This window comes from Camelus bactrianus, chromosome 3, assembly GCF_048773025.1.
Source record: "Camelus bactrianus isolate YW-2024 breed Bactrian camel chromosome 3, ASM4877302v1, whole genome shotgun sequence".
Lineage (NCBI taxonomy): Eukaryota > Metazoa > Chordata > Mammalia > Artiodactyla > Camelidae > Camelus > Camelus bactrianus.
Window position 1 is genome coordinate 81,294,972 of NC_133541.1, and position 144,179 is coordinate 81,439,150.

The window sequence follows — 144,179 nt, forward strand, 5'->3', positions numbered from 1 at the left end:
GTAGTTCTGTAGACAAGGTGTTTGTTGTGGAGGAGAGCCCTTCCCAGCAGGTGACGATGCTGGCAAACTAGGGCAGGTGCCATTGGTGTCTTCCAACATGTTCAGAGAGGGCAAGTATTTCTTTGTACTGTACTTTCCTTATTTGTACACATGCATAGGAAGGATACCTCTTGATTCTTCAGTTAATGGAAGTTATCAATGCCTATGGTACCTCAGTCCTTCTGGCCAAAGGAAGAACTTTCGCTGCTCCTGCCAAGTAGCTGGTGCCCACTCTTTCCAGGGAACACATTTCCATGGCTGAACATGGCCACCGTTGCCCAGCCTGGGAGGATGTCTCCCTTGTTCGCTGCTCGTCCAAGGCTCTTCCTGCTGGGGTGATAGCATACTGCCCTTGAACAGAGAGAAAGAACTCAGTGGAATCATCTTATCTCGTCTTGAAATGATTTGATGTCTCTCAGAGTGGAACTGTACATTTTAAATGCTCTAGGTATCCACTGGACAGTCTATTGTCTCTGCCCACACAACTTGTAGATAGTTTACCAAGGACATCACTGTGAGAGGGGTAATATGGAGGGGAAGCAGGAACTCTGATGGAGACCAAGCAGGAGTGAAGGGAGGGGCATTGTCCTTCTCTGATAATTAGGGTTAAATGACTCTTGAGTTGATCCCCTGGTGAGCACTGGTTGTCACAATGCCCATGTCACCCACTCACACCTCTGGTTCTTAATACCACATGCTTCCCAGAAGTGAATCTTTCTTCTCCAGCTTAATAAAACTAGCTCCTATTGACTGGGCATGAGATGGGGCAGAAAAAACCACAAAGAAGGACTTGTGCCAGGGATTCCATCCAGGATCTGTGGTATCATAGACACTACAGATCAAGGGACTCTTTTAAAGACCTTATTAAATACTGAGGATTAAAAAAAAAATCAGCAATGAGGTCTCTCCCCTGCCCAAATAAAATCATTTTTTGGAATTCCAAGGTATAAAGTAAAATTTCAAAGCCAAGGAGTTGGGGGTTAGGAGTCAGTGGCTTAATGCCAGACTATTAATCTATCTTTCACCCCTCATTAAATCTTTGGGTCTGGGGAGAATCCAAGTATCCTAAGGTTGTATGGAGCTCAGTATTTAAAAGTTCCTTTAATTGAAATATGAGGAAGCCAAGACCCAAAGAAGTTAGAAGCCCAATATCCCATACAAGCTGGTAACTCAGCGAGGTCAGAAGCCAGATCCCTTGGTGGAGTACAGTTTCTATCCCTCTTAGAACAGGACTGTGATAGAGAAAGTCAAAGGAGAAACAGACTAAAATGATAAGAGTTACCAAGAAATAGTTAGGCATATGAATTGTAGCAGAAGAAAGTCCTAAAAGTAGTAATGAGTGGTATTTCTTCAAGTGTGTTCTGTAGACCTTCTGCATCAGAACGCCCTGGGTTTCTGGGGAAAGTTGTTAAAAGTGTAGATTTCTGATCCTCACTCCAGATCCAAAGAGTTGGACTATCTAGAGTTGGGTCCAGAGACTACATTTTTAAACCAGCTTCCCCAGTTGACTCTAACACTGACTACTGCATAATCCATCCTTCCCACAGCGGCCTCACACCCAGGTGGGTAGTGTAGTGAAAAAGAGGATATGGCAACTACATACCATTTATTCTAGCTGCTGCTACTTAGTTTTTGACATTTTTTTCCTTAGAATATTTATTTATTTTAGTTTGGGCTACATCTTGGAGTAATGAACTCCATAAGTAAGACAACATAGTGGGAGATAATATTCCCTAATATTAACTCTTACCTTAGCTCAGTAGTGCTTTTGGAATAGCCCTTTGTGGAAGTGTTCTGAGACTCAGTGGCCACCAAGCCTGGGCCTCTCTTAAAGGTTTTAGCTACTTTAATCACATCCCCTTGTGTTAGGGCCCCTCCCTATAAGAATTTTTCTGTCTCTCTTCCCACCACTCATCTGTCATCTCACGTGCCCCCTCTGCATTTTCTCTAACTCCAGAGTTTCTGCCTTAATTTGTGGTGCTCTGCCTCCCACCCTAGGTTTTGTACTTTGGAAATAAAGTGTCTTCTGCCTTGTTTCCAACACTCTGAGGATCCCCGATATTTTTCTGGTCTGTTGAGCACAATAGCTCATGAGTTCCACTGTCTCCTTTGTTGCATCGAATTGGTAGTTCAGAGCCTGTCATCCTATAAATGTGTTTGTAGTCTCTGCAGCTCTTCCCTTTCATAAGGGGAAAATAGTTTTTGACTTTTAAAAGTATCTTTGGTCATATTGGAAAGAGGGCATAGTGGCCCAAATTTCAAAGGTAATTTCCTGTTTTCACAGTTGCTTTAGCTGGCTGATCTTTCATAAGTGTTTCTGCTCTTTCCTTGAAACGTCCCCAGGAGACAATTATCTAACCTTCAGTTGAGTAGGCCTCTCATGGTGAAGAAAGGTCAGTGGTAAAAGAGGGCATTTCCCACTCCTGCTGTCAGTGTTTCTTACTTCTATGGCTTGGCTGGCTTCCAGAGCTCACCCTCTTTTTCTTTTTGAGGGTGGTGTTTGGAGAAGAGGTTGTAATGAGTCAATATGGAACCAAAATGAGAAAGAAATTGCAGTCCTGAGTCTCAGGTTGAAAGGTGATGTTTTTCTCCTTTAAATTTATATTGAGGATGTGGAGAAAAGGGAACCCTTGTACACTGTTGGTGGGAATGTAAACTGGTGCAGCCACTGTAGAAAATAGTATGGAGGTTCCTCAAAAAACTAAAAACAGAACTACCATATGATCCAGCAATCCCACTGGGTATAGATCCAAGGAAAATGAAAACACTAATTCAAAAAGGCACATGTACCCCAGTGTTCATAGCAGCATCATTTACAATAGCCAAGATATAGAAGCAACCTAAGTGTCCATCAACAGATTAATGGATAAAGAAGAGGTGACATACACACACACACACGCAGGCATGCACGCATGCACGCACGCACGCACACACACACAAACATTGGAAAATGAACAAAATTTTGCTATTTGCAACAACATGGATAGACTTGGAGGGTACTGTACTTAGTGAAATAAGTCAGACAGAGAAAGACAAATACTGCAGGATATCATTTATATGCAGAATCTAAAAAGATACAACAAACTAGTGAATGTAACAAAACAGACTCACAGATATAGAGAACGAAGTAGTGGTTACCAGTGAGGAGATGGAAGAGGGAGGGACAAGATAGGAGTTAGGGGATTAAGAGGTACAAACAACTGTGCATGAAATACCTAAGCTACTAGGATATATTGTACAGCAGAGGAAATAGAGCCAATAGTTTATAATAACTATAAATGGAGTATAACATTTAAAATTTGTGAATCACTGTTGTATACCTGAAACTCATACAACATTACACATCAACTGTACCTCAATTTAAAAAAGTAACATTGAAATCACGTATGGAAACAGACCTAAGAGTCAACTTTGCCACCAAGAACACTCTAACCACCATCCGGCTATGGTTCCATGACTGCAGCCTAGGCTGGCACACCCCTGACTTCTCTGCAGTGGGCTCTGGGAGCAAGGAAAGGAAGAAGGGGGAGAAAGAAACAGAGCAGCATCTGTTGTCACCAAGGTTGAGAAGAGCACGTGTGACACAATCAGTTTTGCTTCAAAAGGTTCAGACACTAAGATTCAGAATCTAGAACAATGTAGGGTCATTCTGAATCATGCCCACAAAGCTGGAATTAGTAGAAGAATCAGGAGACTCCATATTAAAGTCATATGATTTCTAGTTCCTGTTTCATGAATCCTCTGCTACCATTCTACCTAAGGATTAAACTGTTGAAAAAAAGTCAAACGTAATCTTCTCTAACTTCTTTTTTCATTGAGTAGCAACTTTCATGTCTCATACATTTGCCTTTGGCCAAACATTGAACTGCATATCTGCCTGAGTTGGGGCTTACTCCTTTTGTGGGGTGACATCATCACATCAGTATCTCACGGCATGACTTCCCCAAGTGTGATATACATCCGCTGATATATATGAAAGTATTTTAAATGGTTCATGGACAAGCAATTTTTAATAGTTGATTAATATAGTACTTATTTTAATGTATATCAGAAAAATGTATAATTAAATCAAATCCCTGATTTCATGGGAATTTTTGCTTAGGACAAGCCTATAGTAGAAAAACATTAAAGAAACATAACAAACCTTTAATAATAATACAATGAGAGGTATGACATTCACGTTTCCATGCAGAAGTTGCTCAGCTTCTCTAATGGTGGGTGTGCCTCTCCCCACCCCTCATTCTGCTGGGAGGAGCGGGGAGTCATCTGATCAGAGTTTGGGAAAAGGGACTGAGCGTGTGCACTTAGCCCCTTCCTCGGTGTTTGACTACTCCCAGCTTTGCAGCAAGCGTGCTGCTCCTGGGGAAAGGTGTGTGAAGGGAAGGGGGTTGGGGAGGAGGCTTGAAGTTTTCCAGCTGAGCAAGTGCCTAGATGAGAGACTAAGTCTAATCAAGGAATGAAATATTAGCTAACACGCTTGGCTACAATCCTGAAGTCATACAGGCCAACCAACATTGTCAGTAACAGTTAGTATCTTCTACTCTATACATCTGATTCCTAAGAATATCTTTCAACTTGTTCCAAACTCAGGCTCCCTGAAACTCCCACAGTGTGTGCAGCTATGAAGGGAATGAGACAGGCTGGAACCTGGGACCTGGGACCCTTTACTGCAATACTTACACCTGGACAAACATCTTTTCGAGAACAGCATACCCAGAAACTATAAGGACTAAAAATAACTGCATGGGGCAAATTATGAATAATAAGATCCAAAAGATTGAAACCCAACTGCAACTTCTGAGGTGCCAGGAGCAAAAGCAGGGCACTGTGCATGATCCCTGCCCACAGCACCACCTGGTAGGGGGCAGACCACCTAAGCCAGCCCTCTTGCCCGAGCCTCTGATCCACCTCTACCTTCACCCTGGTCAGGGAGGGAGCCAGGGAACCTGTTACTTGTTTTCACTCCCTCATGCTGCAGCACGAGTCCCAGTTAAGCCTTGTCTGAATTTCTCATCTGGCCTCTTAACAATTTCTATAGATTAAGGAGTCCAAGAACCCAGGTAGGTAACAGGAATCTCAGAAATATGGGAGTGTAAGCTCCATCAAGATGGTGAAAATGGATTCAGCTGATACCTGTATCTCTAATCTACCAGCACATCCCTATTATTATGACTTGGGTAACAGATTACTCCAAAATATAATGTAAAGCAACCATTTGTTATAGTCATAATTATGAGGATCATAAACCCAAACAAGGCACAGAGGAGATGGCTTTTCTTTACTCAGTGATATCTGGAATTCTCTGAAAGCTCATTCACTCACATGGTTGGCATTTTTTGCTAGCTGTTGGCTAAAGACCTCAATCCCTGTTCTCATGGTCCTCTCCATGTGATCTTTCTGCATGAGCTGGTTTGGGCTTCCTTGAAGCATGGTGGCTGGGTTCCAAGAGTGAGCATGCTGAGAGAGAAAGAGATTAAGGTCGAAAGTGGTAGTCTAGCCTTGGAAATCATGCAGCATTACTTCTGCAACATTCTACTCACCGAACCAGGTTTGGGGAGGGGAAATAGGAATAGGTTCTGGAAGCTTAAGTGGACCCAGAGGTAGTGCTGTAGCCATTCTGGAAAATATAATCTGCCACACAGAGTAGCCGGGTATAAGAGAAATTATCTTCCTCTTAATAAATGCGTATAAGTGCTGTTGTAAGAATATGCTACAATTAGGTCATTGCTTATGCTATTGTGGGTCTATATTGTGGGTCCATTCCTGCGTCCATCTACTCTGGATTGCTGATCAGCTCTGAAGAAGGTCTGTCTGTCAACATGGAAATAAGGAAGGGGTTGCGGTGGGCACCAAGGTGGCTAACTAGGGTGAAAAACAGAATAAAGCATTCAGGACTCCACTGTTCTGTGGGAGAGAATATGATGTGCTTTGTCCATGGGGCTAGGCTGAAATGTAGAAAAAAAGATTTCAGAGGCAATGTCAATAAAATTGCCGAAGCCCCAAAGTGAAGTTGTTGTAGAAACTGGATATTCCTATTGAAAAACCTTGTATTGTACGCAATATTTTTTTAATGAAGTATTTTTTGCCAATATTTGATTACAAACAATTACAAACATAGTGCCTAAAACAATTTAGCCTATTTGTAATTAATTAGAATTAAATATTGGTTTACAGATCTTTTTTAAGGTAAAAATTTAAATTTATTCATTTTAGTATCAGTTAACTTCTTTTAGTATTGAGATAGCACCATGTTCAAGAGATTTAAGGAAAGCAGCTTTATCCTTGTGCAGGCCAAAGTGTTGAAGAGGGAACAGCATTCCCTGGGACCAGGCTAGGGGGTGGCAGCAGAAATTGGAGTGGAAGAGTCTCATGGAAAAGCAAGACTCAAGGGCATAAATGAGACATGCTTGGCCTGGTGGCCTACCTCACCTGGAGCTGCTGCTCACGCATTAGGTCCAAAAAATCTCTCACCAGCCTGCAACTGTAACCATAGATCATCATGTTTCTATTACATATATTCATGATGAAGCTTCCTGGCCCCACCAGTATGATTTTGGACCCTAGTCCTGGCCAAGAGACACAGGGGTATTCTTGAGAACACATAGGATGCTGTCTTGTGTGTGTTCGAAAACAGCTCCCTTTGTTACTCCATGCTGCTTCACCTACTGATAATGCCAATGATTCTTGAAGATTTCTGGCCTTGGGCCCACCACTGCAGCCCCAACTCTGGCCTCAGGGAGAGGACACCACAGCCCCTTTGCAGGTTCAACTCAAATCTTCCCTTGATCCTTCACGGCCCTGCAAAGACTAAGTTGAAATGAACAAGACATTGCTGAGGGCTTGCGCACAATGAAATGGACTGTGTATAGTACAGAGCCTCGTGGTACTGCTAGAGGTGTTTCCCAAGACCCCAGGCTCAGACCTGCTCTGAGCTTCCTTAAAGGGTGGCCTCCTGCCTCCATCTGGAGGGAGCAGCCCTGCCTCCTACAAAAGTGGCCAGACTAAAACCATATGTTACACTCTTCTGCTGGGGAAGAAGAAGGAATTTCTCACCCCCTTCTAGCCTGTGGCTCACCTTCTCTTTCCCTCAGCCAGAACCTGCCTCTTCCTGGAATGACTGAGAGAAAACAGACACTCCATTCAGGAAAAACCTGTCCCACCCTGTCCCCCACCTCTGCCTCCGGACATGACCTGGCCTCTGGCTCCAGCAGGACATTCCCAACAGAAAACAGTCCAACAGAACTACCTTGCCAAAGTCTGGTGTATTCCGTCTTGACAGGGATGCCTGCAGAATGGCTCCCAGCCAGTCTAGTTCCTTTCCACCATCTCCCGCAGAGTAAGATGACCGTGACCGTGAGGCTGTCTTGTCTCTCCAGCTCGTCTCCTTCAGGCCCCAGGTTGACACACTGTCAACACAGAGAAAAGATCCATTTACTCCAAAGTAACAACAAAGTCTGCAGAGACATAGACTGAATTCATATGATCCCCCGGAGCATTTAGCTTATTTATCTCAACACCTGTATAGAGAGAAATGGTAACATCACAGTTTTCCCAAAAGCAAAGATGTGGGGGCTCCTTCATTCCTTGATTATATTTGTTATTAAAAGACTGTCTGAAAATACTTTCCAAGAACCAAAAGTTAGTCTTTCGCCGAAGTATATTTGGAAAGATCTAATAATTTTAAAATCACATTTCCCCGCAATTTCCTATTGTCCTCAGAGTTTCTAAAAAATACCAGGGCATCCCATTACACTTACTCATCTTCTCTACCTCACAAAGATTTGACGGCTTCCATGATTGACACACGTCTACGGGGGGCAGTTAACTACTGTACCTGCTGCTGCTGATGTGCATTTTGAACCTCTGACAAGTGCCTGTCATCTGCCAGGGACCAAGAATGACTATTGTATAAGCTGCCAGCATGGGGAAGTGCACATTTTCAGAAGAAGACAAAACAAAATGCATCTCTCAGGGCTCACCTTGAGGTGGGAAGCCCCACAAAAAAGACCAGCAGGATCCCCAGGCAGGGCCACTACTCTCCTGCCAGCAGCATCTGCTTACCTGGCCCAGCGACTTTATCTTACTTTTTGCCTCTGAAAGGGCTAACTTCTAGGAAAGTGGGCTCACTCCTGATTGGTCCATTTCCCTCCTCACTCCTGATTGGTTATTTCTCTCCCCCCAGTTGGTTCATTTCTACAAAGCTTGTTCCTAATTAGTCAACTTTTGTTCTACTTTATTTACATATGATGTTGCAAAGTGTAAACTGGCAGCCTATAAGAGCCTGTGTAAACCTACAGACGGGGTCCAGAGCTTGGAGCGTTAACTCCCCTGGGCCTGCTGGCTTAATAAACCTGAGTTCGCCAACTCTCCAAGTGCTGCTTGGTCTCTTGCCCAGATCCAGGTTGCTGTCACAATTGAGCTGTAACACTGAGCTGCAACACTGAGCTGTAACACATTTTTTCTGCAACAACCAGATCCCTGGATGACAGTGCCCTCTATTCTTAGACTGTGCTCTTTTGCTTATGATTAGAACCTTTTCTGAGTTAGAAATCCAGTCAGCAGACTCTTGCCCCGGGGTCCAGTGGACTGCAAGTCTATGATCTGGACCCAGCTTGAAAGAATGTCCCTTTGACAGCATTCTGTTCGCAGCAGCTAGGCTCTAATTCAGTACTGAAAGCTGCATTACTTTATTTTTCTGTGGATCAAATTAATTCCAGCTCTTGGTCAGTATTTTACCAGGCTGGTGGGAAATACACTTTTAGGCTTTTATTGGAGGCTGTTCCTTCCTCCACTCAGGATTACACAAGAGTTCAGGAAGCTTACGTGATGCTGAGAAAGTAAATATCAGGCTTCAGTTTATCTTTGTCATCCCTGATAGGCTTATTGCTTAAGTCCGTGTGGTCTCTGGAAATATCCTGCTCTGTGCCAAGGCTGAAGGCACTCGTTCTCAGAGTCCAGCCTTTTGGGGTGCACCATAAATCCATGCTTTTCAAAATACTTCCAGGGGATGGGACACAAGTCCTTCCAAAGGAAGCGTGTTGTTTTCCATCCAGCTACCATCCACAATCCTCACCTTACCCAACTCCTGAACACTTATCATAATCTCTTCAATCAGTTTAGGCTTTTTTGGGGGAAAAAAAAAAAGGTCAGGAGTGTTTGTCCTGAAGTCACTGCTTTATCCCCTGAGGCAGGGGAACTCAAAGACAGACACAACCAAAAAAAAAAAAAAAAATCAATGGCCCATATTCTTTCTGATTTATGTAAAGTAGCAAAAATAAGACACAAATTATATTCTGTGTAAAAAAAAAAATTGTCTACAACTCAGTACAATAGGAATTAGCTGGGCCCACTGAAGGGTGCTCTGTCCAGTGCCTCAAAAGTCTTTTATCCAGTAGTAGAAACGAATACAAACAAATTCCTATCACCTAGAGCAGAATGTGATAAATGCTGTGTCGATGAAAAATTAATCAGTCAATCTAAGAAAGAAACAGAAAATCTTATTTGAGCCAAATTTGAGGATTATAACCCTGGAAGAGCATCTCAGAAAGCTCTTAGAACTGTTTCGCCTGTTTGAAGTCAAAAGCAATGAGTTTTTTTTGAGACAAAGGGCTGTACATTAAATGATATATTAAGGACAGTGTACACAGTCCAGAGCCAAGCCTCGTCATGGCCCCTTATGAGATCAAGAGGAAATGTTATCTTTTAAGGACTTGTCTTGATGTGAGGGGAATGTTGCTCTTGATGGCTGAGCCGGCATTTCTGCCAATGGGGGAGGTTTGGGCGATGCACAATGCAGATACACAATGCACAGCAGCGGGAAGAGAGGAGGCCAAAGGGCAGGGAAGATTTTTTATGTTTAAATTTTTTCTTGTCTCGCCATAAAATATGAATTTTACTTCACAGCTACAAGAAAGTGAAAATCAAATTCTCTGGAAGCCCAGAGATGGAGATTCCCTCTCACTGGGGAACTTCTGAAAGAATTGGTGAATCAGCTGGGCCTCAGGAGAGGAGCTGCTATTACCCTCAGAAGGCAGAGTACTGGGGCAGACTGCCGCGTAGACAGGAGACTGAAGGCAGTGAGGAAGGAAAGTTATTTGGCCACAGCACGGGGAGGCCTAAGATCTGAACGGAAAATCTGGCTCAGCTGGGGTAGAGGGGTGGAAATAGGGTGGAGGGGCAGGAGATACAGGGGGTATGGCCACAGTGGGAACCAGAATGTGGTTCTAACAGACTTATGCAGTCGTACAGATTTAGGAATGAACACTGAGAGAGGGTCTGAGTAACTGACAGTGGCAATACAAAGACGCCACCTCCTCAGCCTTACCTCACACAGGCCGGGGAGGGGTGATGGAACAGGCTTGTTGCTAGGAGAGTGGGGTCTGCCCACTCCTAATAACTCATGAAGGGAAACTTCTGACCCCTCCTCTCAGTGACTTTGTTCACTTTAGCATATGAGGGTATTTGACACCTTTTGTTTTCAACCTTAGGATTTAGCTAGATTCTGGGACAGTGAAGAAAGCACACTTGCTTCCTATCAAGTAGAGCTGTAATTCTGGTAGAAAAAATTTGTTCATGGGTTAGACTTGATGGAGGATATTCACATATTGGAAGTTCCCTGGGGGCACACCCACGATTCTGTCTGTAAATTCCTCTTTGGGTGTGTTATAAGTTTCATTGGTAAATAAAAGAAAAACAACTAGCATTGAATTGTTTAAAATGATATTACCAGCGGTAAAAAGGTGATGGTGATTTAGATGCGATGATTCACTCACTCCTTCATTCATTAATTCAACAAACAGCTATTAAACCCCCATGTAGGAAAAATTTGTTGATTTTGTCTGCATAGCATCTAGTCTCCCCTTTCCCCTTGCTTCTCATGACAGAATTCTGATTTCCCTTAGTGACCTGACCTCCCACGGCAATTCATTTGATTTTGTGGAACTACTCCCACCTCTGACTCCAGAGGCAAACCAATGCCTCGGGCCAGGGCTGAGCTCATACCCTGTGGCCCACAGTGAATGGGTCAGGGATGGGCATACGATGCAATCAGAGCCCACAGAGCTAAATCCCTCCACTTCTATAGAAAGACTGCCAACACTGAAATTGAAATTGCAAGCCTGGAGATGCTGGGAATCACCTCACACCACTAGGGTAGACTTCAGACGCAAGAAATGCAGAGGGCAAGGTAAGAGTACTAAAAAGCTGTTTGAGCCCCTTTACCCACCCCTGCACTTTACAGTTACATGAGCTTGCTTTTCTCAGGTCTCAATGGGTCACATTTTGTTACTTGCATCAGAGTAGGTCCTAATCAAAACAACCTGGAATACTGCTCTGGTGCCATGGGGTATAACTATGAACACAGTCCCGAGGCTATAACCTGTGCCCTGTCAAACAAGCAGGAGCAAAGCATGGTTCATTCTCAACCTTCGCTGTGGCAGAACAATTAATTGGGTTCACTTGGGGAAAATTCGACTCTACTGTCTCATTCAGCCTGAGTACCTGGTGAGTATTTTTTTTTTTAACTATGAAGTCAGCTTGATATATCTCAGACAGGAAAGCCACAGAATCAACATTGTGTTGGCCACATTGTTAACTCTCTGTCCCCGCTTAATAGTTTTTCTCTTCTGCCAAAGGTCCAAAGTGTCCTGGGCAGAACCAACGTCTGTTTTGGTTTTTCCATTACCCAGCAGTGTGTCCTTGGGTAAACTACTTTATCTACATCTGCCTACATGTCCCCACCTCTGAAATGGGGAGGGGAGAAATAATATCCCTGTCTCACTTTAAGGGATTTCTCTGAAGTGACAGTAACATTTTTCTATATATGCAAAAGTGACTTAAAAACTTATTAGTCCAGTAACAATGAAAGGGGAAACACATATATTTAAAAAGTCCAGGCAAGCCCTGTCTTTGAGTTGACTGAATAGCGTTCGATACAGTGACACGCTGTCAAATGTTTAATAGATTCTCTTGAGGAAGAGAACGACTTTGATTTGCAGTATTGACAGATTTCAACAGCATGAATATTCCCACATGGCCGATTTAATCTACCAATCAGCTTGTGAAATCAGTATCAACTCCCCAGGAGCTGTGTGAATCTGCACTGGTAGAACACCGCTCAGGTACAGTTTTCACCTTAACCTCGCCTGCCTCAGTTTCCTCTTTTATCAAAAGATTTGTTTGGCAGCATGTTCACTCAAGTACATGTCATCTTTGTGATTCCATGCTAGCATTATTTTCTAAATATCAGTTAGATGAATCCTTCATAAACTCATTCTGATTATACTTTCATTTGCTGAAAGGTGCATCACAGTAATATATCGCTGTAATGACACTTTTTCTTCTCGTTATGACATGCCTAGGAGGGCTCTTGGCATTGAAGGCTAATCAGTCATTGGTTGCATTAGATTACTTTCCAGTTCTCAAATATTTCTACCATTCACGTGCAAGGGGTTTTTCTGGCTGCGCTTTTAGATGAATACTATACATACCACTGTAGCATATGATGGGCAAACATAATTATGTTAAGCAGATGACCATCTCCTTGAGCTGGTACAGGGATGTCCCTCAGACTACTGACGCAGGCTTACACCAGTGCTCAAAATTACATTCAGGAGATCTGAGTCTCATAGTTTCTTTGTGTCTCGGTGTATCACTCAAAAAAGAAACAAAATGCCCCTCATTAAGAAACCTGTGAGGCATGTTTTCCGATAGCACGTAAAGCCATCACATCTTCAACCACTCAGAAAAATTCAGTGATAAAAGCAAACAAGAAACAAAGGTCAGGAACACATCAGCTCTCCTGCCGAGCATAGGCAGAATTCTAAATTTTTTAAAATTTAACTTTAAAAATTTTTTATTGAAGTGTAGTTGATTTACAATGTTAGTTTCAGGTGTACAGAATTTTAAATTGGCTGTGACTAGACCATTAGTCTTCTTATGAACATGTGGGCTCTCCGTGGGCTTTCTTGTTTGTAAGAAGTCATCTCTGTGAGGGTTAAGTTTCTGACAGCGCTGGAGGCTTCACGTGGACACACTTGACCAACGAACAGACTGGAAGTGGCTGAAGGACTATGACATCAGGGGAGAGGTTCTGCACCGAAGGGGTCCTCCCAGCCGGGGCAGCTTGCCGTGACCTTCCCCTGTTATCCTTCTTCGGGCTGAGTTATCTTGGTTGTTTTGTGATAAAGACATGTCAACTGATACTTGTGAAATGACATTACATACGTGGTTATTCATTGCAGAATTGTCTGTAATTGTAAATCTTGAAAGTTACGTCAAAGACCATTGATAGTGGACTTGTGGATGAAACTATGGTACGTTCATACAACGCAATACCATGCAGCCGGCCACCAGTACAAAACTGTTTGTATTTACATCTGGAAAGATCTCCTTGTAAGTGCACCTCATGGACTTCAGAATGCTGCCCTGTGTATAAACAGTGGGAAAAACTAAAGGAGGAAACACAAGAAAGTGGTAATATAGGTCAGGTTACATCTAGAGAGGGAAACTGAGAGTCTGGGGATGGGAATGAAAAAAAGGTACTTTTCACTATATGCCTTTCATACTGTTTGCTTTCTCTATGACAGTATGTCTTACCTATTCTCACACACACACACACACACACACACACACACACACTTTCTTCCCACAGACACTTTAAAGAAATAACTTATTGTGGGAAAATAGGCATAATGTTTACTATTTTAACTGTTCATAAATGGACAATTCAGTCACATCAAATATATTCACAATGCTGTGTATCCATCACCACCATCTACACCTAAACCATTTTATCATCCCCAACAGAAACTCTGAATTAAACCATAAGTTCCATTCCCCCCCACCCCTTGGCCTCTGGTAACCTCTAGTCTGCCCCCTTTCCCTATTGGCCTATTCTAGGTATCTGGTATAAATGGAATCACACACTATTTGTCCTTCTGTGTCTGGCTTCTTTCACTCTCCTATGTACACTTTTTAAAGAAAACATCTACCAAATGGATAAATAAAGTTGTGAAAGTCTGCAAAATCTTTCATGTCTTAAGAAACAGAGAGAACTGACCTTGTGAAATGTGTGGACGTGCCGGGGACAAGGTAACACCAGCCTCTGATGTCTCCTAGAAACCCCATTGGAACTTGTTTTTATCCCATGGTAACTTTTAAAAGGTTAAACAGTAGCCCAGTTGGCTAAGGCCTCCCTAGCTCAGAAAATGAGCTGAAATAGCCACCATTGACAGAAGCCTCAGGAAAGCCTCACACATGGCAGGGCTCTTTAACTCAGGCCCCTAGGGGCATTCCAGGGTCCAGGAATCTGTTCTGAAATTGCATGCAAATCTGCTGTGTGCTGGCCTTTCTGGGGAGTTCTTTAGCATTTGAAGATTTTCAAAGTGGTCTGTGAGTCAGAAAAAAAAAAAAATGAAGCATCATTACTAAACTTAATGCTGTCCCCATGAAACACAGGTAAAAGCCCTTCATTCATCAATCAGTTTGTCTAAGTGCATGATTAATGAACCCATGCCAAAAGTTAAGCCTCTGACATGGGCCTTGCACATGGCGCTGTGAAACTTCCGACTATTGACCAGTGGAGCTGTAGGAAAATAAATTTGTGTTTCTTGGAGCCACTAAGTTTGTGGTAATACATTACAGCAGGAGTAGAAAACCAATAGTACCTAATTCATATGGAAGTTTTGGGGAATTCAGTGTAGCAGTTCGTCTAAACAACTTATAACATGCCTAGTATGTTGTAAGCACTCAGAAAATGTTAATATCCTTCTCAAAGATGAGAGGAAGCAAAGATATAAAGATGTAAGTAATTCTATGAGATGCTATAAACACCACAACCAGAACTATCTTCAAAGGACTTGACTTTTCTACTTAAGTTCTCAGAGACAATAAATGCTAAGATTATGGCAGATATTCCTATGGAAATTGCCTAAAGTAGGGGCAGCAAACTCAAATGCATATGTAGGCTTTGCAAATAACATAAATAAGGGAACCAAGCAAGCTGGGGGCTGCTGCAGATGGGAGAGGTGGCCCCATCCAAGGGGCAGACCCCAGCCCAGCTGACTGGTATTGAAAATGCAGTGCGGGTCCAAGGTTGCCAGATACTTCCAAGTTCACATCGTCTTCAGTGAAATCTCCAGTTTTTAAGTGCTGAAAACCAATTCATGTTGAGACACACACAGACCCTACATACAATTTTCAGGCAAAACTCATGATGTCCCTGAGCTGTGGTAGTATCTCTGGCCAGTTGGTGAAACACATATCAAAGCCCCAAAAGGTAAGATGCTTCTTGTAGTCTACCTCAATCTAAGAAACCACGAATTATATGAATTTCTCATCATGTAAAAGAAAAAGACAACTTCAGATAATGTTCAAATCCAGTTTTATTAAAATTATTTGGCAATTTTGGCAGCAGTAGGAAGTCTGACTGACCACTGGACACGTCAGACATTTTGGTTTGTTGTGGGTTTGGGTACGTGTACTTTTCTAAATCTTCTGCCCTTCATTTCATTACCAAATGGCAAAGCGCCAGAAGTTTCTTTATCTACAATACCCTATTGTTTATGGAAGACAAATCTGTAAGGTAAGATTGAAAAAATAAAATGCACAGATTCAAAAAATTCTCTTCAAGTATTAAGAACATACAAAGTATATTAAAGACATCTACATTTAGTCCTCCAAAAAACAAGGTGAGCAGTTTGATGTCTTGTTTTTATTTATTGCTAATTATAGTTCAAAGACCAAGGTGTTTCCAAAAACTATAAAAACCTTATTGACATTCCCAGTATGGTTCCAATGGCTTTAGAGGATAAAACCAGTAAAGCACTTGATTTGGCCTTAAAAATCACTAGCCTTTTTATATTTAGTGGGATTTTTATCTTCTATAGTAGCTCAGGGCACTATTTGTTTACTTAATGCCTTATAATTAGCATCTGCCTTATTGTAGATCTAAGTATTGGCTTTGTAAAGTGTATTACTGGACAGCAAATGGTGGGAGGCCTTCCTGCCCAAGGTAAAACCTTCATCAGACCTTAAAGTAAAACCTCAGAGGACTTGGTGCTCCTTAGTTGTTCTCCAGTGAGCCTGAAGTTGCCTGTAAGAAAGAAAAAAACAGAAAGCTGTGTAAGAATCTTTACATGTAACATGCTTGTTCTGAGTAGTCCTGCTTTTCTAGCAGCGTAAGAAAATTCAGTGTGTGAAAATGAAGTCGTGTTGCTTTGTTCCTGTGATAAGAGTATCTCTTGGGGACAGGAATGCAGGAAACAAAGCAGGGCCATCATTTGAGAAAATGCTGCCTCCCTTCTCTCAAAGGCTGTGCTTTCTTAAGGCTGATAAGGATTTTCAGTCTTTGTTTTCATGCACTGTCTGTTTCTGGGCATTCCAATGACCAATTTAAGACTATTCCCTTAAATGGCTAACTTGTTTCAGAGGTAGAAGACTGCCATACCATGTTGCTGCTGGCTGCCATCAGTACTCAAAGAAAAAACACCTTGGCAATCAAAACAGCAGTCTTCTTTATTCATATGATCAGAATAGGGTCTCAACCTTGAAAAGGTCAACTATGCAAGTTATTTGTATTGTCTCAGCTAATGAGACCATGAACATTGTCACAGCAGTAGCAGTGTACTTCTTAGTCTTGCTTCCCTAATAAAGAGAAAATAGTTTCTTTAGGAATAAGTGTACATTTTGAAGTTCTTCAATAATCAGCTCTTTGCATCTAAGTTTTTTTTTTTTTTAATGAAAACATAAAGTTAAAGACAGTAATAGGATATAATGGGCCTTTCCCCCAAGTTCAGGTTCATCTCATTCTCCAATTTAAGAATACTCAAAACTTAACATATTCAAATTCTATCTAGAACAGAAAAAAAAAAGCAGTGCACACAGTATAATGCTGCCAACCCACAACGCATTTACTTCTAGGAGACAGAAGTTATACTTACAAATGGAGTCCTGATTCCAAATTTGCTATGGAATGTCATGGTGACTTTGTTTTTATGTCCTGTTCTTTGATCAAAGGCATGGCACGTATCAAAAGGCGGACTGTATAAGTGAAGGCTCACGGCAGGTTCTGTGTGGCTAATATTCTCTACCCGATGTAAACCGATGGAATCTAGACAATATCCAAGAGGAAGAATAGATGAAGGATCTTAGATGAGAGCTGTAGATAAAAAAATTTGTCAATCGCCCAAGATCCTAAATCAACTTGATACAAATGGAATTGATAAAAATTCATTAGAATTGAACCCTCTCAGTTAAAGATAGTAAGTGATATGCACTCTGCTTTTTCCTGAGAACCCCTACAACTGCAGTAAAAGAAGAAAAAAGGCATCAATGTACAAACACAGAGAAAATGGGAAAAGAGAAAACTTTACTGAAATTTTTAAAAAGATTTTTTTAATTTGAAAGCTTAAAAGTAGATGGCTGGCTTTGCAGAGGAGAGAAAGCTAAATTCTCAGCTACCCTTGGAGACAGCCAAGAAATAAACTGATTTATGTCCTGAAACTAACAAACAGCTCAGGAACTGGCAGCACAGGTACTTCCTGAAATGAAGGTGAGGATGGGTTACAGGTACAAGAACTGGCTGAAGCCTATTCAAGTTCAGTCTCAAGTCCTTTTCACCACCTCTCCCTCACCCTGCTTCCACGCCTGGTAGAAGTCTGAGGTCTATTCTCTAGAAAGAGTATAACAGATGAACTCAGGATGGGTGGCTACCTGGTGAAAAACAGGTGACTTAAGTGAAAATTTATACACTGAGTGGTAAGATCTCCACTTGCTTCACCAGAATGCTGCCAGACAGGAATTTCTTCTTCAGGCAAAGATGAGAAGCAGCTTCTCTGAGAACCTGATCAGCTCAAGAAAAAAGTCCTGTAGATACTGCCGTTGGTTGTTCCTCAAGGAAAAACCTTACCAGATTATCCTAGAGTGAGGTCCAGCTGACAAACACCATTCATGTGTGAAAGCTACCAATTAGCTTTTTGTCCCTGCTTCTTTAAATATAAGCCCACAGCCAAGGCCACCAGACATGCGAGCAGAACCTCTACCATAGAAGAGGCCAGAACAACCTGAAAAAAGGCAACTTGAAATAGACTACTCTATTTCAAGTAGGAGAAGACGTCAAAAAAACAAAAATGAAAACAAAAACACAACTTATCATCATTAATACCCTCATAGAGATAAGAGAAAATATAAAAAGGACCAGAGAATAAAAAGAGCTTTTAGAAATAAAAAGATGACAGCAGAAGTAAAAATCTGAATAGAAGGGTTGGAAGAAAAACTAAGGAAGAGTCAAGAACAAAGGGCCAAAGATAGAACATAGGAAAGATTAAAAAGAAAACAACAAAAAACAACCTAAAAAACCCCAGAGGACTAGTTCAGGAGGTTTAACATCTGAGCAGCAGTAGTTTCAGAAAAAGAGCAACAACAAAATCAAAGAAAGTACTTGAGAATATTTTCGTGAATTGAAAGACACGAATTTCTAGATTTTCAGAGCCTACTGAGCTCCCAGCACAATAAATGAGAGTCATGAAACAAAGTACATGACTATGACACTGGGGACAGAGAAAAGCTATCCAAAGAAAAAGTCCCAAAAGTTTCTAGAAATGAAATACAGGTTTCATCAAAAGATTGAAGAATCTGAATGGCACCAGGCTTTCAACAAGACAACTGGAAACTAAAAGACAAGGGGTTGCCTTCAAGTTCTGAGAGAAGATGACTGCCAGGTCATGAGCTAAATTATCCAACTAAATTATCCAACTAAATTATCAATCAAGTTGCAAGGGTTGAAGATAGAGATTTTTAGATATAAGAAGTCTCGAAAATTTACTTTCCACGGACCCTTTCTCATAGAGTCATTGGAGGTGATATCCCACCAAAACAAGGGCACGAACCCCAAATGAGCTCAGGCAACAAGAGGATCAGCAATAGGAAGAGAGCAAAAGGAAAGCCTGGATGATGTCAGGAGACCCCAGGATGACAGCTGACCCCTGGTAAGCCAATCCACACGAAAGCAAGTCAAAAGGCCTGTGCGGAATGCCTTCAAGAAGATTAAAGTAAAGACAAAACACTTGATTTTTATAACTATGGTGATAAGAAACTTACACAGTAAGTTGAGAGTCTGAGGATTAATCAAGGAAGGAATCCAGTGTTTGAGTGTAGTTGATACAGGCGCTATTAGGCAGCACGCTTTATGATCCAGATCTATGAAGCTACACAATAAAGAAGAGCACAGCCTAGAAGCAGAAGACTTCGGTTCCACTCCCAGCTAGAGTGACTGCCTTTGAACAGCTCAGAACTTCCAGGATCTTCAGTTTTCCTCATTTAAAAAAAATGGAGCCTAATTCTCAGATCTGCAAACTCTTCGATTCTATGGCTTACTGCTTTTATAATACACTGGCTTAATTGAGCACAATTCTGAACAAAAGTTCTGAAGAACTGACTGCTTTTATACAAGTAACTTTTTCTCCCCCTCCAATTGCAAGTGCATAGACCACCCAATGCAAGCAAAGATCCCACAAAAACAAATCACCTATCCTTTAGAGAAGCCCCCGCAACTCATGTCTGATCCCTAATGTTAATAATCCCAGCATGATTGTTATTATTATTATTATTATTAGGTCTGTGCCTCCTTTTCCTTTATGCCCATGACATACCTCTGTCACAATAATATTGGACGTTTCTTCGTGATACTTATGAATGCCAGCTTGGTGGAGGCAATGTCCGCCTTTTGCCTATTACAAGAGGGAACTCGATCTCCTTGCCCCAGTTCTCCCTTTCCTCCATCTGATGATGCATACTGCTACTGAATTGATCTAGATATTCCCAAACAGAATTCTGCTGACCAAGGAAAACCCTTATTTTAAGCTGATCTTGGAGGTTAAGGCCCTGATCTCACTTCACTCTCCTACTACTATCCAAGCCTATCTTTCCTTCCCTCCAGCTAGACCATGTCTGCATAGCTTTCATTCTTTGCAATGGTATGCCTTCATTGATGCCCTTCCTTGTACTTGAAACATCTTTCCCTGATTACTATCTATCTCTAGCCCTCCTCTGGCATCTGTAAAAATCAAAGGTTGAAACTGTGGGGCTTTTGAGTAATCACTCTACAGAAATATTTAGCTTATCCTATCCAATATTTTACTGACTGGCAAAATTTCCCATAAAAATGACAATTTCCCACCTCTATTGAAAAAGAAGTCAGGACAATCTCATGAGAGCTGGGTGGCCATTTTTGTCCCCTTAGGCAGGGTGGCTTGCACACCAGCACCCACAGGCTACACCTGGCCTGCATCACTCACCTTACCTGCTTGGTTCCTATAGGCTTTTACATTGAAGAGCCCTGAAAAAAAATCTTACGTGTTCTTCAAGATCTAACCCAGCTTCAGAAAGACTCTGTGACTCTGGCGGTAAGTAATTACTCTGAAAGGCTTTTGGCTTTATTGTGAGCAGTACAGGCAATCTTATTCTTGGAAATTTGGTGTGCCTTCTCTATATAGCAGCTCTCAAATAAGAGTTTCCTGGTACCTAAGAAACTAACCCCTTTGTGTATGTGAATGGGTTAAAAAAAAAAAAAACTTGCTATGCTATCTGACCTTTGTAAGTGACTTGCATTCTTAAACTAACAAGCCAATATTGAATTTTAATATCTAAGAAGAAAGAACCTGCTTTGACAGAGAAATCTCTGTAATATTTTATCTTATATAAGTGAGATAGCATCCCAACAAAGACTATGGGCTTTGGAATCAAATTCCTTGGGTTCAAATCCTGAGGGACCTCGGACAGGTTATTTAATCTTCCTATGTGTTGGCAATCTCATCTGTAAATGGGAATAAAAAAAATTATCTCATATAAGCTTTTAAGGAGCTTTTTGGAAAGATACTATGCCCTCTAGGAATACAGATGCTAATCACTGCCTCTACTGAAGAGCATTTGGCTCTCTTATATCACATTTAGGGCAAAGAATGAATTCTTTGTACGAGATCTATAAATCACTGCTAAATAATGGGCTTTGGAAAGTTTCTCTTGAGAATACTTTAAGTATGCTGTATGCACTTTAGTAAAACAGGGACTAGCTAGCATTCTTAATCACTTCCAGAACATTTCTTTACGTTTTCTAACCAAAGGCTAATACTTCCAACTTGGCCTCATGCCTTTATTAAAAGACTCTACTTATGTAAATTCATGTTTGATTCCAACTGTCCTAAGGCTTGGCAGCTAAACGACTCTTCTGTGGACGCTAATCTTTTTAATAAGTGATTCCAATTCACATGCAAAGCTTTAAAAGAAGAAAACCCACGGCTTTTAAGTCACTTCCTAAGCAGATGAAATCATAATTCCATAATCCAAGTTCTACTGCACACATGTAAGTAAGCAATAGTTCAGATGGGAGTTCAAGGTTTTTCCCACTTGCTGAAAAGTGTATTGGATTCAATGTATTACCGTTGATGTAGGCACACTGGTTTTCCCTCAAGATTCTTTCAGACTTCTTGATCATCTCATTGGATTTTTTGTCAGGCCAGGCAAACAAAGTTTCCTTTAGATTTCCCTGCAGCATCTTCAGAAAGCAGTGGGAGTCGGTGTGATCATGGATACTGCTATATAGACACAAAATGACAAATGAACTCAGTAGATGGCCCGGTAGCCCGACTTGTCAGTCTGTCCAGAGCTTACAGCTGCAAACTGTCAATAGGATATCTCCCAGGCCAAAGTCTATTTCAGCTGGATTTTAAAATGTCATCAATTTATAATTCTACATTGCTCAGGGCAAAGTAATAGAGTAATACTATGTCTTCCATATCAATGTATATAAGGGGTACAGTTTTGATGCACACCCCTACTGAAGAACAGTTCACTTTTTAAAACCTTATTGTACTACCCATTTGATAACAGAAACACAAAACCAGTAACCATTTATCTTCTCTGAGATATAGCTTTTAATGACGCAATTAAGCTCAGTGAGAACTTGATTTAAAAACTACATTAGATAAATTTTAGAAAGGATAATCATCTGTAATAATTGTATCACACTGAGAAGATCACATAACAGTGTTTTTGTTTTTGTTTTTTTCCCTAGTCTCTTTCTTTTTTCTCCTTCTTTCGAGGGACAAAAGGTATGCATATGTGTGTTACCACCTGAAAATTATACTGTGAAGTATACACAATGTTTACACTGTGTAGATTTAGAGTATTCTACCTATGATTACCTTCCAAGATTGGTAGGACAAAGAAAGCAAATTGGATTTGGGGAAAGGATTCATTCCTGTAATCTTACAGTAAATAGTATTTAAGTTTATTAAAGTAGTATTAGCTATAGGGTTGATTAAAAGATATGAACCTGTGTATTTTACTAGCATTTATTTCATATGGCAAATTGTTAACCCATATGTGTACCGTAAAAACTTGTTTCCTAATTCACAGGGCCTCATCTTAATCCTGGCTATGATCTGCTTTCAAAAAATATTAAGAAAAAACAAAATATTGAGAGAACGAAACAACTCCATTCCATACAAGTACATAAATGTACTCTATAAACCTAACTTTCCCAAATCTTGTAAATTCATGTTTCCTTTCTTGCATCAAAAATGGGTCTGGATTATTATTTTTTAACATTCTCGAAAGACTGAGGAGGATCTATTTAAAGAGATAACAAAACTTGATTGGTAGTAGGATTGGCAAATGTATAAACTAAGGAAAAATTAAGGAACCAAGTTTCAAGAATTGGCATTAGTTTAAGTTGCCTTATCTCCTGTGTAAAGAAAACAATGAACTTGAAGTGGGAAGAAATTTTCTGAATTTGTGAATTGCTTTTCTAGCTCCAAATCTGGATGCTTCGGTCTTTGGTTCCACAATTGTTTACACACTTCAAAGCACCACAAAGGTCAAGTTTTAGCACAATTCCATGTAAAGTTTAACTCCATAGGAGACAGAGGTTAAGGTAAACTGGTTTCCTACCTGCACCTCCTTTGACTCACTACTCATTTTGGGGGCAGGTCTGTCATACATGGTGTATGTCTAACCCCCTCATGCAAATTCTCATGAGAATTTTTGCTGGGATCAGGGGATATTGTGAACAAACAATTATAACATGCAATTTGTTAGTGCTCATGAGGCCCGTGGCCAGCCTGGCACTGTACTTTTCATATGCTAGAATAAATTAATAAATATCTGTGAATGAATAGTTGTATTACCTGCCATGTCCTTCACCCCAACATAGAATCATTAGATTAAATTTTCCATTTCCTTGATCCACCAGATTTCGGGTATACCTAAAAAAAATGTTTTCAGAAGTTTGAATCTGGCTGATGAAACAAGCACTGGGAAAAATAAGTGTGTCATAAAGTATCATTCATTTACAAATGCGAATATTTCTACCTCTAAGCAACTTTAAATGTGGTTGTCTAAGTAGAAGTCGAGCACAAATGAAAACAAATATTTTTCACAGTTCATTTTAGACATTTTTGTATTTTGAATCACTGCATTTATAGCTGCTCAGTTTTAGATAATGGCATGAAAAAGATAACAGGAAAAACAAAAAACTAAATTCCTTAATTCTCCATATGCCAGCCTCAAACTGATAAAAAGAATAAAAGTTTCTCACAGAAAGTATTTGCATAGTGCATTGCTGCTCTAGGCAAGAATGTTGCTATTGTTTGTTTGTTTTTTCCTCCCTGTAGCTAAACCAGAATTTGAGAAACAAGGTTTCATTAAATAGCTGTTCTAGAATTCTCCTTAGTTTTACTGTAGCCCAAACACAAAGGACATCCACATTCAAAAGCATCATAATGGAAAGTCCCCAACTAATAGAGTGGGGGTTGACCTAAGTACCAGAACAAAAGAGACCACAGTAGGGAAGAAAAATGATACTTTCCACCTTTTACAATGAGGACAAATTAGCAGTTGGCCCCCAAAATCTCAAACAAAACCACCACACCCACACCATCCCTCCAACCCCCTCCCCCAAAAATCAACTGTAAAGTTTTTATTGCTCCAACAGCCTCTCGTGACACCATCTAATTAGCAAAGTTGATAATGATGATATTCATTTAGACTCATTTTTAAGGAAAGGAATCTTTATCCCATTTTGGGGTAGCATTTGCTCACATGGTCATCTGTTCACTTTTGTCCCATATGCCACCTTCGTTCCCTCCCCTCCCCCAGGCTGGAGGCCAGGTGCTGGTGGAGGATCACTGACAGAGTTGATTAGTGAGTGCTTTTTCCATGTCAGTCATCCTGACTTTCTAGCCTTTATGACCTAGAAAGGGGCTGTGCACACAGCCTTAAACCCCAGAAAACTTGGTTCTTGTACCAGGGAGCCTACTTTTCCCTCCATCAGTCCTGGGGACACTCCTCTTGATACTCGGGGCTTCTTTCAGAGAATTTACTGCCTGGCTTGCACTGGAACATATTCCATCTTGATTCTTCTGCACTGGCCTTCCCAAGGTCAGAGATCAGAATCATTCACAGTGCCAGAACATTTATTAGATGCAAAAATTACCATCCCACTGATTTCTGCTCCCCTATCTTCCTCCCTCCCTACTCCAGCTGCCCACCCAGGACTGTACCCACTGTCTTGTTGACCTGTGCCTCAGAAACCTGTGGAATAGATCAATCCAAACGGCAGTGTTCCAGCAGGTTTACAGCTTGTCAGTGAAGATGAATTCAAGGCCCATGGAAATGCCCTTGTTCTACAGACGGAAAGCCCTTACAACCCACCCTGGTTAATTAACTTGGTCAGTAATAAACCTAGGCAGAAGAAGACGGTTATGGCATCATATGCCTGCCTGCCGGAAGTTCATGAAGTTTAGTAGTGGTTTACAGTGTAGGCTCTGGGGAAAAAAAAATGCTAATTTGAACCCTGGAGCTGCTAAATGACATTAGTATGTCCTTGTGCAGGTAATCCAACCTTTTCATTGTCTACTATTCCTCACCTGTAAAGCAGGGATAAGAATGGTACCTATCGCATAGAGTTGTTGTGAGGAAATGAGTTAATACATGTGTCAAGTGACCGGAAGAGCACCAGAGCCCATAACAAGCCCTCAACCACTTGCAGTTAATGCAAGTTTAAAGTAAACTGGTAGCTTCATTGGCAGCCACGAAAGAATAGGAACCAAAAGAATTTCCTAGGGCTGCCTGCAGATGGAAAACAGGGTCCTAACTAGACTTTTTTACTTCAAATCCTAAAATACAGTTGAAACAGTCCTTGGTGACAAAACTTTACCAATACATACGATGTACAGTGTAACACTATATGTGTATGTTGAGGTAAAGTGACTAACAGAAACTGCTGGGAAAGAAAGCTTCACCTGTCCATATACTTCTCTTTCAGCCGTTCCCCCTCTCCCTGCCCTCACCACAACCAACAATTAAGACTGAAGAGCTGGCTGCCCGTCAGAAAAGAAACTCTCACTTTTCAGGGTGATTAAGTTTTACTTCTCGTCTCAAAGGGCTGGTGCAGTGATTTATTTTTACTTAATCTCCAAGCCCTCGCTGAATGGAGCAGCCTCCCAGGGCATCTCACCCAAGCACACCTGGGGAGCAGGGCTCTTCAATTTACATTCCAGAACCTCAGATCTAAGGATAAGAAAAAGCATATTGCTTGGGGGCTAAAAGAGAAGCACTAGTTTAATTTGAGAACCTGACAGTGGATTTAAATAAACTCGCAGTCCCGGGAGTCAAAATGGTTCGGGAGTGGGGAGCAGCATAAACTGAACAATAGCAGCTGACAACCCCGAGACGTTATTTTGTATCAGCAAAAATGCTTGTTGGCAGAAGCCTTGTTGCAGGCGACCGAGAGAGAAGTGATGGAGAACTGGTGTGGTTTAATTGTGTCCTCCACCGTCACCCCTTTTTGCGGACGGCTGTTGGAGTTCTCTCCTGGGAACACCCCTGGTTAGTCCAGCCAGTCGGGAGCCTGAGCGTGGCGGGCCGGGTAGAGCCTGAGGGCCACCGAGGTCTCCGCGCTCCTCCACCGTGTCCGAGGCAAACGATGGCTCCAGAGAGGAGGGTTTTCGGAAGCCGAGGGGTCGATTGGCGAGAAGAGAACAGAAAACTTGCAGCCCCGCGGTGGCCTCCCCTCCGGGAGCCTGCCGCAGTCTCCGACCAGTGCGACCCACCTTCGGCCCAAAGCTCCGGACGGCGGCCCAGCGGCTTGCGGGCGAGGAGGCGCGGCGCTGGGGTGCGGAAAAGGCCCGGCGGGCGCCTCCAGAGCCAGACCCCGACTCCCTGATCCCGCGCCCGCGCCCGCTCCCGCTCCGACTCCGAGTCGGCGCCGCTTGGCAGCGAGGCGGGCGCCCGAGATCCTCCGCGGGCAGGGCGAGAGCGCTCTCACCTGTACTGGTCGAACTTGGCGTATATTGCCCACTCGGCCGGGTCGCTCTCATAGGCTTCCATAACGGCCTGCACCTCCTCCACATTGACCTCCTCGCCGGCGAAGAGCTGGTGCAGGATGCGGATCAGGTCGGTCAGGGTGCGTGGCTTTAGCACCTCGGTCTGCTCCATCCCTTGCGAAGCTGGCGGCGCACGTCTCGCTGCTGCTGGGCAGCAGTGCTGGGGCTGAGCGAGCCGAGGAGCCGGGGACTAGGGGCGCGAGCTGCTAGCTAGACAGTTACACACAGACACAAAGCCTCCAAATACGAGTGCCACAGCTTAAAGAAACCCTCGTCAAGATATCAAGAGACACCCGCTCAGGCAGGGCTGCGCATCTAAAGACGTGCCGCCCACACAAGCCGGGACCAAACCTGCTGGATTCAAGCCTCCCCCGGCCCCTTTTAAGCTCTCGGAGTCTGCGGGAATGTACCAACGGCCCTCAGAGGGCGGGGAGACGCGTGGAGCGAACAGAGAAGGGTGGCAGGGGTGGCAAGGGCGTGCGGTCAAAGCCCACGCACGCAACACCGACACTCTCGGCCCTCCGGCCCTCCCGGAGCCCTTCTTTCCTGGGTCCCAGCGCTCCCGGTGGGCTTCGTGCAATCTCTCCCCCACCTCAGCAGGGCGCGTTTTGGCCGCCCATCCCAACCCCTCTCCCCGCGCCCCCGCCCCTCCGCCGCTCCCCGGGGATCCTCTCCTGCGCGGTGGCTCGCGACGCTAAGACGTCGACAGAAGGGGTCTGCAGAAGGATGGAGGACGCTGAGGAAGGAATGGGAAGGAAAGGGACCCTTCCTTCCAAATGGAGCCGAGGGATTGTGAAGAGTTGGAGAAAGTTGAGGATGGATTCCACTCCCAAGGCTGAAGAGCTACTATTTTGTCGACTGAAACCATATGCTTCAAGGCTCGGTGAAAATAATTCAGTCTTCTATTAAAAAAATTTAAATGTGCTGTACTGAAAGTACAGTTTGACAAAGGAGACTCGGGTCTACAGCAAGACTAGTGAAACAGTGGAAGTCCTGGTATCCCTTCTTGGATTTTTAAAAATCAAACATTTCATTAAGAACACTATACTCAGTGCAAAGACCTGATGTTTCAAGTAATGGTTCAAAGAAATGCTGATTTTTTTTTTTTTTACTCCTGATGCAGTAATTTAAGATTCTAATTAGACTTTAAATCCTTCAATAATAAGCATGTGCTTGAAGGAGTCTACTGGTAGGCTCACACATATACGGAAATACATTGTTGTGTTGTGCATAGCATGTAGCAAGCTTTGAGAATAACACAAATTAAGTATGAACGAAAATAAGAGAAATGTGAGGGACAGAAGAAATGGCAGTTATCTTTAATAACTTTAATGACTCAGAGTTACTAAAGATCTAGACTTCTGGAAGACTTTTTTTTCCTAGACTTTGCTCCAGTGTATGTATGTACATACATATGTGTATGTATATAATGTATATATTTAAATTTACCTGTGTTGCCTGAAGTCTTCAACATCCTTGGTTAAACTGATGACACTACAAGTATTCTGACAACGTTGTCAGAAAGTAAAAATGACATCTAAATCACCTCAAAATGGATAGAGTTTTCCTTGTGGCCACCACTAGAAGTTATCAGCCTAAGTTTCAGGTGTATCTGCTATGAGGACATAGAATGAACTACGGGAGTTGATTTCTAAGGATTCTTCTAACACAAGATTCTAATCACTCATATACATACATGTTTTATCTTTCCTCCATCATTATCATGTAAAACACAGGTAAATTTAATATTTGCTATCAAGTGTCTTTTTTCTTTCCATTATTTCAAAAAATTCAACGTAAAATTTCAAGAATTATTTAAGTTCATACCTGACAGTCTACCTCCCAATTAGAATGAAAGTTCCAGGAGAACAGGGACCTTATGTCTTATCCCAATGCTTAGGAACATTAGGCACTTGATAGGTGAATAAACAAATGGAAATTTATAGTTTCAAGCCTTTTGATATTGCCAAAATGTCCCCTAAAAATGTAGTATCAATTCACATTTAATTCACCAAGAATATGACAGGACTTACCTCTCCACAATGTTGCCAATATTGGTAATTATTCTTAACTATTGATACTATGAGAGGTGATAATCAGCATTTCAGCTTTTACTTGTAGTTTTTATAACTAATGAGGTTCAGCACTTACATACTAGCCATCTATATTTTTATTTTTTGTGAATTACATTTTAATATATTTTCCCAGTGGTCTTTATCAATTGAAATGAGCTATTCAATTAATGGACATCAAAACCCTGTCATGTTACAAATATTTTCATCTTCTGCCATACAAAAATTTTAAAACATGTAAATTTACTTCATTGCTGCTTTAAGTTAAATCATTCTGCAAGCCACAGGTAATTTCATAAACACAGTATATAATGAATTACTGATTATGTATGTGTGTAAGGAAATGTAAAAAGTACTATGCACGTGGGCACCAAATAAAAAAAAAATACCCAAACGTCCTATTGTCAGGGACATTACAATGATGAAAGGGTGTTGGTCATGCTTATAAGGTAGCAAGTGCAGTAACTGCTGTAACAGTGGTAACTGCTATGTTCTTATGAGGAAGAGAGTACCTCCTCCTTGAGCAATTCAGATAAGCCTTAAGGAAGTTAAAATCTGCATTAGGCAGAGAGGTAGCACTTGAAGGGGTGGAGGTTTAAGTACATTTCCAGAAGTGAACTGCATGAATAGACATAGGAAACAAAAAAACACAAGGCATGTCCAGGGAAGAGTGAATAATCCAGTGTGGGCTGAACAATTTTGCAGGAAAGTAGTATGTGTAAGACTAAAACTGCTGAACTGTTTTCTGAATACTTTCCTTCTATTATGTGGTCTGTAGCTGAATTCTCTTAGTTCCAGAAGCTTACTAAATATAATCCTTGGAAAATTAAGCAGAAGCTATATAAAAGGTGATTTTCATTTTCATACCCCTGAATACTGCGATTTCCTGCTTTGGGTTACACACAACTAAACTCGCTGACTAATGCTATAGAATCTAAAAATGCACCTCTCTTGAATTTTCTACTCTTATCAGTGTAGATGATATTTAAGCTCTCTTCAGGGTTAGAACTTCTAGAAAATCATAGATATCAGGGAGTATTCAGTATTACTTTGATTATAGATAAACAATGTTAGCTTACCTTATCCCCTAAACATGGAGAACTCACTGTGAAGCCCTTGGCATAGGTAGCTTCAAAGATGGAAGCACAATATTCTTATATACACCCTATGTACCACAGGTCATCTTTCCATGCTGAGATAAAGCATGACAAGTAGACCTCGATTTTCTCATAAACATTGAAAACTTAAAATATAACTTAGGGGTTTCAGTTTCCCCCCAAGCTCAATTACAATTAAGACATTTTAAACCAGACATCTGCAAAAATATTTCGTGAATTGCATTTTAGGTTCTAGTCACCCAGTAACTTACGGGATCCAGGCTTATGAGTAAATGTTGCAAAGTTAGCACAAAATGATTAATTCTTTGGGTAAGGGTCAAAAGATAATAATGTAAATATGGTTTGAAAAAGTGTAAAGCCCTAGGTATTCTTAAAGGTTATGAGGGAAGAAAACAAAATATACATATTTAACTAACCTCAAATTTAATACATTAATAAATCATTTAGATAAAAAAACCAATTAAGTTGATCACACAAATTCAAACTCAAGTAGTTTTGATTGTTGAGATAAGTAAATATTCTACCAGTTGAAACCTTAGCAGCAAACATAAAATATGCATAGGTTAAACACATTTGTTATTTGTTAAATATATATACATATAGATAAATGTATTTGTATCCTTCAGTAAATTCTAAGAGCACAAAACTAGAGAACAGATCTGTCCCACATCCAACTTATTTGACTTGAAAATAATACTTTCCAGCTTTCAATATATGTACTAATTTCTTACGTCATCTTATAAGATAGAATTTGTTCTTGGGCAGAAATGAGAAACAGTGATTTCATCACCTTAAATGGAACTGTTCCTTAGCATCCCCTAATGCAAACGCATGGCAGATCATTAACAACAAAGTACATTCTTGGACTTAAAGGATGTAAGTATATAGTTCAAAGTCCTTTGAAAAAGTCATACCATTCTCATTAGCATTGAAAATACACACAGAATTCTTGTACACACCTTAGATTCTATTTGAACATTCCATTCAATTTACTGGAATGCTTTTTTTTTTAAATGCTGCATTACAAATATACAGAATGAAGAAAAAAGTTAAACCTCACTTTAAGCAAGTATCAGTTTAATAGCATCAGTAAAAATGGTACTTTTAGTCATGGCATGAAATACACATAAAATCTAGCTATTTTCCAGTTATTTTTGAGCACTTTCAAGTTGGAAAATACATTATTAAAAGCTCAAAGATGCTGCCAGGTTTATTTATCGATTGCTTCTGACACTGTAAAAATAAGAGAGAGAATACCACCGCAGTTAAAACCACTGGGACTCAAGAATCATTAAATGATAGGACTGAAAGAGCTAGATGACTCGTTTGTCCAGAATTTGTAAAATTCCTTATTTCCCAACAAAAATATGAAACCTAAACCATGCATTTTCTCCAATGCAGTCTTCCAGTGTGTCAACACGTGAGCTCTTCTGACTAGGTATTTGCTAGAAATTAGCAGGAATAGCTATTACTTTCTGGCAAAGACGTAAAACCAAACTGCCTCTTTCTGCCAGCTGGGTTGCCCTCTACTGGACTATGCTGGATATTTGTTTCACAAGATAACATCGGATATAAATGTAACTGAGAAAAGGCATATCCCATACTTTAAACTGAACTTCCCTGAATACGCCCAATAAGAATCCTTTAGTAAATTGACTTTTATAGTGGGGGGAAAAAACAGCACCATGCTAATTCTACAAGTAAACAATTTCAGTCATTTTGAGAAGGGGTACAAAAGCAGGTTTACATAATTTTAGTCTCCTTGTCAATACGCTGGAGGCAGCCCTAGAGCAATAGCTATAGTAATGGTATACTCTAATATCAATCTTTTACAATCATTTGTATATTAATACAAATCACTTTTTGTGAGTCCATCTACTCTGTGGATTTTTTAAATGTATAAACATGGGTCATAGTAGATACATGCTGAATAGAACATATCCACAAGTCTCCTGCTACAAGATCAAAGCCTTTCAGGGCTGTTTCCTTTGTGAAGATTCATTTTAAGTTAGCAAGATCTTCCCTCTGTAGTTCATCCCCATGCCTGAGATTTGCAGTAATGCAGGACCAGTTTACCATCACTGCCAAAACACTGGAAAAAGAAAAAAGCCAATAAATTAAACTCAATTTTTGTCATTCTTAGATGAAACTACGAAAAAAAGTTACATCATAAATATCCTCATACATGTACATGTAAATTATCTATAGGGCTATTTCTTTCAACAGATGCTAGCTGCTATCGGACACATATCAGTAATCAGAAATGTTTCATATAACTTGTCCTTTAAGCACTGTAGGCATGGACAGACATACATATCTTAATCTTATCCCTTCTTTACATCTGACTATAATGTATGTACTATTTTCTGTAGTGCTGCTAGTCATTCTTACACATAAAACCATTCTTTCACAGTCCTCTTTTCAATTTCATGGAAGGAGATCTGGATTACTGATTATACAATGTAGAAGAAACTAAATGTAGGTAAAAAGAGGAGACTTTACTTCCTGGGCATATTTCATAGTCATCTTCTGCTTGTGTTACTCAATCTTTAATTCTTCAATCACTGTATAATTTGATGAATTCCAACTATGTTCAAGGTGTTAAAGATGTAACTAAGAACAAGAAAGCAATCTCTTTGTTTCTTGATAGACAAGTAAGGTTGGCTTATCATCTCTTAAAATGGTATGAGTTAATTTTAATGATCATACTATACAAAGGTGTGCATATTCCATTACAAAAATAAAGCAGTAATGTTTTACCTCATAAAGGGTTCCAACTTCCTGGTCTGGGGAGGGGGCAAAGGACTGATTCACATAAATAAACTGCAAGAAAGAAGAAAACTTACGGTGATTCATTTTTAATGGTATCCAGATTAATCTGCCTTTTTTCTGGGTCCCAATCAGCCAGCTATTTCAAATTCCTCGTCTTCAGAATTGAAAAAAGCTTCCCTAGCTTTCTTTCTAATTCTCGTAAATTAGTCAACTAGTGAGATCTTTATGAAGAGCATGCCTTTCCTCTGGAGGAATAACAGAACTTTTGTTCCCAACTTTTTACAACTAAGAAACTTTTATTGTTTTTACAAACAGCTTTTGAAGGTTTATCCAAGAAATTACATTATTAAAAATAACGATTTGCTCACTTACTCATAAAGACAGAATTTCTCCTAACAAAATTTTACACACAATCCAAAATCAAGAAATTTAATAGAGACTGTTTGTGCATTTTTCTTGAGTAAATGTCACAAATGGCTTGATTTTTTTTTTTTTACCATTACCACTTCTGAAAACTCTTTAAGGTAGTGAGCTTCAGGATGAATGCAACTACTGTAATGTCACATGCAGCCAAATGAAGTAGAAAAACATGTAACACAATTGAAACCTAATGTCCTTACAACCTTGTCCTTTAAAGGATTCATTGTTCAATGTTTCAGTTTAGTCCATTTTTACTAAAACATTTCCAGTACTGAAAACACTGAAACAAAAGATCAATGTCAAAGTGCCTTTTGATAGTTTTCTTTTTAGAAAACAAAACATTATTTGTAGGTAACATTTTCCTTCATCTATAATCAAATTCTGAGACTAAAATTTCCTGGGCTTAACACGGTCCTTAAAATATATATATATATAAAATACACATTTAAATAGTTGGTTGAAAGACACTACTTGGGTCACCAGCTGTAACAAGAGTAAGTATCACTTACATTTTTCCTTCAGGTAATACAGTGTGGTAATTAAGACCAGGGGCTCTACTGAGACAGATCTAGGTTTTAATTCTGGCTCTGAATACAAAAAACTTTTCCCAAACTGTTTGTAACTATGGAAAATAACAGTACCTATACTTCTTGGAGCTCCTGGGAAATATAGAATGAGATAGTACACATCTAATATCAGTGCTTAGCATGTACTCAACAGGTGTTATACTTATTATTTAAAAATAGTTCATGCTTAAATATCAGTTCATTGTAAAGGCTGAGTAAGGTTCTAACATAATTTCAGAAATTTAACAGAAATCAGTGTGCATTTTAATGTGAAATTTCCTGTGATACATATGTAATAATTTGTGTTTGGTTCCTGGCAGTTTAACTATGAGTGAACACAGATTTTACTCTTTGGTACATTTTAAATTAGGAGAAAAGCTCTGGACAACAATTTAGTTTATTTCAGCAAACATTCCCTGAGTGTCTATTATGTTCTAGGAACTGTACAATGTGTGGAACAATGAAGATTAAGATGACGTTTCCCCTCAATGAGTTTTCAATCTATTGGAGAGATAGACATACACAGTTTAGAATATAGATGGAAAAAATGCATCTGATAAGGTGTGTAGTATAGAGTTGTAGCATTATTTTAGCCTAGTCTTTTTTGGTCAGGGAAGGCTTTCTGTAAGGAAAGACAGGAATAAATTAGGACTTAAAGAGGTGAAAAGAATAGTAATTAGGGCTTTGTAAGCAAAAGGAACAAAAGTAAGATGTTACAAGGGTTGAAGGAACAGTAGAGCAGATGTGGTAGAAAACTACAGGAATTCAAAATAACAGGAGTCAACTGACAGTGACTTTAACAAAAAAAAAAAAGCAATTAAGCTAGTCTAAATGGAAGTTTCATGGAGGTAAAAATTTCAAGATGCAATCTTTTGCTAAATGCTAGAATTTGAGAGGATAAAATTTTTGTTTTAAAGAGTAATGATTCTTTATATCAATGTCTCTTTAGTTATCTTGGTTGTTATAAAGCTCTTTCTCTAGTAGATTCCTCAAGAACGGTTCGTGGGAACAGCATTCTCTGAGTTCTTACACATTGTTAACAGTTTTTACCTTGAATAAAAAGTCAGTTTTGTTATGTATAAAAATCCTTATCTCACTCTTATTTTGTATCTTTGCTGCCACAGTTTGGTGGTAACCTAATTTCCTAGGCCATGTCCCCTTCCCCAGATGTGAAAAGGGTTTTTTCTTTTTATTGCTTACCCAGTAATTTTACCAGAATGTCCTGGTGTTATGATGGATTAGTATTCTTAGGATCTTGGTGTATTTTTTCAATACGTGGTTTCAAATCTTTTTAAAGAAATTTCCCTTGAATTATAGTGCTAAGTATTTTTGTTCCTTTGCTTTGGTTTTCTTCTTCAGGGATTCCATTATCTGTAAGTTCACTCTCCTTTTTTCTATATGCAATATTTGTCATTTTTCTCTCAAATTGTTTTTTTCCTCCACTAGGGCCTTCACAACCAAAAGCTGGGAAGGTTAAAGTTTTTTATTTAAAAATTTTTTTTTAATTTTTTTGAAAATTAAAAAAAATTTTTTCTTAAAGGTTTTGAAGTTTGCTCTGCTGTCAGACTGCAAGATCTGAAAGTAAACAATTGCTAAAGTAAACACTGATAAAATAACACCAAATACTTATCTTTTAAATATCACAGTTTTGGGAATTTGTATATTTTAATAAAATTCTGGACAATATGTACAGCTGATTCTTGAATAATGCAGGGGCTGAAGTGCCCATCCTCCTCACAGCTGAAAATCCGCCAATAACTTTACAGTAGGTCCTCAATATTCATGGTTGTGCATCCACGGATTGAACCAAATTTATACAATTTTTATAGGTTACTTTCCATTTAGTTATTACAAAATATTGGCGATATTCCCCGTGTTGTACAATACATCCTTGAGCCTGTCTTACATTCAGTAGTCTGTACCTCTCACCCCAACCCACAATGGTAACCACTAGTTTGCTCTCTATGGCTGTGAATCTGCTTCTTTTTTGTTATATTCACTACTTTTTTGTATTTTTAGATTCCACACATAAGTGATGTCATAGTGTTTGTTTTTCTCTGACTTATTTCACTTAGCATAATGCTCTCCAGGTCCATCCAAGTTGCTACAAGTCAGCTGACATGATCCCTTCAAGTCTTGTATCATTTTTCTTGTGTCTTTTAACACCTGTTTGACATCATAAGTTAGTTATTGACCTGTCTAGTAGGCTCATTTTTCTGGCAGGCTTTCATTGTCTTTAGGGATGTTATTGGTTTATTTTTCCTTATAAACATTGTGCAGGATTTGATCTTGACACTTCTCTGTTGCTTATTTTTACATGAAATTCGTTTATTCAACTTTTAGAAAAATGGGGGTTAGTGTCATTGTTCTAAGTCCACAGAGCTCCCTCTCTAGTTTTTTGTATAGTGTTGAACAGTATGGAGGCCTGCTTTCTGAGCTTTCCAGGTTCCCCTCCACTTTGATCTGGTCCTTCTCTTTCCTTCCTCTCTCATATTCCTGCCCTGCTTAAATGTGTTTCACTTCCAGAAGTTCCTCCTCAGTGTAGGATCTTGTCTTGGAAGGGAGTCTAACTGAGTCTGTTTTGAGATCTCTCAGGGGCTATCTTAGTGCAGATATACTGTAATCACTTCTACAGGGGAGAAACAAATCCTTTCAATTTCAGCTACTATTCTTAAATTGGCCCACTGCACTTTCCAGTAAATAGCTGTTAGCTATTTTCAGGTTCTCCCTTTCTCAGTGCTGTCAGAAGCCAATCCTACTGCTTGGTTTTTTCGGCATATTTGCTGATACCACACAGATTCTGTGGTTGGTGGTGGATCATCCCCAACCAACTTGCATCTCAGGGTTCATAAGGATACTTCGTCATCCACTGATCATGGGTTTTTGGTTTTGCTACCTAGTTGACTAAGTTTTTGTGGGAATTAGAATTTTAACCATGCCTCTGACACCACTGCTATATTCCTAGAACCCCTAGTGTTGATTTTTTCTTTTGACAATCATATGTGCAAATAATGTGGGGCAAAGCTCTATTAAGTCAGAAGGTGAGTTCTAGTTTAATCTAGAAAAGTGACTAAAAGACTCTACTTTGTTTATGTTTCCTATTGCTTAAATGGGAAGGGATACTCAGATTCACTATAAAGGTTTAAGATTGGACCATATGAAATTGCTATTTTTATAGGTTAAAATGATTAACTGATGGCAATTTACATGGTTCAACCTAATAGATATTGACATCAATCAAGTCCTTTCAGATCACTGAATATAGGCCATGCAAAATGCCAAAACTCTAACACAGAATATAATGTTGTTTGATCTTTTCTTCTATCAACAAAGTTCTAAAAGTAATGTTTTAATTATTTGGTGGTCCTCTGGTTTCCTACCTCTCCAACTCTTCATGCTCTACCCTTAGTAGAGATACAATGTCTGCTCGTTTCTCTTAAGTGTATGTCCTCATTCCCCTTACTTTTCCATTTAGACTTGGACTCTGCTCCTGAGGTTTTAGCTACCATATTCAAGTGGATGTCATAATAATCTTCTTGCCCAACTCTGATATTTAATTAAATCCTATACAGCACTCATAAAACAGATGATTTTCTCTGTTGATCCACTGATGATCCACTATGAGGGATCACAAAGGGAGATGTTCACCTGTAAAACTTCAATATCCCCAGCACTTTCCCCTTACAGCTTCTTTTGGAGGAATCTCTGGCTCCCTGCTATCCTTGCCTCAAATAAGGTCTAGTGATTAACCTATCTTGCACTTACTTTTGCACCTATGACCCTTTTGTGAGAGCCACTTACTGCCAAACTCTCAGATCAGAGTACTGTCTTTCTCTTCATTGACAAAAAGAAATAAATTCTAACACTTCATGCTTTAATAAATAATCAGTTCATTTTACCAGTTCTCACTCCTGTGTTCAGAAGCAACCACACCCCTCCCATGCTTAAACATAACTGTATTTAAGGAATACTTAGTGATTCTTCAATTACCTATCCACACATATATTATGTTAATACTGACCAAGATCGTGATTTGAAGATAAAGGTGTTTATTAACATGTGACAAAATGTCAAATATACGTATAAATTTTAATGTCTGTAATCAAATACCAAGTTAAAAGCCAGTGGCATTTAAAATATTAATCCTTACACCCCACCATGAAATGCTTAACGTGTACCTTGATATGAAATAAGCACAGCTGACCCCTGAACAATGAGGGGCATGGGGTCCACCATCTGCACAGTCAAAAATCTGTGTATACAGGGCAGGTTCAACCAAGTGCAGACTATATAGTACTGCAGTATGTATTTATTGAAGAAGATCAAGTGTAAGTGGACTGGCACAATTCAAACTCATGTTGTTCAAGGGTCAACTGTATATCTTAGTTCTTCCACAACACATGGCAAAGGTTTATTGCTTACCTCAGGAACGATGGGAAGGAAGCATTTCAGATAACAAAACAAAGAAAGAAAACCCCAAAACTTTCTGTACCAATGTTCTATGCTAGATCTTTCTACATGGGCATTGACTTTTTTAGGAAAATGACCAATACAGTAGATTAAAAGAAAAAATCAGTTCACATTGTAAAAGCAAATCTAATATTCATTTCATTCCAGGGTTCCCCAGAGAATTCTTCAATAAAGCACAGAGATTCCACTAACAAAAGAAATAACAGGACATTACTGAAGTTAACATGTGTGGCTCCATGTGTATTTCTATATACAACAGTTATTCATTGTTGCCTAGGGACTACAGTTTGCCCTCTGTATCCATGGGTTATGCATCCTCCCTCAGGTTCATCCAAATGCAATGGAAAATACTTGGGGAAAAATTTTCCAGAGAGTTCCAAAAAGCAAAACTTTTAATTTGCCATGCACCCGCAACTACTGATGTAGCACTTACACCGTATTAGGTATCATAAGTGATCTAGAGATGATTTAAGGTACACGGGAGGATGTGAACAGATTATACATAAATACTGCATTTTGTATAAGGAACCTGAGCATCTGCAGAGTATAGTCCTGGAAATCAATTCCCTCAGACACTGAGAAATGAATGCATGTGAATTTTTGTAGGGCAATGATCACTACTGCTTTCATACCAGCTGTTCTGAAGCCACAAGTTTAAGGAACTTTTTGATGAAGTCAATGAGTCCTTGGATGGTTCGAGTTCGCTCTACAGCCCACTTCTTTGTTTTCATTATAGGAGTGTCTCCCACAGCCTTTAGCAGGATGTCAACTGTAAAAGGAAAAAAAAAAACATGATCCTGATCAAAACAGAAGTTAAGGTTATCAACCCTCATGCAGTCAAAAATCCACCTATAACTTCAGTCAGCCTGCAGTTCTGCAGCCATGAATCCAATCAACAGTGGATTACGTGGTATTCTAGTATGTGTTTATCGAAAAAATCCACGTGTAAGTGGACCTGCTTAGTTAAAAACTATGTTGTTTATGGGTCAACTGTACAGACAATTACACTGAAACATCTAAAAAGACTGTGATATAAAAAACTTTATAGAAAACTTAAACCATTAATCAATATACAGTTTATGTATTTCTGATATTGGAGGTATGCCTGAGTTGATAAACATGAGATACAAAAAGATTCAAAGGATTTCACCTTCATCAAAACATTTACTTTTAAGGAAAAAAACCTGATAAACCTAAATATCCAATGAAAATATTTAGAGGGAACTGGTTAAAGGATATTACACTCTACGATAGGATTTATATACTGTAGTAAAGAGTACACACTCTAAACTCCCCGGGTTCAAAATCCTGGCCCTGCCATTTGCTAGGTATATACATGTATATCTAGATAAGCTCTTTAATCTCTCTTTGCAACAGTTTTTCCATTTGTATATTATGGATAATAGCACCTACCTCATAAAATTGTTATGAAGATTAAATAAATACACGTAGTGTTTAGAACAGGATCAGCTCATAACTTATTAAACCTTAAGATTATTAAGCTGCCATTAAAGAAACATATAATAAAAGCATAAAACCAGTATGGAAAAGTTATTAAAGGCACTAAATATAACTTAATTTCATTAGAATCATCACAAACACATATTCACATAAATGTAGAATATATACCAAAATGCTATTTCTCAGTAGTGACATTATGAGTGATTATTATTTGATTTTGTTTGTACTTTTCGTAACCACCAAGTTTTCTATAACTTTTTAATAAAGGAAAACAATAAAAATTATTAAAAAGAAAATACAATTAGGGTCGAGAAAAGTTTCAGAAAAATCAAAGGTTTTAACAATTCAAAATGAAAAGATGCAAACGCAAAGACTATGAATCTATCTCCTGAAGTTACTTTGCTTATTAAAAAAAAAAAAAGTTTCCGCCATCAAAAGCAACACTGAAAGCAAAATAATGCTCTGCTGCCCCCTCAAGTCAACTCTATTCTATTACATCCTTTTGTCCCATTCTTTTGTTTTAAAAATTGGGACCCAATGAGGTTACTGAGATCATACTCAAGTTTACCCATGGATTGAAGGCATCTAAAACATAATGCACAGTTTATCTTCCTTCTTCCATTTAGTAATTCCACCCTAAGTAACCTAAGGAAAAGAGATGAATTGGGAGATACCTAAGGGGATTCTGGTTAACTCACCTTCCATACCTCCCCTTTCCTGCTCCCTCAAACCCCTGGGGCTATCAGTCAACTGCAACTGGGCATTCCAAGAAAGTGGAGAAGAAAATATTGAGTTGTAATTCTGAAGAAGGGGCAGGGGGTCAAGATGCTGAAGAAGTAAAAATATTTATTTTAATTATTTATAATTATAGCTGTACTTTCAAAAACAATTCTAAAGGTGCTTTGCTGGTAGTTCTCACCCTAGCTACACATTAGACTTAACTGGGGGAACATTTACAAGAATACAGGTATCTACATCAATTAAATCAGAATCTTCTGAAAGTAGGGCCTTGGCATTGGTATATTCAAAAGCTCTCCCAGATAATCCAAAAGTGCTTTCAGGAACAACAACCTCGGTCTGCTTCAGTAACCTGTAGATTAAATCAAAGATGGAGCATATGAAATATGTGAGCTTTTTTCATCAGAAGAGGTTCTCAAAAAAGGATGACAAATTCAGGGTGGAAATTCAAAAGCCAGAAAGTAAGCTTTATACCAGAAAGGCTAACTCAAACGCTCACAGAAGTCAGAAAATGAAATTTTGATTTTTAAGTGATGGTTTAAAAACATAAATAGTGCAGACCAAAGAAAACATGCCATAGTAACACCTCAGGCCATATCTGGGTTAAGGGCCATTACTTTTTAGTCACTGTTTTACACAGCAATCTTCAGGGTCAAGTATGTCCTAAGCTGTTGACTGAGACTGCTAGATATTAAAACAAACCCTTTGAAAGTCTGTTCCTGCTTACAGTAAACCTGAAGGAAAAGAGGGAACAAAAATCTGTAAAACTCATGGGATTCATCTGAAGAAGGATACTAGTACTTATTTACAGAAATAATCGTAGGTTTTTGTTTCTCTACTGGTGTATCACGTGGAAGTGACTGAACAGACATCCCCCAAATGTAGATGCAGTCTGACTTAAAAGGAGGACAGTGCTGGGAAAGACAATTATCCTCCCTAGTAGCAGAAAGTGAAGTTGGGTGAAAGGCCCCGAGATCTCTGAGAACATGCCATACCTACGCTTTAAGACTCTGGACTGAGAAAACCTGTCTGAGGCCCACGGTCAATCTCTTCCAACAGACAGACGTTCATTTCCTGCTTTTCTCATAGGTAACTCTACATAGAGTGCGCCACTTAGTAACTTCTGTACTTCACAATAGTGAACTAATTCTTCAGCAATAAAGGGCTGAAGACAGCTAGTTCAAGCAGATAAATGATTTACTTACAAAGATTCCAAAACAGCGTTTAAAAAAAAAATAAAAGGCGATGCCTATGCCTTTGGTTTCCCCTTAGCATTCTTCATTCTGGGTAGAACCCGTTTTTTTTGGTCCAAGGTGTGAATTCACACGCAACTGGTACAGAAGACAGCAACCTAGTGGGAAGGTGTGGATTCTAATTCAGATTTGCTACCGATCTTCTCTATCACCTAAAATCACTACTCAAATAATTAGGTCCCGCGTTAAGTACCTGGAAGTACAGAGATACCACTGAGCTCCCACCTTCAAAGAGCTCGCACTCCGGCCAACTCAAAGATGCGAGTACAGCGTAATAAACGCTGCGGCACCCAAGCAGCGAGCACCTTGAGACGCAGTCAACTCAAACGTCCTAAAAGACGAAAAGTGCACTTCCTCTCTCCTGACTTGTCAAAAACCGGGTCTGGAACCGACCCTCCTCAAAATTTGCTTCTTTATTAGCCGCCATCCCTAGTCGAACACAATCTAAACCTCCCGCCCTGCCCAGGATGAAACTGCTCCAAAAATTACTTTTTTTCTTGGTGTCACCGACAGGTTCCTCTGTACCCGGGGAGACTGCAGCGGAAGAAGGGGGCTCCGGAGTGACCGTTTCTGGGGAGCCCTCCGTAGGACCTTCGCCTTCAGCAGCAGTTGAGGGAGGGAGCTGCAGAGAAGACTCCGAGTCCTCAGCCATCTTGCTCCGAGGGAAGTGAGGGCGGAAGTGGTGGCTCCGCGTGTGCAGTGGGCGGGCTTTGCGCCGGGGAGCGTCGCTAGGGAGGCGCCGGAGTTGGTGGGGGGAAGCCAACCTACCACTGAAAGTCGGAATTGCAGGTTGGTCCTCCGCGTCCAACCTGTTGCAATCCCTCTGTCGTGGATAGCGCTACTGCTGTCTCCCCCAGCAAGTCCCCGGAAAAAGTGGGTGGGCACCGTCCCCGCGAGCTTACGAGTGCGCAGGCGCCCCTTTACTTCGCGGTCCGGCCTGGAGCAGTTTCCGCTTCCCTCCGCGCCGACCCCGCCCAGGCCCCGCCCCACACCCGCCCCGCCCCGCAGCACAGGGGCGTGCGCGCGCGCGTGTGCAGGAGGGGGCGGGTGGGGGAGGATCGCAGGCGAGATCCTGAGGCGAGGCTCGCGCGCCCGCCCCCGCCCTGGCCCCCAGCTCCCACCCGGTCGGCCCGGCTCAGCCATGATCAAGGCGATCCTCATCTTTAACAACCACGGGAAACCGCGGCTCTCCAAGTTCTACCAGCCCTACGTGAGTACCCCGCCGCCGCCGATCCGGGTGAGGGGGGAGTCGGCGGCCGGCGGCGCCCTCAGGGCGACCCCCTCAGGCGCGCCGCGGCCCTTCTCGCGCCCCGGCCGCCTCGCGCTCCGGGCTGTCAGCCTCTGGCTGGATGTGAGTGCGGTGCCCACCTCCCGCGGCACTCCCATCCTCCGACGTGGCTCTCCCCGGGCGGCTCCTTCGCCCGTCTGTGGGCTGGGTTGTTTCCCGGCTGCGCGGGCGAGGCCCTGGAGACTTCGCGGTGCCGGGCCGAAGCCGGTCGGGCAGCCGCAGCCCACCTGCGCCCACTAGCCCACCCGGCGCCCTCGCCTTCCTGCTGCCCGCGGCTCCTGTTAGACGCCGAGGGAGGCAGCGCGGAGCCCGTTGGTTTCGCAGCCCCACCTCCCCGACTCCCAGCCTTTCCTGGTGGACTTCTTTCTCTCCTCCCGTGGACAGATGGGCTGCTGTTTTCCGCCGTAATCCTGTCCTCGCGCAGGAACTTGGGCTTCCTGCGTTGGGAGGACTGCACGCTCAGTACGGTCTCTCCTGTAGGTTGCCAGACGTGATCGACTGCCCATGGTGACTTTCCGGTGTCTCCTTATTAAAGAAAAAGATGATTGAGGACCCAACGTTTTTTATGTGGCTTTCCCCCAGTGCTGCAATTTATTTACTCCTGCAATAAATGGCAACATTTGTAGTTGACCGATTAGAATTGTGATTCTGTACCTGAAAGTTGGCATTTTTCTGCGTAATGGAATTTGCCCCAATTTGTGGTTTTTCTCCTTATGAAGAAGAGTAATATTTGTAAAACTCTTTTAGACGTGTTAATATTGTTGAAAAAGTGCAGGAGGCTTTAACGTAGTAAAGATAAGTAATTTGTCAACGATTGCGGGAAGGTAATAGGCAGTTGTGCCTATCAGAGGGCGAAATTCTCCACTAGGTAAAACACAAAATTAGGCTCTCAGTGATAGGATTAATGTAGAGGTACAACTGTTGTGTAGTATTGAGGCATTTTGCTTAGAGCCAAAAATGAACTTTCAATTAAATATTGAAATTGTGCCAAGGCTACCACTTCTATGCAGCTAAATCGCAGATGGAAATCATTCCTGCCATTAGAAATTAAATGTGAAAATGTCACTTTACCTAAAACGATAATGCAGTCTGTGGGTGTTAGCTGAAGTGAGAAATCTTAAGTTCATTCCTCATTTCCTTAAGTAGTTTTGCTTTTGCTGGCAATAAAGAATATTTTCTACTACTCTTGCCTAGTTTGAGTATAGTATAATTTAAATCCTAATACTCTAAGAATTCTACACTATTCTTTAATCCAGGATAAAATCCTTCTTGATCCTTCTGAGTAAAAAAAATGCCCTTAACTTTGCATTGTTAATCATTTGGCTAAAATATAGTACTAACCTTTACTGAAGGAATCTTTCGCTTTGCCATTTTGCCTGTGCCATCCATTTGCAATGTGAAAATGATATGTTCCAGTTGTGAAACAGAACTTTAAAATATGTTTTTCCATATCTACACTAAATAATTAAGCAGTATTCAAAATAGTAGGTTTCATGGCTAATCCATAATGTCAGTGTTAACCACGCCTGTAGGGCAGAATTTAATCACGTACAGAAAGATGTATTGAATTTGGAAATCCAGAAATACATCTTTTTCTTGTCCAACAATGGGAGCAGAAATATCTTTTACCTTTACTGAGTAGGCAGCAGTGAAGGTGAATGTGGGAGGAGACAGTTCTTGCAGCAGTGGCACCTCTGGTGTCATTTTTGGCCACTGCTAAATGACAGTGTCACAGGGGCAGAGAGAGGTGTAATAAAAAGAAGAATCTAGTGGTCACTGAACATGTGGAAGTGGGGATGCCAGGAACTGTTTCTGCATTACTAGTCTTTTATAAATTGAGTTTTGCCAGCTGTGTGTTTATTTTTGTCATTCAGGAATAATTTAAGATTATTTATTTATATATTTGCTTCCTCTGATAGATCATAATCTGTTCGAGGGCAGAAATCTTTTTCATTCCTTTATTCCATCAGTCATTTTGTTGACAAATACTGATTTCATGCCTACCATGTGCAGTGTTTAACAATTTGGAGATGAAGGAACAGATGACTTCTGCTCTTTCAGCAGGGGGATAGACAACAAGTGAAAGTAGTCTGTTCCTGCAGTCCTGGACTATATCTTTCCCTTCAGTCTAGTTAATTCTATCCAAGACCAGTGACAGCTTGTGCTAATCAGGATCCACCCTTGGAGCTGAGAATGAGGGTGGAAACGTGAAGAAAATCGATATTCTCTTGGAAAGGTGGAAAAGAGGAGTGTTTAGGCAAACAGGTGTCCGCTATTCCCTCTTTATTAGCCCATGTTATTTTCTTTTGAATAAATATTTTTACTTCTCTATAATTTTAGATTGCTTCTAAGGTTGTTAGTATCAGGAATGGTTCTTGATAATATGTGGTTCTGACCATGTGCCACAAAAGATCTTAGTTCAGGATATCCTTTATATCAAAGGATCATTGAAAAGTTCAAACCCTAATATGATCATAATTTTTGTATGTAGTATGCTTGAAGACTTGCTTTTAAAAAATTAAGATTAATAAACCTGTTGAAAATTGAATAAAGTAGAAATAAAGTATTTTGGGGAAAAGTTATAAATAGGGCAATGTTTTAGGTCATTCTTCTGCCTTTCAAAGCAGTAAAGTGTTGTACAGGGTAGCTGTATTGTTTCTTTAGTAAAGGTGATTGTTAAATTATTTATTGTTTTCATTTTTAAATGTGTTTCTTTATTGTGATTACATGGGAAATATTTAAGTATAAAGATCAATAAGGCCATCCTTGATCTCACCATCCACAGATAACTATTAATATTTAGTATATTTCCTCTATATTTTTTTTTTCTTTCAGAATACCCTGATGAAGAGTATATATACCTTTTAGACATAATATCACAAAGAGTGCATTGAACCTGTTGGTGAATTTATCGAACGTTTGTGGCTTTAAGATAATCAAATACGTTAATATCTGGCTGTTATTTTGTTAAATGTTTAAAAATACGATAATGTATGTTAACTGCACTTTAATAATTGGCAAATATTTTTTCTCTGTGTGTCTTCCCCCAAAACTGAACTTATATAAGTAACTTGAGTGTATCAGGGCCCTTCCCTTTTGTGATCACGAAGGGAAATCATTGCTGATTTTTATTACAAAGTCAAAGAATTCATTATTTAGCACTCGGAATTGTCTTTGTACTTTTTGGGTTGTGGATTTCTTCACTGCTGCTGCTACGCCAAGGTGATTCTGAGTTACAGATCTCCTAGAGGAGCCAGTCCCCTTCCAGCCTCTTGCTGTGTAAACCTCTCACATTCAGAAGAGTATTGCAGTGTAGGAGGAGTTAAAGGTCAACATTCTAGCTACCAGGTGTCAAGTTCTTAAGACTCCAAGGAGAGGCATGCTTAGACTTTGCTCTTTGAGGGTAGGAGTGGCCTTTTGGACCATTAAACTCTCCTTTCTCTCTTTTCCTGCCCATATTCCCTCAAAAGATATTTATTTGTTGTTTGTATGCCCCTTTCTCAGCACTGGTGATACTGTAATGAGTAAGACAGATGTCCTTCCTCCCCTGTGAGTTTACATTCTAGTGATAGGAAATAGACAATAAACAAATTATGTAAAACTGTGATTAGTCTGTAAAGAAAAATGAAATGGTGTAAGAGTATAAAGAATGGGGTGGGGGGAGAGGCTATATTAAAGGTCATCAAGGAAAGCGTCTTTAAAGACCTGACATTTGCGAAGAGAACTGAGTGAGGTGAGGGAGTGTTTGAGAACAGCTGAGGAAAGAATGTTTCAGGGAGAAAGAGTTACAGGATCCCTAAAATGGGACCAAAATTTGTGTTGAGGAATAGCAAGAAGGCAAGCTGAGTGATCACAGGTAAGAGGGCAAGAGATGAAGTCAGAGAGAAAGACAGGGACAGATCACGCCTGTATCCCAGATCATACAGTCTCTTCAGATCTTTCAGTCCAATGACATAATCCCTAATGTGCTTTCCACAAGAAATGGTATTTCTCCTTGAATCCTTCTGTAGTTTGCACAGTTGAACAATGCCTCTGGCCTCTGCAGTAGAGGCAGTGATGCTGTCCGTTGTTCAGTTATTTTCTTCTCTACCTGGTGTGGAGAGGTAGGAGAGCTAACCCAGTGAATGATGGTAAAAGTGAGTGCTCCAATTCTGTGCAGCCTCTATACAAATGAGACCAGTGATCAAGCTGGTTCCATTTCCTAAGTAACCTGTGAAGTGATACAACACAGGAAGAAAAGCATTTATTTTTCTCAGACATCTCACAGCCTTAATTATAGATGAGCAAAGTTTATGTGAATCCTGCTAGACCACCTGTTTTATTGTGTGGAGAAGCATTTACATCTTTCCTGTCTTGTTTGAAGCCTTGTAATTCTAGAATCACTAGCTGTCAGTCATTGTTCTCTTTGTTACCCAGGAGAAAAGGGGTCTTTATCAGTGTGTCAGATCCATTGAATTGTTTTGATTACTGTGCTCTGTCTAATTAAGTGGGGGAAGATTGCCGGTTTGCCCCACCCCACATATAATTCTGCCATTTCCTGTCATTGATATATCTTAGTGGGATTGTTATAAAATAATTTGATGGGGGTAAAACATATGTAACATTAAATTTACCAGTTTAAGTATATAGTTCTGTGGCATTAAGTAAATTTGCAGTGATGTATAACCTTTGCTACCATCCATTTTAATAATTTTTTATCTTCCCCAAATGAAACTTTATACACTGGTAAATGCTGATTCTCCATTCTCCCCTTCTCCCAACCACTGGCAGCCATCATTCTACTTTATGTCTCTATGAATTTGACTACTCTAGGAATCTTGTGAAAGAGAGATCATACTATGTTTGTCCTCTTATGACTGGCTTATTTCACTTAGCATAAAACCTTCAAAGGTTTACCCATGCTGTAGCATGTCAAAATTTCCTTCCTTTTCAAGGTTGAATACATTTCCTGACTAATTAGTGATGTTGAGCATCTTTTCATGTGCTTACTGATCATTTGTATATCTACTTCAGGTAAATATCTATTTAAGTCTTTTGCCCATTTCATAACCTAGCTTTTTTTTTTTTTTTTTGAATTGTAGGAGTTACAGTTTTCTGAATATCAGTCCCTTCCCAGGTATATATATTTTCTCCCAAACTATGGGTTGCTTTTTCACCCAAGGAATGGTATCCTTTTTCAAAGGATAGTGTCCTTTGATGCATTTGATACCATTCCTTGCATTCCTTTTTATGATCAAATAATATTCCATTGTATAGATATACCACATTTGTTTATCCCTTAATCAGTTGATGTATGTTTGGATTACTTCTACTGTTTGGCTTCTGTGAGTAATGCTGCTATGAACATTTACATACAAATTTTTGTGTGGACGTATGTTTTCATATCTCTTGGGTATATATCTAGGAGTAGAATTGCTAGGTCATATGGTAACTATGTTTATTAATTGTTGAAAGAGCTGCCAGACTGTTTTCCAGATTGTCTGTTCCATTTTACATTTCTGTCAGCAATGTGTGAAGGTTAATTAATTCCTCATTAACTCATTATTTTATTATTATTTTTTGATTCTAGCCATCCTGGTGGATGTCAAATGGTATCTCATTGTGATTTTGATTTATATTTTCCTAATGACAGTGACTTTGAGCATCTTTCATGTGCTGATTGGCTATTTACATATCTTTGGAGAAAAGTCTATTCAAATTCTTTGCCCATTTTTAAGTTAGGTTATATGTCTTTTTATTATTAAGTTTGTAAGAATCCTTTGTATACTCTGGATAAAAGCCCCTTATCAGATGTATGATTTATAAATATTTTTTCCAATTCTGGTTGTTTTCACTTCCCTGCTGATACCATTTGCAGCACAAAGATTTTTAATTTTGATGTTGTCCAATTTATCTGTTTTTTTTTTTTTTCTTTGCTTGTGTTTTTGATGCTATATCTAAGAAAGCTTTGTCCAATCCAAGGTCATACAGATTAGTACCTATATTTCCTTTAAGAGTTTTGTAGTTTTTCTTACACTTAGGTTTATTATCCATTTTGAGTTAGTTTTATATATGGTGTGTGGTAAGGATCAAATGTTACTTTTTTTGCATGTGGCTATCCAGTTTTCCCAACACCATTTGTGGAAAAGACTATTCTTTTCTCATTGAACTGTCTAGGTACCTTACTCCATCCAACTTTTCTCCCCAATTTTCCTTGTTTTTGAGTTCTCAGACCTTTCAGCTTCCACCGTGGTTCAGGCTCTCTCATTAAATATTTCAAACCCAGTCTATCACCTTCTCAGCTATTTGTTATTTACAGTAAGTAATAGAGTTTTTGCCACTGAAAGTGGGAAACATCTTAGTATAGTAGATGTTAGTTTTAGAGTCATAATAATAGCTTTCTTTTACTGAGTGCTATCCTTCTTGTGCTTAAGCAGGTTTAATGCATTTTTATGCATTGTGACGGAAAATACCAGAGAGTTCTTCTCTAAAGAAATTTAATGAAGTATCTGGGCAAGTGTTAATTTCTGTTGCAGGTGCCCTCTTCCCTCCTTGTTTTTTGGGATTTAAGGATAGACTCATCTTGACTGCTTGTTCTTTATACACTTGGGCTAAAGTGAAGCCTTCTCACATATACCAAGTCTCCAGCCAGACTTCCTCCTTGGGAGCAGTCTGGTAAAAAAATATGCTGACTGAATTTTCTTTGCTGATGCCTTCTCTTTTTTGTGATTCCTAAATGTTGGAGTGCTCTGAGGCTTAGTCTTCAAACTTCTCTTCCGTTTAGGAAGAAGACAAGTCTTCTCTTCCTTTTGCATTGTTACGAAAAATGAACTAATTATTATTCCTCATATATGTTCTTTGCTTTCTTGATTCCGTGCTTTGGCCCAAACTTTTCCTTCTACCTCCAATATCATGCAACTTAACATTTCCTCTTTTCTGCAGTTCTGAATTATACCTATTCTTTAAAGCCTTTCCTAGATATCTTTCTCTTTTCTTTGAAGGTGATAATCTTGCTGCTGAAAATCATGTGTTCCCCTTGACTTCTTATGTTATTTGTTCTGTTCTTATATCAGGGGTTGTCTTCTTTTTAAAAAGACACCTGTTTCTTTTTTGAAATATAAAAAAGGCAAGATACAGAACACTAAATTAAAATGTTAAATAGTTATATTCATTTTATTTCTTGTTTTAAGCTCTTTGGCAAAAAAACCTGTTACTCTTTCATCTTGTTAATCCTCGATATTCTAATTTTCAGTAGAATGATTGAATGCATTTTAAGAAGAACGTTCTTCTTTGAGTATGTGTGGGAGGGAGGGATGAGGGAAATGACCTATTGACTCTTTGATTAAAGGGAAGTTTGGAGTTTAGAGTTGTCTTTTATGATCTATACATAGGACCAAGAAAGGAACATAGGAAAAGATAAAGTTTTATCAGTGGGATGCTGAATTTTAAAACTTTAATTTTTGTTAATGCATTAAAAATATTTAAAATAATTAAAGTTGTTGCCTTTATGTAACTCTAGTTGTCTTTAGACTGATGTAATCTGGGAGTTGTGATGACCAACTGAAATGAACCTCTTTTGACTTCTGCTATGAACCTAAAGCGAGAAATCTGATCAGCCTGAAGCAAGCTCCAGGCTTTATGAAAGCTGTTAAATTAAATTGATTTTTAAAGAAAGGGAAATTGTTTTATGTCAGCAGAGACCTAATTTGTTTAATCTTAACTTAGACTTTGGTTGTTTTATTAAAATTTCAAGACATTCTTTCCAGTATTGATTTTCTTAGTCGAGTATTGCTTAGCATTTTAAGAAAGACGATTCCAAGTGGTAATCTTGATGTTCATATGAGAAATCCTTTTCACTGTTAAAATAGTGAAACATAATTAAGGTTTAGCATATTTAACTTGCTATTTGTTTATAAACAATAATATAATGCAAGAAGATAACTTTCCTTAAGAGAAAACTCCTGTAGGACCTTTATACTATCGTTAGTATTTTCGAGCTTATTTAACAGATGATGACAAGGCCCAGAGAGATATTTTAAAATAAATCAATGTTAATCCATGCTTATTATGGGCTAGCTATTATTTTTAAGAGCTTTATGTACATTAATTTAATCCTCACAATGACTCTATGAAGTAGTACTGCTATTTTTTCTTGTTAGAAACAAGAAAAACTCAGGCATAGAGAAGTTAAGTGACTTGCTCAAAGTCACACAGTTAATAAAGACCATATTCAGGAATAAATCCATGTAATCTGGTTGTAGATTCTATATTCTCCTCCCTGCCTTCTTTATTTTAGTTTGCTTATCCAAATTATATGTAAACGTAGGTTAAATAATATAATAGTTCTATAAAGTTTATTTTGAAAAATACCATGCTGTCATTTCCCTCTTTCCAGTAAGTACTTTTAGCTGATTACTCAGTGTCTATGTACATGTCTCTAAATAACATGCTTGCTTTGCTGCCTGATTTTTCACTTGTAGGCATGATCTGTTGACTTCTGCTATTGAAAAATATTATTTAGCTCTTTTTCTACCCCCCTCGCCCAACATCTGTGTCCTTCCAGTCTTCTCATAGTTACTTCATAATTTTGGTTAGATCAGTATTTGGTTTTTACATTAATTTCCTGTGTAAACGCTGTCCTCAGCCAAACCACGTTGTAAACTGTGCTTAGTTTTTCCCTTCCTGACATTGCATTTTCCTCGGAGATACAATCACCTTTTCCTTTGGTCTGGTTTTCTATTTGCTTATCACTAATTCATATCTTTGCCAATTGTCTCAGTCATGTACATCTCTGAATTTCATGTTCTTGAAGAAATCCCTCCTATAATCCTTTGACTAGGGCCAATCTGGATCTGTTTTATGGCAGTCATACTAGGATCTTTGTTATCTTATGTATTCCTTTTGCTTGTTCCTCCAATTTTGGATCCACTTTGATTTCTTGGTTTGTTACCTTACCATGGTGGAGCATATTCTCCATAACTTCTTGAGAAAAGACATGCGAGGTAGATTTTTTCAGACCTTGTGTCTCTGAAAAGAGTCTTAGAACTTCACCTTGACTGCCTGTAGAATTCTAAGGTTGGAAATAACTTTTCCTCAGAATTTTGATGGCATTGATTTATTACCTTTTAGTTTCCAGTTTTGTTATCAAAAAGCCTGAAGCAATTCTGATTACTTATTCTCTGTGTATGATCCGTTTTTATTGTCCAGAAAGTATGTAGACTTTTGTTTGTCTGCAGCTTCTGAAGTTTCACAGACCCTTTACATTAGTTGCGCTGGATACTTGATGATCCCTTTAATTCTTGAAATTCTTGTCCTCTCTCCTTGAAAAACTTTCTCAGTTTTTTCTTTTTGAATCTCCTTTTATTCAGCATCTGGATTGTTCTACTTTTTTATCCTTTCTCTTCTATTTTCTATCTTTTTGCCCTTTAGGTCTATTTTTTGAATGATTTTCTCAACTTTATTTTCCAGTCTTTCCCCTGAATCTTAAGATTTCTCCTTTATTTTTAATTTACATAAGCTCATTTTAAAAAATTTCTGAGTGTTATTTTTTTATATGCTGTTCTTGTTTCATAATTGCATTATCTTTTTTTTTAACCTCTCTGATATTAATGATAAATACTTAAACTTTTTCTTCTACCTACTTGGTTTGTTTCCTCTAAGTTTCTTTTCCCCATTTTTGTCCTTAGTTTTTATGTTAGAGCTGTCTTCAGACATCCACTAATCTTTGGTTGAGTTCTATATAAAAGTAGGACACTAAAAGTTAATTGGAAGCTCTGAATCCATGAGTAGAGATTGTCTTTGTAAGCTTTATTTGAGACTATCAGGCTAGGCAGTTTAGTGTAAGAATTGCTATTGTAACACAGTCCCCCAGTATTAGTACCTTGACACAATAAAAGTTTATTTATTACTCACATCAAGTCTAGTCTTGGTGTTCCTGATCAACTGGAACCTTCTGTGTAGGAATTTTTTGTCATTCTTGAGATGGGATCAAAGGAATTTCTGCAACTAATTAACATGGAAGATTGTGCAGGAAGTTTTATGAGTGAAGCTTGGACGGTATATTTTTAATAACTGGCTCACCGGGGGGAAGGAGCTCTAATCTGTAGCTCTTGCTACATGATGTAAGTATTCCTGTTATGACTAGTTTCAGGCTACCAACATGATGTCACTGAATGCAGAGTTGGGAAGACATACGCACAGTTGTGCCAGCTCGGGTATACCACTGCAACTGCCCACCATGTTACATTGGCCAGAGCTGAGTTGTATGGCTCTCTCTAAATTCAAGGAAAGATGGAAAATATTGTTGAATTGTGTGCTGGGGTAGTCGGTTTTAATGAACGAATAACAGTTTCTGCCATAGTGGGAACCTCCAATGTCATTACCTTTAGATCTAGGTAGAATTCCAGGAGAAGTTTGTTCCAGGCTCCAGCCTAGAGGGTGAAGAAGACCTGGCTGTAGGAATTCTGGGGACTCATTGAAAAAAAGGACTGGAGATTTCCACATCGGCTTGTTCACATTTTCTTAATTCCTCTGTTTTGAGTATGACTTGGTATTCATACTTATAACTGCCCTGACAAATAACCACAAACTCAGTGACTTAAAACAATGCAAATTTACAGGCATACCTCGTTTTATTGTACTTTAAAGATACTGCATTTTTTACAAATTGAACGTTTGTGGCAACCCTGCCTCGAGGGAGCGTCTGTCATTGCTGCTTTTTTCCCCATAGCATTTGTTCACTTGTGCTTCTCTATCACATTTTGGTAATTCTCACAATATTGCAAAGTGTTTTATTGTTATTATATTTGTTATGGTCATCTGTGATAGTGTTCATTGATGTTACTGTTGTAATTGTTCTGGAGTGCCACGAACCATACCCACGTAAGACAGCAAACCAAATGTTGTGTGTGTTCTGATTGCTCCACTGACCAGCCAATCCCCTATCTCTGTCCTGCTCCTCAGGCCTCTCTGTTCCCTGAGACACAACAGTATTGAAATTTGACCAGTTAATAACCCTGCAGTGGCCTCTAAGTTGTACAAGTGAAGGGAAGAGTTGCAGATCTCTCACTTTAAATCAAAAGCTCAAAATGATTGAGCTTAGTAAGGAAAGCATGTTGAAAGCTGAAATAGGCTAAATTGTTGGCCTCTTGGCACTTAACAGTAGCCAGGAGATCTAGAATTAGAAGTGGAGCTTGAATATGTGACTGAATTGCTGCAATCTCATGATAAAACTTCAACAGATGAGAAGTTGCTTCTTAAAGATGAACAAAGAAGTGGTTTCTTGAGCTAGAATCTACTCCTGGTGAAAGATGCTGTGAAGATTGCTGTTATGACAACAAAGGATTTAAAATAGTACACAAACTTAGTTGATAAAAGCAGAATTTGAGAGGATTGACTCCAGTTTTGGATAAAATGCTCCAGTTGTGGGTAAAATGCTGTCAGACAGCATTGCATGCCACAGAGAAATCGCTTTTGAAGGGAAGAGTCCAACGATATGGCAAACTTCATTGTTGTCTTAGTCTAAGAAATTGCCACAGCCACCTCAATCGTCAGCAACCACGGCCCTGATCAGTTAGTAGCCATCAACATTGAACAACAGCAAAAAGATTATGACTCGCTAAAAGCTTAGATGATGGTGAGCATGTTTTAGCAATAAAGTATTTTTTATTAAGGTATGTACATTTTTAAGACCAAATACTGTTGTACACTTAGTAGACTACAGTACAGTGTAAACATAACTTACATATGCACTGGAAAACCAAACATGCACATGATTCCCTTTATTATGATATTTTCTTTATTGTGAGAATATTTTCTTTATTGTGATCTGGAGCTGAACCTCTAATATCTCCGGGATATGCCTTTATATATACCTCACTTTATTTTCCTTATCCACTCATCCACTGAGGTACATTTAGGTTACTTCCATGTATTGGCTATTGTAAATAATGCCCTAATGAACATGGGAGTACTTATGTCTTTTCAAATTAGTGTTTTCATTTTTTTTTTTTTCAGATAAAAACCTTACAGTGGAATTGCTGGATCATGTGATAGTTCTATTTTTATTTTTCTGAGGAATCTCTATACTGGTTTTCATAGCTGTTGCACCAATTTACATTTCCACCAACAGTGCACAAGTGTTCCCTTTTGACCACCTCCTCACCAATGCTAGTTATTGTCAGCATTTTTGATAATAGCTATTTTAACAGGTGTGGAGTGATATTTCATTGTTGTTTTAATTTGCATTTCCTTGTTGATTAGTGATGTTGAGCAACTCTTTGTGTACCTTTTGGCCTTGTGTGTTAGATCTTTTGCCCATTTTTTAGTTGGGTTGTTGGAGAGTTTTTTTGCTATTGAGTTGTCTGAGTTCTTTATTTTGGATATTAACATCCCTTATTAGATATACAATTTGCAGATTTTTTTTCCATTCAGTAGGTTGCCTGTTTATTTTATTGATGGTTTTCTTTGCTATACAGACACTTTTTAGTTTGATGTATTTCAGATCTTCTATTTTGCCAAGGCATTTTCTATTGGGATGTGTATCTTTTCCTTACTGGCATGTAAGTGTTCTTTATGTACACTGGATATGATCCTTTTGTCAGATTTTGTGTATTGCAGATATATTCTTCATGTTTGTAGCTCTCTTAATTTTTCTGGTATCATATGAGCATTAGAAGTGCTTACTCTTAAAGTGATCAAATTTGCCAACCTTTTTCTTTTGGTTACCCTTATTTTATGTCTTGTTTAAAAGTCAATATTATAATGTCAGAAGGATATTCACCTGTATTATATTTTTAAATTTTTGTAACTTCACCATTAATATTCATTTTTAATCAAACTGGGATTGATTTTTGAGAATAATGTGAGAGCTAGAAGTTCACTGTATTAGAAGAGAACCAAAAATTTTTATCCTGGCACCATTTATGTAAATGCTTTTCCATCCTTGCTAATCTGCAATAAATATTCTGTTTTAAATTAAATTACTGTACTTACTATGTATGAGTGTTTCTGGTTCCATCATTCAGTTTCCCTATTTCTGCACCAATATGTTATCTTAATTATCATGGCTTTGTAATAATTCTTATCTGGTCAGCAGATGCTCTTATTTTCTACTTGATAGCGTCTTCTTATTCTAGTTCTCTGATGCAATATTTAAGTTTTGGAGTTGCAATCAGGTTTTCAAGTTTTTCCCCTTGTACCCCATTGGGATTTTGATTAGCATTACCTTGAGTCTTTGGAGCATTCTGGGGAGATTGAACATCTTTAAAATATTGAATGATTCAGTCTGTAAACACTGTACATTTTTCTATTTATCTACGTCTTCTTAATTTTTTCAATAAAGTTTTATATTTTCTCTTGCTTTTTTTTGTTTGTTTAATTTATTCCTGGGCACTGCATGGTTTTTGATGTATCTTTTTAAAATTGCATTTTACAGCTCATACTTGCAGAAGCTTAGAATTGGAATAGAATTTTGTATAATGCCTTTGTGTTCTTATTTAAATCTTCTAATAATTATAACACTTGTGCAAATTATGTTAGATTTTTCTGTGGAAAATTTTTCATCTGTGAATGACAGTTTTGTTTCTTTGAAACTAATCCTTTGAAATTTGTTGTTTCCATCATTTTTTATGGTTTTATTTTTATCACCTGTATATCTATCATTATGTAATATTTAGTTTTGCATTTTATACTAATGGAATGATTACATATTCTTTTTTTTTCTCTATTGAAGTATAGTCAATTTACAATGTGTCAATTTCTGGTGTACAGCATAGTGTTTCAGTCATATATATACATACCTACATTCCTTTTCATATCATTTTTCATTATAGGTTACTACAAGGTATTGAATATAGTTGACTGTGCTATATGCTATAAACTTATTGTTTATCTGTTTTATATATAGTAGTTAGTATCTGCAAATCATGAACTCCCAGTTTATCCCTTCCCATTCCCTTTCCCCCAGTAACCACAAATTTGTTTTCTGTTGTCTGTAAGTCTTTCTGATTTGTGAATGAGTTCATTTGTGTTTTTTTTTAAGATTCCACATATAAGTGATATCATACGGTATTTTTCTTTCTCTTTCTGACATATTTCACTTAGAATGACAATCTCCAAGTCCATCCATGTTGCTGCAAATGCCATTATTTTATTTCTTATGGCTGAGTAGTATTCCATTGTGTATATCTCACAGTTTCTTTATCCAGTCATCTGTCATTGGATATTTAGGTTGTTTTCGTGTCTTGGCTATTGTAAATAGTGCTGCTGTGAGTGTTGGGGTGCATGTATCTTTTTGAATTAGAGTTCCCTCCATGTATATGCCCAGAAGTGAGATGATTACATATCATTCTGGTACTTGCTTTTCTACCCTGCTATCAACTGAATTGTGTATACCCAAAATCTGTATGTTGAAGCCCTAACCTTCAATATGATGGTATTTGGGACTGGGACTTTGGGAGGTAATTAGGTTTAGATGAGATTATGAGAGTGGGGTCCTCATGATGTGATTCATGCCCATATAAGAAGAGATACCAGAGAGCCTGTTCTTGCTGTCTCTCCCCACAAGGACGCAATGAAAAGGTGGTTGTCTTCAAGCCAAGAAGAGAGCAATCACCAGAAACCAACTATGCTGGCACCTCTGTCTTAAACCTCTAGCCTCCAGAATTGTGAGAAAATAAATTTCTCTTAGTTAAGCCATCCGTCTGTATTGTTTTTTTTTTTCAATGTCAACTTGAGCTAAGGTAACTCCTTTTTTTCCTCATTAAATTTTTAAGAATCATTAATATTGATGGTGTAATTCACTTCTTTAGTTTTTACTCCTTACAAGATTCCATTTTATGAGTATATCATAACTTATCTGTGATGGGTGGACATTTGGGTTATTTTCAGCTTTTTTGATTGTTGCAGTGACTTTATGAACATTTTTCTCTGTGTCTCTTGGTATACAGCTTAAGAGTTTATTATGTATACATAGTTGTCAATATTCTCTTGTTTTTGAGCTTCAAAAACAATGATTTCATATGGTATGGCACAGTAGGTAGGAGTGGAAATGCTGGATTATAAAACTATTTGCCCAAGTGGTTATACCACTTACCCTTCCCACTGATGGAACGAGAGTGTTTTTGACTCCACATCTTTGTCAACATTTGATATTGTCATAATTTTGTGCTTTTGCTAATATGGTGCATGTGGTGTTACCTCATTGTTACTTTAATGTGTATTTCACTTCATTACTAATGAGATTTAGCATCTTTTCCTTTCTTTATGGGCCATCATATTTTCTTTCCTGTGAAATTCTTCTTCTCAGTTTTGCCGAGTTTTCTATTGCAGTGTTTGAGAAGCTGACTTTTTTTTTTGCTGGGATATGAATTGCTTGGTGAATTTAATAAATATTTATTGAGTGTATTCTTGGTTTTAGGCTGTGCTTATGTAGAGTTGAGTAAGATGGATAGACTCTTACCTCAATTTGCATTTAGTTAAACTTGCTTAATTGGAAGCTCCAAACTTTGGTTACTTTTCTTCCATTAAAATATAGATTAGCTACATGAATTGTTTATAACTTTATCTTTCTGTTTCACTTTACTTGTTTGCAAAACAATGGGCTTTGACTAGTTAATATCGAATGCCCGTTTTACTAGCGTCTACAGTTCATGTGTCTGATATTTTTCTTGTGGGTTTTTGAAGCTGAGAAATAAGTTTTATTGTAGTGATAAACTATAAAGTGCTGATTTTTGTTCTGTTTTTGCTTTTAAAATGTTGGGTTTTGTTTCTGTTAAGATATGATAGATTTGTTCTCCAAGGACCTCTCTCTTAGATGCATTTCCCAGACAGATATTACTATCTTTTATTTTTACAATTCTTAAAATACTGTTAAACCTAGAAATTTGATCCTAACATATATGAATTGTTCTTTCTCAGAGTGAAGATACACAACAGCAAATCATCAGGGAGACATTCCATTTGGTATCTAAGAGAGATGAAAATGTTTGTAATTTCCTAGAAGGAGGATTGTAAGTAAAGCATTTCATGGACATTTCTAATCTTTGACTGTATGATTAAAATACATACTGTTTAATCAGTTTTTTGTAAAGTTTCCTAATTTGATTAATTGGGTCAGGTGAATTAATTGCCCCTTACATTAGCTATAAATCAAACTTAAATAATTTTTGAAGATACGCAATCTTTTTCTTTTTAAAAATTTTATAAAAGCATTTTATATAGAGATAATATGTTCATATGGCAGAAATTCAGACATTACTGGGAAGTATAAAATGTAAACTGTCTTCCTCCTCCAGCTTTAGTCCTTCTTCCCGGTTTCTTGTATATCCTTCTAGAAAATTAATTTTACACTAACATACAAAAGTATAACCTTAAAAATTTTTACATACGGGGTCATACATGTATGCTGGTTTTCGTGTTGCTTGTTTGCACTTACATTTTGAAAAGCTTGGCATATAAGCATATCTAGAGCAGGGTTATTCTTTTTAATAACTACAGAGTATTCCTTAGGGTGAATGGACCTGTTCTTAAAAACTTAGATAGCTTATTTTATTATTATAAACAAAAGTGAACTCTGCTTTTCAAATATGTGATGTATTTATACAGATAGATAGGTTAGGTAGATTCAAATTCAGCTAATAGACTTTTTTCTGTTTTTAAAATGAATAAATAAGAATTGCTTATAGTTTGCCAGCTATAATAAATAAGTACTTTTAAATTAATGGGTTTCATGAAATCAGTTTGTTCTCAAATAGTTTCATAAATGTTCCCTCTCATGTTTTATGTTTAATTTCTTAATGAGATATTTCCTCATTGACAATTCAAAAACTAAACTTTAGCTGAACCTTATTATGAATAATTATAGATTAGTTAGAGAAACCTATACTTTTCTGTATTTTTAAGGTGTATGATGCATATTATGAAAAATAGTTAGATAATAGAGAATTCATTCTTACCTAACCATAAATTACTTTTTATCATGTAGAAAGTTTACTTGCATTTCTTAAAAGGTTGTATCATGCTGCACTTAAATTCGCAAATACAAGCCTATGATTTGTGAATTTTGCTATTAAGTGAAGGCCTCCAGTTTAATAGTTGAGACAGGGGTACCAGCTTTGTTTTGTATTTTTATTATATTTTACTTATTTCTTTTAAACTTCTGTGTTTAGTTGTGTTTGCCAGTATCATCATTTTCCTTCATCTCAGCTTACTAATCTAATCTCATAGGAAATGCGTCACCCAGCACAGTGTACTGCATATGGTAGATGTGTAGAAACCTGATTATTCTAATCAGGGCATTGTTTGAGCTGGAAATTATGACTTGAATTTGTGATTTTTCTTTTCCAAACTTATGAAAGGTAGAAAGCAAATATTGCATCAGAGATGAGGCTACACATCTGGTTTAGTCCTGGTTTTGTTACTAGCAATCAGGTTTTCTTGGTCACATCAGTTAAAATCTTTGTATCTCAGTTTCTCTCTTATGATAAATAAGATATTTAGACTACGAGGATTCCTAAAATCCTGTGGTTTTTATGTCGTGTATTGAATTCTGTGCAAGAATTTGACTCACCATTATACTATAGTTTAAAGATGAAATAACAGCAAAATTTGTATTTATATTAATATCTTTGCTTTCTTTTAATAACTTTAGTAGCCATTTTGAAGCTTATTATTTTCAAAAGTTTGGTCTTCTAAAGTAGAGCCAAACAAAAGTTTAAGATAATCACTAAATTGCAGATTCAGGATGAAGTAAAGCCTGCTGTTTGTGCTCTTTTTGTCCCTTTCAAGAACAGTTGCACTGATAGTCTATAAATACAAGTCCAAGAATCTTTGAAGTGCGTGCACATATTTTTAATTGAGTATCTATTCTAGATAGTAGGAGTTTTTAATTCTTGTCAAAGATCATTTTCACTTTTGCAATTAGAGAATATAGAGTAGTAAAAAATAATGAGAATATGGAGAAGTTGTTTCTGCAAAACTTGTTAAATTTAGTGTTACTTTTACTAAGAAATAGATGCTATTTTCCTGTGTGTCTTGTTTGAATGTTCAGTAAGCTTTGATTACTTTTAGCCTTGATTTTTATATTGTGTTAGTGTTAAAGGGTCTTTTGAGAAGTGAATTAATTGTTGTAACTATGAAAAGCTAGGTAATATTTAGAAAAATAGAAGGTGTTTGGAATGATTCCTAAATTATTGTTTTTAAAATGCTGAAATACCTATCAATCTAATATTATCTGGTGAAAGAATGGAGTATCTCTTAGCTCAGTTTTCTTGCATTTATATTCCGAAACAAAGTGTATTTTTGGAGGAGATCTTGATGGTAAATCTCTCCGAAACTTAAGAAGAAATGTCATTCTTCTTTTTTTTTTCCTAGTTGATAATCAGTCTTATGCTGTGTAACTTACTGTGACCTACAGAGTTAAATCTAGTAAGCACTTAGAAATGCCCTATGATCTCATTTCTGCCTGCTTTTCTGATCTAATCACTTACTAATCTATTGTTGGTCGCAGGCCTTCTTTTTCTCTTTTAAACATAGATATTTTGTTCTTGATAAAATGGCCTTTTTATTATTTGTTAGCTTTGCCTGAAATGCTGTTTTCTAAATTTTTTCATAGCAGGCTCCTTACCATTAGACGTCAGCCTGGACATCTACTCTTTTCTTAACACTCAGTTGGAAATAGCAAATCCATCAATGTTGCATCATCCTATGTGATTCTGTATGTAGTGCCTTCCACTCATCATTTTTTCTCATTTGTTTATTGCTCCTTACCCACTCTCCATGCCTGACACATAGTAGGTACTCAGTAGATAATTGAATGACTGAATGAACTAAAATTAAGCACCAGCATCTTTCACTTGACTTCTCTGAGAAAAGCAAACATCTAGTTCACTTGAGTTCTATGTCATTAAATGTTACCTTTCATTTTATAGAGGATTTTAAACAAATTGTCAGTTTGCTTGAGCTAATGAAAATGTTTTTCATTTTGCTCCTGTAACATTCCAATTTTTTTGTTTTGTCATTTAGATTAATTGGAGGATCTGACAACAAACTGATTTATAGACATTATGCAACATTATATTTCGTCTTCTGTGTGGATTCTTCTGAAAGTGAACTTGGCATTTTAGATCTAATTCAAGTAAGTTAACACTTGCTTCTTATTGTCTTAAATAACAATTATGGCATTTCTATTTTTTAAAACTTCTGTGTTCTGCATTTTCTAAAATAATGTTTTGTTTGGTAAGAAATAAAGTTCCATAGTAGATATTGGGTGGGTAAAAGAGGAATGACGGATGTAGAAGCACATAGACTAATTTAATCTGATTAAGACTAATCACAAGTAATTTTCTCATGCCCTTTTTCTTGTTCATATAAGTCACCACAAGAAGCCCAACACTCATGGGTTTTTACCGTGTGTATCCATATCTAACCTCCCAAACCCACCCCTTTCTGTCTCCTGAAAATCTTTGTTGCCGATAGATGCAACTGGTGTTCCAGGTTCTTGTCCTGTCCCAGAAAGAATTCAGAGACAAGACTTAGAGGTTAAAAAAGGTAAAGTGAGCATTTATTAAAGGATGGATAGCACTCTCTCAGGGGAGAGCGGGCAGGCTCAGTTGAGCAGCTGCCCTGAGTTTCTTTGGCAAGTTAGCTACATAGGGTGTAAAAATGAATGGGTGGAATATTCATTGGGGAGGGAAGGGTTTGGGGTCGTATTCCCTGATTATCATCCCAACTCCACCTTCCCGAAGGGAGGAGGCATTTTTGTCCTTATTTAGTCTGGATCGGAAGTGTCATGGCGTCGGTGCATGATGGGTACTTCTGATCTGCAAGAATGATTTTATTGAAATGAGGGCATAATGAGCAAAAGGTCACATTCGGACACTAGAAATTCCTGCCTTTTCTCACCTTTCTTTGTTCTTCTCCAGGCCACTTGTCATCCCAAAAGGCATGATCCCTTATAAGCCCCAAGGTTCCTGCTTTTCTTTCTCTACCCAAGGATCCCTGCTGCTTACATGATGTGCGGTTTCCTGCATTTGGCCTGTGCCCCTCCTTTCTGCCCAATTCCTGCCATTTGGCCTGTGTCCCCCTTTCTCTGCTCATATCTAGCTATCTGCCTGCTTTAACACTTTAATAATGTCCCTGAAACTCAAAGTCAGTCATCAGCAAATTCCTCCTTACCTTCAACCTCTTTTATTACTATTACCTTCAGCTTTTTACTCTCAGTTAAATCTGGGTGGCCTGATGACACTACCTGCCACCCTCTCAGGTAGCAGCAGTTTTCTCTCCTGCTTTCTTCATGTCATTGAACCTGGAGGGTGTTCTCTTTGCTTTTCATTACTTTTTCCAGACCTTTTTCTCTTCTAAAACATCTCCAAAATTTATCTCATGTTTTCAGACTATGCCACCTTCTACCCATCCTGTTGCAGTAATCTCTCATTCTCACCTCCCATTCATTGGAGATAAAAACTTCCAGTGGTCTGAGAATTTAGTCGACTTGCAAGCTAACAAGTTAACTACCACAATTTATGGATGCTGGCAAAAGAAGCTTTCTGGGCCAGAAGCAAAGAGCTTTATTACTAACAGTAAAAGCAATAACCAAAGTGACAGCATTTGCCTACACTAGTTACTCAAGTCCTAGTTCCTAAAGTGTGACTGGTAAGGTACAGGAAGACCAGCATGCACAGTGGATTGCATTATAGGAGAGGAAGCCCAAGCTTAGGGAACTGGAATCTTTTATAATGGACACTTAGCATGTCTGCCCATGTCCTGGAGGAAGATAATATCTTCCAAGGGTGTAGATAAACCTACCCTTTGCTTTGGAGGGAAACACTATCTGTTTTCCAAAGCTGTTGGCTATACAAGCTTACTTGGCAAGACAGTCCACAATAAAGGCAGTCAGTACGTCTGTTCCCATGATGTGCAGAAATGGAAGGCCCGTGCAGAATTGTCTAACAGATTTTAGTTCCTAGTTCAGTGACATTCACGTAGTACTACTTGTGTTATAATTCTTGGTTATTTCAGTCTTAATGTGAATAATTCATTCAGTACACTGGTATTGTCAAAACTGGAATTCCTCTTCTTCAGTGAATTTTTGCCCATTACCCCACTTCATAGCTCATTTCTTTGACATTGTCTTTATTTAAACTTCAATCCCTCCATCATCTCAATTTCAGCTTCCACTCTCTGCCATCTCTTATCTTTTCATATCACGATTTATATTACTCCAACAGTTCTTTGAGCCTGTTGGGACGTCAGTCTTTTTTTAAAATTTTTTTTAAGGATAAAAATGTTTACTGATACTTTTATAGCTATAGTTATACATTTTTGACTGTTCAATTCGTTTATTAATAAATACATGGCAGCTTTAGAAAAATAGACATGTTTATATCCAGATTCTGTATTTTCTTCCTATGTTCATTATATCTCTTCAGTGTCTCTTTGGGACTTTCAGTCTTAAATCTGTCATTTTCTCGCTGTTCCTGATCCTCCTTATGTCTTACTTTCCTTGCCTTGCTTAAATTCCATGGTCAGTCATGATAATCATATGCTTGTATATACTCAACTCTTTGCTTGTACTCACATGTCTGAACATACTTAGAGGGAAAAAAAAGATAACCATACATGCAGGCTTCACTTTAAATTCATGATCCCTAACCTCATTTAGTCCTTAATGCTACCCAATAATCGTGTCATATTTCCTTGGTCATTTTACTCTCCCACACTTCTAGACAGCTGCTGATACATTCTCCTGAAATCCCTAGCGGTTCTAGCATGCTGCTTCCTAGTTCACTAGGGAGTCAGAGGAATCAGACTCTGCATCTGTGTCCTTGCTCTGCTCCCTTCTTTGAGAAGTGGATGACCCTTGCTCCTAGCTGAGGCCAACTCACCCACTTAATTACTAGTTTTCTCCTCCTCATTGCTCTAGCATTTCTCTCTCATGTATCATTTTTCCTCTCTTCTAGATCATCCCCATTAGCCTATAATATGTTCTTGCATCCAAAAAAAGGAGGGAAAATTCCTGTCCCTGTTTCCTTCTCCAGCCACTGCCTCATTTCTTTGCAAAAGTTGTCTGTACACAATATCTTTAGTTTTTCTTCTCCCTTTTTTTCTTGAACACACTCCAGTCAGGTTTTTCAGCTCTACTGTGTGTCATTGAATTCAAAGTTTCTCATCAGTCTTCCTTTATTTGATTAAGATTGTTTATTACTGTCTTCTTCATGAAATATTTTCTTCACTTGGCTTCTGGGACACCTTACTTGCTCAGTTTTCATCCTACTACTTTAGTTGCTTCATTTTAGTTTCTTGGTCTGTCTGATACCTTCTTTGACAAATCCTGTTGATTGTACAGAATCTGCTTACTACTGTCTGCCCTGCCTCCACATTGGTCCAAGCCACCATCAGCTCTTGCCTGGATTATTTCAGTAGTTTTCTGACTGGTCTTCCTGCTTTCACTGCCTTTTCCTTTTTTGCCTTTTCTCAGTAAAACAGCAATACTATTGAAATATGTTACATTTTATACTCTTCCATTCTGAATTCTTCAGTGGTTTCCCTTCTCACTCACAGTAAAAGCCAAATTCCTTGTAAATGACCCATGAGGCTTCATGTGACCTGGCTCCCCTCCCCATACCTGCTCCTTATTTCTTACTCACCTCTGTCCATTTTCTCCGCTTTTCCCCTTTGCTCCACCCGCACTGGCCTTCCTTATTCCTCGGGTACACCAGGCATGCTTTTACCTCAGCCTGTGTACTTGCTGATCCTTCTGCTTGGATTATTCTCCCATTGTTGATTATTATTTTGTTGCTGTTGCTGATCTTAATGGTTATGATAGCATGATTGTTTTATCTCAGAAGGGAATTATATGAGGAGTTGTCAAAAAACAAATAATCCTACGTCTTCCCTGAAGTAAATTCTGTTTGTCATGTATTTGGGAAGTGGAAACTATGTCTTATGTTTTATAGAATGTTTTAGCCGTTACTGTTTGAAATGTTGGTAATTTGTCTTGATATTAGGTAAGATACAGAGAGAAGAATTTCAGGAGGATTGTGTCATCTTCCCATTACTAATGTGGGTTTGAGCTGTTTTTACAAGAAGCGCCTATTGAGTTATCACATGTTGATCTATCCTGTCACACAAAAAAAAGAAACTTTCTGTAATTTACCTTGCAGGGATGAATTCTGTCATTATCTTGAATATACTGGAAGTGCTGTAGTTGCTGTCTTTCCCCTGTGATTATTACAGATCACTAAATACTTAAGAGGAAGTGCTGAGCATGTGTGTCAGTCACTTTAAAAACATTGGTTTAGTGAACAAAGATGGAAGGGAGTTACTGTTTCTGCTTCTGTTTCATGAAACAGCTATTCAGAGCTTATTTAGAACTGATTTTCTTGGAATTGTCCACCCTCTAGTTTTGAGAAATCCAAGTGTAATATAAGTAAAAGTGGAAAATATAAATCAAGAGAGTTTAGATCAAATTCTCTTGGTTTTGTATTTTCTTTAGATAATGAATTGAGAAAATGTAATAAACATCAACATGTAATGACTAAACACCTGTTTAATTTTGATTTCTTGAATATTAAAAATGATACAATTTAAATGATCATCAGAAGCATATATTTTTATGCAAAGATTTCGTGTTTCTAAGGTATGCATATCTTGTCCCAGATTTGATTTCATTTTTTATCTTGTATACAATCTGAGAGAAGGCATTGTTAGTAAATTACATATGGGATTTATACCAGTATGTCACCAAATTGAATAATCAGCTTCTGTTTTCTTTGTTTCTTTTAATTCTTTGTTAGTAGGGGAAAAAATGATCTATTTTTGTTTCTGATGTGTACTATTTTAGTGTGGTATTGACTGCAGTATAAGCCAGTTTCAGAGTTGATACCTAGCCTTTTTTGAAGTCCCTTCTGTTGCCGTGTATCTTGATTGGAAGTGTTAAAATATTTACAGAGTGAGAATGGAAGTTCATTAAATATTAACACTGGTTGTTTGAGTTATTTATAAGCAGTTGTATTGTCCTCAATTAATTTAGTATGCTAGGCTGATAATGGAGGCATCAAAGTTCACTAGATAATTCCAAATTTTGTAATAGTTTTCTGTGTCACATGTAGCAGTTACATCAGCAGTAGCCTTGTTCAGCAATAGTTAGGAAAAAATTGAGAACTAACAGCTAAGCTTTTCTTTAGATTTAGAAAGATATATTTTTACCATGGTATTGGAATATAAACAAGAGCTCTTATGTATAGGATTTGTCAGTACTACAGACCAGAGTGTTAGACTAGCTATTGTGAAGTTATTTTACTTATGATTACTAATGTTAATTTAGTATGGTATTGAGCAAGTCATTTAATCTTCATAGATCTTGAATTTTTTCACCTGTAAAGTACTCTTGTTTCAATATGCTGCCTATAGACCTCATGAGTTGTTAGAAATATCAGTGAATTAAGGGAAGCTAGTGGCGGTTAAAATCATTCAGGCTCTGCTTTGTACTGGCTCTATAACTTTGGGCAAGTTATTTAACCTCTTTTGTCTCTAACTTTTCTCATCTGCGAAATGGGAGTGATAATAATAATATCAACCCATAGAGTATGTGAAAGCATTAAAAAAGGTTAGTGTACATGAATCCTGTCACTAAATGACTGACACGTAATAGTGGTTTTTAGCTAACATTATTGTTTAAGCATATACTTGTAAGGAAGGCATCTGAAGTATTATTTCATTAGTATACAAACTGAATTGGGTAAAGAATTCCTTTTTTCATTTTTACATGAATTTGTGAATCTTTTTATACTATATGTTCTTTGATGGCTTAGGGATTCTGCATTGTGATAGAATTATGCGATAAGAATAGGCTTAATTGGGGAAACTTGTAAACCAAGAATACTTAATTGAAGACCCCCTGATCTTCCCACTGTTGCATAGGAAGCTATGCTGAGGCAGATATTACTAAACACAGACTAGTGTGCCACCCCACATCATTGTTCTCTTTTACTATAAGGGTCGGCTTTGTTGAAAACATCTGTCAGTGGAGTGACATACAGATTACTTAAGCTTTGAGTTATACAGGTTTAGGTGCCACCTGTTTTTAAGAATTGTCTGGGAAGATTAGCCGACTTTAGGACTGTGGGAAGTTTCAGCTCCTCTATTGGGGGGTTGGGTAGGATAAACCCCTGGTCCTATGGAGATAACTTCTGGTACAGTTCCTCCTGCTAGACAGAGAGGGAGCCCTGGCCCAGTTCATTTGTTTTCCAGGTAATCATTTTTGGAAAATTCTGCTCTCTCCACCATAACTGTGTTACCAGTGTTAAAAATTTCTCTTTTTAATAAGAGCGACTACAATGTAAATAAGTTTCCTGTGGTACAAGCAGTCTTTGCTTTGCATAATACTGTGTTAATGTGGGTGACAGAAAAATGGAAAGTTAACATTTTTGCTTTATACTTTTCTGTATTTTCTAAGTTCTCTAAATAATCACTTCTTACTACATTAAAAATAAAGGGCCATTTTTGTTGTTGTTGGAAGGAGTATGCCTAGTGAATAAGAATGTGAATTCTGCAGTGAGACTTTCTGGACTTTGATGGGGACTCTTCTGCCTAACTGTGCTAGTAGTTAGTTAACTTCTTGCTTTAAATTACTCTTCCACAGATGGTTGATAATAAAAGTACCTGCCTTACGGGATTACTGTAAAGGATTAAATAAAATAATCTATTTAAAGCACTTGGAACAATAGCAATGCCATAATAGCATAAAACTCAATAAGTACTAACTATTATCATCGTTAACCTTTAAAATTTTTTTAATTTAATTTTTTAAATAGAAATAAATTACACAAAAAGAATCATTAATCTGAACTGTTAAGGAATCATTATGACATGACTATAGTCCTTTCATCAACTCTTTAATTTTTCATATTAAAGTCAAGGGTTTAATATGTCTAACCAGTACATAGTAAGTGCACAATAAATGTCTCTATTTTTACTGATAAAAAAATGTCAGTCATCATTGGCACATGAGTTTCCAGGTCAGGTTTAGTGGAAATGCAGTTCAGAATCCAGTCATATGCTGAGTCAAGTGCTATTTACACACCATAGTTTAAAGATTCTGAATATTACATTACATATTACATTTAACAATCCATGTTGGAGACTATATCTAGGCTACATTCACAGTTGTTTTTCAAAGGTAATTGATCTGATTTTAAGTTCACTATGTCTTCCCTAGCTCTACTAATACATTTTTAGTGGTATTTTTAAATTCCTAAGCTAAACCAGTATCTGTCTAGAACATTTTGCTGACTGAAAAACATTTTTTTAAGATCTCTTGGCATATTCTTAAGTTTATACCTCCTATTCTTGGGCTTAAAACTTTCCTGTCTTATAACATGTCAATTTAACATTTATGTATTTTATTTAATACTATAGATTAGAAACAGTAGGATCAGTTCCTCCTGAAATTTAACATAAGTCCCCAAACCTAGACAAAAAAATATATTTTTTTACCTAGAAACTCTAAAGGCAGGGGGGTGGGGGTGTCTGCCAAATAAGTGATATTGCTTAAGAATATTTTGTGGCATTTATTTTGCCTAGTGCACATTTTTATTTCTTCATCTGTGTATAGTATTATAATACTAGCTAACATTTATTGAGTACTTTTTTTTTTGGTGAGATACTGTTGTAAGCCCTTTATATTTATTAATATTATATTTATATATTATATATTATTTATATTAATTTATAAATTAATTATATTTATTAATTTAAGCACCAAAACAACTCTGTGGCATAGAGTTATTATTGTGCCCAACTGAAGGAACTGAGGCTTAGAGTTAAGTAACTTGCCCTTGATTTCATTATTAGAGGCTAAGCTGGAATTTTAATAGGGTGCTAAGGACTCTTAAGTACTCAGCTGCCTCATAATAGACTCCTGTTATCCTTTATGGCCCAAGAATATAGATTTGTAATTAAAGATAAAGGGAAACACGAGAAAGTTCTGTTGATAGAAGGGCACAAGGAAGGGAGATTCTTTATATGTAGATGTGGCATTTTTTGTAATGTCTCTTTTATATTTATTTTTGGAAAATGATGTAATTATTAAAATGAAGGAAAACTTAAACTATGATTCTTAGTAAATTAAAAGTAATTTTTCTCCCATCAGCCTTTGAATCCCCAAGGCCAGAGATTGATGAGTAGCTATTTAGTATCTAACAGTTATATTGAAATTGACTTTAAACTTTTATTGTTTAAAAAAATGAAACATAGTAGGGTGCCATTTACCATGTCACTTATAGTTCTTTGCTCTTTTTATCTTTCTCTTTGTGAAATATAATGCAACAGCAACTTTATTATTTTTTGGTTGTTATGGTCAGAACCCCCAAGGCCCATTAATTTTTCTTAATTTCTTTACTTCAGTTTGTAGATTATTAGTTTTATATTGGGCTTATCCATGTAACATCAGCAGTGTATATCTACCTTGGGGCTCTAGATTCTAATTATGTTAAATAATTCTTACTAACTCAGAAGAAAATTAATGGAGAGTCTTTTGAAGAGAGTTTTTTATCTCATTTTTTTTTTACCCAACTTAGCATTTCAATGCCTTCAATCTTAAGAATTCTTTTCCTTAAGTTAAGAACATGTAGTTATTAAGACATTTTGCTGCAAGCTACTTTTTAAAAAATTTTACATTTTTCATAAGTGGTATTCTTGTGGTTTAAGTATTGACATTTTTTATTTCTAAGCTAATAAGCAAATCACAAAGACTTGGCAACCTCAGTGTACTTGCTTTTATATCAACGATCACTAGCAGAATTAGAATTTTCTATTTCTGTTTTAATTTTATAATCATATGTTTTGAACAGATAAATAAGGGTACTGGCTTTGGTTTAGTAGGTGTGTTTTTGGCGCTATGTAGGGTGCTTTATCTAAATTATTTAACTAAATATTTTAGATAATCCAGAAAGGTAGATAGTTGTGTAACTGTTTTATAGTTCTGATATTTAGAGGAGTTAAGTGATACTTAGGCTCACATATGTAGGTAGCAGCCAAGTCAGAATTTGAAGTCAAGTCTTTCTGGTTTCCTCACCACTTTGCTATACTGCCTGTATACATAACTTTTCTTTTTCTTTTTTTTTTTTTTTGCAGTCTTTAGTTCACCAGTGGCACCTTCAGTGCTACCGTGAACTTTTTTTCTTTGTCCAGTATAGTCTTCACATTCAGTGGGTTCCACTGATCCTTCATAAAAATACATAGTGGAAGGGAAACTATTTAGATAGCATTTTCACCAAGATAGTCATCTTCTGATGATTAAAAAAGAATGACTACAGTATATGGGTAATCAAACCAGTGGATCTGGAAAAAGTAAACATGGAAAAATAAAGGCATACTGGAAACTTTATTCTGTTTAATAGATTTAATAATGACTTTAAATTAAAAAAGATCACTTCACTTCAATTAAAAATTAATTCCAGATAGATTTGGTCCAAACATGAAAAGTAAAATAGTGAAGCTTTTGTTTTCTTCTGGGAAAGTATCTTTTTGACCTTGCTGTAGGCAAAAATTTCTTAAATTGGACATACACGCAAAAAGATTAACCATTAAGGAAAAAAGCTTATAGGTTGGATTATACTGAAATTTAAACCTAGGTTCTTCCAAGAACATTACTAGAAGAATGAAAAGGCAAGTCACAGAGTGGGAGAAGATATCCATAGTATGTATATGTTGACAGGACTGTGTCATATATATATAAAGAATATTTATATATATTATATATATAAAGAATTTCTATACATCAATAAGAAAAAATGAGCATAAGTCTTGAACAGAAAAATGAGCATAAGTCTTGAACAGACGTCACAAAAAAGGATATCTAAATGGTTGATAAATATGAAATGGTGGTTAATCTCCTTAGGCAACAAGGAAATACAAATGAATATCATAATGACATGCCACCACACACACATAAGAATGGCTAAAATTAGAACCATAACATAAAATGGTGGCAAGGATGTGGCCCTTTGGGATCTCACATGTACTGCTATTTGAAGTGTAAATTTTTATAATTGCTTTGAAAATCTATTGAAAATCACTACTCTGTTACCCAGTAATTCTGTTCTAGATATGCACTAAGTAGATACGTGTATGAATGTTTACTGAAAGACTTGTATAAGAATGTTCTTAGCAGTACTAATTGTAATGGCCCCATACTGGAAACAACCCAAATTTCTGTCAACAGTGGAATGGATAAATATATTGTGGTATATTCCTACAGTGGCACACTGTATAACAAAAATGAATAAACTATTTATTATATAATAATATAAATGAATCTCACAAAAATAATGATAAATTGAAAAAGCCACACAGTTGGTTACATACTGTATGATTCCATTTAAATATACGGTTGTCCCTTGATATCTGTGGGGGATTGGTTACAGAACCCACTGTGGTTACCAGAATCCACGAATACTCAAGTCCCTTACATTTAACTTTCCATATCTGTGGTTTGCGCATCCCTAGATTCAGCCAACCATGGGTAATATAGTACTGTATTTATTGAAACAAATTTGCTTAAAAGTGGACCCATGCAACTCAGGCCTGTGTTGTTCAAGGGTCAATTGTAGTTCAAAAATAGGCAGAATGTATCTATAATGTTAGAAAAGTAGGATAGTGATAGTTGATAGATGGTGTATGAGGAGGCTTTTACTGTGCTGATAATATTCTAATATTTGAATATTCAGTGTGGGTTACACAGATTACTTTGTAGAAATTGATCAGGTTATGATTTACATAACTTTTTAATTTTTGAGGTGTGGTTGGTTTACAATATTGCATTAGTTTCAGATATACAACCTAGCAATTCATAATTTTCATAGATTATACTCCATTTAAAGTCATTATTTTAAAATATTGGCTGTATTCCCTTTGCTGTGCAATATATCATTGTAGCTTATTTATTTTATACATAATATTTTTTACCTCTTAATCCCCTATCCCTATATTACCCCTCTTACCTTCCTTCTTCCCAGTAATAACCACTAGTTTGTTCTCTATGTCTGTGAGTCTGTTTCTGCTTTGTTATATTCATTCATTTTATTTTTTAAATTTCACATATAAGTCATAACATATAGTATTTGTCTTTCTCTGTCTGACTTATTTCACTAAGCATAATACCCTCCAAGTCCATCCATGTTGTTGCAATTGGCATAATTGTCATTCTTTTTCGTGGCTGAGTAGTATTGCATTGTGTGTAATTATATATATGTGTGTGTGTGTGTGTGTGTGTGTGTGTGTGTGTAATGTGAGATATATATATCTTACATCTTCATCCATTCATCTATTGATGAACACTTAAGTTGCTTTCATTAGTGGCAGTTGTAAATAATGCTGCTGTGAACTTTGTGGTGCAAGTATCTTTTCAAATTAGTGTTTTTGTTTTCTTCAGCTGTATGTCTAGGAGTGGAATTGCTGGATCATATGATAGTTCTGCTTTTAGGTTTTTGAGGAACCTTCATACTGTTTTTCACAGTGGCTGCACCATTTTACATTTCTACCATCAGTTTTGTGTACTTTTCTGTATGTATGTTATACTTCAGAAAAAATTTACTAAAGGACAGATCTTTTATGGCTTTATTTCCCGTAACTTATATAACTATGAGTTATAAAATGTATTCAGACCACTTCCAAGTTAAAGATACTATTTCAGAAATAAATATTTTCATCTTTCTCAATGGGAAAGTTTTCTCTTTTTTACTCTTATTCTTACTTTCCCCAAGAAGTTAATATTTAAGTGCTTACTCTGTGTTCAAGCAGCATTACCCCCTTTTGTCCTCGTAACAAAAATCTATTATAGCAAGAAGAAAAACGAATCTGAATTAGGTAGAAATAGAATAAATAAAGTCATTGCAGTCAAGGTCTTCAGGAGAAATAGACAAAGTTGGGAGTTTGGGTAGATACTCAACAATATTTATTTTCTGCCTACCACACAATTGAAATAAACTAGGAACTCACTTGAGGGTGGAATGTATATGCTTCACACTTGGTAATCTTAATAACTTGCCTTCTCATAAATGAATTTATGTGTAAACTGCATATTCTACTGTTGATATCTTATTTTTTCCTACTAACTTTGGTCTAAGTCAAGGATCAACAAATTACAGCCTTCAGGTCAAATCCAGCCTGCTATCTATTTTTGTAAATAACGTTTTATTGGAGCACAGCCACGCTCATTTGTTTGTGTTGTCTGTGGCTACTTTTATGCCAGATTGTATGGCCCATAAAGCCTAAAATCTTTACTCTGGACCTTTGCAGCAAAAGTTTGCCAACTCTGGGCTAAGACAATGTTGATCATGATCAAATAGTTAAATATATCTACATTCTTTCACCTGTCTTACCCTTCTACATTGATGCCAGGAAGGAACCTTGGATGGTAGGTCTGTGTAAATTGGCCTCAGGTTGGAGTAGTTACAGCATGAAACCTACTGTTTAGATTTTACTCTGACCCATAAGATCACCTATGAATAAGGTGACCAATACATTTCAGTTTGCTTGGAGCAGTCCTGGTTTACATCTGTTTTTCTAGGTGGTTATTGTATTATACTAACATTGCATACTGTTGATAATATAATGATTAATAGCTGCTTTTTTTTTACCCCCCCCCACTTGGTATATATATTTTTTGCTGAAGTATAGTCAGTTTACAATGTTGTGTCAATTTCTGGTGTATAGCATAATGCTTCAGTCATACATGAAAATACATATATTCATTTTCATATTCTTTTTCACCATAAGTTACTACAAGATATTGAATATAGTTCCCTGTGCTATACAGTATGAACTTGTTATCAGATTTTGTGAGAATCCTCCTATATTTCGAAGCAAGAGATACTCTGCCAGAGCTCAGGAGGTGTTCTGTGTGATTCAGATGTAATTCTTGGTGTATCTGTGAGAGAGGGTGAGCTGTGAGTCTCTTCTCCACCATCTTGGCACTTCTCCTCTTTTACTCTTAATACCCCCCAGTTCAGATAATAAATTATATGGTCAGTCTGTCTGTGAAAATACCATTGAGAAGGGTAGTGGAAACAAATAGAAATAGGGTAGTGACAACTATGCAAAATGGAATTTAAGAGATTAATTTTTGCAATTTTGTGTCAGAGGTCTCCAAGACCCATGTCAGTGTTTTGTAGGATTAACAGTTCTTAGAAGTTGCTATGCTTATGGTTAGGGTTTATTACAATGAAAGGATACACAGTAAAACCATCAAAGGCACACGAGGAAGTGTCGAGGAGCCCAAGTGCAAGCTTCCAAGTGTTGTGCCTTCACACAGGAGTCACACAGATGTGCCTGATCCCCCCAGAAGTGATATGTGATGACATGTGCAAGTGTTCTCGACCAGGGAAGCTCACCCTAACCTGGGTGTCCTAGAGGTCAGTCATATAGGCATGTGGCACCTCCGTGACCGACCTTGCTTACTTAAGCTCCAGAACCTCAGAGAAAAAGTATGTTCATCGTAAATCACATTGTTAGCATAAGCTGGTACAGTGTGGCCCAAGACCTCAGGCATGCAAAAACACTCTTATCAGAAATTTCCAAGGGCTGTGTTCCCAAGAACTAGCCAAAGGCTAGTCTGAAAATGGGCCATTTGGGGGAATGTGTAGGGTTTGAGCAGCTGAGGCTTACTGAGTTACTACACAAGGTCATACAAAATATTTGAGCCAGAGTTTGAGTCTAGGTAAATCTGATTCCAAAGTCTGTACTCTTTCCGTAAGTTTGATTTTTACTGATTTGCTAATTAAAAAACACTGGCTACATTAAATGTAGTAGAGACTTGGACTATGCCTGTCTATCTTGTTAAATACTTTTACTTGTGATAAGCTTTCTTTTTTCATCATATTGTATTTTGCATATTAATTTATTGAAAAGTAGCTTAGATGAAGAATAGTCTATAAGTATTCCTTTTGCACTTAATATGGCGTTTAATTTAAAGAAGAAATGTGATAGAAGCTTTAGTTCACAATTAAGAATTGTCTGCCTTGTAGATAATAGATTCGAATGATCTTATACAATTCTCAAAAGCTTTTAACCTTTTTTTCTTTTCTTTAGGTATTTGTGGAAACATTAGACAAGTGTTTTGAAAATGTCTGTGAACTGGATCTGATTTTCCATGTAGACAAGGTACAGTTTCTACATTATCAAATGGTCTAAGCTTTTTATCTTAGAAAAATATTAATTTGTATTTGTCAAAGTAAAAATGGATTTAGTGAGAGGGGAGGATATAGCTCAGTGGTAGAGCATGTGCTTAGCATGTACAAGGTCCTGGGTTCAATCCCCAGTACCTCCCTTAAAAAAAAGTAAATAAATAAACCTAATTACCTCCCCCCCAAACAAAAATAAAAAACAAACAAACAAAAAAAGAAAGCATTTTGTATTTGAGTCATGAAATGACAGGCTCCTGGCTGAGGTGATTTAGAGTGGAAAAAAACAAGAAGCAACATAAAAGCAACAGGCATTATGTGATAAATAGTGATAGAATTGCCATTTAGAGAAGGCTGTAACACATTAGTGATGCTGCTCACTAAAATGACTTTAAAAAAATGGATTTAGTGAATGAAACTATTTTTATTCCTTTATTTAATTCATAAGTTATTTTTACTATGAGCCAGGCACTCTGCTTAGTGAAGAAGATTCAGACCCTGAGGAGTTCACGTCTGGAGGAGGAAACTGGCATGAACAAGTATGTTGAGAGTGTTAATGGAACACAGCTACACCAGTTACCTCTGCCTAGGAGAGTGCAAGTGGAGGAAATTACATTTAAACTGGGTTTTTTTAAGCATTAGTAGGTGTTCCATAGAAAAGGAGAGGATGGCTCTACAGGCAGAGATGTAAAGTACGGGGTTTTTGTGACAAGGGGATTTGGTATTGATCATGAAGCCTAATTTTAAAGTGCCTTTATTTTAGTGCCATGGATTTTGGAATTCATTCTGAGGCAATTTAACTTTTCAAAACAAGTTTTTACTGACATTATTGTTGCTTTGGTTGTTCATTCTTGAGGGGTAAGCTAATTTTTTCTGCATTAAGGAGGTTCTGTTGGTAGGTGGGAGGTTAAAGACAAGGAAATCAGTTAGAAATCTGTTGCAGTAGTCCAGAAAAAAATGAACTAAGGCAGTAGAGTAGTGATGAAAGAAAGTGGAATTGACAGAACTTGATGTATCAAAAGAAGGTGAGAGAAAGGAAGAATGACTGAGTTCTCTAGCCAGTATTACTGGATATTGGTGGTAGGGAATTTACAAGGAAGAGATTCTACTTTTACTATATATAGAATTTTTGTCTCTTTTAAGTTTATATAATGTAACAGATTGTTTTGAGTGATTCAGGCTTTGAATAAAATAGTCTGAAAATTTTAACAAAAAATTGTGATTTTTAAAAATCAGCTTTGTTGAGGTGTAATTTACACACATTAAAATTCAGTAGCTTTAAGCATACATTTAACTAAGTTTTGGCAAATACATTTAGTTATGCAACCACTACTACAATCAAGATACAGCACAAGGAATGCATTTTATTATTTGTGAACATCAAAAGAATACATTTATCATTAGCCAGTCCTCTAGGATCATTTTTCCCTTTTACTAAGTGATTTAATTTCATATTATTGGCTCATTTTGGATAGAGAACTTAAACTTGATATTTTTAAGAGTTATTTTAGTTTTCTACTGCTTTTCTCTATTAATCTGTCTTATACTATTCATACTTACAAAGACTTGTTATTTTTAAGCATTAAAATTCACAATATTCAAAAGTATGTTTTGGTACATGGTTAAAACTCTATTTTTAAAATGACTGCTCAAAGATCATTAGCTTAAATGATACATCTAGCAATTTTTTGAGAAAATTGAAGATTCTTTTGCAAAATGTTGCAGTAAGAATAAAGTTACCATGTTTGTTCTAGAGAATAAGTTTTTCTTAATAGGAAATGTTTGACACACAGTGTTTTTAAAACTTCATTTTACATTAATAATGCATTTATTTTAGAAAAATCCAAAAATACAAATAAGAGGAAAATAAATAGAAGCCATTTCAATTTCAGAGATTGCCTAGTATTAAAAGATAAACTGAGGCACATTAAAATTTTTAAGCAAAACTTGATTCAGATTGGGTGGCACCAAACTAAGTGGTTAGGAGCACTCCACCTGCAGGAGCTATGGGAAAGTCTTTTATAGAGAAGAGGCAGAAGCAAAGCGAGGAAATTATCTGATTGGCTATTGCCTAAGCAGTTGCATTATTTGGGAAAGCCAAGTTGGCCATTTGTAATTGGTTGTTCTTAGGTTTTGATTTCTTAACCTTGAGGCATTACAGACTTAGGTTCTGGTTTGCTTACGGAGGCTGCTAAAGTATTAGGATAACCTCAGTCTAATAGCTGCCTTGTTTAATTACCACTAGTTAACATTTTAGAGTACATTTCTGATGTTTTTTGAACAAATGAGTACAGAAACAAATATGTCTTTAATTAAAAAAAAAATTGGATCTTATCTGTAGTGTATATAGCCTGTTCATTTCACATAGCAGTGTATCTTCTTTTTAGAACCTACAAAATTAGCTGTGCCTCTTTTTTCTGGCCTAAGCTCTTATTAAAAAAATTTTTTTTCAATGCAATGAGAAAAAAGCTTCAGTATAATAAGAATTAGAGACCAGTCAAATAGATATTTCCTGTTCCTACATTCTCTGTCTAAAACAATGCTAGTCTTGTTTTCACCCTTTCTATGAAAGTAGGCTTGTTTTCAAGTTTCAAGCAGCCCTGGACTTCCCAGCCATTAGGGGTCTCCTAACTAGCCCAGCTCATTTTCCCTAGGGGCAAATGCAGAGAGTCCACTGTGTGCTTTTAGATGACAGTTGGATAGAGGAAAGCAGGAAGTTGTAAAGAATACCCCTTTTGTTATCAGTCGGGATGTGCTAGTTTATGCTGCAGTAACAAATATCAGAGTATTTCTAATTCATGCAGTATTTTATCATGTCCCACATGCTCTCACTCTGGGATCCATGGTGACCAAGCTGCCAGTATTTGGAAAATCATCCGATTTTAGGTCACAGAGAAAAGAGTTTTCATGGATTAATTTATTTGCTTTTCAAAGTATCACACATGATAGTTTTGCCAACTATTTTACCACTACAAACATGGGCCGCTAACTTCCTAGCCTCTAATGCAATTGTTTCCGTGTGGCCTGCTGCCCACCTCCTAAGTCAGTGTCTTTTCCTTTATTGTGATTGTGAATCAGTTTCTCATTACAAACCTTTAAGTACTAATTTCTGTGTCAGTCATATAGGCTGATCTTTGTAGTCACCCTGAAGTAGTGGGACAGCACCCCCTACCCAAATTGGTTTGGACATCGAGACTGAAGATACTACACGTACACCAAGAGGATATGATCTAAAAAGGTTTATCACTCACTTAATAAGCTTTTTGGGGAAGAACAAGGAACAGCGACTATCTTGGGGTTTTACATGATTAGGGGGTGGGGCTTGGACGAGGGTTTCTGTGTGCAGGACAGGTTTTGCGTAGTTTGAATTTCCTGCCAGTGCAGAGGAAGGAGCACCTGGACTTTCTTATCAACTTGCCCAAATGTGGGCAGAAGAGGAAGGGGAGCAGTGGGGCTTGAAAGCTGTCCACTGTCAGACATCAAAAATGGAGTCAGACTTTTTTTACAGCTAAGTTATGCTGTGGTAATAACACCTAAAATATGAGTAACCTAGTTTATTACTTATACTACATGGCTATTGTGGGTTTGCTGAGAAGGTCTGTTTATTTGCTCATCTGTGTTACCTGTCCATTTCCTGAACACGGTGGCTTTAATTGGGCAGCCCCAGGTTGTTGCCACTATTGCAACATAGCCTCAAATCCCAGGGCAAAGATGAGAGAGCTGAAGATTTACGAAGAGCTTGGTTTGGAGGATATATGACATTGACAGCTATGAATGTGCTCTGTCCACCCCTTCCTACATACCCCCTACCCCATCCATCAGATGATCAGGGTAAGGGAGATCTGATTGGAGGCCTCAGTGTCTTTCCTACCCTTTAGACTAGGAGAATGAAGAATTAAGAACAGAGTGATTTCCTCTAGCCCAGTCCCTCTTAAGGACTTTGACAGCCTATCCTTAAACCATAGGACATAAAGTGAGGACTCTTTTTCATTTCACCAACTGAAGAAGTCTAACCATTAAGAAGAGTATCTCAGCAACCAGGCCTAAGTATTAGTGAGCCAGCAGAAAGAGAATGCTATCTCAGCAAGAGAGATGAAGAACATCAGAATATGCTCTGTGAGGGGGAAAAAAAGCTACTGGAGGAGATAGATGAACATTTGAAATTTAAAAATGATAAAAAGTACTTAATGAGATGCAGTTTGAAAAGGTCTTCCTGGGGCTTAAAAATGTGTTGTCAAACCATAGAGTTTAAAAGGAGATGATAATCACAGTTGAGGCTTGAATTACAGATATAAAAGAGAAATGCAGGAAATAATCTCAAGGCACATAACTGAAAGCTAAGACATAGAAGACGTGAAGAAAAAGATAAGAGAATTTGAAGTATTTAACATGTATTATAAAAGTATTTTGTGACTCTTATCCAATTGGAGGAAATGAAAGTAGGGAATAATCAGAGCATTTTAGTAGGAAAACAAGGCATCTCAGTGGTAGGAAGACTTAATATTTTACAAATAATAATAAAATCATATTTGTTTGATTAAAAGCAAGGAGAATTGTCATTAATAAAAATAATAAATAGTAGAATCTCTGATTTAAAAGAGGGAGAAATAATATAAATAAAATTTGATCAAACCAACCAACTTTAGGGGGGAAAAGGAAATAATTTAAAAATAGATGTATTATTCAGTACACTAAGTGTGAATTGAGTGAAACAGTCCATTAAAAGGACAGAGATGATGGGTTTAAAAAGGTACACCTTATACAGGAAAGAAGATAAATTCTAGAGTATTTCCCTTTATTAACCACTTTTCATAAACCTATTACCTACCAAAAGTGATCATTGAATTTCTTTTTAGTATCCTTGTGACATATGAATTTTAACATAATTGATTTGTTTTAATCCACTACAGATGTTGTTCTTTTTGATGTTCAAATTGCCCCATCTTTGGCCAGTGGGACCCCCTTCAGGTTGTCTTCTGAGTTCTTTTGACATGACCCTTCCCCCACCTTCCTCCATGGACTTGGATAGCTGCTTTGTGTTTTGGTACAACTAGATGTTCCAGATTTATTTTGTTTATTTCCTGCTCAAAACATGTTATCAGTCATTCCTTCCAGGAACCCTGATTCCTTTTAGTGGGAAATGGTACAGAGAAACCAAGGTCTGGAGGTGCTCATAATTATGAGGCTGATCACTGTTTCTTGGCCTTTTGTGTGAACAGAGCATCTTATATATATTTTTCCCCAGCCTTCACATCTGTCCTCTCTCCAAGTTTCCTTTAAGTGGATGATGATATATAGAAATGACAGTCTCAGCACCAAGCATGCTTATTGGTATAGGGGTGATATTACTCCTGGTTCTCAGTGAATCAAGCTGGGAAATAGATGTACGTACACACACACACACACACACAGTCTGAGCACACACACACAGATTCGTGCGTATTTCTATATCTTCATATATATTAAAAATCTTTGTGAGTTCTAATACCTCAGTCTGGTGCAACACTATAGAGTTACTCTAGCCTCCTCCTTTTCCATATCTGCAGTTTGCTTCTTTGACAGTGAGAGATTATTCTGATTATTGTCATTCCTATTATTCCTGTTAATATTGATGCATTTACTTAGTTTGCTTAATCTGTCCTTTCTATATCCAAACTCCTGGCTGGGTCATTCAAATGCTGAGCCCCAGACATGCTCAGCTTTACCCTCCCCTGCCAGGACTAGTCAAAAGCTTGGCCCCCTTTCTACTGAGCAAGTTGTTAGAAAGTCAATCCTGATTTTTAAAATTGCAATAAATAATTTTTTTCTAACTTAGGTGATTTGAAAAAGAAGTTGGTGGAATTTCTAGAAGAGGAAAAAAAAATCAAATTTCAATGGATAGGTTTAAACATAGATTGGACCTATCTGAGTAAATGGAAAGATAGAACACGTTGTCCATAATGCAATGTAAAAAGACAAGAAAGATTGAAAGTATGAAACATAGTTTACAGGTCAGGAAAGGCAGAATGAGAAATTTCTAATGAAGAAGAAGAAAGAAAGAATGAAGCATAATCTGAGTATCTAATGGATACCCTAATGGATATCTAATAGAATTTTCCAGAATTAATGGACGATGCCAGTCCACAGATAAAAGAATCACAAGCAGAATAAGTAAGTCCACATATAGACTAATGATAGTAAAATTGAATAGCAGAGAAAGAGCTCTTAAAATCATCCAGAAATAATAGACATATTACCTTTACAAGAGCAGTGGTAGGACTGGAAACTGATTTCTCAACAGCAACCACAGAAGTTAGAAGATAATATGGTGAAGGAAATAACTGCTAAACCGTAATTCTAAAATTAGCAAAAATATCTTTCAAGAATATGAATGAAATAAAAACATTGTTAGAGAAACAAGTAATGAGAAAATTTGCAACCAGCAAGCCTTTGGACTAAAGGAAATTCTCAAGAGGGTACTTTTCACAGAAGGAAATCTATGATATAAGAAGGAGTGAGTTGAAGAGGGAAGAAGAGCAAAGAAAGAAGTAAATTTATGAGTAAGGATAAAAGATCATTGACTGTTAAAGTACTTAAGAGTTTAAAATGAAAAAAAATTTGTAGACTTAAAATACAAGTCAGCAATAATATATAAGCCAGTAGTATTGTCAGGTCTTATAGTGAGCATCTGTGACTCTATAATAAGCAGGCTTTAAAAAGGATTTCTGTACTGGAGAACGTCATTCTAAGTGAAGTAAGCCAGAAAGAGAAAGAAAAATACCATATGAGATTGCTTATATGCGGAATCTAAAAAAAAAAAAAAAAAAGATAACTACAAAACAGAAACAGACTCATAGACATAGGATACAAACTTGTAGTTACCAGTGAGACGGGGGGTGGGAAGGGACAGACTGGCATTTCAAAATGTAGAATAGATAAACAAGATTGTACTGTGTAGCACAGGGAAATATATACAGGATCTTGTGGTGGCTCACAGCAAAAGAGAATGTGACAATGAATGTATGTATGTTCATGTATAACTGAAAAATTGTGTTCTACACTGGAATTCGAACCAACATTGTAAAATGACTATAGCTCAATAAAAAAAAAAAGTTTAAAAAAATAAAATAAAAAATAAAAAGAATTTCTGTACAATCAACCCAAAATATAGAGTAACAAGTAAAAGAGCTTTCTAATTTTCAGTCAGACTTGAATATTTTGAATTTTCAGATTTGAGACATTCATATTCAGTATGAGTATAAAATACATTGTGTACCAAAATAGAATTACTCTTACCTATTACTTCGAATTACTATGCCCTTGTTGCTTTCCATTGATCAACAATTAACAATTGTCTTCATTATTATTAGTATAGTATGCTATATACGTTCCCTTTCTGTTTTGTCTTAAAAAATGTATCAAAATTTTGATGGGCTAACAGTATACTCTTAATTCCTTTCAAGGTTATTTTCAAAATTGTCATACTTTGGAATTTTCTTTTGTAATATAATATTCAAGAAGACAGTAGCTTGTGCAGGGATTGTGCTCTTTAACAGCAGAAGCTGTTCAACTGAATCAATCTCAAGATAGTATTAACCAGGTAACTGTAGAACTGATTATTTCCTTAGTGGGCACTTTCTTCATGTTAGTGACATTATCAAGTGAAAGTTAAGATTTATATAACATTTCAGCTATCTTGTTGGAGAATAATTATAGCAAAATTTAATATATTTTTAGATTTAATGAAGTTCTGTTAAATATATTTTGAGAGGATATATTTCTGAAGGTGGGTTTTTTTTTTTAGTGTTTGTGTACCTTTCCAGAATTTTTCTGGGTATATCCAAGTGTGTGTATGTGTGTAATTTTTTTTTCCATACTTCAGTGGGACCATATTACAGATATTGTTCTGTCCCACTCATTTGTTCATTTAATAACCTAGCTATATTTCTGAGGAATCTGTAGATTTCTCTCATTTTTAGATGTATGATAATTAATAGTGTAGATTCACCATTTTACTTTGGTATTTTTCTTTGCTCTTACCAACAGAGTTTCATTGATCTTCCTTATACATACATCTGACTCCACCGTCTTTTATTAACTCACATGCTGATTTTTTCCTGCCTCCAACTTTAAGTCCATTCTTTATTTTCCTGTAGAACTGTGGAAATAACGTATACAATGTGATCTCATTTGTGTGTATTAGATACATATACACATGCATATAACAAATATGTGCATAACAAGTTTTCTGGAAGGATATATAAGATACAATTAACTGTGATTATCTTTGGTTAAAGGGACCTAATAACAGACACAGAGGATTGTAGACACTATTATTGTTTATATATAAGTTTCTGTATGGCTTATATTGCAATTTAGAGGTTGTGGTCTAAGTCCAGAAGAAGCTGTGTGGTTGAGTAGATAGAGCATATATATGTTTTTAAAAAGCGGAAATATCTTGTTAATGTGGTATTTGCTACTTTTTAAACACTTAAATAAAAGGAGAGTAAAAATTCATTGAATTCTTATTTTAGGTGAACATTAAAGCAGTTTATTTAGTAGATGAGTTGTATTATTAGAATACTGGTACCCTTTTATTTCCATCAAAATCTGTTTTAAGTAAAGTTTATAAAACAAAATATGGAAATATGTCAGCCATATACATTAAAACTAAGCTAAAAACGGAGCTTTTATCATCCTCTTTCTCTTAAGTCTGACAAAAATTCTTCTCAACTCTTGAAAATGAGTTTTTCTATCACTAGATATGTTCATCTTCTAAGTTTCCTCTCCTCATGTGGCATTCCTTACTTTTGGACACCATAACCTTGATAATATTGGAGTAGCTCCCCAATTAACAATTCTCATACCCATTCTATTTATCTCCTTAACTTTCTACATAATGTGTAGCACCTCCTCACTGAGAATACAGTCTTTAGGCATTAATCTTAATCATAAGTGAGATTATGTTTAAGGATTTAGCTCACAGGCCCTTCACTTGTATTTTCTGTCTCCTTTTGGATCTCAATTTGCTTTCATAGAAATTATTTTTACTTTGAGGACAAATTTACATCCTGGTTCTTACCTCTTAAACTGATACACAGTCTTAGAATTTCTTGCGTGTGACCCACATTTGTAGGCTGCTCATACGTTGCTACCTCTAAACTTGGTAAATGTTTCTATAATACAGAAACTATGGTATCCACCAATCTAGTGCTTGTGTTCTGAGATATTTGGAAAGACAGTAGTACAGTATATATAGGGATGAACCCATAAGAAAGCCTGAGAAGGGGGGGGGTGATGGAGTTGCTCTACTTTTATCAGCATTAGAAATCATATTTTCTCGTGAGAGTTTGTTTTAAAAAGAAGAGAGGAAATTCCACTGCTAGAACAGAAGTTTTAGTGAATTTCTATCCCCTGGCCATGGCCTCTCTTTCTGAACACTTTTTCTGCATATAGTACCTATTAGCTATTATAAGGATTTTATTTTATCACCTAGTTGCCTTTTTGACCTTTAATTGAATTTTCTTAGATTATGACTAAAAATTAATTCGCTGCATTTATTTCATTTATTATTGTTAACAGAAGAAAGCAAAGAATTGGACTTGGATCACTCTGATTTAGGTTTGAGTCATTGGTTTGCCACATATTAGCTTATGTGTTTTTAGTAAGCTGGTTTATTCTCTCAGCTGTAACAGGTTAATGTGATAATTAAATTAGATATTTAAATACAGCAACAAAATAGAGTTTTAATAAATGGTATCTAGTGACAGAAAGGATAATAATAGAACTGATGATTTTTAGTACTAGTTTTTAAAATACTTGTGGCTCTTGGTTTTGTTTTGTTTGTTAGGGAAAAATTCTGTAATTCTTCAAAATTGGTATGTGAAGTGTCCATCTTTCCAAAATGAAACATTAGTAAATAATGATAGGATATTTTAAAAATCATGAGTATATTTGCATGAAATTTTAAAGAGGAATTACAATTGAATAGTATAATTAGATATCTAATCAAAAAAAGTTTTTGTTTAAAGCCTATTGGGTACTGTGCTACGTAATTTACATGAATTATTTAATTCTTGTGATAACTCTATAAGATGCCTAAACTATTTCTGTTTTATAGACAAGGTAACAGAGATCAAGTAACTAACTACTGAAGGGCATACAGCTTGTAAGTGGTAGAGTCAGTATTTATACCTATCTCATTTCAGAGTCTCCATTCCTAATGCCACCACATTATTATTTTTTTAATTATACCACAGTGTGCTGTTCTTTGGCGCCCAATTCAGCTTTGAAATGGTAATTTTTGATCAAGTAAATACCTTATGACAAAACACCTGGGTTATAGTTTTCTTCTCAGTGGAAGAAGTTATTTTTAGTCAATGCAGGATATATTTGATGATAAAAAATCTGAGTAATTAGATACATAGAGAAGGCTTTGGGGTAAAAGCATAATTAAAGTATCATAAAAAGAAAATTTTACTTCATTTTAAATCTAGAGCTTGTAGTAATGCCACATAGCTTCATTAAGTACCTTGAGCACAAGACAACTTAATATTGACTAGGAATCTGGTATAAAAGACCCTATAGGGAATTTTTTGCCCCTTGAACTTGATACTATAATAATGGTAGCTAATGTTTATTGATTATTTTCTTTATTTTGGGAATTTCTGTGGTTGACCTTCTTTCAGCAATCTGTGAAGGAGGTACTACTATTATCTCTGTTTTACAGCTTGTTAAACTAGGATTTAAAGAGGGTTTGTATAATTTGCCTAAGGCTTCACAGTAGTGACAGAAGTATATTATGAACCTTCACTGCAAATTACTTTTATTTTACAGCTCATAAAATAGACACAGCAATATTTGAAACAAAAATTACTGGAATCATTGATGTTCTTATAGTGAATTCTCTTTATGGATGTATATTGTATTTTCCTTTAGGTACACAATATTCTTGCAGAAATGGTGATGGGGGGAATGGTATTGGAGACCAACATGAATGAGATTGTTACACAAATTGATGCACAGAATAAACTGGAGAAGTCCGAGGTAAGAATGGAAAATGCCCTAGTTAATGAAGGTAGTAAGCATGATCATAAATTGTGCATGATTTGTAGCTTTCACTGTTTGTCCTTCAGTATCACCCTTTAGGTACAGCTGGTATGCTTATTCAGCTTTTTAAAAAAAATGGAATATACACATTTTAATATGTTAAATGTTCTATGACCACTATCCACCAGAGAATTTTGTGTATTCTTTTAGCCACAGTTGTAATTGCCTTGGGTCAATAAATAAAATTCCAAATTCTTATTGCTTAAAAAAAATTATTTACTTGAATAATGAAATTGATATTTATTATTAAACCTTAGTAATTATCAAGGAAGTCTTAGAACTGATTTTTGTAAATATGTAAATTTAGTATTATAAAAACTATTTCTGAAAAAGCAAGAAATGGAATTCTCATGAGAAAGACATGTTATAATAGGTGCTTAGCAAGCCTGAGTGCACATTGAAAAAAGAAATTCAACGCATTAATCTTTTAATTCTGGATCCTTCCCAAAGGTCATTGACAAGTTAGCTAAAGCATATATTTTATACAGTAGTACATGTATTCATGGCTTTTATTGTGGAGAGAAAAATTAATTAGTTATACACAGCTAACTTTGTGCTGTTAGATTTAGTGAATGAGGACTAATCAGCATGGCAGCATTGTATAAAACTCTACTTTAGAATTTTATGACTCTTCTCTCAATTACTAGGCTGAATATCAATTAACAGATGCTGTAGCTGAGCCACTCAAGTTAACATTATTTTGGTTGTTTCTTATTACTACGGTAGAAATTTAGATAGATGAATAGTCTCAATATCTCATTTAACACTATACTTGTTTGAAGATACTCTTACCTTTGGATATTTATAGTCATAACTCGGTTTAGACAACTAATTTTATTTATAATTATTAGTATAGGTATCTGGTTGATTTAAAGTAAATATTTCTATAGGAGCAGCAAGTTATTAAAACTATGCTAGCATTAATTTAAAACAGGTGAGTTCCGAAGAATTTTTATCTTGTTAGTACTTTAAAGGATCAGTTTAACAGAGTGCTGTGCTCACTGGAATTTAATGAAACACAGGATGGTGGATAAATCTAAAATCTGAGGGATAGAAACAGTTGAAGCTTTATAGAAAGACATTTTCTCATGTTCTATTTTAAATTAAAATAGTCCTGCATTTCTCCTTATCTCAATTTATCATCCCTGTTGGTTTCGCAAAGGAGAGGCCTGTCATGGTGAAGAGCTTAAAATCATGACTCCTTTAAATAACTGTATATATTTTGTGTATTCTACAGCCAATTTTTTAAATACTGGTTTTTGAAAAGGGAACGCAAACTAGACTAATAGAGAAAATTTTGTTTCAGGGTGAAGGAAAGGGCTCAGATTATTTATTTAGTAGAGTTGGCTTACAATATGTTGTTCAGTATGGTAAAATATTTACTATAAACTCTAAGCGATAGTTTTAAAGTCTTAAAATGATAACTTGAATTTTATGTAATCTGTTAAACCTTACTTTACAAAACTGTATGGATATAGATTTTAAAGGCCAAGAGACAAACAGTGATAAAATCCATTAATAATTAACCTAAAGTGAGTGGATATATGGTAATTTGTGAATTCTGTGTAATCATCTGTAAAAATGTATCAACCTCTGGTCTGGAATTTTCACATTTCCAGGTATTTAACTCCTTTCCATTGGTAATTCCACTCTTTTTTCCCTCTTTAGTTTGCTGTATGTAATATTGACAGAAGTCATGAAGGACTTATAATAATTACATAATATTTGCTTTTTGATTGTCTGGTAAAACTTTGTTAATGAGGCAGTTTTTCTTATCTATAAAGAGCAGTAAAATACAGAACTTACACTTTCAACAGAAATAGTTATAAGAATACTATAACTTAAAAGAAGTCCTTTCACCCAAACTACGCTGTTTAAAATGGTTTTGAATACTGGTGAATACTCTGTTGTTCATCCACTGATCATCTTTTAACATGTATAGTCAATTGTTATTTGCTACCAAATTAGTTTTTTTTTCCCCTTTTACAAAAAAGTATGTTTTAAATCTGATGGAGACAAACACAATTATTATATGTTTATCAAGTGTTTCTCTATATGTGATGTCTGCTAATATTTTACTTATAAAACAGAAATTTGAGTCAAAATAAAGCCATTTTGTTGTGATCATACATACTTTAAGAAATTGTGTTGAAAATAATGTGTAATTTTTCAGTAATTTTCATATATTTTAAGTATGTTTGGAAAGTTTCCAGCTTTATTCTAGGCACATTGAATTGTCAAAAGTTTTAATATGAGTTCCATTTCCATGTTAAACTTATATTTACCAAATATAATGACTGCAGAAGAATCCAAAGTTATTTGAGAGCAAAATATAAGCTTTTATCAATCTTACTCTTATTAAATTTTAGTTAATATGTATTATGTAAGCAAAAACTTACTGAGAAAATCTTAATTAAAATCCAGAATACCGTAATGGATGAAGACCTGTTTACCATATTTTAAAAATTAAGTAATATTTAGAATATCATTTATCTTTTTAAAAGCCTGCATGTAATTAAACTACAGTTTTTAAAATAAAGCATGGATCTATCGAGGTGCCTTTATCAGAAATCGAACAGATTATTTTGTCATTAAAAGTAGTATATTTCCAGTAATAGTTGGAAGTGAACCAGTTTAATTCCCAATACCTAGACAAATAGAAGCAAAGATCACCCAGATCTTTAAAGAGAGGAAAAGCAAAGATATACTCTGAATATATTTTTATCTATCCTGCTTTGATAGATAAATGGTTTACTATAACATTGGAATCTTGGGAAAAGAGGGTTTTAGCTGGGATGTTGGTGGGATTTGGGGAAGGTGTCAGAGGCACTCAGGAGTCTGCCTAAGGATAAAAGGACTCCCTGGGGGTGGAGGTAGAGGGGTGGGGTTGGGGAGATTTATTAGCTTTTATATATTTCATGTGATTTTCAAGATGAATAAATGGGTCTGAATTTAGTCACTACTTTTTAAAAGTCAGTCCTCTTTTTTTCCGAACATCCTGATCTTTCTAGCTCTTTCCATTCTTCTCTCTTACAGACCTTTATCTTTCAATCTCCCAGACAGGACAGGTAGACAAGGTATTGCTGACTTTGAGACAAATGTACTTTAACAAAGGGAAAGCAAAATGATGTCAAAGGCAATTAATTGTTTAGGCCAGACTCAAAAATTCTTTGTGTTAATGAACCCATATAGTCCCTGTAGCCTATTTTCCATTCTAGTTTCTCCTTGTAGTTTATTCATCTTTTATTGGACTTAGTGTATTTTACTAGTATATCATTGATGTCATGTTTGTTCTGTTTTGTCTGCCTGCATTGTAAAAGGAAAGTTTAAATTTTTTGTTTTTTTTTTTAAACATTGTCATTTAACTGACAAATTGCATTTGTTGAAATGACAGTTTACTTTGTATATAAATTAGTGTTTATTTTGAGCATTATATGGCAGAACCAATATTAATTTAACTCTCTTAGGTATTTGTTTCCCATCTTTCTAAATTAGGATTTAACATTAAAATTGCCTGCTGGGTTTTGGAAGCTGTGAATTTAAAAACCAAAAGCTGAGCCTTTAGAGATTTGCATGCAAAGTGGGAAGCACTGAAGGCTTAGAATAATAACTGTTAAATAGTCCTCCTCCCCTCTCCCCCTGCCTCCTCATAATAGTTTTCAGTTCCAAAGTCTTAACAGGATTGCTTTTACAGTTTTGACTAACAGTTGCATATTAAAAGTAGCCAAGGAAAAGTAAGATCAGAAATCTTACTAAAATTAAATTAAATGCTCTAAAACATGGAATTAAATGTATTGACCAAAATAAAATGGATTTCCACTGTAGCAACCTTCTGACATCCAAACATGTCATAATAAGACTCAATAAGATATTACAAACCTTGAAAATTTTTACAAAGTATATTGGCAAAAATTAGAAATGCTTTTAAAAGACTCCTAACCTTACTAAATTTTCTCTGATATTTCCTGTGCATTTTTCATACCAGAAGCTAACTGTGTGAATTACTTTTTGAATATTTCCATGTAGATGTTGATGAACAACTTTTTTGTACAAAGCCATTTCAGGAAAAATGAAAATGTTTATATACCTCTATTTAAAAATTTCAAAATGAAAATACTTGATTGAGTCCCATGGAGGATAAAAAATCTATAAACTTAAGAAGTTAGATTAACCATTTTACTAATTAGAAAAATGCCTCTGAGGATTTGGCTTTGCTTTTTAGACACTAAATTATTACTTTCTGGATGTGTTTCAGAAGCAGTAACATACAGGTGGCTTTACAGGTCCTTATCCTGAGATTGTGGCTTGTGTATCATGAAGCTGGGAATACCACTTTTGGTCCCTACGTCCTTATTACTTTATCCCTGGAGGAGAAAATACGTAGTGGTCTCATTTACTCTGTTGATTCCAATCACTGCCAATTTCTATGTTCTAGTCTTTAATTTATGTTAAATTGCTGTTTTCTAGCAAAGAACCATCAACCACTTGGGTCTTTTAACTTCCATCACTTGAACTAGTAATTTGCTTTTTTTTTTTTTAATCAAGTATCCAATTTTAAAAAATAGAGAACAAGAAAAGTGTCCCTGAGATACAAATGTTGAAAAGTCATCTTGTGAGTTGGTTCTGCCCCTCTGCCTTGACATGCAGTTAGTCTTTTCTTCAAAATTATAGTGAGGACCCTTGAGGTCACTTGTAATGGTCAAAATGAATTACATTAAATCCATAAATGGCATCAGTCTGCTATATTTATTTCACACAGGCAAATCCTATGCTAGAAATTAAAACTGTAATTTAAGGTTATATAAAAATGTCTAATATTAAAAGGTTTAAAATGTTTAAAATAGTCTGATTTTGATAAAAATTTTTCATAAAATGCCATGGTTCTTGCTCACTAAAGCACTGTCTTGTCATAAGCATTTCTAATGTGTTTATAATTGCAGTATTAATGCACTGCCTTTAAAGCAAAGAGCAAGATTGTTCCCAGCTTAAAAGTTAGTCTGCCTTGAATTCAGAAATTAAAATATTGATTTTTTCTGTCTTGCTCAAAACATTCTTTCAAAACCTGCCATTATTTTGTTAACGATTTTGAGTCTGAAACCATTTAATACTGTGTTTATTAATGTTGATGTTCTTTCACTTTGCTGTTAGGTCAAAATTATGAATGTGCATATAGCAACTTCCAGCAGGAAGGGTGGGTAAAGGTTTTAGTATGTACAAATTATTCCAACTACCGTCTTATTATGCTATATTTCAAGCTTGAAAAAGCATTTTAAGATGGTAGAATGGTATTTTGTGTGTTAGAGGAAATAAATATCTAGGTTCTTTCCTTTTCCCTTCAAGAAAGCTAATTGCTTGATGCATGAGGAAAAGGGAGCCTTCAGATTCTTTGAAATATATTTTAGTAATGCTGCTTTTTCAGTTTTGCTTGCACATATTTTGTTTATTTTTGGGTCTGGCAATTTAAAAACAAAATAAAAAACAAATCATATCCATCCATTATTATCTTTGTGATTCAAGTGCTTGAAATTTCTGAGAGTATGTCTGTATAAGTCTTCTATCTGTTTGGCCTCATTTTGGTATACTTGCAGACTTCATTTTGTTTTCTTTCTCTTAATTCTGTTAATTTATTTAATCTCATGGGAGAGAAAACATGATCATTCTTTTATATACTGTACTTCATTTGTCCACCAGATTCATACTCTTAACTGCTTTGGATTCATGTATTTGTTTTTGTTAGTGGAGTTGCTGTGGTTTACCTGCCATGGTGGTGCTTGAGTATAACAGCATAGATGGAAACAAGTTATTTCTCCAGTAGGCTTTCATTCTTTTTATTTCTGTTTTATGTCAACTGTGTGATCTTAAATCTATAAGAACTATGTTGTATTGTCAGAAATATCTTATTTTTACATTTTAAATTATACATACTACTAACAAATTAGGTAAACTTAATTTCTGGAAATTGTAGTGTTCAAAAAAATTGTGGTAGTAGAAGCTATCTTGTTTGGATTATATCTTAGTGAAAAAAAAAAAACTAAGATGAAAATTACTTTATATTTTGTGTTGGGAAACTGATTTCCTAATGGCAAATTACTTCTTTTACATATTATTCTTTAATAAAAATATTTCAGACTTCACTTTCATGAAAGTCTGAAAATGGAATGTGTTTTATAGAAGCTCTGGTGTTAATGACCTAAGTAATGTGAAGTCTTTTTTTTTTTTAAGCCCTGAGTTTTTGTATATAAACATTGACGGCTCACTTAAGCATTTACTTACTGGTCAACAGTCTTTCACTTGTTTTTCTTTACATTTTACATTCTACAGAATTTGATGTCTTAAAATGTTAGGTTAATTAAAACTTAACTGAAGTGCACCTTACAATTTTTTAATTTACTGTCATTTAAATTCTTGACATACTACCCAAAAGTATTCAACATGCTTGAGAAATAATTTGATTCTCTTAATTCATTTGCGTGTTCTAAATAGTTACCATCCTTTGCATGTCTATGGCTTGCTGCTTATGTTTAGAGGAATTGTAGTTTGTCGTATTTAGAACTTCTTTTGGTTTTACATAATAAGAATTTGGCATATATATGCTATTTAAATCAATTGTTACATTGACTTTATGTATTCTCATTAGCAGCCAACAGTCAACACCATGTGTGGTCACAAAGAAACTACTTAATCTAACAAAATTTAACAGGATGCATTTTTATTCTTTAGTTTAGCTGCTCACATGGTACAGAGTATTACGGAAAAGAAGGCTTCTTGACAGTGACATTTAATACTAAAAAAACCCGTATTTTACTATTTGTAAATGTAAACCACAGCATCCTGTAAAACAGACTCACACACACACACACACACACACACACACACACACACCTTACCTTTTCTCTCTTTTTTTGTCAATACTAAAATCCTCTAATAATCCATGCCTTTTAAAATATTTATAAATATCTTATCAATACTTTAGTATAGTCTACTCATATTTTGTACCCTGTATGGAAATTCCAAAGAAAAAAGAGTGGCAATTTGATTTTTTTAATTAGAAAAATTAGAAAATCTTTTTACCTGGAAAAATTATATTAGTTCCAGGTTGTCTTTAATTTTGTAAAATTTTTGTTCTCTTGGCAAACAGCATACTTCCTAGTAAAAGGAAGAGAGCCTACAAGGTGGTAAAGCTCTTTGAATCAGATTCTTCTCTGATTCTAAACCATTTTAAATGTTGGTAGCTAAACACTGAACTTGAAGAGATCAAGTTAAAGACCCTTTTGAATATGATTCATGCTACCCTAAATAATATTCATCCATATCTCCAACATCTTTTGTGGGTATAACAAAATCTCCATTGCTTCAGGTAGGTATAAATGTAGAGGTCAGTCAGATTTTTAGTTATACATCAAAAACCACTAACCTCCATTAAAGTATAAAAAATGAATTCTCCAGCCCTATTCAGTCATTTTGGGTATGGAGTTTTTCATCCATATCACCCTTATCATTGCCTGTGTGGACCGTATCTATTATTAATACTATTTTACTCATTTTTCTATTATTTCCAATTCTGACTTGATAATCCATGGCTTTTATTTCATTGCTTAACAATGTTTGTATCCTTTATTCAGCAAATAGTTTACACTGGCCTATTTTGTATCATTCAAGATTTTTCTCAGGTAACAGCTTTATTATTATTATTGTTTTAATTAACAAAAGAGGTAGGATTACATAAGGAAAAAAAAACCCTGAAATTACAAAAAGGGACTTTAAAACTGATCTTTCTAATTACATGGACATTGTCTCATATATGTAATCTAAGCAAAATGGAAGATTTTTGTTAGTTAATTGCTTTTGTGCAAGATGATGTATGCACTGAATTCAGACGTGTTCGTTGGCTTTACTGTATTATATAACCTGAATAAAAAGTGATGAAATCTAACTGGTATATAAATTAACCCTTAAAAATACGAAGATTGTTGACGTAGCTATTTGAAAAAAGTGATATGTATGCATTTTTCTTTTATTTTTAAGGCAATTTCCTCTCAAAATTATTTCACAAATTATAAATTTTCCTACTGACATGAAAGCCAAATATTGTACACTAATGCTACTGGAAATTTGAAACTTTATTTATTTATATATGCTACCTTTCGCATTTATCCTGTTCTTTCTCTAAATTTGCATACTGTGAATGGAACATATGTTGAATCTACTTTGTATGGCAACATATTTTAATCATTATATTTTTCTAATGCATTGAGGGGTTGAATTGATCCTCTTCTAGCAGTTTCATTTTTAGGCAGAACCATTCTCTTTGGATTGAGGCTTCACTTTGAAAGCCTGATTTTATTTTTTTAATTTTCTAGAACTTTTCTAGAAAAGCTTAAAAGAGCCTCCACAATTTAAAAAACAATTTTAATAAACTATTGTTTTGAAATTTTTTGAGGGTTTAGCCCTAAGAAATTAAACAAACATGATTTATTACTTTCATTTTTTATTTCACAGCATGTACTGATATTAAGTGACATTTTAAAAGCAAAAACACCCAAAAATCTATGACGATTGTTGCAAGAGATGTCTGATAAGGAAGCTAATGTAAAATATGCTTCATGTTTATATCATAAGTCAGTTAAATAAAGATGTAGGTGAAGATGGGCTTTGTCACTTGAATATTGTATGTGATGTCAATGTAGTACAGGTTAATTTGTATTTTAATCTTTACATTGTTATCATTGCATGTATTCACTGTATTTTTTTAATGTGTCAACTGTTTTCTCTTTATAGATTAGTATTTCAAAGTAACCATTCCATACCAATTCCAACTACCATCTGGTCTCTAAGCTTGTTATATGAAAATCTTTTATCATTGTCCTCCATTTTTAGTGTTTTTTAATGAGCTACACCTGAGTTGTACATTTTCTTTTTCTTTTATTTGCTTCTGTATACAGGCTGGCTTAGCGGGAGCTCCAGCCCGTGCTGTATCAGCTGTAAAGAATATGAATCTTCCTGAGATCCCAAGAAATATTAACATTGGTGACATCAGTATAAAAGTGCCAAACCTGCCCTCTTTTAAATAAAAAATTTAAAAGGCCACTCCCAGGTAAAATCCAGGGGGAAAAGTCATCTAAGTTTACCATGCAGTTGTTTACCAAAAATAGAGGAGGAGAGTCTTAACTTTTGCTCTTGGATTTAAGTCAAGGTACTGTATAGAAGTTACGTAAAATCAGTATGGAAGTTCAATGTTGCTTTTCTTGCTCAGTGATTTTGAAGAAATTGAGTAGCTCCAGTGTGATTTTTTATTTTCCTTCCCTTTCTATAAACTGCATTTCTGTGGCCACCTAAGGCATGCGTCTGTGTATTGGCTACTACAGTATTTTGAAAAGTGTTTGGGACATTTCTTTAAATTATGTACAATCCAAAATGTTGGTGTTCTGTATGAATCACAAGTGCAGCATTCCTTAATTCTTTCTGTTATTTGTCATAATTGTTATTTATAGAACCAAGTATGTATTGCATGAAAACATTATGACCTTTTTCTCTTAGTTTAAATAAACTCCAAGGTAACTGGACTTCTAAAGCACCTTTCTGTTTGCCTGATATCTACTTTAGCAATAATTTTTTTTACGATTCTCTGACTCAACAAACTAAATAAAAGTATATTTTATCACTGTTAAGCAGCTGTTAATGTTGATTTATTTAACTTATACTTACTTTTTTAATATTCAAAAATCATTAAATTATTCAAAAGCTCAACTGTTTCGCAAGTCAGGAGTCGTGTATCCCATAGTGTATTGTGTAAGGGAGATCTGGAGTGGGAGGTGACAAATACTTTTTTAAAATCTGTATTGAGTAATTGTGAAATCTGTTTATACACACAGGTTTAAGTTTTGTACCTGATCCCTTCTTGCTGAGATGATGAACAGTAACTTTACAGCAAATACTTAGTTGCCGTTGCATACAAAACCCTTTGGTTCACAAACCCCACTTGACTGTTCCATCCCAAAGTCAAAGCTAAACTGTTTTCTTAAGTTCTAATACCCTTTGCTTTTGGGGAGAAATTCTGGGAAATTTCAGTTTTGGTTTGGTTAGGATGTACCCAAATTAGGGAAACCTCTGGGCCAAATCCTAATTTAACTTCAAGAAATAATCAAGAGGGTTTCATCTCTTACTATATTCTAGTAAGAAAAAGAAAACTCTCAATGACCAGTAAATATGTAGAGATGCTTAATATCACTAGTAGCCAGGGAATGCAAGTTTAAAGGACAATAAGATTTTATTTTCACCTGCTATAATAGTAAAAATTAGAAGAGGAACAACATCCAGTGCTAGAGAGGATGTGAGGAATGAGAACTGTCACACATTGCTGATGGGAATGTACTTTAACCATAACTTAAAAAAAAAAAAAAGAATATGCCAAGTTCTGTGAAAAATTTTTAAAGTTAAAAATTGACCTACATACCATGTAACCCACTTTGGGGACTCTATATTCTCTTAGCATTCCTTGATATCTTTATATGCAAAAGTATTTATTTCATCAATTTTTAAAGCAAAAAAATAATAAACTGGCGATATCGTACATGCTCATCAGTAAGGAAATGGTTGAATAAATTGTAACTACCACACTGTTTGTAATAGCAAAAGACTTAAATGACTCAGATGTCTGTTAGAAGGAGATCGGTTGAAAAGCTCAATTAACATCCATATTATGGAGTCCTATGAAGCCACCAGAATAAGAAATGTCTCTCTATATTGCCACAACTTGACCCCTAGAGTATATTGTTATGTGAAAAAGCCAAGATAGAAAAAAGTATGTATGTGGTATATGTATTAGTCAAGTTCTCCAAAACCAGTAGTGTGTGTGTGTGTGTATGTGTGTGTGTGTGTGTGTAAAATGAGATAAACATTTAAATTGGTAGACTGAGTAAAGTAGATTGCCCTCCTTAATTTGGGTGGGCCTCATCCAATCAGTTGGAGGCCTGCATAGAATAAAAAGGCTGACCCTCATCCAAGTAAGAAAGAATCCCTCCTGCCTGACTGCCTTCAAACTGAGATTTTGGCTTTTTCCTGCCTTTGGACTCCCAACTGAAACATGGGCTTATCTTGGGTCTCAAGCCTGCCAGCTCTCAGCCTGGAACTGCACCATCAGCTCTCCCGGTCTCCTGGTTCTCAGGCTGTCACATTCAAACTGGAACTCTACCTTAGGCTCTCCTGGGTCTCCCATCTTACCAACTCTCCCTGAAAACCTTGGGACTTATCAGCCTCCATAATCACATGGTCTAATGCCTTATAATAAATCTCTTTAAATAAAATAAAACCATAGTGTTGGTGATTTTTTTTTAAATAAAATAAGAGATTTATTATAAAACTCAGAGTCTGAAGGCAGGAAAAGTTGATTTCCCAGCTTAAAGGCAGTCAGGCAGGAAGAATCCTCTCTTACTTGTGTGAGGGTCAGCCCTTTTATTTTAGTCAGGCCTTCAGTTGATTGGGTGAGGCCCACTCACATTAGGGAGAGCAGTCTGCTTTACTCAGTTTACCAATTTGAAGGTTAATCTCAACCAAAAATGCCCGCACAGAAACACCCAGAATGTTTGATCAAATATCTAGTACCCCCATTGCCAGTGAAATTGACACATAAAATCAACCATCACAGTTGTGTGTGTGTTTGTGTTGTTTATACTTGTAAATGAAAGGATAAGCCATATGTGTGTGTGTGTGTGTGTATGTGTGTGTGTGTGGTGAGAAGGAGGAAATAGGGCACAACTGTGGGGATAGAAGTTAGACTTTTTGAAACATACCTTGTTTTGAAACCATGTAAATATTTTTCATAATTAGTAATCAAAATTAAATTTTTAAAAAGTGATGCCTAAAAATTAAAAGCAAAGCAAATAAATTGAACTGTGCGATGAGCTGGTGGCATAATCACCCAAAGGGGAAATATTTCATATGACTTTAAAACTCTAGTCTATACACCACTAAAGACAAAAAAACCTGCCCTGTCCCCCCTCAAGAAAAAAATTAGATTGTTTTCTGTAATCCTGGTATTGGTGATGATTTTAAATTCTGAGGCTGTGCACGTGGATTGTGGGGTAAAGCAAAGGAGAAAGTGCCTTGGTGCCTGTAGTGGATGCTCCGGTGTACATCCTTTAGGACTGAAGCACTCATTTCCTCCTCTGCTAGCGGTGTTGGTGGCTGAGAACATTCAGCCAAGTTGCTCTCTGAGACTTGCCACCAGCTGAAGGGAGCTACTTCACCTGAAGTCATGACTCTTCAAAGACCTTCTGCATCCAAGTTATAAAAGCCCAGCCCCCTGGGCTAAGGCAGGACAACTTGGAAAGGCCATCCCACCTCCAGTGCTACCCATGGGATCAGCTGAGGCCTTTGTTCTGACTGCATTGCAATTTAATTCTTTTCTTCTGCCTCATCCTATTTCCTTCAGACTTTAGGTTTTGATCCCAATGGCATATCACAGTGATTGGCTTGCATCCAAGCCTCTGTCTCAGTCTGTTTTTTAGGGAAGCCCATCTAAGTTATAGCCAAGAATGGTCTGAGGAAGCAGTTTCTAAAATGAGATTTGGGAGCTGGATCACCCACTGGCGGGCTGGCATCAGAACAGCCTATTACTGGTGGCAGGTGGAGTGTGGTTCACCGTTGGCAAGCCAGAGCAGTGTAATTGTTGAAACTTTGTCACTGGTGGTGAGCTGGGAATGCCTTCGTAGGGAAAATGTCTCAGGCATTTGAGAAATTCAAGAGAATTAGTAATTATGAGGAGTATGGAATTGAATGACTGTTCTTGCGGGTAATCAATAAATTAGAGAAATGCTGAGGGTGATTAATCACCAATTAAAGGCTATGTATGAAGGCCAGAGGGCCTCCTTGACAGCATATTTAAAAGCTTTCATCTTCTGCAGGGGGAGGACAAAAAAAGCTGAGGATCAGGCCCAGGACTTAACTGTACAATTGGCAAAGTTCAAGAGAAGATTGGATTACAGCCTCATCATGTCTGTTCAGCCAAGGTCAGGGACAAAAAATTTGGATACAGACCCACAGAAATAGTACACTTCTTCCCATTAAGCTACTCCTCATTCCCATATTCCCCCTTGCTTGAAGAGGATGCAGAAGCTTCTGTCTTGCAGAGTAACATTCACCCTCCATCGGATTTGCCTCACCTGCTCTGATCACCAAGCCAGTAATTAGGGTTGAGACAGAACATAATTGGGCCAGGAAAGTGCTGGGCCTGCCAAAGCTGTTGCAGAACCTTGCCAAAATATACCTGAAGGAGCCAAGAGAACATATATGGGCCTGGATCCTGAGGGTTCTGGTTTAAGGGGGAAGGAGCATAAAGTTGGATGAGGGAGAGTTTATTTTGTATCTAAGCACTTCAGTGATAAAAAATTTAACATTCTGGCAGGGACCTGGGGAGATGGTGCTGAAACACTCCTAGGGTAGTTTCTGGAAGCTTGGAGAAAGGCTGAGCCACTTAGCTTGGCCCAGCTAAGTGAAGTATAACAGAATCTCCAAGCAGGCAAGGGGAAGAAGAGATTAAAAACCACAGAGAAGTGAGCTGAAGTGAATATACTGTGTAAGGCAAGACAGCGCAAGATTCCTCCATTTAGCAAAGCAATAAGGAGTATGCTGTTTCTAGGGACACTGGCATCATTCAGGAGCTCAGTAGTGGCTATCTTCTGAAAGCCAGGGCTGATGGTGGGAAGTGCCGTTACAGACCTGGGTGCCCTGATAATGATGGTGTTGATGAGATCCTGAAATAATAGATGCCAGCAGGAGCAATAGTTGGTAAATTATCTTCATAAACTGCAAGGTCAGAGTGGCAGCCAAAGTCCTGATCTGCAGAGAACTTTAGAGATGGTAAATGGAACATGGCTTCAGGAGGTACAAGATAGATGGTCAGCCAGTAGGGTCACTGCCCAAATCTATATAATCAAAAGAAATTAAAAATGGATGATCAAGAGTTGAGAGCAGCCACCACAATAAAAGGAAGGAAGGAAGGATGGACTTTTGTTCCATTTTCTGGTCCTGAACCAGTTCTCAGACCAAGAACTCACTGATGGACAGAAAGACCAAATCTCCAGGAGGAAGAACCCTGCACACCATGGCAACTGCATATATTAATAATTTTCCCATTATTTCCTCAAAAGGACTTACTTGGATAACCATACAATGGGAAATGGAAAATACCCAATCTTTTAATGATTATTGGACATGGTTTCCAAGTTGACACTGATAATTAGGGACCAGGCATCATCATGCAGCCACCCACCCCCATTACCGTGGGAGCACATGGGTGCTGGTCCAGGTATAACTCATAGTCTACCAGGTCTACAAATCCACCTATTGGTCATTTTTCCCCATCCTTGAATATAACTAGCATGGACAGTTATCTGTGGGATAAGGAAGACTTAAATGGAAGCTTTGAAATTGCCCTGATACTCACAGCCAAGATAGTAAATAACAATACTGCATCTTGAGGAGAAGAGAGAGATTAGTGCCACGCTTAAAAAACCTAAAAGATTTAAGAATGGTCGTCAGCATCACATACCCATTTCATTCACCAGTCTGTTCCCTGCAGATGGATCCTTGAGGATGACAGTGGACTACTGCAAACTTTAACCAAGTTGTAGCTCAAATTGTAGCTGATGTACCCCAGGTGTGGTATCTTTGTTAGGGAAGATTAACAAGGCCTCAGATAGATGGTATATGGTCATTGATCTGGTAAATGCCTTCTTTTCCATCCCTGTTAGATCAGAAGACTAGAAAGTTTACATTATGGATACTCAACAGTGCACTATGAATATTAACTCACCTGCCCTCAGTACATAATATAGTCAGAAAAGATCTGGATCATCTGGATATAATAGCACATTGATCCACATGTTGATAACACTCCATTACTTGAACTGGAGGAACTAGAGGTCCCAAGCACATCAGAGGCCTTGGTAATATATATGCCCTCCATGGGTGAAAGCTAAGTCCTGTGAGGGTTCAGGGGCCTACCGCATTCAGTGAAGTTTTTAGGGATCCAGTGTTCCAGGATATGCCAAGATACCCCTTTCAAAGTAAAAAACCAAGTATTGTGTTTCACAACTCCTTAACTCAGAAGCCAGCACAACAGTTGGTAGTTCTATTCAGATTCTGGAAGCAGCATATTTTTTTACTGGAAACACTACTTCAGCCCATTGATACAAACAGCTTCTAGCTTTGAGTAAAGCCCAGAGTAGTAAAGGGATCTGCAACAGGTCCAGATGCCCACAGTGCAAGTGATCCTCTTGGACCATACTCCCTGACAGACCCAATGATATTAGAGCTGTCAGTGATAGAAAAAGATGCCATGTCCTGTATATGGCATGCCTCAGCTGGACAATTACAACATAAACCCTTCATGAGTCTTCAATCAGACAATGCCATCTGTAGTGGAAAATTATACGTCACTGGAAAAATAGTTCCTTGAGTGCTACTGGGCCCTGGTTGAGACAAGCATCTGATTATGGAAGTGATCATACATCCAGAACTGAGCTGGGATCTGTCAGACTCACAAAATCATAAGGTTAGACAACCCAGGAATAATCTGTAGTTAAGACGCAACTGAGGCATGGGAAAGAAGGGGGCCAGAGAGCACAAATATGCTGCACAAGTCCTGGCCCCAGTTTCATTCTCCACTGTTGACCAGTGCTTCACCTTAAGCTCCAGGGAAAGATAACGGTGTGGAGAAATCCTTCCAGTGGCCAGAACTTTACATACATGGGCATCTACTCTGTCTGAAAATAAAAATGGTCCAAGGACTCACAGGTAATAGCTAATGGCTTAGTTGGTTAGCCAAAGCCTTGGAAGGAGAAAGATTGGAAGATCAAGGACAGAGGTTTAAGGAAGAGGCATATGGATAGACCTATAGGAATGAGCGTGAAAATATGAAGATTTTTGAATTGTGTTATCCATAGAAGTCACCTGAAGAGATACCGAATAGACACTATAATACCAAACAGACAGAATGACTCAGCAAATGGTTAGGGTGCCTCTATTATTGGCCACCACAGTGTTGGCACCATGGGAACCTGAACAGAGTATCCAGGGATTGAGCTACATATGGACCCAATAGCATGAGCTTCTACTCATCAAGGCTGATGTAGCTACTGCTTGTGACGAATGTCCTGTCTACCAGTAACAGAGACCAAAACTAAGCCACTGATACAGCACCTTCCCTTGAGGAAGCCAGGTAGCCGTTTGGTGGCAAGTAACTTTGGACCGCTTCCATTTTAGGAAGGGGAGTGAATTAATCCTGACAGAATTGACACATATTCTGGGGTGTGAACTTTCTTTCCTGGCTGCATGACCTCAACAAACATCACTACTGAAGGACTTACAGAGGATTTGGTCAGCCTACATAGGGTCCCTCATAGCATCATAAAGGACCAAGGAGTCTACCTTAGAGCAAAAGAAGTGCTGCAATGAATGGGGAGCCATGAAATCAATTGATCTTGGCTGCTGGACTGAAAGGGCAATGTAATGGCCTTTTAAAAAGGCACACTGAAGCACCAGCTTGGCGATATATCCTGCAAGTTGGGGCAACACTCCCCAGGATGTAACACGTACCCTAAATCGACAGCCACTATATCTATGGTGCTCTGTTCCCAACAGGCAGACTGCAGGGGTCCAGGCACCAAGGGGTAGAAGTGGGAGTGGCCCAACTTACACCGCTCCCAGGGACCCATGAGGAGAATTTGCTTCCTGTCCTCACAACTCTAGGATCTATGGTATAGAAGTCTTGGATCCCAGAAGGCAAATGCTTCCTCCAGGGGTGCAACAAGAGTTGTATTCACCCTTAATCTACAGCACCTCTCCATTCATTTCAGGGTCCTCATATCAAAAGACCTGCTGGCAAAGAAAAGAGTCCCCATCCTCCATTCCTCCACAGCTTACTGAAATCTGACCCAAAGAAGCGTCTTTCAGAGCACCCAAAATAACAGCTATCATGACTTGTTTAGTGAAAAATCACAGCTATTTTTGAGACTGGTTCCATTAGGACTTGGTGGTGTTGCAGATGCTGACTTAACATAGCTCACTCAGTGTGACTCCAAAACCAGATGTTAAAAATATTTACATTGTGTGTGTGGAGAGAGAGATAGGAAACTAAAGATTATTGCAGGTGAAGAAAAGCTGAGGTTACCTAATAGGCTTCTAGCCATGAAAGATCACAGAAATGAGAGACTATAATTCTTATGACAGAATTACCTTCTGTAATAGATTGCTCCCTAAGAAGTGATTTTGGAGGGAAGTCAGCATCATGGTGACATAAGATGTTCCTCTTCTCTCTCCCTTCTTTTTAACAATTAATTAGATGTCTGTCCACAAAGAAAAGTGTCTCACTGGGAGCTGTGGGACCTGCCACCCTACACCAAGGGACCTGGGAGGAATCTTGCCTATCTGTGCTTCCAAAGATAGATGAATGGACTTGGTAAAGGCTGCAGATCCAAGGGAGTCAGCGAGCCTGCCCGCCCTCCCCGCCAAGTAGGGGAAAAACCTGGAGAGTACTGGCCTATTCAGATACCTACGGGCAAGAGGGTTTGTAGAAGTCCAGCCTGCCTGAGGGGAGATTCTAGCATACCATTGGAGTGGGAAGGATAAGAGTTTGTACACAGTGAAGAGAGAGGAGCTCTACCAGAGCCCCCTCCCCAATGCGAGGTGACACTACATAGGGCTAAGCTGTCAAGTATTGGTGGCCTCTCTTGCGGAGGAGGTCAAAAGCTGTGAGTGCGTGCCCAGCTACCCCAGTTTTGTGGGTCACAGCTGGAGAAACCCATTTCTCCAGCAGCACCCAGAGTACTGAAGTGGGACCTCCATGACGAGGGAGAGGAGGATAAGGCAAGGAAGCAGATAAGAATATCAATAGGCATCAGGGAGGTTCTTGCTGACTGCTTCAGGACTTCAACAGAAAGTCGACCCACGAGGTTTTGGGATTATCCCACTTGAATATCCTCCCCTTGGGTCCATGGGCAACCCCATCACCCAGTGCTAAACCCACACTTCTTCCCTGTCCTGCATCTCCCCACCCCCCGCCATTCTGTGGCTGGATCCTTATGAGTGCTTCAGAGCGCAGAGGTGAGAGCCAGTCCAGTAATCAGAATGCTCTTGTAGAAACGAACCAGGAAGAAACCACAACCTGGAGCTATAGTGCCCCCTTCTGGAAAACAAAAGAGGTTTCCAGCAGTCAGCCTGGTGAGTTACAAGAATAAGAAAAGACGTAAAATCTTAGGAATTCTGCCACAAGAGGAAACAAGGAGAGTGGAGCAGGCCTACCCATTCAGAAGTTGAGGAAACCCCAGATACAGCAGCACCAATGATCACTGCCCCAACTAAAGGCAACCAATAAAGATTATGGAGGTGTCTGCCACTTCCAATGGGAAAACAGCAATGCAAAAATATAAGGAACCTAATAAGCCAAGAAAATATGTCATCTCTAAAATAAATAATTCCTTAACAACTGAGCTCAAAGCTACAGAAAACTGTGATCTAGCTGATAAAAAATTCAGAATAGCTGTTTTGAAGAAATTCAGTGAACTACAAGAAAACTCAGAAAAACAACTCAATGATATTAGGGGGGAAAATACATGAACAAAGAAAACGAACTCTTGACCAAAGTGATAGAAATTATAAAGAACAACCAAACAGAAATTCTGGAGCAACATGGATGGACCTAGAGATGGTCATTCTAAGTGAAATAAACCAGAAAGAGAAAGAAAAATACCATATGGTATCACTCATATGTGGAACCTAAAAAAAGAAAAAATGAGGACACTATGAACTCATCTACAAAGCAGAAACAGACTCTCAGACATAGTAAACAATCTTACAATTACTGAGGGAACAGGCGTGGGAAGGGATAAATTTGGCAATTTGAGGTTTGCAAGTGTTAGCCACTGTATTATAAAAATAGATTTAAAAAACAAATTTCTTCTGTATAGCACAGGGAACTATATTCAATATCTTGTAATAACCTTTAAGGAAGAGAATATGAAAACAAATACATGTATGTATATGCATGACTGGGACATTGTGCTGTACACCAGAGATTGACACATTATAACTGACTACAATTTAAAAAAAAAGAAATTCTGGAGCAGAATAATGAATGAGAAGAAGATTACAGTAGAGAGCATCTGTAGCAGTAGAATAGGTGGAAAATCGAATTAGTGACTTAGAAGGAGGAATGTAGAAATGACATAGAAGTATACAAAGAAAAAGAATAAAAAAAAGAGTGACGAAAGCCTAAATGATCGATGCAACTGAATCAAAAGCACAAATATTAGACTAGTCAATGTTCCAGGAGGAGAGGGACAGAGAATTTACTTAAAGAAATAACAGCTGAAAACTTCCCAAATCTGGGGGAAATCTTGGACATCCAAGTTCACGAAGCTAATAGATCACCAATTTACAAATGTAGGCATATACGGAAGGAAAAATGAGCAATGGAAATACAAAACAACCAGAAGGCAACTGATAGGGTGGCAACAGTAAATCTTTACGTATCAATAATTACTCTAAATGTAAATGAATTGAATTCACCAAGCAAAAGGCACAGAGGGGCTGAATGGATAAAAACACAAGACCCAACTTTATGCTGTCTACAGGAGACTCACTTCAGCTTTAGGGACACACGTAGGCTCAAAGCAAAGGGATGGAAAAAGATACTCCATATAAGTAGAAACGAAAAAAAGTGGGGTTGCCATAATTATACTAGACAAAATAGACTTTAAGCCAAAAACGTAAGAGACAAGATCATTATATAATGATAAAGATGTCAAAGCACCACGAAGATATAGCAATCATAAATAGATACACACCCAACATTTTGAAGCACCTAAAATATATTAAGCAAATACTAAAAGATCTGAAGAGAGAAATGAACAACAAATACAATAATAGTAGAGGATGGCAATACCTAACTTTCAGCAATAGATAGATCAGATAGAAAATCAACAAGGAGATATTGGAATTGAACCATATATTAGACTAAGTGGACCGAACAGACATATGTAGAACATTCTATCCAACAGCAGCAGAATACATTTTCTGGTAAGTGCACACAGAACATTCTCCAGGTAAATCATATGATAGGACAAAAAAACAAGTGTTGGCAAATTTAAGATTGAAATCATACCAACTCTTTCTAATGATAATGGTATGAAACCAGAGATCAATAATAAGATGAAAGCTGGAAAATCTACAAATATGTGGAAACTAAACAACACACTTCTGAACAACCAATGGGTCAAAGAAGAAATCAGAAGGGAAATTAAAAACAAACAAACAAACAAAAACCTTGAAACAAATGAAAATGGAAACACAACATACCAAAACCTATGGGATGCTGCGAAAGCAGTTCTGAGGTTCTTAGAGGGAAGTTTATAGCAATGAATGCATACATTAAGAAATTAGAAAGGTCTTAAACAAACAACCTAATTTTGCATCTCAAAGAACTGGAGAAAGGAAAACAAATTAAGCTTAAAGTTAATGGAAGGAAATTAATGAAGACCAGAGCTGAAATAAATGAAATAAACACCAGAAAAATAATAGGAAAGATCAATGAAACTAAGTGCTAGCTTTTCAAAAAGATAGGAAAATGTACAGATCTTTAAGTAGTCTATAGAAAACTTTAGACCAAGAAAAAAGAGAGAGAAGACTCAAAATCAGAAATGCAAGAGGAGACATTACAACTGACACTACAAAAATACAAAAGATTGTAAGAGACTGCTATGAACAACTATATAACAACAAATTAGACAACCTAGGTAAATTCCTGAAACACACAATCTCCCAAGACTAAAATGGGAGGAAATAGAAAATCTGAATGGACCAATTATTAGTAACAAAATTGAGCCAGTAATCAAAAAATCCCCATCCCCCCAAAAACAAAAGTGCAGGACTAGAGGGCTTCACGGGGGAATTCTACCAAACATTTAAAGAAGAGTTAACACCTGTCCTTCTCAAACTGTTCCAAAAAACTGAAGAGGAGGGAACACTTCCAAACTCATTACACAAGGACAGCCTTACCCTGATACCAAAGCCAGATAAGGACACTACAAGAAAAGAGAACTATAGATCAATAATCCTGATAAATATAGATGTAAAAATTCTCAAAGAATATTAACAAATGGAATTCAAGAACACATTAAAAGGATTATACTTCATGACCAAGTAAGATTGATCCCTAAGATGCAAGGATGGTTTGACATACAGAAATCAATCAAAGTTTTATACCACACTAATAGAATGAAAGATGAAAATCACAAGATCATTGCAAAAACTGCAGAGAAAGCGCATGACAAAATACATACTTTTACGATAAAAACCCTCAACAGATTGGGTATAGAAAGAACATACCTCAACATAATCAAGACATATATGACAAACCCAGAAGTAACATTATAATATTATACTCAATGGAGAAAAATTGAAAGCTTTTCTTCTAAGCTCAGGAACAAGATTAGTAAGCCTACTCTCACCTCTCATTCATTATAGTACTGGAAGCCCTAGCTGGAGCAATTAAGCAAGACAAAGAGATAAAAGTCATCCAAATCAGAAAGGAAGAAGTAAAATTTACATTATTTACAGATGATATGATTTTATATATAGAAAACCCCAGAGACTCAGCCAAAAAATTGTTGGTACTAATCAACAAATTCAGTTAAGTTGCAGTTTATAAGATTAATGTACAGAAATGAGTGCATTTCTATACACTAACAATCAAACTATATGAAAAGGAAAAGAAATGAAAACTACCCCTTTCACAGTAGCTTCAAAGACAACAAAATACCTGGGAATAAATGTAATCAAGGAAGTGACAGCTCTGTAGAATGAAAATTACAAGACTTTGTTGAAGGAAATTGAAGACAAACAAATGGAAGTTTGTGGATTAGAAGAATTAAAATTGTTAAAATGTCCATACTATTCCAAAGTCATCTATATTTTGACTGGTTATTTTTCACTGTTGCCAGAGTATAGTGCACTTTTATTTACTTTTATGTCACTAATTAGCCTCTTTTCGTTTCAACTTGAAGCACTCCTTTCAGCATTTCTTTCAAGGCAGGTCTAGTGGTGATGAACTCCCTCAGTTTTCATTTGTCTGGGAGGCCCTTCTTTCTCCTTCATATGTGAAAGATAACTGCCAGATAAATTATTCTTGGCTGGCAGTTTTTAATCTTTCAGCACTTTAAATGTGTATCTCATTCTCTCCTGTCCTGTAGCATTTCTGTTGAGAAATCTGCTTATAGCCTAGTGGGGGTTTCTTTGTAGGTTACTTTTTTACCCACTTTGGCTGCCTTTAAGATATTTTTATCATTGATTTTTGACAATTTCATTATAATGTGTCTTGGGATGTTCTTTTTGCATTAGATGATAGCGTGTTCTATTAGCTTCTTGGACTTATGTGTCCAGTTCCTTCCCCAGGGTTTGTTAAGTTCTTGGCTATTATTTCTCTAAATACACTCTGCTTCCTTCTTCCACTCTTCTCTTTCTTGTAGATCAATTATTCTTTCATTTGTTTGTCTCATCATGTCTGATAGTTCTCATGGAGTTTTTTTACTTTTTAAAAATCTTAGTTTGACTTTACTCTTCTGAGTCATTTCTGCATTCCTATCCTCCTTTTTGATCTAATTCCTCTTTGATGTCTCTACCCTGCTTCCCAGATTTTCTAATGTATTCTTCATCAGATTCATTGACTTCTTCAGCTCTAGAATTTGTCTGATTCTTTTTAAACATTTTAATGTCTTTGGTAAATAACTCCTTCTATTCACTAATTTTATTCCTGAGCGCACTTAATTGCCTTTCTGAGTTTGTTTGTAGCTCATTGAATCTCTGCATAATAGCTGTTTTGAATTCTTTATCAGATTGCAATATTCTGTGCCTTTGGATTCAGTGCAAGAAGATTACTGTTTTCTTTTTGTTATACCGTATTACCATGATTCTTCACAGAGTTCGATGAAATGCGCCTCTGCTGTTGCATTTGAAGTAGTACAAACCTTTTTTATTTTGTTCAGTTTAACAGGCTATTAGAAACTTTTGTTTTCCACACGGTGGCGCTATAGGTCAAGCCTTTGGCTCTCTTTACCTGAGCTAGCTCTGGGGTTGCACTTGGGAACACCCAATTTAAAACAGAAAAAAAAAAAAACTGGCATAGGAAAAGCTAGTGGCAGAGTAGGGGGAGGCGTGGGCCTAGCACCTGGGGTCTTATTGGTGCCCATTGCCCAGTAGGAAGATCATATATATATATGTATATATATGTAAACACACACACACACAAATATGTACACACACACACACACAGGAATATTATTCAGCCATGAGAAAGAAGGAAATCTTGCCATTTGCAACATGGATCCTGAGGACATAATGCTAAATGTGGTAAGTCAGACAGAGAAAGACAAATACTAGGTATGATATCACCTGTTTATGGAATCTAAAAAATGCTGAACTCAGAAAAACAGAGAGTAAGATGTGGTTACCAGGTGCTGGAGGATGGGAGAATAGGAGAGATGTTGTTTAAGGGTACAAACTTGAACTAGAAGATAAATATGTCCTGGAGATCTAATGCACAGTGTAGTGATTATAGGTAATAATATTATAATATAAATTTCAAACTGCTAAGAGACTGGATTTTAATTATTCCGACCACAAAAAGGAAATGATAATTATATGACGTGATGGAGTAGCTAGTTACAATGGCAATTACATAAATGTATCAAATCAACACGTTGTATGCCTTAAACTTTTACAATGTTGTGTGTTGAATATATTTCAATTAAAAAAAAAAAGAGTTGGTAGGACTAGAAATAAGAAAAAGAAACTCATAGACCTCTCGTTTCAACCACCCCATACATTGACAACTCCCTTCACTTTGAGCTCATTACAAAATAGATCTTTGCGGTGCTTGAAAGAATCCCCTGCCTTGCGTGTCCCAGGATGATTCATTGCAGAGCCTCTAAAGTCAAATCACCTGATTTCGAATTCAAGCTTAGTCCATGTGAAGCCAAATACTCAATCCTTCTAAGCCTCAGTTTTCTCATGTGTAAGTGGAACACCAATGCTACTTAGCTCAGAGAATTACTGGGATGAGTGCATGAACTAGTCCGTGTAGTGTGCCTAGTGTAGTGCCAAATATAAGGCTGGCATTTAAAAAAAAAAAAGAAAGTATATGGTTTTGTCCTAGAGGGGGAATACCTACAAATACAGAAGGAGGCTGACGGCTAGTAAAGAGTCTTTTTCACTTACAAGGATTTGTTCTACAGGGAACATTGCCCTTCTGGAATTTTCTGTTTCAGATGCCTTCCTTAACTGTTCAAGCTCCTGAATTTTGGTTTGCTGAGACTCCTCCTCACTACTACTCCATCCTTCCCTGGGGGTGGGGAAGGGCTGCATATTGCAACACAGAAATTAAGATCGGAGTATTTTCCACAGTAAAGCTGTCTTAGTTTCAGAAGGCAAGAATTCTAATTATTATGTTTAAAATCCTCTTTGTAATGTATCTTCTACTTCCTGGAGTTTATTTTGATAGGTACTTTCATGTTTCTATGAAACTAGAAGAGACAGTAATACTCAAACCATGGAACCATTCATTCTAGAATTAAAAATATACGTGATATTTTTTCCTAAAGAGCACCCCAAATATGAAGACTGAAATAACTTATTTTCGCAATCCACCCTTTACATTGGGTCCCACCACTCCCTCCTCTATGCCTGTCACTGCTGACCTCTGCCCCAGTGAGCAGGCCCTGTGAATGTGGCCTCCCTGAGAAACTTCTCCCTCTTGGCTTTAATTAGATGTCATTTCCTAAACATATGGTATATTTTATACCAGTTGCTTGTAGAAACAACAGAAAGTGGTTATTGAGTGTTCCTTTTACCCTTAAGCTGCTTTCTACTGCCCTACAATGGAACATTGAGAACTAGGGACACTGTAAAATTATTTTTAGAGTGAAAAATACTCCTAAACAGTTTTGTAATGTGAAAGTCATTATCTTTTCAGTTTTCAGTGGACCAGTGCTATTTGTGTCCCATTCAGATGATTTTCAAAAGTACTTTAAATCTGATTGTAGTAAAATCTAATAAAGCATAAGATTTTAGATGACCAGATGAGCTGGTCTGTTGTTTGGTAAGTTTGAAACAATTTGCAGGTGTGGCTGTTTTAATTCACTGAGAGCCACAGCCCGAAATAAGCCGCTGTGTGCCGAGATCTCTTGCACATTTCACCAATTCATTAATAAACTCTTTTGAATGCAGTTGTCACTTATCACTAGCTTCTATGGTCTGAATGTGTCCCCCAAAATTTATATGTGAAGTCTAATTCCCAAGGTTAGGCCCCTGACAGCATTTGTCATATACTTTCAAGAGGTTGACATTTGAAGCCCATCTCAATTGGGTCCCAGTCTACCCTTCTTAAGTGGTGATCTCTTCGCTGAACTCCAGTGTTTTTCAAGATGCTCGTTAAGAGATTATGAAACCAATTAGTGTGTCCTAGCCAACACTGAAAAAGAAGAGAAAAGAAAAGAATGGTATAGAATAAAATAGTACAGAAAATATCAGAGTATACTTTGTGGAATAAATATTAATTTGCAAAACTTTAGATTACAGATTTGTGTGGGTATAACTGTATGCTTGCTCCTAGTAGATATTGATATAAAATGTATTTCTTACCAAGAGCAGGCAATCAAAAGAGTTTGAGACTCCTTGTTCTATTTTAACACATCCCCTGGACATATACTTTTCTCCTAATGTGCAGTATATTCGTCTCTCATTGATGGTATAATGAATTACCATAACTTAGTGGCTTAAAACATAGTTTATTCTCTTACAGTTTGGGAGGTGAGAAATCCGAAATCAGTCGCCACACTAAAGCCAAAGCATTGACAGGGCAAAGCCCTCAGTCCTATAACTGCCAGGAACTGAATTCTGCCACCGGTGAGCTTAGAAGAGGATTGTGAGCCTTAGATGAGATAGCAGCCTAGACTGGTATGTTGATTACAGCCTTGTGGGACCCTGAACAGAAGACTCAGTCAAGCTGTGCCTGGACTCCAGACCCATGGAAACTGTGAGTTAATAACCTGGTGTTGTTTTAACTTCCTAAAATTGCACTAACTTGTTACGGAGCAACAGGAAACTAATAGAGGTAATCAAGGGACTCATTAGAGCAAATATCTAAACTATGCTGTTGTAATACATGGATATTAATATTTAAATTGTGTGGTTTTATACAGTGACCTGGAGGAATCTCAAATGCATTTTTGCTATATGAAATAAGCCAGGCCCAAAAGGCTACATACTATGTGACATTTTGAAGAAGGTAAAACTGTAGGGATGATGAATAGGTTAGTGGTTAACAAAGGCTGGGGAGAAGGGAAGGGATTGACTATAAAGGAAAATAGGAGGGAATCTGGGGGTGAGTGAGCTGTTCTGTATCATGACTGTGATGACAGATATGGATCTCTATACATTTGTCAAAAGCCATGGATATATAGATCACAGACAGTGACTTTTACTTTGTATAAATGTAAGCATTAATTTTAAAAGTAAGTAAATTACAAATTCCTTACTTGGAGTTACTTGCCCTGGGAAGAGTTTTTCCCTTAGCTGGACAATAGGTGAGGCTGAAGAGAACTCTTTTTCCCAGGATTGGAGCTACCACCATGGGGCTTAGCTTGGAAGTTGAGGAGAAGGTTCCTCGTCCTCTGAGCACTTCTGTCCCACTCATGGAGTCACGGTCCAGTCAAAATGATCACCTCTAATAGAGGACCTGGTGAAGTTACTGAATTTCAAAGAAAAGCAAAATTGATAGGAAAAGTGAGTTATGTAGAAGGAATAAATCAGGTTGGCTTTATATTTCTCCCAGTTGCAATATTTAGAAAATGTATGGTAATGGATTAGAATTGGAGCCATTACTATGAGCTCATGTTTATTATATTATAGAGAAATATGGATGCATATGGAAATATTTATAGCTAGGTGTACATACACTGGTTAGTATACACACAGATATTTCTTTACTCTTGTCAGCTGAGAGGGTCTAGAAGAAGCAAAAAGGAAAGAAATGCCATACCCTAGTGACATTAAGCACAACCAGCATTCAGACCTTGGACTCTAAATACCATTCTTCAGTAAAAGGGAACAGGACTCACCGGCGAAATGGCTGGTACTAGGGCTGGGACAGGGAATATGCAAGATGAACCGGGAGCCAGAAAGTAAGGAAATGCTTGAAAAACAAGATGGGATATATGTCAAAGGGACTCAAGAGCCAACTGAAAGAGCTCTCAGTGGCCAAAGCTGAAACATTTTGAGCAGCAAAATAAATAATGTAGCATGGGATTATAACTCAAAGTATAAAATAAATATTTTTGAGTCCATACTGGTACAAATAAATGAGTAGGTAAATAAATAAGAACAGACGAATATCCTGTACAACAGAACTTCCAAAGAATCTATTATAGGTACTATACTCTGCAATCAATAGAGCATAACTCCACCCTTAAGTATGGGCCACCCGTAGTGACTTCCATCCAGAGAGTGCAGCATGGGAAGGAGGGCGAGAGTGGAGAAAGCTGACGAACACTGCTGCAGTCCAGCTTAACATCATCAGTGATGGTCATGCTGGACGTGCTATGGTCAGAATGGCACTTTACCTCTGCAGTCTTCTTCCCAAGCACCCTGACCGTAATCATGAGAAAGATATCAGATAGACTGTAACTGAGGGCCAGGCTACCAAATATCCAGACCCATACTCTTCAGAACTCCCAAGTTCATCAAAAACAAGAAAAATCTGATAAACTGTCACGGTCCAGAGGAGCCTAAGGGGAAGTGAAGACTTAATGTAATATGGTATCCTGGGTAAGATCCTGGGACATAAAAAGGACAGCAGGTGAAAACGAAGGAAATTTGAATAAAGCATGGGCTTTAGTTAATAATCATGTATTAGTTCATTAGTTTCGACAGATGCGTTGTTGGGGCCTAGGGCAGTCTGCCCCAAATAAGCCATTGATTATTTTGAACTGAAATTACTTAAGAGTAACAGCTGTTGAAAAAAATGTTTTAAATCACTCTGACCCTCCTCTTTCCTTCTGAAAGCGGGAAGTAGATCTCCCAAGTGAAGGGATCCTCCCTGCACCAGGAGGATAGAAAGCATCCTTATCATCAGTTAGGGAATTCGAGGCTAAGAAAGCTGTACAAACAAACTCTGTTGCTTCTTCGTTAGTCTGCTACCCCAAGCACAAGCCCCTTTGTTTTGTTAAACTCCACAAACAATTGTTTCTTTGTCTAAAAATGATATATAAACAGTCTGCTTTGGTCACTTTGGGGGTCCTATTTCTGTGAGACTTCCATGCATGTGAATCAAATTATTTTTTTTTTCTCTGGTTCACCTGTCTTGTGTCAGCTTATTTACAGCCCAATCAAAAGAACTCAAGAGCGGTAGGGGGGAAATATCCTCCTCACCGACAATATCATACTAATGTAGGATATTAACAGTGAGGCAACTGGATGCTGGGTATAAGAGAACCTTCTGTGTGACCGTTGCTACTTTTTTTTGTAAATTTAAAACTATTCTAAAATTGAAAAATATTTAAAAACACATTTAAAAAATCCAAAAGTATGTATAGTATGATTTTCTTATTTCTTTTCTTTCTTCTTTCTTTCCATCCATGCATCCATATATCCATCTGTCCTTCCATCCATTCTTCTCTCTGTATATGTAAACAGAGTTGCCTGCAATGCTGTCCACTGCATTTATTTTTCCTACAGGGTATGGATCCCTTTTCCCTAAAATTGCAGTATAGCTGATTTGCAATGTTGTGTTAATTTCAGGTGTACTCAAAGTGATTCAGTTATACATACATATATACCTGTTCTTTTTTGGATTCCTTTCCATTGTAGATTATAATAAGATATTGAATATAATTCCCTATGCTATACAGTAGGTTCCAGTTGTTTATTTTATATATAGTAGTTTGTATCTGTTAATCCCATGCTCCTAATTTATCCCCCCCATTTCCCCTTTAATAACCATAAGATTGTTTTCTATGTCTGTGAGTCTTTTCCTGTTTTGTAAATAAGTTCATTTGTATCATTTTTTAAGATTCCATACGTAAGTGATATCATATGATAGTTGTCCTTCTCTGTCTGACTTACTTCATTTAATATGATCATCTGTAGGTCAATCCATGTTGCTGTAAATAGCAATATTTCATTCTTCTTATATGGCTGAGTAGTATTCCATTGTGTACACATACCACATCTTCTTTATGCAGTCATCTGTTGATGGATACTTTGTTTGCCTCCATGTCTTGGCTATTGTAAATAGTACTGCTATGAACATTGGGGGTGCATGTATCTTTTCTAATTAGTTTTCATCTTTTTCCAGATATACTGCCCAGGAGTGGGATTGCTGGATCATATAGTAACTCTATCGTTAGTTTTTTAAGGAACCTCCATACTGTTCTCCACAGTTGCTGTACCAGATTACATTCCCACCAGTAGTATAGGGGCCTTCCCATTTCTCCACACCCTTTCCAGCATTTATTATTTGTAGACTTCTTGATAATGGCCATTCTGACCGGTGCAACACATTTTTTTTAATTAAAGTATAATTGACTTACAATATTATATTGGTTTCAGGTATACAATATAGTAACTTGTTATTTTTATAGATTATACTCTACATAAAATAGATTATACTCTCTATAAAAAGTTAATATAAAATGTTGGCTCTACTCCCTGTGCTGTACACTACATCTTTGTAACATCTATTTTATACCCAGTGGTTTGTACCTCTTACTGCCCCTCACCATCTTGCCCCTCCCCCCAACTCCTCATCGCTTTGGTGACCACTGTGTCTGTGAGTATGTATATCCAATTCTCTGTGAGTCTGTTTCTGTTTTGTTGTATTTGTTCTTTGTCTTATTTTTTAGATTCCCCATATAAGTGAAAACATATAGTATTTATCTTTCTCTCTCTGACTAATTTCACTAAGCATAGTAGCCTCCAGGCCTATCCCATTTTAAGGACTACTGTATCTGACTAGAGGAATTTGTGGTGATTTTCTGAACTGTGTGAATTGTTGTTAATAGTTGTGTTTTTTCCCTATCACATCAATTTCTATCACAGTATTAAAGTTGCTGTGTTTTTTAAGTAAGGGAGGTAGAAGTGCCAATCATCAAGAACTTGGTAATATTCTAGTTACAATGGGAACCAACATTCTGTTTCATTTTATAAGGATTTACAAGATATTTGGCCCAAGAGAGAGCTTGCTAAATTACCATAATCCATCAGTACATTTAAATATCTTTAGTTACATAATCTAAAACAAAAAAAGTATGTTTTTAATTTTTTTCCTGTGTAAACTTCCACCAAAAAAAAAAAAAAAAAAAAAAAGAAGGACCTTAATTGTGTGATTTTGCTGTTAAGATGCATGACTTTTAGAGTCAGCCACGGCAGGGAGGAGAAATGCTCAACTGTTCCCCCTTCAGCCCAGCAGAGCTCATTTCCTTTGTAGCCAGGAAGTAAAGGATATCTAAAAGCAAGCAGTGTGTTCAAGCCGTGGTAGAGCTCTGCCTAATGGGAGAGGTAGGGCTGGCATAATACAAATAATTACCTCAGGTGAATATAATTGCAGTAAGGAGTTGGTTGTGAATGAAGGAACAGAAGACAAGACTTGAGAAAAATCACTCAATTATTTTTCTCCTTATCCCTCAATGCAGAAAAGTTGGCCAAATCTTTCAATGTCTAACATGTAATGTGATGTGGAGGTAGTTTCTAAAACCTTGTAATTTCAGCACTGGAAGAAATACTCAAAATCACCGAGTCCAACGCCTTCATGTTGCAAACAAGAAACAGAGGATCAGCATGCTCAGTTTTAAGGAAACCTGATAAACCCAATTCTGCTTACAAAACAAATAAATCAGGAGGTGATAATTAATTTTACAAAATTATCCAATGTAGTATTCCTTTAAATGTACTCCCCATATGTTCTTAAAGTATGATTCAACTTATAAAAATGGCATTCACACACAGCCTTCAGGATTTCAACGAAACTTAGCAAATGCACATTCCTAGAATGTCTTCCGTGTACAAGGCTCTCTGCTAGGCACCATAAGCATTGTAGAAAGAGATGTCAACTCCATTCTGAAGTAACGTAAGACCTTGAAGAAAACATTTATCCTGGAAACTAATGCTCCTCAGTAAACATACAAAACAGACTGAACAGTTTTCAGAAATCATCAGAGTCCAGCGACAAGCAACAAAAACCATGGTGTGAGTCTCACTTCCATTTCCTGGTGCATTCGTCTTCTTCCCCACTTCCCTCCCCATCACTACTTTTCTGTGTACCAGGCCAAGGCCCCACAAACGTCTGACAGAAACAAGTCAAGTGTTCACATATGTAGACTTCCAAGGAAATAAACCAACCCAAACAGAAGTGAACTAGAAAGGAGAAAATATTAAAATTCTTCTAAATCTATTACTCTTTAATTGGCCTTCATTTTGAATTTTTTTTTTTTTTGGTGGGTATGTGTCTTAGTGCTTTAATTCACTCAGATTACTGGAATTGATACATTCTGGGTTTAAATATGACTCTACTGTCTGTCTTATTAGAAGGAGTATGTTCAGATTTTACTAGCAAAGTGTTAAAAGCCACCTAAGAGTGAGTCAACACTCTTCTGAAGGTTCCACCCTGGAAAAGGTATTTGCCTGTAGGCAATCACAGGCTGACAGAGTTTTCATAGAATTTGTAACCAGTCAACCAACTCTAGGACTAGGACTAAAATGAAAAAGCAACATAATTTAATCCTGTGTTGATAGCAGCAACTCAGCCCTGCGCACGTCAATGTGATCATTTGTAAAGGGTTGTTAACTGGGGTGGAGATGATAAAAGGAAGGTGTTACTTATACCACACCAGTGTTACCCCTGGGGTGTTATGGTAATGGAGGAGCCAGACAGACGGAGATTCAATTCCAGTGAATATGAAATACCTAGAAACAGTTCTAAATAATAGATGTTCACAGTTTGTCTGTTCCCAGTTCTCTTCCTGACGCATTTGCCTTCCAGCCACACAGAATCTGCAGGGGCAGTGTTTTTCTTTCTGAGCTTGTGTCCAAGTTTAAGGTTTGCCGTAGTTATGAAGAAAATCAAACTAGAAGAAAAACAAAGCCCAATAACAAAAACGCCGTATGAAAGGGAAGACAGGTCAAGGTGAATTTAGATTTCTAAAGATACTGTGTTTCTGGCCAGAGGAAATAACACAGTTTGCCGGTTGGCTTCTTGGCTTCCAGACTGGGCCCAGTGACAGATGGAACAGATGGTAGAGCTTCTCCCCGGATTGTGTGGCCAGGCTTTGACCCTTGAGAATCTCCAACCAAATTCTCGGAGAGGTGGGAACTTGTCCTTGTCTTCCTGTTCATGTGCATTCTTACCCAGAGGTGATAATGCTGAAGCTGTCCTCTCTCCTGCGTAAACGAGGCTAAAAAGGGCACCGTGCTCCTGGCAGGCCCTGTCCAGTGTGTCCAGTGTGTCCAGTGTGTCCCCTGGCAAATTCTGCTGCTTCTGGGAAGCCCCATTGCTCTTCAGCCTTGCCCATTCCCTCCCTCTTCCTGTCAGTCAGACCTGCTTTCCTCACCACACGGGGAACTCCCCGTTGGATTTTTCTAGAAAGGATCAGCACACAGCTCTCATTTATGTATCTCACCCGCACCCACGTGCCCTTATCAAACTAGAAATCTCGATATAGGCTTGAGGGGAAGTTCATGAAACACAAACTAACCACCGCAATGTGTCACCACCAGGATGGCTCACAGAAACCAAATGTAAACATGAATTAAAATGTCAAGAATGAGACTAAAAAAATTGTGAGAAGAACATTGACATCATGTGTGGAAAGCACAGGAATCAGTTCTTGTAGAGAGAGCCCACAGTCTGAGAGAGATGCTCATGTCCAAATGCTTGGAGCAACTAGTGTCCTGGAGCAGAGGGGCAGGAGCAGATGGAGAAGATACGGATCACCCTGAGCATTTCATAGTCATTCATCTTGCAGGAGAAATCCCCGACGGGTAGGAATCTTTAGTTTAGAGTAGCCGTCTGAGCTGGTTCTTAAAATAATAATTATTATTAATAATAGCAACAATAATTTATGTGAATCATATTGCACTCGTTTTGATCACTTTGCATAAGCTTCTGTTTCAAGTGTTATAATCTTGTGTTTTCAACCAGACTAAATTGTAGGAGATCAGAGACTGGGTCTTAGACTCCTGTCTCCTCTGTCAATGCCAAGGTCACCTAAGCAACTTGTAGTCAGCGCACAGTACAGAATGTGGCTTGAGGTACTCACACAGCCAAAATAGCCCTAGGTGAGAATCTTCTTCTCCAGCCCCCTATTAAAGCAGATGCATTCCCTAACTCTCTTGAAAAGATACTTGTCTCTCCTCTTACACATCCCTGGGAGTGACAGTGGACACCCTCTGCTTCAGTCAGGCCTGGTAATCAGTTTGTATGCAATGGTACAGCCAAACTGATTGCTTAAATACTGAAATGCTTCCATACCCATTGGTAAATATGCACTTCTGCAAGCCTCCAAATGTTCTCTCTCTGTCACTCAGGCTCCACCGCTGGGACTCTTGGACCTCTTCACCATCTGTATCAGTTTGCTGGGACTGCTGTAACAGAGGGCCCCAAACTGGGTGGCTTATGCAACAAGGATGTATTGTCTTACAGTTCTGGAGGCTAGATGCTACTTGTGACATCAAGATGTTGGCAGGGTTATGCTTCCCCTGCAGGTGCTCAGGGAAGGGGCTGTTCCAGGCCTCTCCCCCAGCTCCTGGGGGTTTGCTGACAGTCTTTGGTGTCCTTGGCCCGTAGGCACCCTGCCCTGATCTCTGCCTTCATGTTGCATGGTGTTCTCCCTGTGTGAGTGTCTGTGTTCAGATTCCCCCTTTCATAAGCACACCAGTCATTTTGGATGAGGGGCCCAGCCTACTTCAGTATAATCTCATTTTGACTAATTATTATCTATAATGACCCTATTTCCAAATAAGTTCACATTTTGAAGTTCTGGGGGTTAGGACTTAAACATACGAATTTTGGGAAGGACATAATTCAACTCATAACAATTTATCAACTAGAAGTCAACACCTGTCACAACAGGAGGGCTCTAGGACTCACTGCAGTCCCTTATCCATCCTGATTTGTCCATTCATATGATGCAGTACTTGGTAAATATTTTGAATATTTCCTTGCTTCCAAGAAGTTCATTGACTGATTTCCCAAGAGCTGTGTCTAAAACTCTTATTCCACATTTGGATAATACTAGGACTGCTACAGATTAGTACGTTAGTGGTTCTAAGCCAGCTGCATGCTTAGAATTCCAATTTTGTATTTTACCAACTGATGAATCAAGGCCACCAAGTGGGTCTGCCTAAGCCCCTCCCAGGGTCTGAGGAAAACCAGCCCCTCAGAAGCTAATGGCAGCAGGCTGACAGGATTCTTACAGGCTCGAGGCCTTTGACATCCAGCTTTGAGGGGGTCTCTGAGTTCTTGATCTGTTGAGATGCGTCAAGGTTGAATGAAGATGTCTCTAATGGTAGAGAGGAGGCCTGCGGGGACCGAAGAACTCTCTTGCAGAGCAGGGACGACTTGGTAACCCTCTAAGCCTTAAGCAAACAAAGGATCTCAAGTCGAGAGCCATGTATTGGGTTCCCGTTTCCTCCCATGCAACTTCAGGACCTACCAACCTGGACAAAATTCCTCAACATACCTTCTCCTCCTGTTTGTCAAGGGTTGTTTCCATAGTGGCTATATTAACAACTAACTGTCACCAAGTGTGGCCCAGATCGTTTCTCATCTTTCTTCTCTTCTGCTAGACCATAACAACAGTTCTAATATTTGCATATCACTTTGCAGCTTAGAGATTTACTTGACTGGATCTCTGCTGCATGTGTGTGGAAGATAAGCCATCATCTGTGTGGGGGTGGGAGGGTGCAGGGTGTGATGGAGGCATTTTCAATCAGGGCCTTCAGCCATCCCTTAGACCAGGAGTTTTCAATTGTTTCCTTTCCTAGTTTAACAAGAGCAGTTCCTTTTTCAAAAAATCTGCTTTGAATGAAGAGTGTTAACGCTTCACAGCAAACAAGCTTGAAAGTCTCTGATATAGGCTGACACCTCACCCTCAAAGATGAGAATTCTGTGATTCCAAGAGGTTTGGGCCTTATAGGGGCACTTTCAGACGTCTCTCCTTGGGAAGCCATGGACTGGATTCAAGTCCATCCAGTGCTCTTGCTTCCACACCACACGGCCTCTGACTCCAGCCCCTGTTGTTTAATTCAAATGGAGCAGGTCCTCCTCTTGTTTTATTCCTTCTCCCTGTTTGGAAGAGGTGTCCTTTCAAAATACGGTCTCTGTTCACAGAATCCTGCAAGGAACTACGGTGGCCGAAGGAGCAAACACAGGGAGCCCAGGGTAAAGAGACATCTAAGTTCAAACATCTGGACGGCTGTACCAGGCCTCTGCCTCCGTGCAATGACAGCCTAAAATTTTGACAGGCTCTCCTGATCACCTCTTATTTCCTCTGAGCCTCTTGCCGAATTCCTTGGTGAAGCTTCTGTTTCTATAATTTTGAAGGACTGGGGGAAAAGGAGGAGGAGACGGCGGATAACAGAGCTTACGGCTTGCATAGTTCTTGGCTGTCCTGATGAGTCCTGTGGTCTGTCCCTTGAGTCCCAGTACATCCCTAGAGTATGGGCTCCTCACCTCTGGCTGAGGGCAGCAGCAGGTTCTATCCAACCACCCCCCAAGGTGTCCAGGAGCCTCCAGGGCTCATGGTACCCGGAGGTGGTCTGGTGTGTTCAGGGAATGTAACAACCTTAGAAAACTAAAGGCTGATCCTGCTCTCTATTTCAACAATGGGACCCCAGCCCTATTCCAAGGACAGCTACCCTAGTGCTTCCTGCTTCAGATGGAACAGCTTTCAGTATCTTAAAGAGAGAGAAAAATACTTAATCTCTAGCAGGTGATCGGCTACATTATTGTACGTTTAGGTGCAAATCAACTGCCAAACTATGAATGACACTTGAAAATAAGCCTTGTTGCCAAGAGGCTCCATTTGATACATCACGTTGGTCTGGTAATAATCTATCTGGAATTGTAAACTGTACTGCTTGGTATAATAGACTTCAGTTTTCCTTTGGCCCAGTTCCACCAGGGCCTGCAGGAGTTTCTTATAAAGGCACATCTGAAAGTGCTCTCATAGGTGTGTTGGAGGCCGGATGTTTGAGCAGTGGGAGCCACGTTGCTGTACTGGACACAGGAAGGTTCAGAACAAAAATCATTTCTTTCTATCTTCTTGATTTGAGTTCCCTAGATTAAAAGAAGAAATACAAGCACACTGAACAGTTCCAGCTTTCTGAGTTGGGGAAAAAATGACATAATGCTTCCCTGAATCTTTTTTTCTTGGTCCTAGTGAACAGCAAGGGAGTAGGGCAAATTTGCATGCATTAAAGCTCTGATTTTAAAGGGAAGTGGGGAAGGGATAAAATTGGAATCTAGAATTTCCCTTTAATGGTTAGAGGGTTGGGGCGGGGAGTTTCTACACAGTAACAGTCTTGAGGTCCTGGACCCTCCAGATTATTTGCACATGACTGACTGTGTTGCTGTGTGGCAACTTTTGATCCTGAGACATTTTATTCTAACCTAAGAAGTAAATCATCTTAGCCTGGGTTTTTCAAAGAGTCGAACCTGAAGTAGAAGCTTATGTGCTTTACTATTGAGTGCAATTCCAAGGAAGGAGTTGAGGAAAGGACTGACAGTGTATAAGCCAGCTCCACAGCTGGTGCCAAGGACAGCTGACTGCTCAGTCTCACAGGACTGAAGAGAAGGGCAGAAGACTTTATATTCTGCTTTCTGTTGGTCAGTGGGTCATCAAATAAGACATTAACTGCCTACCTCCTTAATCCCGCCCCCCAGCCCATTCTGGACCTACACGTGTGGGCAGTGAGTGGTCTCATGCCTCGTTAACATTGAGGAGGTGGAAGCCCATGCCAGGGGGATCGAGCTGCAAGAGGCAAGGCCTGTCCAGTTGTTGGAGTCTTCATGAGACTGGTTATTGCAATGAGGCTGGGAGGAAATGTGACCTCCGACTCCAGTGTCTTCACAGGCCCAAGACTGAAAGTGGGATTTGACCTCAAGCCTAAGAGGCTCCAGTTGCTTCACTCCTTGTCCCATTTACATCTTTTATCTTCTCATCTCTCTCCCCTCCTCCCTGGTTTGGACTAACGGTAGATGCTGACAGGCACCATTGAGATATGTCTTCAAGAAAGTGTTTGCTGACCAGCAGTGGGAATTGCAGTCAGCAAACAGCCTCCAGCTGTCAGCGCCTTCAGGACCTGCCGCAGGTGCACAGAATCACTTTGCCCGGGGTCATACCTGCATCTGGTAACTGGATGTGGGCTGGCCATTTATTTCAGAAATATAAAGTCCCAGATATTTGTTTTGTGTCAATTTCAAAATTCAGTCCAGAGCTCCCCACTGGGTTGGCCTTTGTCACCATTAGACTTCTTCCTCTGCCCAGTTCTGCTTTATCCTCTTCCTGTCATAGGTGTTGATTCCTTTTGCACCCTAGACCCCATCTAATAAGCATCTGCTTCTGGAAAAATGCACCCACCCAGCTTACAATATTGCATGCCCAGCTTGTGTCAAGTATGTGTAATGACCTGGAAATGTTAGGCCATTCAAGAATGTACATCTTGTCTTCTGCATCCCACTCCTGGCCCTCATGGGCCTCAAGGGACCTAGTCCTAAATCTATTCCAGGAACAGTGGTGTCAATGACAGCAATAAATGTCTGATTCATATTGGTAACACCACATGAAGATACCTGGGTCCAAAGAACCCCTGGACAGAAAAACTGTAATTTCTGTTACTAAGTCACCAAACAGTGTCTTTGGAGCATTACCATATATGTGACTTTATTGTATCTAAAGATTAGCTACAGTCAAAGGCCAGGACATATGGGTACATTTGTGTTCAGTATCTGATGGTTGCAGAAGACCTGAGCCCTTGTATTTCCTCTCAAGGTTACTTACCACTGCCCTGGCCTCTATATTTATTAGGCCAGGTAGGAGGCAAAGAACCCCATGTCTTTCTGCCCTACCACTTCTCTTTTAGGGTGGTCCCTTTTAGCATTACTGTGGCTTGGGAAGTACTGGTGGGTAGAGGTGGGTAGAGGTTGAGGAGACAGGCACAAAGGGAATATTTTTCCTGATGATCCTTAATTCTGTTTGCTTAGGTTGGACACTGTGGGGTGGCATCAGAGGAGGATGCCCTGTGCGGCCTCACAGCCACCCTCCTTCCAAGAATGAGACTGAGCAGAACATGTAGGGCATGTGCATGTCTTGCACCCATACACTCCTGTGCACGTTCCTTACGAGGTTCATTCTTCCTTCCATCAAGTTGTACCTGGTGTCTCTTTGCCAGTCTTCTCTCCCAATAACAATAATATATTCCTCTTTCAAGAGAGATGGAAAGAGTGATTGAGAACTGAGCATCTGCTAGAACCATGTCCTTTCAGTTTCCACATTATTTGATCAGAGACACTGACAGGAAGCTCCCTGTTTGCTCCATAGTATAGCTCAGATCTGATGTGGTGTGTGTACCTCCAGTGTTGGAAATTCCCTTCTTGTCCTGCCCTCACTGTTGACTCATTTCAGGGAATTGGAAATTGTTGGGAGATCACCAGCTTAACTCAGTGAATTAACAAGAAACTAGCCTAATAAGACCCAATGGAAGATAAAGTACATGCACAGGGAAGGTAGGTGCCCGTGGCAGAAACAGCTGGGGCTCACCAGTGTGGAGCTGGTCTGTGAGACTGTAATTTCATGTTCTCCTATGTTGTCTGTGTCTCTGTGAGGACCATCATGTCATGGAGGAAACACATCATGCATTTTTATTGTTACTTCTACTACTATTCCTTTAGCTAGGAATCATGTAATCTTAATTTTTCTTCAAGAGAATGGCCATCTGGTTGGATTTCATACAGGACTCAATCTTTGTTCTCTATTATCTGTAATTAATAATAGAAAACATTTCTATTTATACATTTCAACCATTTTAAGAACAATTTATTAACTCGTTTTTTCAAGCTAATCAAATTTTATTTCCATTTTGTAGTGTTTATCACAATTGAGAAAATCCTTGGTCCTGTCTAAATCAAGATAAACATATAATAAGGCCCTACATTATATAGGTTTCATCAAGAGAGTTATCATTTAATCGACCGATTGTGGAAAATTAGCTTTCCATACTTGTTTACCTTTATCCCAGGTTGAGAGTCTGCCACAGCCCAGCAGAAGTCAATACCCTTTCATATGATACTTGAACAAATACAAACCTCTGGGCTCAGCCACAGATTTTCAGTTTTATGTGAAATATGGATCTAAGTCCTAGCTCTGCTTCCAATCATGAATTCCCTCATGGCTCCTGGTGTGTTCTTCTGGCTCCTACCACCAGAACATCAGGGGCTTCACAACAAGAACATCAGGGACACTGTGTCTCCTGGATTCATCAAGGGACCCTGCCCTGGCCTGGTTTCCTGATGGCATTTACATCAGTCATTGTCCTCTCTTCTCATTCCACCCCTCCCCCCCCTTTCCAGATGTTCATGTGTTAATACTTGCCAGATCCTTGCTGTTATTGCTCTTTGGGGCCCTTGCAGAATACGGAATGGGCAGGTTTACAATTTAAGTCTTATGGGTTTGAATTTTCAAGTTGTGAACTTGAACCTTTTGGTGATTACTCTTGTCCAAATGCAGCTTCCTGCCCTCATTAAAAAAAAAAAAAAAAAAGAGTCTCCAAAGACCTTTGGATATGTAGTAGATCTTGCAAAAGAACATTGTTGATGATTTAAGTGTAAAGGAACCAGGAACATATGGGTTAGATTTCCTTTTAAATGACACTGGTCTTCAAAATGAAGGGGGTGAATAAATGATTTGGTAATATCCAGCTTAGAGGTAGTCAGTACTGAAGTATTTGAACAGTAAGGCAGAGCACCATGGCCACTTTCAGCATCCTCCATTCCTGAGTGGCAGGGAGCTTCTGAACGTGGTTCTGCTGAGGCCAGTCCCTGGCTGTGAGACCTGTCGAGCAATGCAACTACTGGCATGGGCTGGGAGACCGCCACCGCCTGAGGCATTATTGAATGGTGGGTATTAAACATTTGAGGCCATGGTAGTATATTAGTTACCAGCCCAGTCTTTGTAAACAGAAATCCTACCTAAGTGGCCACAGGCAAATCCCTTTGCTTTTCTGGGCGTGTTTCCTCCTCTGTGGGAACATTGCATACAACAATGTACAGGAAGTGCCAGGTTCAGACCCTGAAACACTCGTGACTGTGCAGATTGATTTGATGCCTCAGTAGAGAGAAAAGTGAGTTTTTTGTCATTGCAGCAGAAAGAATGACCATAGCCTTTTTGATAGCAGACTCAATCTGACACAGGAGTGTGTTTTCACTGTTTTACACAACGTGGAGATTGGTCAGTGACCTGATTTAAAAAGTACCTTCAGATCATCAGGAGATGCTTACCACCTTTCTCTTTCAGTATCGTCAATCATTGGTTTTCCTTGGATTTTCATCACACACAAAAACGGAAACCAGAAACAAGGAGGGAAAAAAATGCCAGAAATAGGATTAAGTCATCCAAAATGTGCAATATTGTTTCACAAATACAAATATCTTAGAATTAACAAGAACAATCTTACAGATGATGCAAAACCACAAAAAGGCAATTGAAGTGTCTGTGCAGGGTGGTAGGGAGATGCAGATGGAGCCGAGATGGGAATGGGCTTATGCTATGAACCATCTTTGTATTTCAAACATTTGGTAGATTAGTGAAAGTGAAAATCTAACTTTGAAATTTGAAAGTACTATAAGAATTGTTGAGCAGCACTTAAGTCAGGGCAGTGAGCTAGATGGGGTGGGGAATGCAGACATTGAGATGAGCCAACCAGGAACTGAGATCAACAGAAGAATTTTTAAAAGTACTGTAATAAGAGCAACATTGTATTAATAACCTGCCATCTAGCCCTGTGAAGAAAATGAAAATCTTTCTTCTACTTCTCAACTTGTGTAGAGTTGGCAGCTTTTTTGAAATCTAGTCTAATGTGTTCTGGTGTCATTCTGAAGCAAGTCCAGGTCCCCAGGAAGAGGGACTTCAGTGAGCCTAAGATTAGCATTCTCACATCCTTTGTTTCTTGGTCACTTTCATAACCTCCGTGGCTCTTTCACAGTCACCGTGGACTTAACATGTGTATCCGGCAATGCAATCTTTCTTTCTGCCATCAAACCAGCTTCCTTCTGTCTTCCTTCTCTTGGTTATTATGCTACCCAAGTCTCCCGCTGACCCTAGTAGGTTGCCTTAGAGCTGACTTAGATTCTTTCCCCTACTTCTTTTCCCATTGCACTAAATTGCCACATCCTGTTGACATTTTTTAAAAGAGTTTTATTGAGATACAATTCACATATCGTACAATTTACCCATTTAAGTTGTACAATTTAGTGGTTTTTAGGATAGTCGTATATGTGGACAACCATCACCACAGTCAATTTTAGAATATTTTCAACACCTCAGAAAGAAACTCTGTTCTCTTTAGCTATAAGCAACCACTACTCTACTTTGTGTCTCTGTAGATTTGCCTATTCTGGACTTTCATATTGATGAATCATGCAGTATGTGTTTTTTTGGTGACTGACTGCTTTCAGTTAGCCTAATGTTTTCAAGGTTCATCTATGTTGTACATCAGTACTTCATTCCCTTTTATGGCCAAATAATATTCCATTGCCTGGATAGATCACATTTTATTTATCCATTCATTCATAAGTTTTTTTTTTGAAGTATAATCAACTTACAATGTTGTGTTAATTTTGGGTGTACAGCATAGTGTTTCAGTTATAGATATATATTCTGTTTCATATTCTTTTTCATTGTAGGTTATTACAAGCTATTGAATATAGTTCCCTGTGCTCCATTTGTAAGTTGATAGGCATTTGGATTGTTTCTACTTTTTGGCTGTCGTGAATACTGCTATGATAGACATTTGTGTACAACTGTTTGTGCGGACATATGTTTTAATTTTTCTTAGGCATACATATGTTAACTTCCTTAGCCCAGAGTCGGGTGTATATAAGAGGTAATCAATAAATACTCCTGAACCGATGAATAAATGTATAGTTAAATCTAGAGAAAAGTGAATGAAATGTCCAATTCTAACTCAAGAAGTAAGCCACTTTGCCAGAGCAAGTAGAGGAAAGTCATCCTGGCAAAGATGGCAGCAGCTACCCTTTTCCCATGAACGTATTTACAATTTCTTCTTTAAAAAGGTTGGCACGTGATTATACAATACTGATCTCCTTTCCAGTGTTTTACACACTTTAACAGTGGATTGTGGTTTCAGGCACCAAGGTTACTTGAACTAAATTCAGTAGTTAACAAATACTTCTGGCAAAATTTCTCCCAAATCGCACCATTGACCAGTGGAACAAAATGCTTTTTACCAGGATCTCCCTGTTGGGAAGTTTTCTACTTCTTTAAAACAAAAAAATTGCGGGGTGGTGGTGGTAATTTATTCATTTTATTTGTTTATTTTTAGAGGAGGTACCAGGGATTGAACCCAGGACCCTGTGCATGCTAAGCACGTGCTCTACGTCTTGAGCTATACCCTCTCCTCTAAATTTTTTAAAAAAATTTTCCTTCTTTTCATCTTTCTTCTCCTAGACTTTCATTATGGCCCAGCTGCGCCAGCTGCCCCCGTCCCTGTAACCCTGAAAAGAATTGGAGGAGAATCAAGTTCCCAAGAAGTGACTGTTGGTAGAGTAGGAATAACAGGTGGGGGGCAACCCTAGTGGGACAGACTGATGCCAGGCTGGCTGGCTGATCCTGGGTAGAATTAAGCAGAGTGGCACAGACCAGCACACACAATGGTAGTAATAAGATTGTAATGTCCCCACAAACTGCATGAGTTGTCTAACTGAAGCAATTTTTTGAGACTTTCACAGAAAAGATGCAAAATCTGACTTTTCATCTTAAATATCATCAGCTGCTACCATTTACTGTCTAGGCTCCAATGGTTCAAGATTTCTAACCCCCTTATAATGGCCATGAAATGCAACATTTGTATGTTTCATGCCCCCTTTGGTAAGATAGAATACTGTAAACTGCCCCTGCCAGATGAACTATGTGCTAGAAAACCGACCAGACCCCTGCAGATGTAGGAAAGTGGAACTGATCCTGTAACTGGAGACAGAGGAGAAATGCTGAGGCCGACCGTGCAGTCAGGTAACTTCAAGGAAAGACGAGATTGGTTAAAGAAGACCAATAAGGAAAATGAAAGAATTGCAAATAGTAGTGAATATTTTCTACACTCTTGAAAAGGTTTTGTCTTTCTTTCATTGAAATGTTCTTTCCTAACGTTAATAAATTAGCAGAATGGTTCTTAAGAGAAGCATGCTAAACAATGGAAATATCCTGGACTTAAGAGCACAGAGACCTGGATTTAAATCCCAGCTCTGCCACTTCTCAGCTCTGTGTTCCTGAGCAAATTGGTGAAGCTCACTGAGCCTCAGTCTCCATGTTTAGGCAATGGAGATAAGACAACTGCCTGCACGGCTGTTGTGAGGGGTAAATGAGATGCGTGCGTATAAAGGCCCTGCTGCACTGAGTGGCACATAGTGGTTACTCAGCAGAGGATAAGCAGTATATGTGCCCTTCGACCACCACCGTGCTGACCTGATCACCAGCCTTCTTCATGACCACCGAAGTGAACATGGCAGATTTACTATATCTGATGCAAAGAGAAATGGTAAAGGAAGTTAAAAGATTAGGTAGAAAGGCTTCTAAGACAAAGAACATTTTTCAAAAATACAACGTATTTGTCTAATGCAAACTGTTCATGGCAGGGCAAAAGTATCTGAACGTCTCTTTTGTAAGATTGGATGTACCTGCACCTTTCAAACAGCACTGCAGACTAAGTACATCAAGTAAAGTGGAGGCTGCCCAGTTTGTAGGTACATTCTGACCTCGATACAGTTCTAAAAATTTTAATTCTTGCTAACCCAAGCCTAGCTGAACGATTAGGAAACCTAACCTGAGTCCCAGAAAGAAATAGAATGTTTGAAGCAATGGTAAATTTATATTATGCTGAAAATAAAAGGGACAGGGTAAGATGAACCTTACTATCTAAAGCCAAAAGCTTTAATAACCTGCAGTATAAATCAGCAGTCAGCCTTATGAGTTATAAAGCCACTGGATAATAGTTGGAATACTGGTTACAGAGTCATAGCCAGAAAGCACACGAAATCATAGACCTTTGATTTTATCTTGAAGACAGATTTTATTTGGATTTGAGTATTTAAATTATATGCAATAATTTCATTTTCCCCCACCCTCTCATTTTTCACAATTATTCTTGTCCTTAGTAATTATATTTTTGAAGCTGATTCCATGCTAGTGGATGTAACTTCTATGGAAGTACAGTGAAACATAGAGGAAAGAGCAGAACTGTTTAAAATTGTTCATCAAATTTGCAACTTTTTTCTTTAAACAATAATTTGTAGTTATTGATTATTTCCATAGAATAAGCTACTCTACTTAAATACATTCTGTTCAGGCAAGAACGAAAAAGCTTCTTTTTTCTCCACCCCTTAACTATTGCTGTGAGGAAATCTTCTATTTTCAGCTTCCTTAAGCAAAGCAGACAGAATATAGCCAAATCTTTATTGACTTGGCTGTGGACGAGTCAGGGTAATCATTTTGAATATCTGGAAGGCAGAGAAGTGATTGATATGCTAAGAAAAGCACAGGAAAAGGAGATCTGGTTATAACTAATTATTTTCTGTTACTTAGACAAATCACTTCATCTCGGTCTTGGTTTTCTCACATTTAGAATTAGGGGTTGATTTCTAAGCTTCATCAAGAACTGAACTCCTTTAACTTCTGAAGTTAGTTATGGTGTTATGCTCAGAAGCTATGTGCTGGAGCTAAATCCACATCCTCAACTCTTTTAACCCGTCAGCACCTTTAACACCACTGATCCCTCCTCCCCACGGGTACATCTTCCCTAGATTATTTCACCCAGTTACATGGCTAAAGCCATACAAGATGCCAGCTGTTGAAAACTCCCAGATTTATATGTATAATCCTAGTGTCTCCCCTCAGTTCCAGACGACCTGATCATTATCTCCATTTGAGTATCTAATAGGCATATCAAAATCACTGATTTAAACACAACTCTTGAGTTTCCTCCAAATGCATAATCCTTGCCAAGAATTCTGGATGTCAATAAATGGCACTTCCATTTATCCTGTTTCTCAGGTCCCAGCTTTGGAGTCAGTCTTGGCTCCTCTCTTTCTCTCATAGGCCACATGTCCTCCATTAGCAGATCCTTTTAACTCTACTTTCAGAATACAACCAAATTCCAACCATTTCTCAACACTTTCAACTGATACTGTCTTAGTCCAATACCATCATGTGTTGCCCTGAGACAGTCTCCTAACTGATCTCCATTAGCAGCAGAGTGATCCTTTCAAAGCAGAATCTGATTATATCTTTCCCCTGCTCACAACCTTGCCCTGGCTTTCCAAAGAGAAGAAAATCTAAATCCTAACCTTGCCCTGGATGATCCCGCCCTGGCAGCCCTCTGCTCCGTCTCCCATTGCTTCTCACTCCACTCCAGCTGCATTCCTTGCTGTTTCTCAAACCCAGTGAGCGCACACCTGCCTCCGGGCCCTTACTGCTCCTTCTGCTGGAATGCTTTCCTCCCAGATCCCTGCATGGTTTGCTGCTCTCTCACTTGTTCAAACGTCACTTCTTCAGAGAGGTCTTCTCTAGCTGTTCTGTCTAAAATGGCCACTGCCCCACTTCCATCACTCTCCTCCTTTACTGACTTCCTATTTTTTTGAAACATTTAATTCTACCCAATATTATTGATTTGTTTGCTTGTTGACTATTTCGCCTGACTAGGATGTCATCTTCTTGAGGGCAGAGACTTTGGCTGTTCTGTTCACTGCTATGTCCCTAGCAACTAAACAATGCCTGGCATTCAGTAGGAACTCAATAAATACTTGCTGAATGAATTATGAAGGCATTAGACTGTTTGCTTCTAGTTTAATTTGTTCCAGAATGTCTGTGAGCATAATATTGGATGACTCTGTAATTTCTTACTCCTCAGAGTGCTAGCTTCTATTCCCAGTCCCACCACTTTATAATCTGCTGCTCCTCATGAAATATGGTTATAACCTACCGAAAAACCTAGGGTTCCCAGGGGAAGCTAGATAAGGGAAGTTATTAGGACAGTGAAATTAATCTTATGTATGATGCTGTGTGAATGGTCCTGCCTGTGGCAATGTGGAAAAAAGGGACCTGAATGGGAGCCAAGCTTGGAGTTCTAGTTACCACTCCTCCCCAACCAGCTGTGTGAGGGGGGCGAGTCACATGGTCTCCCCTCCCCTCCTCTGTCTCTAGGTCCTGAAGATGTCTTCACGTGGCTGCTAAAAAGCAGAGGACCAGAATTTGTGACACCTGTTTCTGTCACAACTGGGAAGATGTTTTTCTTGCATTTGGATTTTGGGCTGAGTGAAAGATGTATGTGCGTGAAGTGATGTAGTAGTTGATTAGAATTCAAGAATCTTATATTCCTTCATTAATTTTATAAAGGATTTATTAGGCATATACGATGCCAAGCAGTAAAATAGGAATTGTAAATAAAGCAGTGAATAAGTCCTTATCTTTGCCTTTATGGACTAAACAGCCCAGTGGATACAGCAGGCCTCAGACAAGTGATCACATGCCAGGAGAGCAAAGAGGTTTTGCAGTTCTCCAGGTCAGGGGTGATGTGAGCTGGGCCAGGGAGGGCATAGAGAGAAAATGAGAGAGCCGTTTTGGAGGCCAAGCCAATAAAACTTGGCAATTTATTGGACATAAGGAGTGCAGAAGAAGGGGAAACATGGGTAACTCCCCAAGTTTGGTGATTGATTGGATGTGAGAATTGAGGAATAGAAAGGAAACATGGCTAACTCCCAATTTTACTGACATGAGCAACTAGGGGTGGGAGTGGTGATGTCATTTCCCAAGACAGGAGGCCCTGGGAGAGGAGCAGATGTGGAGGCGAGGGGTGGGAAGAAAGAATGAGTCCAGTACAGGCTGAGGAGCTTGTGAGACAGCGAAGATGGTAAGGAACAGGTAGGTAAATGGGTCAGGATTCCAGAAACTGGCCGCAAATGTAGGGTTTATCTGCAGATGTGGAATATTCGGACCTTTGGGGCACGGTGACATCACTCTGGGAGAGAGAGCAAGAGTCAGAGAGCCCAAGGGCCCAAGACCAAGCCTTGAGGAAGTCCTATATTTCAGATGCAGGTAGAAGAGAAGGTTGAGCAAAGGTATCTGAAAAGATGGGCCAGAGAGGAAGCAACCAAGTAGAGATGGGTCCTAGAGGTCAAAGCGAAGTGAGCGGCCAACTGTGACGACTGCTGCAGAGGGGCCAAGTGAGGTCAGAACTTTAGACTCGGCGCTAAGGACATAATCGTGCCTGGAGAGGGGGCAGTTTCAGGAGACGATGAGTGTGGAATGTCAACTGGGGTCATCTGAAGAGTGAGTAACAGGTGAGAAAATAGAGAGAGCATACTTTTTAAAGAAGTTTCACTATAAGGTAGAGGAGATAAAGTAATAAGTGGAGGGGCACAGGAAGCCAAGGGAATATCTGTCTTTTTAAAAAGTGCAAACTTGAGCCTGTTTAAGTGAGAAGAAAAACGATTTGAGCAGAAGGGGAGAAATTAGAGTGAAAGTGAGAAAGAATGAAATTAATAGCACAAAAGTTCCAAGAAAGTATGAGAAAACAAGATTCAGAGCATCAGTGGATGAACTGACTTTAGATCAGAAGCACATGTTGTTTGCTGTGTCTGGCGGGAGAGGAAAAGATGGGTGAAGACACAGATAAGTCAGGCTGATATGGAAAGTTGAAGTGATTCCCAGCTGATCACTTCTCTTTTCTCTGTGAAATAGGAGACAATGGGGAGGAGGAGGGTTATAAGTGAGGAGAGTGGAGAATGTGTGAACATAATTGTGGTAGATAGTGACAAAGCAAGACAGGGAGAAATGCCAGGACCGAGGGTCCAGCAGAAGCTGGTCACCACGAATTCATAGTGTTACCAACCTGCCCTGTCATGTTCTCTTCTCCTGTTTTGTTTTGTTTAATTGTAAAAGTACAATAGAGGCAAGTATGAAGAAGACAATACAAATCAGCCATAGTATGTTGGAGTGTTTCTCCAACTGCCCACCATCCTGGGGACAACTCTGAGCTCCCCACTGTATTCCTTGTACCATGTGGCAAGTCCACAAAGAATCATGAATCCAACCACTAAACATTTCCATGCCTGGATCCCAGGGAAAGAGGCCCTCCTGGGAAGAGGTAAGGCTGAAACTGCTGCTGCCACCTTGCAACCACGAGGAAGAACTACCTAAGGGCTGACTAAGAGAGCAGATGCGGCTGAGGATGGAGGAAAGAGAAAGCCAGACCTGGTGATGTTGTTTGAGTCCTGGACCTGCCTGGAGTGATACCCCGCACTTTCCAATTCCATGAGCCAATAAGGTTCCCTTTTTGCTTGAACTAGTTTGGATTGAGTTTTCATAAGAGCTTTTCCCTGATGCAAGATTTTAGTTTTTTAAAAGGAGCCCTCTACTCCCTCAGTCATCTCTTTTTTGGAGATGTCTTTGCCATCTAAGTGAGTACCAGGAGTCAGTAGGGATGCAGATCAGAGGAATGTTATGCAGCTACTAAAATAGTTGATAAAAATTGCTTTGGAATGATATAAAGCTTAAAAAAGGGCAGGATTTAAATGCATAAAAATGTAGTTAGAATGCTCTTTTTTTAATAAAAGATAAAGTAAATACAACGGTCTTCCAGTGGTGGTTTTGGGTTTTGAAACTATGGTTGACTTCCCCACCACCTTTTTTGCTATTTTATGCATTTTTTTAATGAGCATGCATCACTTGTATGCATTTACAGACTTACTTACTTTTGAAATTAATTTATATTTTTATCAAAGTAATGTTTTTAAAAAACAAAGTAATTTAAAAAATCAAACAATGCTAAAAAGCTTCTAATAAAAAGCAGCAATCTCCTGTCACACCCCTCTCCACCCATCCCTGAACCTGCTTTAACGTTTTCTTCTTGGCTATGCTTCTGTATTTCTAAATACCATGCGTAGACTGCTATTTTTGATTGTCAGTTTTAGAGTGTCTCTTGCCATTCTATTACATCGAATTAACAGTTAAGCTGTCTTCTACAATATCATCTTTCACCCTCTTTCTTCCCATCCTCCTACTATGGTTATGCCACAGTTTAATTCCAATCAGTAATGATTGATATGCATAAATCATCAGTGTAGCCATGAATATATTTCTGTTCTTAGATCATTTTTTTCCTTCTTCCTGGAGTTAATAATTGCCTTGTTTTTTCATTTGTTTGTATCCATTTATTTCCATACATACATTGCAATTTTCTTAAAAGGATCCAATGATCAGTCAAACTTGTGGCAAAAATGTTTGCCAAGAAGTAAAACACCTCAGATCATCCCACTGTCACTCCCACACCTCACCTCAGCCTGGAGATGATGCAGCCCTCTGCCCTCCTGGAGAGGTTTCTCTCTAGGTCTGCTCCATAGCCCTCACCCCTAGGGATGCTAGAACCACCATTTACTGAGCCCCATGTCCTCATCTTTCTTCAGTGTGTAGGGAAACACATCTTTTCACTGACTTCCTAAAACAGTGCATAAGAGGTAAGTTTTCTAAGTTCTTGCATATCCAAAAATTTTAGATACTTATTTTGCTCTCCTACTTGATTGATATTTTGGCTGGGTATAGAATTCTAGGTTGAAAATTTCCACTAAGAATGTTGAGGGAACTCACAATGTTGTGATAAGTCTGTTGCCATTCTGATTCATGTTTGAGTTTTTCTCTCTGGAGGCTTTTTAAGATTGTCCTTTTTAGATGCTCTGAAATTCACAACGAAGTACGTTGGTGGGAGTCTTGACTTTTTGTTCTCGCTATTGTTTTCCAATTAGATTATGCCGATCACACAGTACAGTCATCCCTAGGTATCAGTGGGGGATTGGTTCTAGGATCCTCTGTGGATACCAAAATCCATGGATGCTCAAGTCCCTTATATAAAAAGGCATAGTATTTGCATATATTTATCACAGAATATCTGGGATAAGGCTGAAGTAGTCTAGTTGCAAGGAACTGCCAGTGCAAATGCCCTGAGGTGGAGGCAGATCTGTCATGTTAGAGGAACAGCAAGGAGATCAGTATAGCAGCAGGAGAGTGATTGAGGAGGAAATAAGAGGAGGGGAGATCAAAGAGATCAAAGGAAGGCCTGTGGGTTATGGGAAGCTTTTACTGAGTACAGTGGGTGCTGCTGTTGTAAGGTTTGAAGTAGAAGATTAACAGGATCTGACTTCAGAGTTGGAAGAATCACTCTGACACTTGTGTTGAGCACAGTTATAGGCAGCAACATTAGAGGTGAGGAGACGACTTAGGAGGTTATTCCAGGAATCCAATAGAGAGAGAGATGGTGGCCTGCCCCAGGGGAGCAGCCATAAAGGTGGTGAAAAGCAGTTGGATTCCAGATTTATTTTAAAAGTAGAATCAACAAGATTTCCTGATAAACTGGGTGCCAAGTGTAAAAGAAAAAGATGCTAAAGAGGAATCACAGATTTGCGGACTGTGTAACTGGAAGGAAGAGGTTGCCATGTGCTATAACTTGAGGAACGTCTGGAAGTCAGTTTGGAGGTGTCAAGTCTTCATGTGGCTTTCCCTCGCCTTCTGCCGGGTGCCGTGTCTCAAGGTCAGAGCCACTTCAGTTCAATTCTTCCAAAGAATGAACCTCCAGTTCTTTATGTGTATGTGTGGAGATGGAGTGGGAGCAGAGATGTGAAGTCTTTGGGCCACAAAGAGTGAACAGAAAGACATGTGGAAAGATGAACTGTTCTATTTTTGTTCAACCAAGCCCCCTGTTTTTATTCTCACATCATCGGTGCCCTTTCCCTGGAAGCAGATACCTCCAGATTCTAAGCCTTTCTGGGGTTCTGTGGAGGGGGGTTCCCTTGCTTCTCATTACTGTTCTCCTCTGCAAGCTTTGTTTTTTGCTTCCTCAGCTTTCTGAAGTGTTCCAAAAATTTTCACCACTCTGGCCTTTTCTTATTCTTGTGTGTGTATGTTTGAAGAACAAGAAGATATAATGTGTGTGATCAGTTTGTGATGTTGAACTGGAAATGTGCATTAGGGGATAAAAATCATTTTTTCAAGCCAACATGGTTTTGGTATCTTCTCAAATTCTAGCCTCCAGAATTGCAAGAAGTAAATTTCTGTTGTTTAAGCCACTCAGTCTGTGGTGTTTTGTTGTAGCAGTCTGAGCTAAGACATTAGCCCAATGTCACTTAGCAGGAAAGCCATAGTTTAAGAACTGAAACCCCTCCCCACCTAACTTCAGAGCCTGCTCTCTTAACTACTGTGCAATATGGCTTCTCTGATATATAACTAAAACATTAGGATGCCAATAAATAAATGTGCAAAGAATGGAATAAAGAGTGAAGTTCTAAAAGAATCCAATGGATATGAAGAAAAAAAACCTTCAACCTTACTAATAAGGTAGAACATTAAACATTAAAATAGTAGTGACAAAAAGAGTTAAAGGATATCTTTTTGATTAGAGTTTTAAAAATATATAAATGGTAATAATGCTGTTAAGGGTATTATTTGGTGGCCCAAATTAGCATAATTTGTAAATTAGCATAAGCAGGCTGCTGTTCTGCTGGTGTGCCCCAAGGCTCTTGTACAGGTTAGTGACAGCAGTAGTCTGTTCTGATTGGCCTGTATCCGTACTAGGCGTTGAGTGTTTTGAATTCCACCCCTACCTGGAAGGCAATTTAGTGACATTTATTTAGAAACATAAAAATTGGTCACATTATAATTCTATATAATTCTTGTAATTCTATTCCTGAGTATCATTCCTAAGGAAGTGATATAATTTTGGAACTAGTATATATCTGATTTAACCCTCCTTTGGTTTTGTTTTTTTTTGTAATTGCAAACTTTTAGAAATAATCTAAATGTACAATGGTGGGAGGCTGGTTCTGTAGACAAAAATTCTATTACACACATATTAAAAATAAAATAATCCTTGTGAAAATAGTAACATGAGGAAATGCTCATGATATGAATTGAATTAAATAAAAAAGGACTCTGTATTTTCTATATTTTGTATATACTATGTGTTTCTGTTTTTTGTTTTGTTTTGTTTTATTTCAGTGGATAGATAGGAACACAATTGGAAGGATATACCCCAAAGTGTTCATAGTGGTATATGTTAGTATTATGGGCACGTTTTTTCCTGTTCTGTTTTCTAATTGTCCACAATGTGAGTATATTTCTTTTAACATAAAAAAAATTATAAAAGAAAAATAGGCTATCCTCAAGTCAGTTCTTCCTGTGCCTCTTACAGATGTGTAAATTGGCAAGTAAAACAACACCATTGCCAGCAAACTCTGCACACTTAATCATTGAGGAAGATAGCTCATTTTATTCTTCTTCAAATATATATTGGAAGTACAAAAAAGTCTATCACTCTTTACTAAGATGAGTAAGAACCCATTAGTGCTCATTTCAAAATCTCAGCATGTCCAGACGCAATCAGTGGCAAATAGCACCTCCTTGTGAGGCACGGTACAAAATACTGGTTTTCCACTGATTGGTTTGCGATTATGGCCATCTCAGCAAGTAACTCCAACAGTGGCTTATTATCTGGTTTTGGATTCTGTGATGTGGATATGCCAGTCTGATGGTGCTGAGTTGTGTGCGGGCAGGACGGCGGCCCCACAACTCTAGTTACAGGGACTCCTGGTTCTAAAGAGCAATGACTCATTTTGACATGACCATGGCCTTCAACATGGGCTCCAGGGGAAAATAACTTTCTGCTTCTGGCTCTTCCATCCTGGGCATGAAGAACCCAAAATAGGGAGAAGTAGTAAAGCAGGGATTCCAGAAGGCCTGCTTACAGCTGGGTTTTGTTCATTTTGTTTTAGTTTTTCTCTTTCTATTCTGTTTTTATATTATATTAAGGACTTATATTCTTATGGTAAGACTTCTTATAGTCTTCTACTAAGGATTTATCTGTTTTGTGTTGTGCGTTTCAGTATCTTAGAATATATTCCGTCATGTTAGAGAAATGGATATTCTGTCAAGACACCTGAATATGGATTCAATTTATGATTTGGTTTCCTCTTCTCCAGAGAGAGAAGTGCCAGAACATCAACCAGGTCACAAAGGTCGCCCACTGGAAAGATAAATGTGGCATTTTGGAATCAGTCAGGGTGGGCTCCTTTAGAAGACTTGAGGGATAGCTCCCTGGAGTCTCTGACTGCACAAGACCCAGTGCTTCTGGGGCACTTGATGGTACATTGTGTGGGAGCTGGAAGAGCTGACCCTAAGAGTTCTGGGATCCCCAGCATGGGGCCTGGCTGAGCTCCTCCACTCTCAAAGAACCAGAGTGGCCTGCGTGAGGACCTGGCTAAATAAGACATCATGGGTGAATGGACGGTGTATACACAAGGACTGATTTTTAATAGCAGCCTCATATGACAGCAAAAGCAATGCCAGGGGTGGACCTCTGTTCTCTCTCCATCCGAGGTGTGGCCTCCCTTCCTACTTTCCATCACTGTGATTTTCAGGAAAAGCTGACTGGAGAGAGACATAGTCTTTTGAAAGAGTTTTTAAAACAAGGTTACCCTTTGGGTAAATGCCAGAAAAGTTCCTGAATTCTTTGGGAGTGGGGCATGGCCTGGGAGGTGCCCGCTAGAAGAGAGCTCTATTAGGAAGATAATAGATTTCTTGCCATCAAGGCAACTAGGGAAAACTGTCTGTATTGCCCCTGGAGGTTTTGTGGTAGTTTGTTTACATGGGTTATTCCCTTCCCTCCATCTATCCCATTTAACTTAATTTCTGTCTCTTTAATCTTTGTCTTCCTGCTTCTGCCTTGTTTTCCTTTATGTTTATATCTTCTTTATTTTTACAATTAAAATGTTTAAATTTTTAAAATTCTTGTATTCTTTTTTAATTTGAAGTGTAGTTGATTTACAATACTGTGTTGGTTTCAGGTGTACAGCAAAGTGTTTCACATATGTATATTCTTTTTCAGACTCTTCCATTATAGGCTAAAATTCTTGTATCCTTAAGTCTGTTTTTACTTCCATCTTACTAATGATTATTTGAAGTGTTTGTTTCATTATTTATTTTGTAAAATCCTTTTATTTTTCTAGCCGTTTGTCTTTAAGAATTTTATCATTTATATATTTTAAATTTCCAGTATTTTATGGTATTCTTAATCTAAACTGACAGGATTCTTTTCTTTGGTTAAAATTTTATCTTACCTCCTTTTTCTTTTAAATTTCTTTTTATTCTGAATTTTTAGTCAATCACTTCTTAAATGTTGGCCCTTTATTAACTTTAGATCTTTGCTCTTGTCCTTATCCCTTAAATTTTGTTTGACTTCGTGGTTTGTTTTTCTGGAACTTGGATCAAAGCTTGGTCACACAGGAGATGCATGGAGGTCAGAGTTGTCTCTGCAACCACCCTTCTGAGTTCCACTTGCCCTTTCAACCCTTCCCAAGAGAGCTCTTCTGAAAACCTTACTCCTGATGACTCCAGCTGAGTCTCCATACGGATATACTTACTTTTTGTTTGTAGATGAGGGGGCTTGACCCATCAGGAGTTATGGAGGTAGTTATTAGAGCACGATGTCTCCAGGGTCAAAATATACAGGTGGCCAGTAAGGCTGCTGCTCAACATCTATTAAAATGAAAACAGCAACTGCAACAGCGATAACAAAAAGAACTGAAGACCAGGTGGCCACCTCCCCAAAAAAGTCACAATTCCTTGTTCTGGTCCCAGACCCAAGCCAGTTTTTAGATCTGAAACACATTGACTAAAGAAGTGACTTCTCTGTAGGAGGAAGGACCAGCCGTGATGTTGGCTGGTGTCTACAGAGGTGATGCCTCCCGTCCTTCCACAAAGAGACCTGGAATCATTTACTTGGGTGACTTTACCCTGGGAAAAGAGGAATAACCACCCAACCTTCTTTCCCTCTCTCCTTCACTTGAGGTCAAATTTACATTGAGATCTGATGACTCTCCCATTTTTCCCTGGCTCCCTGCCTATTTCCTCTCCCAAAAGCATTTTCCCTAATAAAACCCTTGCACATTTAATCTCCTCTTGGCGTTTGTCGCCTGCTTCTGGGAGGATCCAGACTTAACACGGGGCTGTGACTTTGTTCTAACAGACAGCTAACTGACTTGTCACATCAGCTTGGAGCGTCTGAGTCTTGTTTTTGGACTTCAGTGGGCCAGATCTGAAGTAGCTTTTTCTTCTAGGGTTGGTTCAGCCTGAAACTAAGAAGTTTCTTTTTTGGGGTTTTTGATTAAATGCCCTGAAGTTCAGCAAGGACTCTCCACTCTGGCTGGGTGGAACACAAATGTTTCCCTGCCTTTTGTGAGCTCTGGAATTGTTCATCTTAGAGTTTCCTGGTTGTTTTCTGCCTGACTTTGAGGCATTTTCTCCTATGCACGTACAGCTAAGTATGCAGCAACTGACTCAAGGGACCCCTGTGCAAGTTTCTCTGTGTAACTCCCTCATCTCCGATACTCTGCCCTATTTATACTGAGCATGTCAGTCTCCTCAAACTCTAGTCTAGAAAGCCGGGATAATCGTGGGTGTTACTTCATTTGTGTCCCTTCTCTCAAAGAGGACCCACAATCCTGTACTGATTCTTTAATATAAAATGGTTACTTCATAATTCATGCAGTTTTCTAGTTGATTACCATAGGAAGGCACTTACCACAGGAGGCTGGGCTGGTTCCAGGAGCTTTATCATGGTTGGAAGGGGAGTCCCAGCACCAGAACCACCCCTGGACCTGGACAAGTGGACCTCCCACTCGGGCTTGTGCCTCAGAGGCTCCTGTACTTTGGAAGGTCTTTTTGGAAGTTTTCAAGTCCTGCCTGCTCCTGCTGCCTGAGACCAGCTGAGGCCACTAGCACCATCCTGTGGGAGTGTCCCCAGTCCAGGCCAGGACCCATGTGGGCTCTGGACTGAATTTCTCACCTTCTGGTTGCTCTCTAACCCTTACCTTGCACGTGGGCTTCAGCAGAAGCCCCGAGGAACTCCAGTGCAGGAGTGTGGCTTGGCTGGTGCATCATTTTCTGTGTCTGATGTGGTATTTCTTTTCCAAGATTACATGAGATTGGGCTGCCACAAAGATGCTGATATGCTGATTTTGGATGACTCTCAGTCACATGGGACACAGTATAAATTCAGTTCTCTGGTCTACCACTGTTCCACCCCTGCCCCTTGGCCTTTATCCATGTACATGGGCCCGTGCGTCAGTTCTCACATCATGTGTCAACTGGTCTATAACAACAAAGGGGGCAGCAGGGGAAAGGCACGTGTCCTTTATCCTTTGTGCCCATGTCACGGGCACCCAGAGCAGTCGCCTCACACCGTCCCCAGGCTCTTTGCCATATGCCAGGTTGTCGTCTCTTGGTGGCTGCATCTGTTTCCTCCAAGAGCTGTTGAGTCTGTTGTTCTGCAGTGCCAGTGGGTGCTTTAACGGGTATGTTTAGGAGGTGGAAAATACATATACATACATACATACATAATAGATCCATTCCAGTATTTCTATAAGCAGGAGCTTTTTGATTCTTTCATGACAGCAGCAGTTTTCAACATAAGAATCACTTGGGAAATTTTTTAAAATACCAGGGCTTTGGCCACACCCCAGATTAATAACAATGAAATGTCTGGGCAGGAGGTTTCAGCATCTTTGTTTGGAATACTGAGGCGACTCTAATGCGTAACCAGGGTTGAAACTGCTGCTGTCATCCTGGCACATCAGGCTCATTGACTGTAGCTACGGCTGAGCTTAAGTTTCAGTTAATTTTAATCTAGATCTTCAAGCTAACATATTAAATGCGGAGTCTTAGGTGAGTGCATCAGCATCAATAAATCTGATCTGATTCAGTCTTACACTTGGTTTAACACCCTTGGAATCCACTGCCACATATGCTCTCCAGACATCTCCTGATACAAAACTGAAAGACCCTGTGTGTGTAGGCCCTCTTCCTGGAGAAGACCTGGCACCTGTTTCTCTGGGCTACTTTAGGAGCTCATTTTGAGCCTGGAGGCAATGAGAAGTAGGTGGGTGAGGCCTTTAAATATTCCTTTTCAAGACAACTGCTCC

The 144,179-nt window shown here is 38.1% G+C and overlaps 3 protein-coding genes across 6 annotated transcripts; 1 reads left to right on the forward strand and 2 right to left on the reverse strand.

The window, feature by feature from the left end:
- Positions 1 to 15,404: 15,404 nt before the first annotated feature.
- Positions 15,405 to 26,893, reverse strand: CDO1 (cysteine dioxygenase type 1). The gene is made up of 5 exons (XM_010971513.3): positions 26,363 to 26,893; positions 23,223 to 23,300; positions 21,475 to 21,629; positions 16,980 to 17,149; positions 15,405 to 16,132 (listed from the first exon to the last, which is right to left on the reverse strand). The coding sequence occupies exons 1-5, from the start codon at positions 26,530 to 26,532 to the stop codon at positions 16,103 to 16,105; spliced, it is 603 nt and encodes a 200-aa protein (XP_010969815.1). The 5' UTR covers positions 26,533 to 26,893; the 3' UTR covers positions 15,405 to 16,102.
- A 3,119-nt stretch (positions 26,894 to 30,012) lies between these two features.
- ATG12 (autophagy related 12) lies at positions 30,013 to 42,052 on the reverse strand. Of its 2 annotated transcripts, XM_010971514.3 has the most exons (4): positions 41,780 to 42,043; positions 38,471 to 38,607; positions 32,371 to 32,433; positions 30,013 to 31,702 (listed from the first exon to the last, which is right to left on the reverse strand). In XM_010971514.3, exons 1-4 carry the CDS (start codon positions 41,940 to 41,942, stop codon positions 31,643 to 31,645), a joined length of 423 nt encoding a protein of 140 aa, XP_010969816.1. In that variant the 5' UTR covers positions 41,943 to 42,043; the 3' UTR covers positions 30,013 to 31,642. The 2 variants fall into 2 exon arrangements, with proteins under 2 accessions (XP_010969816.1, XP_045363683.1); XM_045507727.1 differs by lacking the exons at positions 30,013 to 31,702; positions 38,471 to 38,607 and having other exon boundaries at positions 32,372 to 32,433; positions 41,780 to 42,052.
- A 204-nt stretch (positions 42,053 to 42,256) lies between these two features.
- AP3S1 (adaptor related protein complex 3 subunit sigma 1) lies at positions 42,257 to 96,495 on the forward strand. 3 transcript variants are annotated; one of them, XM_074360502.1, is made up of 6 exons: positions 42,269 to 42,500; positions 58,476 to 58,567; positions 61,581 to 61,692; positions 75,648 to 75,719; positions 86,657 to 86,764; positions 89,864 to 95,763. In XM_074360502.1, the coding sequence occupies exons 1-6, from the start codon at positions 42,432 to 42,434 to the stop codon at positions 89,897 to 89,899; spliced, it is 489 nt and encodes a 162-aa protein (XP_074216603.1). In that variant the 5' UTR covers positions 42,269 to 42,431; the 3' UTR covers positions 89,900 to 95,763. The 3 variants fall into 3 exon arrangements, with proteins under 3 accessions (XP_074216602.1, XP_074216603.1, XP_074216601.1); XM_074360500.1 differs by lacking the exon at positions 89,864 to 95,763 and adding an exon at positions 95,770 to 96,495 and having other exon boundaries at positions 42,276 to 42,500; XM_074360501.1 differs by lacking the exons at positions 86,657 to 86,764; positions 89,864 to 95,763 and adding an exon at positions 76,208 to 83,175 and having other exon boundaries at positions 42,257 to 42,500.
- The last annotated feature ends 47,684 nt before the right edge of the window (positions 96,496 to 144,179 follow it).

Excerpts from the sequence above, each read along its gene's own strand:
- AP3S1 (XM_074360500.1), top strand. The coding sequence starts at position 42,432 with ATGATCAAGGCGATCCTCATCTTTAACAACCACGGGAAACCGCGGCTC. Across the intron at positions 42,501-58,475 it reads CCAAGTTCTACCAGCCCTAC|AGTGAAGATACACAACAGCA; the intron begins GTGAGTACCCCG and ends GTTCTTTCTCAG. Across the intron at positions 86,765-95,769 it reads ATAAACTGGAGAAGTCCGAG|GCTGGCTTAGCGGGAGCTCC; the intron begins GTAAGAATGGAA and ends TTCTGTATACAG.
- ATG12 (XM_010971514.3), bottom strand. The coding sequence starts at position 41,942 with ATGGCTGAGGACTCGGAGTCTTCTCTGCAGCTCCCTCCCTCAACTGCT. Across the intron at positions 38,608-41,779 it reads CGGTGACACCAAGAAAAAAA|TTGACATCCTGCTAAAGGCT; the intron begins GTAATTTTTGGA and ends TTCCTTTTACAG. Across the intron at positions 31,703-32,370 it reads AAGTTGGAACCCTTTATGAG|TGTTTTGGCAGTGATGGTAA; the intron begins GTAAAACATTAC and ends TTCTTTTTCCAG.
- CDO1 (XM_010971513.3), bottom strand. The coding sequence starts at position 26,532 with ATGGAGCAGACCGAGGTGCTAAAGCCACGCACCCTGACCGACCTGATC. Across the intron at positions 17,150-21,474 it reads CCAGTGTGCCTACATCAACG|ATTCCATCGGTTTACATCGG; the intron begins GTAATACATTGA and ends GATATTGTCTAG. Across the intron at positions 16,133-16,979 it reads TTGGAATCAGGACTCCATTT|GCAACTTCAGGCTCACTGGA; the intron begins GTAAGTATAACT and ends TCTTTCTTACAG.